The sequence below is a fragment of the Sorex fumeus genome, unplaced genomic scaffold, assembly GCF_029834395.1.
Source record: "Sorex fumeus unplaced genomic scaffold, SorFum_2.1 ptg000065l, whole genome shotgun sequence".
NCBI lineage: Eukaryota > Metazoa > Chordata > Mammalia > Eulipotyphla > Soricidae > Sorex > Sorex fumeus.
Genome location: NW_026606122.1, coordinates 5791717 through 5935895, shown reverse-complemented (window position 1 = coordinate 5935895; position 144179 = coordinate 5791717). Strand labels below are relative to the sequence as shown.

The 144179-nt window shown below is 40.3% G+C and overlaps 1 protein-coding gene, 2 non-coding genes and 1 pseudogene across 7 annotated transcripts; 3 read left to right on the top strand and 1 right to left on the bottom strand.

Annotated features, from left to right (window-relative positions):
• The first annotated feature begins 7134 nt into the window (after positions 1–7134).
• LOC130036779 (U6 spliceosomal RNA) lies at positions 7135–7237 on the top strand. The gene has a single exon (XR_008794446.1). It is a non-coding gene; the product is annotated as a U6 spliceosomal RNA (small nuclear RNA).
• Positions 7238–43400: 36163 nt separating this feature from the next.
• On the top strand, positions 43401–129584 carry LOC130036687 (zinc finger protein 81-like). Of its 5 annotated transcripts, none has more exons than XM_056128579.1 (5): positions 43415–43486; positions 49758–49952; positions 84156–84282; positions 109539–109634; positions 127750–129584. In XM_056128579.1, exons 2-5 carry the CDS (start codon positions 49905–49907, stop codon positions 129450–129452), a joined length of 1974 nt encoding a protein of 657 aa, XP_055984554.1. In that variant the 5' UTR covers positions 43415–43486; positions 49758–49904; the 3' UTR covers positions 129453–129584. The 5 variants fall into 5 exon arrangements, with proteins under 5 accessions (XP_055984556.1, XP_055984554.1, XP_055984555.1 ...); XM_056128578.1 differs by having other exon boundaries at positions 43429–43506; XM_056128577.1 differs by lacking the exon at positions 49758–49952 and adding an exon at positions 83940–83984 and having other exon boundaries at positions 43457–43506.
• On the bottom strand, positions 53864–54360 carry LOC130036683 (60S ribosomal protein L24-like; annotated as a pseudogene).
• On the top strand, positions 62784–62913 carry LOC130036789 (small Cajal body-specific RNA 24). The gene has a single exon (XR_008794455.1). It is a non-coding gene; the product is annotated as a small Cajal body-specific RNA 24 (non-coding RNA).
• Positions 129585–144179: the final 14595 nt, after the last annotated feature.

The window sequence follows — 144179 nt, the reverse complement described above, 5'->3', positions numbered from 1 at the left end:
ACTAATTTTTATTACTGACTGTCAGCTGTGTTTAAAAAAACAATACCCCATTTTTATTTGTTTATGTTTTTTGCTTTTTGGGGGTCACACCCGGCGATGCAGAGGGGTTACTCCTGACTCTGCACTCAGGAATTACTCCTGGTGGTGCTCAGGGGACTATATTGGATGCTGGGAATCGAACCCGGGTCAGCTGCATGCAAGGCAAACGCCCTACCCACTGTACTATTGCTCCAGCCGCCCGTTTTAATTTTGTTGTTGTTGTTGTTTTTGGGTCAAACCCAGCGTTGCTCAGGGGTTACTCCTGGTTCTGCACTCAGGAATTACTCCTGGCGGTTGCTTGGGGAACTATACGGGATGCTGGAAATCAGGACCATATGGGATGCTGGGAATCGGGACCATATGGGATGCTGGGAATCAAACCCAGATGGGCCGCGTGCAAGGCAAACACCCTACCTGCTGTTCTATTGCTCTAGCCACCCTATTTTTATTTCTAATTTAATAATTTTCCAGAGACTAATCCCATCATTTATTACTTTAAAGGATCACCTATTTTGGGTCTTTGTGTCAAGGGTCAAACCCAGGGTTTTAAATATTGCAAAACATGCACCCTACCACTAAGATAGTTACATGAGAGAAATAGATGCCTAAAATGAAACCTTTTTATTTCATTTATATTTCCAAAGTTTCTATATATTAATTTGTACATTAATTTGTACATAGTGATTCCATTAATAGCCACTTCTTGATTAGTTTTTTTGCATTTTTGTTTTCCTGTGTCTGTTTAATTTTGTTGCTTTTTCCCTAATTCCTTGACTAAAATTCCTAATTTCATTATTTTAGGTTTTCCTGTCCTTTTATCTAATAGCAACAACAAATAATAAAATGCTTTGTTTTCTAAATGCATCTGTATCTCAAACACTCTGGTCCTAAAGGAGAAACTTTAAATTTTAATTTTTGTTAGTTTCTAATTGGTTAGTTTCACTGTATTTATTTTTTGGTAATTAATGGTTTTCCTATAAGAAGAGAAAGTAGCCTGGTGAATGTGTAAAGATTATCCAAGATTTTTCTTTGTACACCACATAGTCAATTTTGTTAAAACTATATTCTTTTTAGATATGCATTTTCATCTAGTTTAATGACTAAGGTTTCTTTGCTCTGTTTGCTTCGTTTACTTTGGCTGTTATATTAACAAAATACAGCATCAATTGTTATAATAAGTGCTATAATGTTTTTAAATAAATTTCTCCTTGTAATTCTCTGGGTTTTTTTTGTGGGGAAGAGAATGCTAAAGTGTGTATCTTAGGTCATTTTGGAAAAATTTTTAGAGATGTACGGGGCAAAGAACAAAATAACAAGGATCTACTTGGCTAATGTGGAAGACTGGGGTTTTGAACTCCCACTCATATGCAAGATGGCTATTCAAAGCCTGGATTGTGGCCCTTAGGTATTTTTTCTTAGTATGTGCTTAGAGCCCGGCAAGCTACCAAGAGTATCCCACCCACACAGCAGAGCCTGGCAAGCTCCCCGTGGTGTAGTCTCACAATGGAGATGTAACTGGTGCCTGCTTGAGCAAATTGATAAACAATGGGAGGATAGTGCTACAGTGCTATGTGCTTAGGTGTTTATATTAATGAGTTGTTTATTAAATTAGTATATGCATATTGGGTTTACTTTTGTTTTTATTATTGAGGTAACATGGTTTACAATAGTTCTAATGTTTAGGGCTTATAATGATACTGCAATATAAGCAGTAACTCAGCACATCCATACCTAGAATCAAAGGGTCACAAACCCTATGACTGCATTTAACATGAGTCTTTTTGGGTGCATGTGGTGCCTGGGATCAAACAAAGGTGGGATGTAAGTGTGCCCACAAGCCACACTTACCCATGAAGTAGGGACTTATGGGGGACTGGAGGAGTGACAGTAATGGCAAGGGGCCAGTGCTACCCAGAGTCTACCTTTATCTTACAGTGTGTAGATTCACTGGCAGCACCTCCAATCTAACCTCTACTTCTGAGTAGCATGGGCCGAGCTGTAGGCCTAGAACTCCAGTGCAGAGCTGCAAAGCACTAGGGCTGGTCAGCAAATCCTTGTGCTATTCTACCAGGCGGACTCCCCCCCCCCACACACATATAGCCCCACAGCGTCAGAGGACAGCATCAGGGCCCAGTGAGTCCATGTGCAGGCACAATGACAGATCAGTGCACTGGAGTATCCTGACATAGTATTTGGCACTCTGTCTATGACCACTAGCATTACCCATCTTTCTGTCAACCATCTCCCCACAAATAGAATATTATCTGACAAAGAAGATACTTTAATAGGGAGCCGGAGAGATGGTAGAGTGGGTAAGGCACTTGCCTTGCAGATGGCCAACCACGATTTGATCTTTGACAACATATGGTCCCTGAGTCCTGCCAGGAATGATCCCAGAGCACAGAGCCAGAAATAAGCCCAGAGGACCTGCCGGATGTGGCCCAAAAAGCAAGAGGAGAGTTTTGATTTGTTTCTTTTTATTATTAAATTATTGGTTTATATGTTTGTAAGATACAAATGTTATCAAATATATTTTTTAAATTTTTATTGAAATTCCATGATTTACAAAGTTGTTTATAATACAGTTATTTCAGGCATTATAATGTTCCAACACCAATACCAACACCCAGTGTGACCTTCCATTTACCAAAGTTTCCAGTTTCCCTTCTACCCCCCCCCCCCCAGTCTGCCCTGTTTGTAAACACATAACAAATTAAGTACATATTGCTTGTCCCAACAAAACTTAATGGAATGGCAAATGGAATTAACAGAAAATAAATTAATAAAAGTCCATTTGTGGTACTTTCTATATGATTTTATCCATGTAAATAAATTCAAATCATTTAACCCAATATAATATGCCTATTCTCATTTACATAAATAAGTTTTCAACTCTGCCATCTAAAATATATTGCGTTAAATTTTATTTTGTATTTGGATCACCATGTCTTCCATGTCATTCATAAAATTTTTTTTCTTAATTCTTTGCTAATTTACAAGGAATAGGTAAAGGCTATAGGCAATAGGAGTTTTAGAAATAGCAATAGTTGGGGGTATGATCCTGCCAGCAGGTCAATCTGTACCTGTGAGGCAAATGTATGAGCAGCCTGATGGTGCCTTCAGACTTCTAGATACCCCAAAATTGCTGCTGTGCCTTTGGTCAGACCCGAACAACTTGTTCTGCTTCTCTCAGCTCTTTGCTATGTAGTTACAACTGCTTGTTGTGGAGAGCTGACTTTCAATAGATCACAGTGAGGGAGCTGCTCTGCTAGGTACAAAGCCCTGACTCAGAAGAAGGTCATCTACAATGGTTTAGCATGAGATTCCCCACGAATGTGCGTTGCATGACGGGCGAGGGGGCGGCTGCCTTTCTGCAGCACCTGGATTTCCGAGGCGAGTGACTCTCTGCACTGGACCCAGGACCCATTTCTGACGCGCCGCGGGGGACAAGCAGGCGAAGGCGTGGCCCGCCGATGGGCACAAATAAAGGCTACAAGTATAAAATTTAGTAAGAGTGAAGAGAATTAAGAAAATTTAAAGGGGAAAATATGAATAGACCTATAAAACTATACTGATTTACCCTAAGACAGGTAATAATTGTTTTATATTAGGAAATATTATATTATAGATACTGCTTAAATAGCTGGGCTGGAACGATAGCACAGCGGGTAGGGCGTTTGCAACTTAATATGTATTGACAAAGATTCACAAACTGCTCATGCATCCTTCCTTAATATAACAATGTGGGTTTTGCAAGGCTTTTATATAATCTGTTGATCTTAGCAACTAAAATTTGTTGGCACTCCAAATTAAGGCAATAAATACATTTCATTTCATTTCATTTCATCATCCTGTTATTCGTCAATTGCCTCGAGCAGGCCCCAGTAACGTCTCTTTCATCCTAGCCCTAAGATTATATTCAAGGCTATTTAGGAGAATGAGACCCATCATTGTTACTGGTATTTGGCATATTTGGTATGCCACGGGGAGTTTGCCAGACTCTGCCCTGTGGGCAGGCTACATTCGATAGCCTGCAAGTTTGTCCAAAGTAGGAATAAGACAATAAGATGTCATAAAAAAAAAAAGTTTTGTTAAGATGTCGCGCGGCCGCAAATGCGGCCGCGCGGTTCCGGGATCTGGATTTTATAAATACATTTATCTCCTCAATAATAAGTTCGTCATATCAACCTTTCCAATTATAAGCTACTCTATCTTATACTTCAAAAATTCTGTATTCTATAAAATCTATGATACCATGCTTGTTTCATCTCTACATCAATATTCATGTATTCTGGATAAGAAATTTTATTTCAAACTGACATTGAATAAACAGTCAACTCCTAAAATTAGCATTTGATTTTGAACTTTAAAATATTAAACCTTAGGCCTTGAAAGGTAGCGTAGCAGATGAAGCGATTACTTTGCACACAGCAGCTGACTTTTTTCTATCCCTTCATTGCATATGGTCTTTCAGCCCTGTCAGGAGTTATCCCTGAGTGCAGAGTCAGGAATAAGACCTGCGCATAGTTGGATGTGCCTCCGCACAAAACATCAAGTCTTCGAATGCACCATAATTTATATAACAAATAAACTATTAGCAATCGTAGAAGGAGGATGGTTTGGTTTTCATTGCAATTAACACCACTGTGGTGAAATTCCTACACTCAAAATTTTATGTGTATACATAATTTTTTTCTAGGAATTAAAATATTTTACCAAGTTTTAAGGACAGATATTGAATTGTAAAGATGTGGAGAAGACAAATGGACACTTGGTATCCATGAGAAACTTTCTAAGAATTTTACAATTATATCAGTTATAGATATACAGCTTGTGACTACAGGAGCATGGTGTTCCCTGGGTCTCCCACAGATTGTGCCCTTTTGTATAGCTAAAGTTTGGAAATTTTCAGACTGCTGAATATGAACTATGTAACTTCTCTGAGTCACCTGCTCTCTTCAACTTTTGCTTTCCAGACCCATATCCTTTTCTAAAAAGCACAGGAAACAACCAAGATTATCATGGGTTATTAATATATATTAATTTGTTGCTGTCTTTCTTTCTAGTGACTTTTAGGTGTATATAAGAATCTTTGCAGTAAAATGTCAAATTAAGATATTAAGTCAGAATACCCTGGAAATCGTGCCCATAAACTACCTCCACAGCCATGTAAGCTCATCTACTGGTCTTGCTCCAGAGACTCACAAATAAATCTTAAAAGAGATCAACTAGCCACAATTTTTTTCGAATATACATCCCTGGCTGAGACATTTAGGCACTCTAGGCTGGGGTGGAGGTGGGGGGCACGGGGCAGGCCAGCAGCCACCCAAACAAAGCCTTGGCGGCTGGTCTCCATCACCTCAGAGTTTGAGCCTCACAGAGAACTTAACCTGCTGATAACCTGAGCTACACAGGTCCCTGTGATTGAAGACTCTAGGCCTTCTCAGAGTGGGCATGGGCTGCCTTCTCCCACCAACTTGTACTTTCGGAAGCCCCTGCACTCACTTGCACATCCCAAAGCCACCACCCAGTTAAAATATTAACTCCAGCTGCACTTCCCAGCTAAAAATTCAGGAATTCCTGGACTGCATTGCTGCATTAGTGGCTACATGACATCTCCAAACTCTAGAACACTGACAATATAGTATTAGCACACCAGGTTTGATAAGGTGTAGTATAGAAGCCAATCAATCTCAACTAACAAAAACAATAATACAGAAAGCTTAACTTGTAACATCATTTTAGTAATACTTCAGACAAGAACTTAAAGTCCTCATGGTCAGTTAGAACAATTTTCATTAATTTCTTCTAAGGAAATACTTTTTGATCATTCTGTTATCAATTTATTGGTATCATGCAATATAAAACAAATAACCGTGGGTCTACTATGGGGCCAGGCTTGAGGGATGGTTGAGTAAAAGGCAACAGCGGTGAAGGGAAGGGTACAGTGGTGGTGGGATTTTGTGTTGAAATATTGAATGCCTGTAATAAATCATCACAAACAACTTTGTAAATCACGGTGTTTAAATAAAGTGTGAGGGGTAAAAGGGTGGGGCTAAGACAGTAAGTCAGGGATGAAATAAACAATGGAAGAATACAACACCAGAATTTATTTGAACTGCAAGTATCCAGGTCCTATGATCCTGCAGCGTAATTAAAATTAAGATGCAATCAAGCTATAACCGAAAACTATCCCCATTCATTGGTACACATAGAAGAAAGAGAGACCAAATGAAAGGACAGGTCAATCTGTATTGGCTGGTCCAAGCAATCTTATATGAGAAATTTGTCTCATGGCCACAAGACAAGTAATTTTCCACATCCACCCCCCAAATCTTTTTTTTTCTTTTTTTTCTTTTTTTACTAGTGAAACACCATGTGGTACAGTTGTAGACTTAAAATTTTTGGTGCTTGGGTTTCAGTTATAAAATGATTAGATACCCGTCCCTGCACCAGTGCCCATTCTCCACCTCCAGTGCTCCCAGTATCCCTCCCACTCCCCATCCCCCATCCCACCCCACCCCTGTGGCAGGGCATTCCCTTTTGTTTTCTCTCTCCTTTTACACCCCCCAAATCTTTAAAAGCCATAACTTTATACAAAAGCTATAAGATAGACAGGGAGCAATGGAGAGCAGGGATCAAGGGCCTCTGAGTACATTGGTGATGTAAAGGATTGATATAGCTAAATATCCAAACCACAGAATAAACAACACTGAAAGCAAGAGATCCAAACTTCAACAACCAAACTTTTAAAAATGCGTCTGTTGGGGCCAGAGTGATAGTACAGTGGAGAGGGCTTTTGCCTTGCACTTGGCCGACCCGGGTTTGATCCCCAGCATCCCATATGGTCCCTCCATGCACAGCCAGGAGTAACTCCTAAGTGCAGGGCCAGGAGTAACCCTTGATCATCGCCAGGTGTGACATCCCTTTGCTAAAAAAGCCAAAACAATGTGTTTTTCAAGGTGGCAGGCTAGGGATGGGGCGTGGGGGTGGGGGAGCAAGAATGGGAGGGAACCCAGGAACCCTGATGGAGAGAAGACACTGGTAGTGGGATTGGTGCTGGAACATAGTATATCTAAAGTCCAATCGTGGTGCTCGCTTTGGCAGCAGATATACTAAAATTGGAACGATACAGAGAAGATTAGTATGGCCTCTGCGCAAGGATGACATGCAAATTCGTGAAGTGATCCATATTTTTTAACATGATTGCCACTCAATTCCTCTTTTGCAAGCCACAGCACCCAAAAGGAGAGAGAGAACAAAAGGGAATGCCCTGCCACAGAGGCAAGGTGGGATGGGGAGAGGGAGGGTGGGAGGGATACTGGGATTAGTGGTGGTGGAGAATGGGCACTGGTGGAGGGATATAACTGAAACCCAAGCACAAAAATTTTTAAGTCTACAACTGTACCTCATGGTGTTTCACTAATAAATAATGCAAAATAAAAAAAAATAAAGTCCAACAGTGAATAACTTTGTAAATCATGGTGCTGTAATATATATATATTTTTTTGTTTGGGGGCCACACCCTGTGATGATCAAGGCTTGCTCCTGCCTTTGCACTCCAGAATAGTTCCTGGTGGTGCTTGGGAGATCATATGGGATGTTAGGGATCCAACCCGGGTTGACTGCATATAAGGAAAGTACCATACCCAGTGTATTATCTCTCTAAAATTTAAAGAGATAAATTTTTTTTAAAGCAGATACTTTCAATCCAAAATTATAGGACATAACATTGCAAGGACACAGAGGGAGAGAAAGAGTGCATGTTGGTATTACATTGAGTGAATATCCATAAAAGCAAGAAGTGAGGATTTTAAAAATTATTGTTACTGGTAATATATTTACAAAAGAATTAATATTTGTGATTTTTCCTTTTTATTATTTTTTTAAATTTTTATTAATGAAACACCATGTGGTACAGCTGTAGACTTACAAATTTTTGTGCTTGGGTTTCAGTTATACAGTGATCAAGTACCCATCCCTCCACCAGTGCCCATTTTCCACCACCACGGGTCCCAGTATCTCTCCCACCTCCCCATCGCCCCAACCCCCCTGCCCCTTTTTTTCTCTATCTCCGTTTGGGTGTTATGGTTTGCAAAAGAGGCATTGAGTGGCAATCATGTTTGGTCTATAGTCTACTTTCAGCATGTCTCTCCCATCCTGGGAGGATCCTCCCAACACCCTTTATTTGGTTCTCTCTTCTCTATCTGAGTTGCCTTTTCCCCTAGCATGTGTGGTTGGCCTCCAAGCCATGAAGCAAAAATCCTGGTACTAATCTCGGCCACTTTGGGGTGTTAGTCTCCTATTTTGTTATTTTCTGTTCCCCATATGAATGCAATCTTTCTATGTCTATCCCCCTCTTTCTGACTCATTTCGCTTAACATGATACTTTCCATGTAGTACCACTTGTATGTAAATTTCATGACTTCGTCTTTTCTAACAGCTACATAGTACTCCATTGTGTAAATGTACCAAAGTTTCTTTAACCAGTCATCTGTTCTTGGGCACTCAGGTTTTTTCCAGATTCTGGCTATTGTAAAGAGTGCTACAATGAACAAGTGCAGATGTCACTTTGACTATACTTTTTTGCCTCTCTGGGATATATTACCAAGAGTGGTATTGCTGGGTCAAATGGGAGCTCAATTTCTAATTTTTTGAGAATCGCCCATACTGTTTTCCAAAAGGGCTGAACCAGTCGGCATTCCCACCAGCAGTGAAGGAGGGTCCGTTTCTCGCCACATCCGCGCCAACAATGGTTGCTTTTGTTGTTTTGGGTGTGGGCCAGTCTCTGTGGTTTGAAGTGATATCTCATTGTGGTTTTGATCTGCATCTCCCTGATGATTAATGATGTGGAGCATTTTCTCACGTGCCTTTTTGCCATTTGGATTTCTTCTTTGAGAAAGTTTCTGTTCATTTTGTTGCTTCATTTTTGATGGGGTTGGATGTTTTCTTCTTGTGGAGTTCAACCAGTATCTTGTATATCCTTGATAAAAGAGATAAAATTTTTATCTAATAAAAATTTTGTAATTAAAAATCAAAAAGGAAAATCTATAAAAGTTTACATAGAGGTTTAATCATGAGCATCATCCAGATGGTTTTATCTTCATTTGATTTTAGATGGTGGGAACTTTGAGTCTTTGAACACTCAGTGGGCCTTTGGGGACTCATGCCAACACTTCACTAACCAGTCATACAATCGTCAGGTTCCGCAGAGCATAACCTCGTAGTGCGCAGAAGACTGTATAACGTTATTGATCAAATTCTACTCCTTGAACATGCAATGTAGGCACTTCTGGCCCCTTAGTAACCACCTCACTCCCTTAGGTAGACCCTTAATCTCATAAACATTCCCTTGGAAGCTTCTGGGAGTGAAGAGGGCAAGTCAATCCCCAGTACCCCATATGATCCTCTGAACCTTGCAGGAATGATCCATGAGTGCAGAGAGAGGAGTAAGCCCTGAGCACTGCCCTAAGTGTGGCCCCAAACCAAAAAGAATCACGTTTAAACACCTGAATGAATAAACAACTGTATCAGTTTTCTCCAACCAACATAACTTTACCCTAATGGTTTATAATAATATTAAAAAAGAATATCTGATGGGCATTGTCAGGCAGGAAGGAGGGGAGAGTATCGAAGCAAAATTCCCTAAGTATGTTACTTGCTTAGCAGGGTCAGAACCATTTCAAGAACACCTAGGGAACCAAATAGGATGTCTGGTATCAAACCTATGTTGGCTGCCTTCTAGGCAAATGTCCTATCTGCTGTACTATCGTTTCAGTCCAAAAGTGATTCTTTTTTGTTTTTTTCATTTTAATGTATTTTTTATTTTATGGGGCAGGATCCTGCAGGAGTTATCCCTGAATGCACAACCAGGAGTAAGCCCTGAGCCCCCAAAACAAAACAAAAATAGGATATATTTTATTATTATAATTATTTTTTTGGCTTTTGGTTACATGGCTTGATTGGGGGTTCTAGCAGGGGAGCACAGCTACTCGTATAGCACAGCGGTAGGGCAGCCAGCCTGGCCATGCCAGGTTCGATTCCTCCGCCCCTCTTGGAGAGCCTGGCAAGCTACCGAGAGTATTCAATATGCCAAACACAGTAACAAGAAGTCTCACAATGGAGATGTTACTGGACCCGCTTGAGCAAATCAATGAACAATGGGAGGACAGTGTTTTGTTGTTTGTGGTTACAAGGCAACAGCCCTACCCACCGAACTGTCTCTCCAGCCCAGGACATATTTTATTAAAGAACTCTCAGACTATGTTGGCATAGTATTGCCAGGGGTGTCCTTGGGGACCCATTGGCCACTACTGGGGAGGCCCCCCAAATAAACCTCTGGTCCTATTTATGGTCTGTTCTTCTTTTATGTTGTTAAAAACTCATCTCTATTTTAAATATGCTTTCTTGAAATACAATGTAAAATGTAAAATTGTAATAAAATCATTTCATAATACAAAAATTAGTCCATTATCATTCCCTTAGTATATTATTAGTTCTAGTAAAACAATCCATACTCCTTCCATATGGAGCTCAGCTTTTGTGCTCAACCTGTTTCTTCACTTTGCTTGCCTAGTCACATAGACCTTCTTTACAGAGCTATTTCAGTTGAGACATTTTAATTTCACTTTCATATATTTCACTTTGCATCCCATAATTATCTTCCAGCAGAAGCTTCATTAACACTAGCAGATAAATTTACTTTCCTTTGGAGAATTTACTTTACCTGCCTAATTGTATTTGTTTTGCAGGTCTCAGGGTTGCCAAAAGACAAAGGGAATGGATAATATATTCCTCTCTTTTGAATATCCAGCAGAACATCTTACTCCACTGCTCTTTTCTGGCAGTTCTCAAATTAACTAGAAGACCTAAGAAGATAGAGGATTGTTTAAGTCTTATATTTTAGCAGAGAATAACTCCTACTCTGTGAGCACAGTAATACACAAAATTTCAGTTATATTTTAACCCTTTGATAGTAAATATTTAACAAAATTCTGTTTTACACAATATGATGACAAACACTGTCAAACACCGTCCTCCCGTTGTTGGATTTGCTCGAGCGGGCCCAATAACAGCTCCATTTTGAGACTTGTTGTTACTGTGTTTGGCATATTGAATATGTCACGGGTAGCTTGCCAGGCTTTGCCGTGTGGGCAAGATACTCTCAGTAGCTTGCTGGGCTCTCTGAGAGGGTCAGAGGAAACGAACCCGGTTCGGCCAGGCTGGCTGCGTGCAAGGCAAACACCCTACCGCTGTGCTATCGCTCCAATATGATGAAAACTAATAAAAATTTTATTTGTAAGATATGTGTTATTCTGTGCTGGGCAGGAATGGTACAAAATGAACCTGGACAATTTGTTGTGCAGAAAAGCCAAGATGTGCTCAAGGAATCATGGTGACATGTAAAAGGACATAATATTCCTTCCTGCTGCAAGTGACTCATAGGCCAAATCAGAGAACATTTTAAATTTTTAACTAGATTAAAGTAGATTAAAAACAGAATAAAATAATAATTCATGAATCTATTAATTTATAAATAAATAAACAAAAGAAACTGGGCAGAAATTAAACTTTATTTAGGTGTGTGTTTTGGAGGGGGTAAATTTCTATAGCAGTGTTGGTGAGTCTGGGAATAACTCCCAGTGATATTTGGCCTGGCAACACAGGATCTGACCTTTACTTGTGGGGACCCAGCAATTCAGAATTGCATGAGGCCATCAGGGCTCTCCCATGTGGTGTGAGTGCTCAGGAAACCTAGAGGTGCCAAGGAACAAAATCAGTGACTTGAGCATGCAAAATATGTACTCCATTCCTTTGAGCTATCTCCCCAACTCTGTTGCTATTTCAGTGTATGGAGGGAGCATTTGTGACACTGTGGACCACATAGGCATTGACAGGTATCATATTTTATGTGGGTAGTGCCAAGGACCAAACTGTAAAGGCAGATTACCTTACCACCAAGCTACATCTCTGGGCTTCAGCTCAATATAAGTGTTTGAACTTCATCCATGATTTTATATATATGTGTTTTTTTATATTGAAGGCTGTGCAATTGACCATGTATAAATGCATCATAAGATATTTATCCATTCACTCATTGATGAAAATTTGGGTGCTTCTAGTATTGAGGATTATGAATAATGATATTATGAATATTCATGCATAGGTCCTTTTGCATACTTTTATTTCCCCTGAATGAATTTGTGGGAGTAGAAATGCTGGATAACTGAATGCTAAATTCTTTTTTCCTCTTTAAAATTAATTTCCATTAATTTTCAATATTTTAAAAATTATTTTTTAGCCACCTTGATGTACAAAGTTGTTCATAACAGAGTTTCAGGCATACAACGTTCCAACACAATCCTACCGCCAATGTTCCCTCCACCAATATTCCCAGGTTAACTCCTGCCCCTAGCCTATCTCCATAACAGGCACATTTTAAGTTTGATTATTGTAGTTTCTGATGTCTAGAGTATTATTGGATCTGTAGTATATATATAGTATATATGCTCGAAGACCCTCCTGTTGTTCATTGATTTGCTCGAGCGGGCCCAGTAACATCTCCATTGGAGATTTTGTTGTTACTGTGTTTGGCATATTGAATACATCACGGGTGGCTTGCCAGGCTCTGCCGTGTGGGCAAGATACTCTCGGTAGCTTGCCGGGTATATATACATGTAGTATATATGTTATATATATGTATATATATATATACATGTAATACATGCCTACCCTACTCATGTGAAGGTCCCTTCCCCCTGTACCTGTTACCTCTTGTCTGCTTATTTATTACTACCCCTTAAATTTCTCCTTCCATGTCCTTCTACTTTCTATATTGGTTTGCCCTCACTTTGATACTTTGCACCCCCTTTTCCTGTTATTCTATATCCCATAGATAAGTGAGATCATCAGGTATCTGTCCTTATGACTCACTTTCCTTTATATGATAACCTCCATTTCCTTCCAAGTTGCAGTGAATTGACTTCATCATTTCTTGCAGCTGCATAGTATTACATTGTGTGTATATATATAATACCAAAACTTCTTTATCCATTTATATGTCATTGTACACCTAGATTGATTCCATATCCTAGCAATTGCACTAAGTGCTGCAGTGAACAATGGTGTGGATATATATTTTCAAATAAATGTTTTTGCGTCTTGGAGGCAGATAACAAGATATGAAATTTCTGGGACTTAATGAGCCTCTATTTTTTATGAGAATAGCTTAGCCTTTATATATGTGTAGGGTTCATGGTATCTGTCACAAAATTCCAGTAGCTTCCATCTTTCAAAAGAGACCCTCAAGCTAGGAATGTGACCCAGGAATAAATCTTAACATCTTGCATGCATGAGATGAAGTTCAATCCACAGTCCTACAAACAAACAAACAAACAAACAAACAAGCAAACAAGCAACAACAGCAAAAACAACAAACCAGAAAACCAGAAACTGTGGACGGAACTTACATGATTTGAGTGCATGCTTGACATGTTGAAGCCCAGGTTTGGTCCCTGGCACTTCCCAACTCCTGGAGTATTACCAGACAGATCTTGATTTGCTTCAGCACTATTCGGAAGATATCCTCCCTCTGAAAGGACAATATACTCCTCCCTTTCACCTAGATATCTTTCTCTTTGATTATTACTAAAGTTTTCACTGTCACTGTCACTGTCTTCCCGTTGTTCATCGATTTTCTCGAGCGGGCCCAGTAACGTAACATCTCCATTGGAGACTTTGTTGTTACTGTGTTTGGCATATCGAATACATCACTGGTAGCTTGCCAGGCTCTGCCGTGTGGGCGAGATACTCTCGGTAGCTTGCCAGGCTCTCCGAGAGGGGCAGAGGAATCGAACTCGGGTCGGCCCTGTTGGCTACGTGCAAGGCAAACGCCCTACCGCTGTGCTATCGCTCCAGCCCACCAAAGTTTTCAACAAATATAAAAGTTTTGTTTGCCAGTTTGCTTGCTTTAGTTTTTTATATTCCACATTAGTGAAACCATATGAAAATTATCTTTCACTTCCTTACTTATTTTATAGTCAGCTCATGTTCTTCCCATTGTTCCCAGAGGCACAGATCAATTTTTATTTGTCCAATGGACTACACCATTTTATTTATTCTTTTAAATTTTTAATGAATCACCGGGCTGGAGCTATAGTACAGCAGGTAGGGCATTGGCCTTGCATGCGACCAACCCGGGTTTGATTCCTCAGTCCCTCTCGAAGAGCCCGGCAAGCTACCGAGAGTAACCCGCCCACGCGGCAAAGTCTAGCAAGCTCCCCAGGGCGTATTCGATACACCAAACACAGTAACAACAAGTCTCATAATGAAGACGTTACTGGTGCCCACTCAAGTAAATCGATGAACAACGGTAGGACAGTGCTACAATGAATCACCGTGAGATATAGTTACAAAGATTTCATGATTGAGTTTCTGTCATACAATGATCAAACACCCATCCCTCTACCAGTGTACATTTTCTACCACCAATTCCCCCAGTATCCCTCCCGCACCCCACCACACCCCCTCCCTCTATGGCAGACAATTTCCTTCTTACTCTCTCTACTTTGGAGCATTTATAGTTTGCAATACAAATATTGAGGGGCCATCATGTTTGGGCCTTGATCTATTTTCAGCACACATCTCCTATCCCAAGCGATCCCTCCAACCATCATTGACTTAGTGATCTTAGTGATCCCTTCTCTATCCCAGCTACCTTATCCCCCCAGCTTGTGAGGCAGGCTTCCAACCATGGAGCAATCTTCCTGGCCTAGTCTCTACTGTCCTTGGGTGTTAGTCTAATATGTTATTATATATTCTACAAATGAGTGGCCATTCTTTATCTGTCGCTCTCTTTCTGACTTATTTCACTTACCATGATACTCTCCATGTTCATTCATTTGTAAGCAAATTTCATGATTTCATCTTTCCTAACAGCTGCATAGTATTCCATAGTATTTCATAGTTTCTTCAACCAGTTGTTTGTTCTCGGGCACTCAGATTGTTTCCAGATTCTGACTATTGTGAATAGTGCTGCAATAAGCATACAGATGTCATTTCTACTATGTTTTTTTCCAGGATATATTCCCAGAAGTGATATTACTCAAAGCAATATATATGGAAGCTCAATTTCTAGTTTTTTTTAGGAATGCCCATATTTTTTTCCAGAAGGGCTGGACCAGCCAGCATTCCCACCAACAGTGAAAGAGAGTCCCATTCTCCCCACATCTGCTCCAGCAGTTGTTGCTCCTGTTTTTTTTTGTTGTTGTTTGTTTTGGCGTGTGCCAGTCTCTGTAGTGTAAGATATCTCATTGTTTTGATTTGTATCTCCCTGATGATTAGTGATGTAGAGCATTTTTTCATGTATCTTTTGGCTATTTGTATTTTTAGGAAGTTTGTTCATTTCTTCTCCCCATATTTTGATGGGGTTGGAGGTTTTTTCTTGTACAGTTCTACTAATATCTTGTATATTCTAGATACAATCCATTATCTTATGGATGTTGGATAAACAATCTTTCCCATTCCGTGGGCTCTCTGTTTGGTCACCATTTCTTTTGTGGCACAGTAGCTTCTTAGTTTAATGTAGTCCCATATGTTTATGTTTGTTTCCACTTGCTTGGTCAGTGGTGTTTCATCCTTAAAGATGCCTTTACCTTCAATGTTACGGAGTATCCTGCCTATATTTTCCTCCATGTACTTTATGGATTCAGGTATGATATAGAAGTCTTTATTCCTCTTTGATCTGACTTTTGTGTCTGGCGTTAGACAAAGGTCTGAGTTCATTCTTTTGCAAGTAGTTGTCCAGTTTTCCCAGTACCATTTGTTGAAGAGGGTTTACTTGCTCCACTTTACATTTCTTTCTCCTTTATCAAAGATTAAGTTATTATATATTTGAGAGATATTCAACTCTTTCCCATTGGTCTTTGGGTCGGTCTCTATTCCAATACCGTGCTGTTTTAATTATTACTGTTTTGTATTAGAGTTTGAAGTTGGGGAAGGTGATGCCACCCATCTTCTTTTTCCCAAGGATTGCTTTAGCTATTCATGGGTGTTTATAAGTACAGATCAAATTTTTAAAAATACAGAGTAGTAATCCATAGCACAATTTTATTTTTTGTTTTTCTGTCCACACCTGGTGGTGCTCAAGACTCACTCTTGGCTCTGTGCTCAGGGATGACTCCTGGAAGGGTGTATGCAGTGCTGGGAATTGAACCCTGGTTGGCCATATGCAAGGAAAGCTTACCCGCTGTACTATCTCTCTGACCCCTGGATATTAAATTAATTTTTAAATTTGATGCAGCTTCATTGGGCTATAATTTATATGCCATAAATTCACTTATTAAAGATAAAGTTCATAGATTTAATATTGACAAATGTGTAGACAAATGTGTAATAATCATGGTCTAATATTTGAATAGCTCAATCATCTCATAAATATTCATTAAACTATTCTAGTATATGCGTTTGACACCATATATCTTTCCTTAGACTACTTTAGTATCTTAGCTTATATTTAATTAACTTTAATGTTTATATTATTGTGCTTTTCTTTGTTTTCAATTGGATTTTCTTTTTTCTGTCTCTATTACTGTTTGCTTTATTTTTCTCCAAACATCTCAGCACTGGTTTTGACTGAGGATATAGTTCTTGTACTAGTTTTCTTCTTTGGTAACTTATCCCATTGCTAATCTCATCCAGTCTCTTGACACTAAAATTTATGTGTGTTTTTAGGAATTTTACATTTGTTCAAACTTCAAAACCTTTTCAGACATTTTTCTATTTATTTATTTATTTATTTATTTGAATAACAGTGGGATACACAGTTACAAAGTTGATCATGATTGGGTTTCAGTCATATAATGTTCCAACATCTATCCCTTCAACAGTGGACTTTTCCCACAACCAATGTACCCAGTTTCTCTCCAGCCCTCTACCCAGCCTGCCTTTATGGTAGGCACTTTCCTTCTCTCTCTCTCTCTCTCTCTCTCTCTCTCTCTCTCTCTCTCTCTCTCACCCCCTCTGCCCCCCTCCCTCCTTCCTTGTGGGCATTATGGTTTGCAATACAGATATTTTCAGATTATTTAGACTCACAGCCACCCCTATGATATCTCCATGTGTATATCTAAATGTGCCAATTTTAGATATAAAATGAGGTTGTGCAGCTCAGCATCCGGAAATCCACTGACAATTCTGTCCCCATAACCATCACCTCTCTTCCTTGGTAAGAAAAGTCACCATCCCTAGCAGGAACCAGATGCTAGAAGCGATAATTCTGCCCCGTGATCATCACTGTTCTGCTTGTGGCCTAGGAATTTGGCTCTTCCAGCCTCATAATGTGGGAGCATAGAATGTTTGTCCCTGGGTGTCTGTCTTCATTTATCATAGTGTCTTTGAGGTTTATTCATGCTGTAGCATAGATCAAAAGTCTGTTCCTTTACTTCGTGGTGAGAGGAAGGGAGGGATCGCACACCCGGTGGTGCTCAGGGCTTACTCTTGGCTCTGCACTCAGGAATCACTCCCGGCAGGCTCAGTGGACCCTACGGGGTGCCAGGAATCGAACACAGATCAGTCATGTGCAAGACAAAAGCCCTACCATTTTATTATCGCTCTGACCCCAAGTGCTTTCCATTTTTAGGGGTGAATAATAGCCTGTGTGTATGTGTGTGTGTGTGTGTTTGTGTATGTGTACCCCATGGCACTTGTCCGTTCATCTGCTGATAGTTATTTGGGTAGTTTCCACCGATGGTCTATCATGAATAATGGTCTTCAGTGTTCTCTCTCTCTCTTTCTCTCTCTCTCTCTCTCTGTCTCCCTCCCCCTCTTCCTTCCTTGCTCCGTCTCTCCCGCTCTCCCTCTCCTCCCTCGCTCCCTCCTTTTAAGCCTAAATTCAGAAATGGGATTGTTGGCCATATGGAATTTTGAAGCTTTGCTTTCTGAGGAACTACCACACTTTTCTTTTTTCTTTTTTTTTTTTAACAGAAACTGTGGGCTGGAGCAATAGCACAGCGGGTGGGGCGTTTGCCTTGCACACGGCCAACATGGCCAACCCGAGTTCGATTCCTCCGCCCCTCTCGGAGAGCCCGGCAAGCTACCGAGAGTATCTTGCCTGCATGGTAGAGCCTGGCAAGCTCCCCGTGACGTATTCGATATGCCAAACACAGTAACAATTGTCACAATGGAGATATTTTATGAGATTAAAATGAGATTTTTAATCTTATTTTATGAGATTAAATGCACTTGTAGCACTGTCCTCCTGTTATTCATCTATTTGCTCCAGCGGGCACCAGAAACGTCTCCATTGTGAGACTTGTTACGGTTTTTGGCATATCAAATATGTCATGGGTAGCTTGCCAGGCTTTGCCGTGTGGGTGCAATACTCTCGGTAGCTTGCTGGGCTCTCCGAGAGGGGCGGAGGAATCAAAGCCTAGTTCCCAGGTCAGCCGCGTGCAAGGCAAATGCCCTACTCTCTGTGTTATTGAGATTTATGGTTAAATTAGATCCCCCAACCTGCTCTTTTTCTGCTTCCCCATTTTCTTTGACAGTAACTTTATCCGGACAGCTGCTTCGGCCTCAAATTGGTAGTCTTTCTTGCCTTATCCTTATATCTCCACCTCATTTTCACCCATCATCAGTTTCCATCCCTACCTTCAGAATGCATCCACAACAGTCCACTTCTTTGCCTCTCCCATTCTACTATGGTCACTATCATCTCTTGGAGGTAACTGTGTGACTGCTTCCTTCTTGTGCCAGTACCCATATATTCTATTCTTTATCCAGTACTAGAGGATTCAATCAGGTTACTCATAATCTCAAACTCTATCACTCATAAAAGTATAAACCAAAATGTTCCCATCACTCTTGAATACTACAGGATTTGGGCCCTGATTACTTCATCAATGTAAGTCCACAGTTAGTTCATATTTCTTCTGCTTCAGCATCATAGCCTTCCTTCATGTTTATCCACTATCTTAAAATATTCCATGGACTTGGTAATTGCAAGTTAAAAAATGTGACTAACTATTGACCTGGGAACTAGAACCAGAAAAAGTACAGGTTTTCAATCCTTCCTCACCTCCTAAGAATGGGTATTCCACTTGCCTGCTTTGCTCACAGAAGCTGCCCTAGAACATATTAGAGAGAGAGACAGAGAGAGAGAAAGAAAATCTGCTATTACGAGCACTTGGTTAGTGCATTTGATTAAATCCAGTTTAATCTTGAAGCAGCACAAGATAAAACCGTATGTAAACAAAGGAATCTTTGCTTATTAAAATGGAATTTTTAGCTGCCAATATTAACTGGTCTAGCCATTTTCTTCAATTTCTCTTTGCTCTTTGTGTATATGAATCAGTTTAAGATTATAATTGAGACAGGACAGGCCAGAGCAATAGGACAGCGGGTAGTGTGCTTGCCTTGCAACACGGCCAACCTGAGTTCGATCCCTGGCATCCCATTTGGTTCCCTGAGCACCAGGACTTATCCCTGAGAGCATCACTGGATGTGGTCCCCCAAACCAAAATTGAGCTATGATCCCACACACCATTCCCTTCAAGTCTCTGCCTAAATGTCTCCTTGACAATGTAACGTAATCAAATTCCTTGTAGTTATCAACTGATAGAAATAGTGAGGACCCTCCCATATGTCACCAATCCATCTTTCAGCCTCTTACCTTGTCACAACTCTGATTATCTTTCGCACCAATATCCATTATAAAGTGGCATGGTAGAAAAACATTTTGGAAAAACCACCGAAGTGCAAACAAAAAGGGACAAATAAAAGTGTGTTATTTTCCAAATAAAGGGTGTTTGGAGGATCCTCCCAGGAGGGGAGATGCATGTTGAAAGTGGACTATGGACTGAACATGTTTGCCACTCAATGCCTCTTTTGCAGACCACAACACCCAAAAGGAGAGAGAGAACACAGGGGATTGCCCTGCCACAGAGGCAGGGGGGGATGGGGGGATGGGGGTGGGGGGGATATTATCCATGGTGGTGGAAAATGGGCACTGGTGGAGGGATGGGTATCTGATCATTGTATAATCAAACCCAAGCACAAAAAATTGTAAATCTACAACTGTACCTCATGGTGCTTCACTAATAAAAAAAATTTAAAAAAATTTTTAAAAGTGTGTTATTTTTTACTTTAGTAGAGCAGTTACCAACTCCAAAGATGCATATGAATAACATCACCATTTTCAGCTACTCCTTAGTTTAATAATGCAAAATAAAAATTTTTGAAAATTGTTCTGTAAGACATGGCAGCACTGAGAAGGATGAGAAAGGAGAGGCCGACAAAATCTCAAGGCCGACCTAGGCTGCCACAACGAAGGAAGACAAAAATGATCGTCTGTACTTTCAATGCACGTACGCTAGCATCAGATGCATCCATCGAGGACCTGATGGTACAAGCGCGAATGATCAAGTACGACATCATTGGTCTGACCGAGACAAGAAGGCACGAATCTCACCATGCCGTTTTCGACACTGGAGAAGAATTGTTCCTCGGAACATGCGATAAAAGAGGTGTTGGAGGCGTTGGTGTCCTTGTCAACACAAACTTGGCCAAGAGCATTGATTCATTCGAATGCCTAACAACCCGAATCGGACGTTTACATTTGAATAGATGTGGCTCACTGCCTGCAGTTTCTATCTTCGTTGTCTACGCACCAACATCTCATTATGATGAAAGAGAAATCGAGAAGTTCTACATGGAGCTAGAGAAGTTCTATAAAGAAGACCACACCTTCTACAAGATCATTGTGGGTGATTTTAATGCCAAGATAGGACCGAGAAGATCAGCTGAAGAACTTCACATCGGAACCCATGGCCTAGAATGGAACGAACAAGGTGAGAGACTGTCTGAGTTCATCATGTCGACCAAGACCATTCATGGTAACTCACAGTTCCAGAAGGCAGAATCTAAACGATGGACATGGGAGTCTCCCGGTGGACGATTCCACAACGAAATAGACCACATCATATTCAATCGACGGTTTTGCCTGACTGATGTCGCTGTTGTCCCAAAATTTCGAACGGGATCGGACCACCGTCTCCTTCGTGCAAAATTCTACTTCACAGAGCGGGGAGAAAGGGCTGCAAAGTTCAAAAAGAGAACTCCCAGAACGACCACCAACTGGGAACTCTTTGGTACTATTGCGGCAACATGGGAAGATGCCATTGTTGACAACATTGACGAGGAATACGATCGACTGGTTCAGCACCTCCATGAATGTGCGAGGAACGCCAAGAGAGAGATAGCCACAAAAAGTCGCCTATCTTCGAAAACTCTTGAGCTAATTCGCCAGCGTGGTTTGGCGCATGCCTCAGGCAACCGCAAGCTAACGTCCGAGCTTGCAAAGCAGTGCAGAGATGCGATCAAGGAAGACCTCAAAGAGAGAAGAGCAGAAGTACTGGTAGATGCGGCAGAAGCCGGGATAAGTATTCGTAACGCCCGCCTGTCCTTCGCCAACTATAAGACCAAGATGACTGCCCTCCGATGTCCTGATGGATCCATCACATCCTCCAGAACGGCAATGGAGAAGATTATCCATGACTTCTACTCAAATCTCTTTGATAGCCATGTCCACTTGCCGACATACCAAATTCCACAGGATGGGTATGTCGTTCCCAACGTTCTCCCTTCCGAAATCCGACACGCCATTTCGTCAGTAAAGAAGCAAACAGCACCCGGCCCAGACAAGGTCAGACCTGAACACCTGAAGAACCTGCCGTCAGTACTCATCAATACACTGGCTCGGCTCTTCACTCGCTACCTGTCTGAATGCAAGGTTCCATCTCAATGGAAAACCAGCAGGACCGTACTACTCTTCAAGAAGGGAGACATCCATGACATTGGCAACTATCGCCCGATCTGCCTATTGTCTGTCATCTACAAGTTGTTCACTCGAGTCATCCTGAATAGGATTGGCAGAACACTAGATGAAGGACAACCATGTGAGCAAGCAGGGTTCCGCAAAGGATTCAGCACCATCGACCATATCCACACGATAACCAAGCTCATTGAGGTTTCTCGGGAGTTCAAGATGCCGCTCTGCTTAACGTTCATTGATTTAAAGAAGGCCTTTGATTCTGTTGAGACGGAAGCGGTCATTGAAGCCCTAGCCAAACAGGGCATTCAAGCCCAATACATCAGGATCCTCCGTGAGCTCTATTGCGGATTCACTACCAGGATCTCACCATTCTACAAAGAAGTGATCGTTGATGTCAAGAGAGGGGTGCGGCAGGGTGATACCATTTCACCAAAACTCTTCAGTGCCACCCTTGAGAACATCATGCGACGACTGGAATGGGAAGGAATGGGAGTGAAGATAGATGGTCGGCAACTACACCACCTCCGCTTTGCTGATGACATTGTTTTAATAACACCAAACATCAGCCAAGCGGCACAAATGCTGGCCGACTTTGACCATGAGTGTGGAAAGGTAGGACTACAGCTGAATCTTACGAAGACAATGTTTATGAGAAACAGCCTTGTTCCTGACGCCCCATTCGCTCTCAACGGAACGACCATCTCCGAATGCAACAGCTATGTGTACCTAGGTCGAGAGGTCAACATGACAAATGACCTGGCACCCGAGCTGCGCAGGAGGAAGAGAGCGGCTTGGAACGCCTTCAAGAACGTCGAAGAAATAGCTAAGAGGACGAAGAACCTCCGGCTCCGGGCACATCTCTTTGATTCCACTGTTCTTCCTGCATTAACATATGCCTCAGAGACCTGGGCCCTACGCAAACAAGATGAGAACACCATTCAGGTCTCCCAAAGAAGAATAGAAAGAGCTATGCTTGGAATATCACGTTTCACTCAAATGAGAGAACGAATCCGGAGTTCTGACATCCGTCGACGATCAAGGATCAGGGACGCTGTCTCATTTGCCAAGGTGTCGAAAATCAGATGGGCTGGTCACGTAATGAGATTTAAAGACGACCGTTGGACTAGAGCTGTTACTGATTGGATTCCACGGGATGTCAAGAGACCGCGTGGCCGCCCACCTACCAGATGGTCAGACTTCTTTGTCAAGATCATGAACGATCGGTTTGAGGCCCTCCATGTTCCCGGAGCGAAGAGATGCCATTGGGCTACACTAGCACGCGACAGGGACAAATGGAGACGTTACTGGCGCCCGCTCGAGCAAATCGACGACTAACGGGAAGTTAAGTGATTAAGTGATTAAAACATCTAATAAAGCTCTTGCAAAAATATAAAATGTCTTCAAACACATGTAAAATGAAGCTTAAACATTAAAAAGATTAGGAGGGCTCTCCCTGTTCGTCCCCAACGCTGTGCCGGTCTTCTTCCTACCCCAGGACAGTTAGTCCATCCGTATTCAAACCCGGGACTTGGCTTTCTCTGCGTATGCACTCCAGGCATCCTCTAGGACCCTGGGGTGCTCACCATCACTGAGCCTCTTCCTGTTCGTCCCCAAAGCTGTACTGGTCTTCTTCCTCTCCCTGATCATTTAGTCCATCAGTATTGGAACCTGGGACTTGGCTTTCTCTGCATATTCACCCCAGGCATCCTCTAGAACCCTGGAACACTCATCATCCCTGAGCTTTTTCCTATTCGTCCCCAACACTGTGCTGGTCTTCTTCCTCCCCCAGGTTATACCCCCACCCCATACACAGCAGGTACCCATAGAGGCAGGTCTCTTCAGAAGTGGGCGTGGCCTCTTGTGAAAGTGGACGTGGCCTAATTTTGGGCCGCAGGTATTTACTTATACCCAGCAATCTCAAGTAACATCTCATTTCTCCATACCTCCACACCAACATGAAGAAACAATGCAAATCCCCACCACGTGGGGAGGATGATGAAAAGAGTTCAGAAGCCTCAGTAGGTGCTACTCACCTAAGGGACCTCTCTGAGATATATAGTATGATATATGAAGTAATGAAGATGTTCAATGAACTCAATGAAACAGTAAGACAGATAGCCAGTAAATTGAAGGAGGGCATGAACGAAACAATCGATCAGACAATAGAGAAAATCCAGGAGGAAATGAGAGCAGAAATTGGAAAGCTATGCACAGAAATGTCACGAATAAGAGATTCTGTAGATGAAATAAAAAAAATCAGTCTGTGCCCACAACAGTAGAATGGCCACAGCTGAAGACAGAATCAGTGAGCTGGAAGATCAGCTGCACCAAGCAAACAGGCAACAACAAACAATGGCAAGAGACCTCAAAATAGCTCTAGAGTGAATCAGAGTCCTAGATGATTCCAAGAGGAACAAGGGATACATACAACAGGAAGAAATCACACTCATAAATGCATATGCATCTAATGAGGGAACAGCTAAATATTTTTAAAAACCTGCTAAAAGATTTTAAGGAGGACATTGCTAGCAACACAATAGTAGCCAGAAAGCATTTGACAAGATTCAGCACCCGTTTATGGTGAAATCCTCGCCAAAATGGGTAGAGAGAAACTTTCATCAATATAGTTAAAGCCATCTACCACAAGCCTACAGCAAGAATCACCCTCAATGGGGAAATACTGAGAGCCTTCCCTCTAAGATCAGGGACGAGACAAGGATGCCCACTTTCTCCACTGCTGTTCAATATAGTACTGGAAGTACTTGCAATAGCGGTTAGGCAAGGAAAAGATATTAAGGGCATTCAGGTAGGAAAGGAAGAAATCAAGCTCTCACTATTCACAGATGATATGATACTATACTTAGAGACCCTAAAGCCTCTACCAAGAAACTCCTAGAAACAATAGACTTGTATAGTAAAATTGCAGGCTATAAAATCAATAACCAAAAGTCCATGGCTTTCCTATACGCAAATAGTGACAGAGAAGAAAGTGACATGGAAAAAACAATTCTGTTCACAATTGTGCCTCAGAAAGTCAAGTACCTAGGAATCAGCTTAACTAAGGAAGTGAAAGACCTGTACAAAGAAAACTACTAAACGCTACTTCAGGAAATAAAAGAGGACACGAGAAAATGGAAAGATATTCCCTGCTCATGGATCCGGAGAATTAATATTGTCAAAATGGTAATACTTCCCAAAGCATTGTACACATTCAATGCAATCCCTATAAGGATACCCATGGCATTCTTCAAAGAAATGGAGCAAACACTCCTGAAATTTAAATGGAACAATAAGCCTTCACAAATAGCAAAAGCAATTCTTGGGAAAAAGAAAATGGGAGGAATCAACCTCCATAACTTCTAACTCTACTACAAAGCAGTAATAATTAAAACAGCATGGTAGTGGAACAAAGGCAGAGCTGCAGGCCAATGGAACAGGGTTGAATATACTGACATCTCTCCCCAAACATATGATCGTCTAATCTTTGACAAGGGTGCAAGAAATGTGAAGTGGAGCAAAGTAAGCCTCTTTATTATTTTTTGTGATGAAATTTTATTTGGCAATTATAATAATAAAATTTTAATTGTACAATGTTAACTGGAATTATACAATATACAATTACACAATATTTTTGAAATAAAGAAATGCTATTGATTTTTATGTTGATTCATATTCAGCAAGTATGCCATCATCTTCATTTTGGTTTTCCCCCTTGGTAAATAGGCATATGCAATTAATGAAAGTTTTGTCTTTTCCACTTTTAAGGGTGGGGGTTTTCACTCAGGCCTGGTTTAGAGCTTACTTCTTGCTCTGAATGCTGGCAAAACCGATGGCTACATGCAAAAAATGGGCTTAGATCTCTGCCTAACACCATGATCATCTAATCTTTGATAAGGGAGCAACAAATCAAGTGGAGCAAGAAAAGTCTGTGTAACAAATTGTGCTGGCAAAACTGTACAGCTACATGCAAAAAAATGGCTCAGATCTCTGCCTAACACCATGTACAAAAGTAAGATCAAAATAGATTAAACATCTCAACATCAGATGGGAATCCATAACGTACATTGAAGACAAGGTTGGCAAAACCCTCCTTGACATTTAAGGTAACAGTATCTTCAAAGATGTCATGTCAATGGCCAAGGAAATGAAAAAAAAGATAGACAAATGGGAATATCTTAAACTAAGAAGCTTCTGACCTCAAAAGAAACAGTGACCAAAATACAAAGACAATGTACAGAATGGGAAAAGATATTCGCCCAATACCCATATGACAAGGGGTGTGTATATATATATATATATATATATATATATATATATATCAAGTATATACAAAGTACTGGTTGAACTCCACAAGAAGAAAACATCCAACCCCATCAAAAAATGGGGCAACGAAATGAACAGAAAATTTCTGAAAGAAGAAATCAGAAAGGCAAAAAGGCACACAAGAAAATGCTCCACATCATTAATCATCAGGGAGATGCAGATCAAAACAACAATGAAAAATCATCTCACACCACAGAGACTGGCCCACACCCAAAACAACAAAAGCAACCATTGTTGGCACAGATGTGTTGAGAAACGGATCCTCCTTCACTGCTGGTGAGAATGCCGACTGGTTCAGCCCTTTTGTAAAACAGTATGGACGATTCTCAAAAAATTAGAAATTGAGCTCCCATTTGACCCAGCAATACCACTTTTGGTAATATATCCCAGAGAGGCAAAAAAGTATAGTCGAAGTGACATCTGCACTTGTTTGTTAATTTCAGAACTCTTTACAATAGCCAGAATCTGGAAAAAACCTGAATGCCCGAGAACAGATGACTGGTTAAAGAAACTTTAAACAAGATAGATAAACCACTAGCAATTTCCTGGAAAAGCTTGAGAAGGACTGGCAGCAGTCCTCTTTAAATGTTTGGAAAAATTTGCTAGTGAATCCATCTGGGCCCGGGCTTTTGTTTTTGGGAAGACTTTTGATTGCAGTTTCTATTTCGTTGATGTTAATAGTCTATTCAGAATACTCCAGATCTTCTTGATTCAGCTTTGGGAGATTATAGGAGTCCAGGAATTTGTCCATTTCTTCTAGGTTCTCTTGTTTCGTGGCATACAGACTTTCAAAGTAGTCTCTGATGATCTTTTGGATTTCTTTGGTTTCTGTTGTGATATCCTCCTTCTCATTTCTGATTCGGTTTATTAGGGTTCTCTCTCTCTGTTTCTTTATGATTGTTGCTAGTGGTTTATCTATCTTGTTTATTTTCTCGAAGAACCAGCTCTTGGTTTCATTGATCTTTCGGATTGTTTCTTTGGTTTCCATATCATTGATTTCTGCTCTAAGTTTTATAATCTCTTTCCTTCTGCCTGATTTAGGCTCTTTCTGTTGATCCTTTTCTAAGGTCTTGAGCTGTGAGGTCAAGTTGTTTATGTGCATTGTTTCTACAGACCTAAGATATGCTTGCAGAGCTATAAATTTTCCCCTTAATATGGCTTTCGCTGCATCCCATAGGTTCTGGTAGCTCGTGTCTTCATTCTCATTTGTTTCCAAGTATCTTTTGATTTCGTCCTTGACTTCATTCCTGACCCACTCGTTGTTCAGCATCAAGTTGTTTAATTTCCAGGTGTTTGATTTGGTTCTCCGTGTCTGTGTGTGATTCACTTCTATCCTCAGTGCATCATGGTCTGAAAAGATGGCTGATACTATTTCTATCTTCCTGACTATGTTGAGGTATGTTTTGTGTCCTAGTCCATGGTCTATTTTGGAAAATGTTCCGTGTGCAGTGGAGAAAATTGTGTATTCTTTCTTTTGGGGGTGTAAAGCCCTATAAGCCCTCTCTCTTCTATTTCTTCTTTCAAAGCCAATGATTCCTTGCTGGGTTTTGTTCTTGTTGATCTCTCCAGAGGTGATAGGGCAATGCTTAAGTCTCCAAGTACTATTGTGTTGCTTGCAATATCCTCCTTAAAATCTGTTAGCAGTTGTTTTAAATATTTAGCTGTTCCCTCATTAGGTGCTTATACATTTAAGAGTGTGATTTCTTCCTGTTGTATGTATCCCTTGATGAAGAGAAAATGGCCTTCACTGTCCCTTCTAGTCTTTTTTAAGGTGAAATTAATGTTGTCGGATACTAGTATGGCCACCCCAGCTTTTTTGCGGGAGCTGTTTGCTTGCATGATTGTTTTCCATCCTTTGACTTTGAGTCTGTGTTTGCTCTGAGTGTTGAGATGAGTTTCTTGTAGGCAGCAGAATGTTGGGTTCTGTCTCTGTATCCATTTTGCCACTCTGTGTCTCTTAAATGGTGAATTTAGACCATTGACATTGAGAGAGAGTATTGTTATGGGTTTTTGTGTCATGTTTCTGTGAGGGTGTGTTGTGGTTGTAGGGTTTGTCTTGTCTTATACTAGCCCCTTTAGTCCTTATTTAGGTTTGGTTTAGAGTCTATGAAGTTCCTGAGCTGCTGTTTATCTAGAAAATAGTGTAGCGTTCCGTCTATTTTGAATGAGAGTTTAGCCAGACAGAGTATTCTTGGTGAAGAATTCATTTCAGTGAGTTTATTGACTATATCTTGCCACTGCCTTTGGGCTTGTAGGGTTTCCTCTGATAGGTCTGCTGTGAATCTCAGGGGTGCTCCTTTGTATGTGATTTCCTTTTTTGCCCTTGATGCTTGCAGTATTGTGTCTCTATCAGCAGCATTGATCATTCTAACTATAATATGTCTTGGAGTGTTTCTGTTCGGGTCTCTTTTAGCTGGCACCCTTTGGGCTTCTTGAATCTGAATGGCTGTATTGTGGAGCTCTGGAAATTTCTCGGCGATGATTTGTTTAAGTATGGTTTTTTCATTGGGATTGTTTCCCTGAGTATATCCAGGCCCACCTGTTGATCATCGATTTGCTCGAGCGGGCCCAATAACGTCTCTGGGCTGGAGCGATACTATGCACAGCGGTAGGGCATTTGCCTTGCACGCAACCAACATGGCTGACCCGAGTTCGATTCCTCCGCCCCTCTTGGAGAGCCTGACAAGCTACCGAGAGTATCTCGCCCGCACGGCAGAGCCTGACAAGCTCCCCGTGACGTATTCGATATGCCAGACACAGTAACAACAAAGTCTCCAATGGAGACATTACTGGGCCTGCTCGAGCAAACTGATGATCAATGGGAGGGCCTTTACTTTACTTTACTTATTTCCCTGAGCTTCTGGTAGTCCAATGATTCTAATGTTGTTTCTTTTGGAATCGTCTCGTAGGACTCTGATTCTCTGTAGAGCTATTTTGAGGTCCTTTGCCACTGTTTGTTGTTGCGTGTTGGCTTGGTGCAGCTGATCTTCCAGCTCACTGATTCTTTCCTCAGCTGTGGTCATTCTATTTTTGAGGGCAGAGAGTGAGTTTTTTTAACTTCATCTATGGAATCTGCGATCTGTTCCATTTCTGTGTGAAGCTTTCCAATTTCGGCTCTCATTTCTTGTTGTATTTTGTCAATTGTGTGATCGATTGTTTCTTTCATGTCTCCTTTCAATTTAGCGGATATCTGTCTGACTGTTTCATCGAGTTGATTGAACATCTTAATGACTTTGTATCTGAATTCCTTGTCAGAGAGGTCCCTAAGGTGGCTAGCACCTACTGAGGCTTCTGGACTTATTTCCTCATCTTTTCCCTGTGGCGGGGATTTGCGTTGTTTCTTCAAGTTGTTGTGTACGTGTAGGGGTAAGATTTCTTGATTGAGCGAACTACCTGTGGCCGCATAAGTGGCCGGCCACTGACAATTAAGCCACGCCCACCTTTTAAATCCATGCCCACTTCTAAAGTGGCCACACCCCCACGGATATCTGGTGTGTGTCCGGGAAGTAAAGACTGGGTGGGGAGAAGAGATCAGCTTGACTTGGGCAGTGGAAAGGGAGAGGTAGAGAGGCTCAGATCAGCTTTGCCTCCCAGCGTCCAGGGGTTGCCTCCGGGCTTGCACGGTGGAATCCAAGTCCCGGGTCCGAGAAACGGCAGGAAAACTGACCTGGGGATTGGGAAAGAGAGACCAGCTCGGCTTGGGTGGCGGAAAGGGATAGGCATAGAGGCTCAGATCAGCTTTGCCTCCCAGCGTCCGGGGGACGCCTTCGGGCTTGCACCGTGGAATCCAAGTCCCGGGTCCGAGAAACCGGATGTCTTTTATTTTTTCATTCCTTTGAATGCACTTTCAAAATAATTCTAAATTTTACTATGCATAAGCAATGAAAAACCTGAATTTGAAATGAAAAATTGTATAGTAGTACCTCAAAAGGACTTAGGTATAATTTAACAAAATACATACAAGTATAGTGACTGTGATCCAGTTTAAATTTTTGTTGGTTTATTTTGGGGTCACACCCAGCTAGGCTCAGGTTTTACTCCTTGTTATGTGCTCAGGGGTTACTCCTGTCAGAGATTGGGAGAATATATGTGGTGCCAGGGATCAAACCTGGGTCAGTCACATGCAAGGCAAAAACCCTTTCAACTGCATTTTCTTTCCAGCCCCTATTCCTGTTGATTTTTATACAATGTATACAAATGCTGTTTGTAGCAGTTGCCAATTGCCCTACTTGTATATATTTTATGCTAAAATATGATCCTACAAATTAAACCTAGGGAATACATTTAAGGGAGGAAGATTAAAAAATCAACCAATAATGTTCATGAGAAGTTCATTCACAATCTAGTAACTTGGTTAACAAGTAGGTAATTTGCATACACATATTTGCATATATATGCATTTACTAAGAGTTAATTGTTGTGTAATTGAAAGATACTTGTCTTACCAAAACTAGGACATATAATGTAGAACAAAATGTCCAGTATAGATACACTGGCTTTCATCTTCATGGAATATTTTTTATACTTTTATTTTTAATCTATATGTCTCCTTATATCTGAAGTGTGTCTTTCATAGGCAGCAAATAGTTGAGTGTCAGATTTTCAATCCATTCAGTCTATATCTCTTTTTCCCCAATAATACATTTTAACCAATCTGCCACATATTTCTAATCTCAAATTTCAGGAGTATTAGCTTCATACTTATATCTGTGTAGAAGGTTTACCACCTCCATCACCAAAGTTCTAGTGTCATCTGATTATCAAAGGACCCCTCTACCCTTTCCACCCAGTCCCCATATTTTATTATCTGGCAACAAGTATAGTTTTCATAGAGTCTAGTAGTTTGGGTATGTTTTTACAATATTCTTTAGTTTATTCATATTCCACACATAAGTGAAATGACTGGAAATTGCCTTTCCCATCTTTTCTTAATTTAACATAATCACCTCAATTTCCATGTTTTTGTCTCAAAGGCAGGATTTAATTTTTCAAATGGCAGACAGTATTATTTTACTGAGTGTATGTATCACAACTTGTTTAAAACATTTTTCCTTGGGCCAGAGTGATAATATAATGGATAGGACTATAACCTTGCACAAGGTGAACCAGAGTTAAATCCCCAGTACCTCATGAGGTCTCCTGAGTGTTCCAGAAGTGTTCCCTGAGCAGAAAGCCAGAATTAAGGCCTGAACAGCACCAGGTCCCCTGAATAAACCAAAAGTGTTCCTTCCCCTTCCTTTTTGTTATTGGGAGGTCACAAACACTAAGCTACAGGACAGCAGAGACTGCACATCTTTCTGTGATGCTGAAAATACCAAACCAGCGATACCAGTAGGACCATGCTCAACACAAATGGGCAGTGCCACAGCTTCTTGCTTTCAAGGCAGGTGCTTTTTTACTGAGCTATTTTCCAGGCCCTATACCACAGCTTCTTTTTTGGGGGGGTGGGTTTGGGGCCACATCTAGCTGTGCTCAGGCCTTACTTCTGGCTCTATAATCAGGAATCACTCCTGGCGGTGCTTGGGGAAACCTATGTAGTGCCAGGGATAGAATCTGGGTAGATTGCAAGTGTTTTACTTGGGTAAGACAAGAGTTTTACCCACTGTACTGTCTCTTTGGCCCAACAAACCTTACTTATTTAAAATTTTATTGAATCACCATGAGAGAGTTATAAGCTTTCATGTTTGGGTTACAATCACACAATGATCAAACACCCATCCCTCCACCAGTGCACATTCCCCACCACCAATATCCTCTGTATACCCCCCCTTTCCCACCCTCCCCCTGACTCCATGGCAGACAATATTCCACATACTCTCTCTCTACTTTTGGGCATTATGGTTTGCAATACAGGCACTGAGAGGTTATCATGTTTGGTTTTTTATCTACTTTCTGCACACATCTCCCATCCCGACCAGTTCCTCAAGCCATCATTTTCTTAGTGATCCTTTCTCTATTACAGCTGCCTTCTCCTCTTTGCTCATGAGGCAGGATTCTAGCTACGGAGCAATCTACCTGTCCCGTATATCTACTATCCTTAGGTATCAGCCTCATGTTATGTTGTTTTATACTCCACAAATGAGTGCAGTCCTCTTTGTCTGTCCCTCTCTTTCTGACTCATTTCACTTAGCATGATACTCTCCATGTCTATCTATTTATAAGCAAAGTTCATGACTTCATTTCTCCTGACAGCTGCATAGTATTCCATTGTGTAGATGTACCAAAGTTTCTCTAACCAGTCATCCGTTTTAGGGCGCTTAGGTTGTTTCCAGATTTTGGCTATTGTGAACAGTGCTGCAATAAACATATAGGTACAAATGTCATTTTTACTATGCTTTTTTGCAATCTCAGGATATATTCTGAGAAGTGGTATTGCGGGGTCATATGGAAGCTCAATTTCTAGATTTTGAAGGACTGTCCATATTCCAACACACTTTTATCCAGCCTTCTGGTAAAAAATCCATCTTGTTTTTAGACTTGAGTCCTGGTTTTGGCTATCATGAATAATGTTATTATGAACACAGGAATAAAAATATCTTTCTAAATTAGTGGGAAGGTTGTTGTTTTTTATTTGGGGTGACACCAGACTGTGCCTGGAGATCATTCCTGGTGGTGCTTAGGGTATCTTGGTGCCAGGGATCAAACTAGGGTAGGTCCATGCAAGGCAAGAGCCTTAAATTAGCATTTTCATAATCTCTGAATAAAGCCTAGAAGTGGAATTGCTAAGCCATGTGCTATTTCCATATTTTAGTTCACACCTGGTGGAGCTCTGGGTTTACTCCTGGGTAAGCCTTATCTGGCTTATTATCTGGAATAATCCTGGTGGGTTCGGACATATGGGGTTCCAGGGATTGAACCCAGTTAGGCACGTGTAAGGCAAACACCCTCCCGCTTTACTAATGTTTTGGCCCCATGTTATATATCTATTTATGCATACCTTTTTCCCCTCATGAGCTTATTATGTAGGTTTTGAGACACACAAGGTGATACTCAGGACTTCCATCTTGCTCTACACTCAGGAAAAACTCCAGGTAGGATTGGGGGACCATATAGGGTGCCAGGGATTGAACCCGGGTCATCTTTTTGCTCGGTAAATACGCTACCCGCTGTACTATCACTTCGGCCCCTCATTAACTTATTTATTTATATTATTTATTTATTTTTAAATTTTTATTAGTGAAAACCATGAGGTACAGCTGTAGACTTACAAATTTTTGTGCTTGGGTTTCAGTTATACAATGATCAAGTACCCATGCCTTCACCAGTGCTCATTTTCCACTGGGTGGAAGGGATACTGGGACCCATTAACTTATTTTTGATGCATTTAAATTTGTGCTACAGCCATAAATACACATTACCCCTAGAAACTTCAACACGCGTATTATAAACTGCACTCAAGCTTTGTTCACATTTTAAGACAATATTCATAAGTTAAAACGCTTCACTTCATGAGATTTGAAAAAAATGCCTACAGAAATCCATTTTCAACCCCAACATATTAAGAACTTAGAAGTGGTTACTCTAAACCTTACAGGAATAAAAAGCTGAGCACCTTAAAATCAATGACTTTTCATAGGCTATTAAGAGAATTGAAGTTACTGAGGAAACTGATACCTCAAAATCTGGAGATACAATCAAAAAACAGAATCAGGGCCCAGTTCAGGTAGCCTTTCCTTAAACAGAAGGCTGTGAAGTGATAAACTGGTAGAAACACTTCTTCAGATTTCTGGTAAGTTACAGTAACTGGACAAGGATAAATGTGGATTAACATAAGTGTAAAAATCTGTGAGGGAAACCTAATGATTTCTTGGATTTTATGTCCAGGAACTAAAGACCAATGATAAAATGATAAAATCTGATTTTAAAATATAAAAATGCTTCAAGATTCAGACGCTGTTTAGTAAAGGAATTCTTCAGAGAACCCCAAAGACAGTCGTGTTTCTTCCTTGAGACAAAAGCAAAAAACACTAGAGGAAATTGTAGCCTACAACTGCAACAAATATTAAACAGCACAGGAAATAGTTTAATATAAAAACTCACATTAAAAGCCTATGCCTGGGCACTGGTGGAGGGATGGGTATTTGATCATTGTATAACTGAAACCCAAGCACAAAATTTTGTAAGTCTACAACTGTATCTCATGATGTCTCACTAATAAAAATTTTTAAAAAGCCTATACCACAAATGCATGCAGTCATTCTATATCTGTCCCTCTCCTTATGACTCATTTCACTCAGCATGATACTCTCCATGTCCATCCATTTATAGCCAAATTTCATACTTCATTTTTCCTAACAGCTGCATAGTAAAGACTAATAGCCATGGCCAGGGAAAACAGGGGTAAGATAGACAATAATAGCTGGGAATGATCACACTGGACAAGAACTGAGTGTTAAACGTAGTAAAGGAGATTTACAGCATTCAGCCGAAGAGAAGGACAACATGGAGGGCGGGATCCACAGATCCCGAAGGGAAAAAAAAAAAGGTTCCAAAAAGAGCCGAGATCATCGGGAAGCCCCAGATGGGGTAGGTACCGCATCCCGCCTCCCCAAGATGGAACCCTGGTGACCAGAAGCCTCTACAACCACAGCTCGAGTATGCGGGAACTAGGACTTTTCCTCAAAACCGCGCGGCCGCTTACGCGGCCGCGTGACATCTCTCTATATACAAAGTGATCCATGGGAAGTAAACCACCCAACGTTTCTCTCTGAAAATCATAGTTAAGTTTGGAGCACGGCCACAGCCCCAGAAACACAAGGACTTAATGCATAACCCAGCAGCTTGGAGCAGAAAAGTTAACGGGCTATGCGTTAATCCAGGCCATCATGACTGTCCGGAGGGGAAAGGGTGTTGCCCCATTCGCCCTCTCCTCTCTGGAAAGAAAGATGGCGGCCACATGGGAGCCTTGTGGACAGCAGGTATGAGCCGGGGGTGTGGGGGTGACTAAAACCTCATGGGAAGGGGGGCGTTCCGGTCCGTCCTTCACGCCCTACCGAGGTCACCAGTTGCCCCCCACGAGCGGCTCTCCAGCACGGCCACAGCCCCAGAAGCACAAGGACTTAATGCAGAACCCAGCAGCTTGGAGCAGAAAAGTGAAAGGACTATGCGTTAATCCAGGCCATCATGTCTGCCCGGAGGGGAAAGGGTGTTGGTCCCTTCCGCCCTCCTCCCTCTGGAAAGAAAGATGGCGGCCACATGGGAGCCTTGTGGACAGCAGGTATGAGCCGGGGGTGTGGGGGCAACTAAAACCTCATGGGAAGGGGGGCGTTCCGGTCCGTTCTCCACGCCCTACCGAGGTCACCAGTTGCTCCCGCGAGCGGCTCTCCAGCACGGCCACGGCCCCAGAAGCACAAGGACTTAATGCAGAACCCAGCAGCTTGGAGCAGAAAAGTGAATGGACTATGTGTTAATCCAGGCCATCATGTCTGCCTGGAGGGGAAAGGGTGTTGGTCCCTACCGCCCTCCTCCCTCTGGAAAGAAAGATGGCGGCCACATGGGAGCCTTGTGGACAGCAGGTATGAGCCAGGGGTGTGGGGGCAACTAAAACCTCATGGGAAGGGGGGCGTTCCGGTCCGTCCTTCACGCCCTACCGAGGTCACCAGTTGCCCTCCACAAGCGGTTCTCTAGCACGGCCACGGTCCCAGAAGCACAAGGACTTAATGCAGAACCCGGCAGCTTGGAGCAGAAAAGTGAACGGACTATGCGTTAATCCAGGCCATCAAGTCTGCCGGAGGGGAAAGGGTGTTGCCCCAGTCACCTTCTCCTCTCTGGAAAGAAAGATGGCGGCCGCATGGGAGCCTTGTGGACAGCAGGTATGAGCTGGGGGAGTGGGGGCGACTAAAACCTCATGGGAAGGGCGGCGTTTCGGTCCGCCCTTCACGCCCTACCGAGGTCACCAGTTGTCCCCCCATGAGCGGCTCTCCAGCACGGCCACAGCCCCAGAAGCACAAGGACTTAATGCAGAACCCAGCAGCTTGGAGCAGAAAAGTGAAAGGACTATGCGTTAATCCAGGCCATCATGTCTGCCCGGAGGGGAAAGGGTGTTGGTCCCTTCCGCCCTCCTCCCTCTGGAAAGAAAGATGGTGGCCACATGGGAGCCTTGTGGACAGCAGGTATGAGCCGGGGGTGTGGGGGCGACTAAAACCTCATGGGAAGGGGGGCGTTCCGGTCCGTCCTTCACGCCCTACCGAGGTCACCAGTTGCCCCCTGCGAGCGGCTCTCCAGCACGGCCACGGCCCCAGAAGCACAAGGACTTAATGCAGAACCCGGCAGCTTGGAGCAGAAAAGTGAAAGGACTATGCGTTAATCCAGGCCATCAGGTCTGTCCGGAGGGGAAAGGTTGTTGCCCCAGCCGCCTTCTCCTCTCTGGAAAGAAACATGGCGGCCGCATGGGAGCCTTGTGGACAGCAGGTATGAGCCGGGGGACTGGGGGCAACTAAAACCTCATGGGAAGGGGGGCGTTTCGGTCCGCCCTTCACGCCCTACCGAGGCCACCAGTTGCCCCCCACTAGCGGCTCTCCAGCACGACCACGTCTCCAGAGCACAGAAACCAATTTCTTAACTATCTGACTTTCAGTAGAAATACTTCCAGGGTCAATAAGTAAAATAGCAGAAATCCAAAACCAACATATAATTCTTGAACCCAGCTGTAGAAAGCAAATCACTTCACAATGCTTTTTCAGCATGTCTGATTTGGGGGGGGGTAAACTCTAAATAATAGTGGTGAATCTTTTATTGAAACAATGAATCTAATCAAAGCAGAGAGAGTGTTAACTAGAATTCATCTGCCCCACAGGGACTGGGAGGGGTGGGGGGTGGGGTTTTATTGGGGTTCTTCATGGTAAAAAATAAGTATTGGTAAAGGGAAATGTGTTTGATATTTGCATGACTGAGACCTAAACCTGAAAGCTTTGTAACCTTTCCCACGATGATTCAATAAATAAATAAATAAATAAATAAAAAACAACAACAAAAAAAATAAAAGTAGTAAAGGAATATTCTTGATAACCTCTCAGCATCAATATTGCAAACCACAATGCCCAAAATGAGAGAGAGAGACAGAGAGAGAGAGAGAGAGAGAGAGAGAGAGAGAGAGAGAGAGAGAAGAAAAGCAACTGCCATATAGGCAGGCAGGGGTTGAGGGGTGGGGGTGATGGGAGGGAACTTGGGGACACTGGTGCTGGGAAATGTACACTGGTGGAGGGATGGGTGTTGGAATACTGTATGACTGAAATCCAATCATGAACAGCTTTGTAAGGGTCTATCTCACAGTGATTAAATAAAGTTTTAGAAAAGCCTATACCTCAGATAGCCAATATATCATGTCCAATTCTTGGTAAAAAAAACCTACAAAGATATGCTATATGTCGGGGTCCTGGCCAGTCGACTCGGGCACTCTGGAGTATGATCCCCCTGCTCGCCGGACTTACTCACTATAGAGAGGAAGTGCGAAGGGGAGAAGCCTCTGCCCTGGCTCTCTGCGCACCCGCGGACTCCTGCCACCACTGGGAAAGAACCACGCAGAGGGGGTAAACTGGTGGTCAATCAGCAATCCATTTATTAACTCTCACACAGGGGGTTTTATACATACATTTCATGGGGCAATCCACGTGTATTACATTTACCTTGTCAGGGTCAATATAGATGTTAATGATTTACATATCCCACTCTCAGGGTCAGGTGTATTAGCTAAGGCAGATAGTAACTATTACATCCCTCATCCTCAACCAGAGTGCCTACGTGTATGGAGTGCTGGAGCAAGCCCCTGGGTCCCTGTAAACAGAGCCAGCTCTTTCTTTCAGGGGAAAAACAACCCCTAAAACAAAAAAAGGCCTCGTACCTGCTAGATATGTTCTCCTATTTGAGTTATCTCCCCAGCCCAGCTGTTATGTATTTTACCAAACACCAAATGCCTGGTTATTAACCAATATTTGTTGGATGAACAAACGGGTGCTTGTATTCTTATAAGCTTTATGTCCCTTTAGTATTTCTTTCATTTTTTATTTTGGGGCTACCCTCAGTAGTACACAGGGCTTACTCCTGGCTCTGCACTCAGGGAACACTCCTGGCAGGCTTGGGGGACGAGATGATGTGCAGGGGATTGAACCTAGGTTAGTGCGTGCAAAGAGAGCACCCTACCCTCTATCACTCCTGGCCCACCTTCACCTATTATCCCATCAATTTTATAACAGTCATGTTATTTATAAATGCTGGCAAAGAATGACTCTGGTGGTCCTGTTTTGCTGCCTTTAATGTGTACAGGGATACTAGGAATAAAGCATTAATTACACTCAATTACTAGAGTAAATTAATGCATTAACCACATGAATGAGTAAATGAATAAACTGTAAAGAAATGAGACATTTTCTTTTTAAATTTATTTATTTGAGAGGGTTGGGGCCACACCCGGTGGTGCTTAGGGGTAACTCCTGAGCATCATGAGGAGTGATCCTTCAACGTAGAGCCAGGAGTAAGCTCTGAGCATAGCCAGGTGTGGTCCAACTCCCTCTGAATTTTAATTTATTTTTTTCTTCATTTTTCTGATTTCATTTCCTTTTAAATTTAATTATTCAAACAACATCCATAGTATTGTCCACAGGGACAAAAAGAGAATCTGGGACAATTTTTTTTAATGTAGGAGTACTGATATTTATTCATTCATTGATTAAACTGACTGAATTTGGCATAAACTCCACATTACTTTTTTATGTAGGAGTACTGCTATTTATTCAGCCACTGATTGGCTGATTGAATTGTGCATGAACTCCACCTTACTTTTTTTTCATTTTTTATAATTTTATTTATTGAATCACCGTGAGAACAGTTACAAAGCTTTCGGGTCTAAGTCTCAGTCATGCAATGAAACATCCGTACCTTCACCAGTGCCCATTCTCCACCCCCAACAACCCCAGGATACCCCCATCCCAAACCCTACCCCTACCTGTGGGGCAGATGATTTCCACATTACTCTCTCTCTACTTTGATCACATTCACTATTTTGACACCAGACCCACCATTACTATTTGAGATTTTACCCCAACACTCAGATCTGCCAAAAAGGCAACAGTAGACAATTTGTTTTCTATTACTGGTTATGACTAACATATGATGCCACGTGGCTGCAGTAGTGGCTGCGCGATTTTGAAATTCCGAAATTTTAACACTTAAATCTGGAGGGATTTCTGCCAAAACCTGCTGGGTTCCACAATTTGCTCCTGAGTCTCTGGGATCATGGCCGTTCAGCAGCCTGTTCAGGAGCCAGAAAGGCCGTTCGTGGGCGATGACTTGGGGTCTCTTTGGGGTGGGGAGGACAGGACTGGCTCCACCCCCATCCCGTGAGACCCAAAATGTTTCATCACTGCAGGCCCAAGCCTGACTGTCCAATGGCCTCTGGAGGATGGCGGCCACCGAGCCACCAAGGTGGAGCAGGCGGAAGGACAGCACCCTTTCCCCCCTGGGGTGGTCCGGCGACAGTAACCTACTGCAGGGTCCGGGCACATTTCTGCCAAAAGCCACTGGGTTTCGAGATTTGTTTCTGAGACTCTGGGATCATGGCCGTTAAGCAGCTTGAACAGGAGCCAGAAAGGTCGTTCGTGGGTGATGACTTAGGGTCTCATTGGGGTGGAAGGACAGGACCGGCTCCACCCCCATCCCGTGAGGCCCTGCATGTCTCGTCACTGCGGGCCCAAACCTGACTGTCCAGTGGCCTCTGGAGGATGGTTGCCACCAGGCCGCCAGGGGAAACAGGCCAAGGCACGAAACCTATTCCCACCTGGCTTGGCCCAACCTATTCCCACCTGGCTTGGCCCAGCACCGGTAACCTACTGCAGGGACTGGACGCATTTCTGCCAAAAGCTGCTGGGTTTCGAGATTTGTTTCTGAGTCTCTGGAATCATGGCCATTAAGCAGTTCAATCAGGAATCAGAAAGGCCATGCCTCCAATTATATACCTGAGCCGGTGGTGGCTTGTGGGTGTGTTTCCCACATGCCTAACTTTTGGTAGTTTACTTTCTTGGTAAACTTGGTCCCAAGTTGTTCAGGTCTGGCCAAAGGCACAGCAGCAATTTTGGGGTATTTGGAAGTCTGAAGGCGCCATCAGGCTGCTGATGCACTTGCCTCACAGGTACAGATTGACCTGCTGGTGGCACCATACCCCCTCTCATTACTTTTTTAATAAAAGAATTTAAATTGAATATCCATGAGATAAATCATTACAAAGCTGATCATAATTAGATTTCAGTCATACAATGATCCAGCCCCTACCCCTCCATAAGTGTACATTTCCCACCACCAATGTCCCCCTTTTCCTAACACCATCCCACCAAAATCCCACACCCCACACCCAGTCTCCCTCTATGGGAAGCATTTGCCTTCACTCTCTCTCCTTGAACTTTTGTGCATTATGGTTTGCAATGCAGGTGCTGAGAGGTCATGGTTTTTCCTTCAGGGCATTTGGTATTTTTATTGGGATGGTAAGTCTGACGTAGTTTTTCAATTGGGCGGCCACTTTGGAGTGTAGATGTGACTGCTGAGGCTTCTTGGAAGTACAGGGAAGTGGGGGGAGGTAGCCCATCCCAACTCTGAGAAAGCGTGGATATTTCAATTACAAAACCCGAACATCCGAGGGGCTGGAGCGATAGCACAGCGGGTAGGGCGTTTGCCTTGCACGCAGCCAACATGGCCGACACAGGTTCGATTTCCAGCATCCCATATGGTCCTCCGAGCACCGCCAGGAGTGATTCCTGAGTGCATGAGCCAGGAGTAACCCCTGAGCATCGCCGGGTGTGACCAAAAAAGCAAACAAACAAACAAACAAAAACCTGAACACCCGAATTTTCAGCAGATTATATCTTGGTGAGGTCCTTTCTGAGATGGTGGAGTCAGGCTGGGAGTGTGGTGGTGATTTTGGATTGTGGAAACAAGCGGCTGCTGGGGGCTATGCTTGGGCGGGCCCCTGGCCAACCCACTCCCTCAGATTCAGCCCAGTTTTTTCACCTATGCGTGGATCCGGGATTCACTGCAGTTTTTATCTCTTTCAAGATTTATGGGTCTCTGAAATAAGGCTAATAAATGAGTTTGTATAACTGAGCCGGAGGTGGTTTGTGGGCATAGCTCCCACATACCTAGCTTTTGGCCATTTAAATTCTTGGTAAACTTGGCCCCAAGCTGTTGCATCTAACCAAAGGCAAAGTGGCAACTTTGGGGTATCAGAAAACCTGAAGACACCATAAGGCTGCTGAAGCACTTGCCCCGGAGGTACAGGTTGACCTGCTGGCAGCACCATACCCCGGGGAGTACAATTCTTTAAGAAAGCAAAAACTAGCTCAAAATAGCTCAACAAGTTGGAGCTTATACTTTGCCTGCAGGAATCCCAATTTTGATCCCGGGTTCCATACCATAATTTGTTCCTTTGAACAGTATCAGGAATGATCCTAAGCATAGAGCCTAGTCCACAAACAAACCAAATAAGTCTTCCCTGCCATTCATCAGTTTGGGGTGGCAGAAATAGGTGAATTTAGATATAAAATTAACAGGACACATTCTTCTTCAAGGAAATGTTGCAGCTGTAATGCCATAAATAACTTCTATTTTAAGTGACTGCTGCTTCCTAAGTCACTGAGAAACAGTGTTACCTGCAATCATAGACTATTAGGAGTTGCTTTTCAAAATGCTATCAGCAGAAATGAACATCCCACTCCTGCTAGAGATTTGAAGTCGCTTAGCCACAAAGAACCAGTCAGGATTTCTAACCTTGGTGCAGAGATAAGGAGTATCTAAACAAAACATCTACATCTATCTTAATTTCCTTGTTTCCAAGGAAACGGTATTATGGATTCACTTTGCTGTCCATTTACTGCCTAGCTCTCCTTTGAGCTTACAAAACACTGCTCCACTAAAATTCCATATTAAATTCCATCTATTCTTCATAATTCTATGTGTCTTTTCATCCTTTGTTTAGCTAGCTACTCCACAATTCCTGTCTTCGTTGAGTGATGGATGTGCTTGTCTATAATTTAGTATAGGATGGTCTTAGGCTAACTGGAATAGGATGCTCCATACACTCAAATTGTTTAATGGACACCTTGGGGGGATGTGATTGGACTGTGAGTGTGTAGCGAATTTGCACCTGAACCTACATCAGGTCCCCTTTTCCTCGGAAGAGGCAATAAGGCTTTTAGGGAGCATTTAGTCATCTACCTCTGCCAGGAGGACTCACTGATGTTGAACTTCGTTTTGAAGGATAAGAAGGCATTCCCAAGTTAATCACCCCATAATTTCTCTCTTTGGTTGGATAATGGAGATGCCCCTCCGCCCTTCTGAGAAGGGCGGAGGGGCATCTCCATTATTCCTGTATTAAAGGTGACAGTGGCAGTAAAGTTGGTATAAGGGTAGATTGTCTTGTCCTAGAGCTACATTTGCAAATTAAACCCCCACAGATTTATATTATGAGGAAATGAAAATAAAGATTTCTAAAGATGTTCTTGTGGACATATTGCTCCAGATTAAGAAAACAAAAATTATTATCGGTACACTTATTTTAGAAAGGTGGCTGAAGTGAAGAAAAATGTAGATTATGTGGCCATCCAAACTCTATACAGCCAGTACCAGTAACAAAGCAGAGAGAACTCTAACACTGATATCTCCCCCAACTCCCACTCCTCCAATATTATATCCTAGGAGGGCTAACACATATCTGATTGCTTCCTTCTTCCTTTGTGGTATGTTCCAGGAGAGGTCTCTAAATAGTTTGACTTTTTCCTCTTCTTATTCTTTAGTATTTGCCAATAGATAGCAACCAGTATTGGCACCTCAGTATCTCTGACATCATTGTCGTCGTCATCATCATCATCATCATTACACAGATTTATAAAGTACAGATAGAAAGAACCTCTTCTAATAATTCCCCCCAGTGAAACGTGAAACGTTAACCGCCGTCTCTGACAGTTCCTCTCTTTTGGTCGGAGTTCAGAGACCGCCTCATTTTTGGTACGGAACAGACACTTCTCTAACATGGCGTGTCTCGTAGAGAATCGCCAACTGGGCGCGGCCATGTTTCGCCTTCAGAAAGCACTGCAGAGGAGCGCAGAGAGTCTCAAGGTAACAATGCTCTAATATCTCCATATTGACTCTTGGAAAGCGGCTTCCAATATGGTATTGCGCGTGCGTAAGACCACGCCCCCATAGTGCTCTGCTCCAAACCCCGGTAGGGGCGGTACTAAGGGTGATGACCGGAAGTTGCTGCCGTTCGCAGACGCCGAAGCTTAATAGTTGTCAGAAGGCTTTCAATGCTTTGTGGAGGTGATGGGGGCCGGGGTTGGGTGAGTGTTGGGGAATAATGTGTGGTCAGTGTCGGAATAAGTAGTGTAATTATATTTGACGGTTTCTGAATTATTTTACAGGCTTTTCTCTTTTATCTTATTGACGTTAAGATTTTAAAGTTCACCCTAGGACCCACAAGGTTTTGTGCATTATGCCCTATGTGTTTTATAAGAGTTGGTAATTTTCCTTTTTCCTTTGAGTTATTCAGAAATATGTCTTCAGTTTCCAATAATTTATTTTTTAATGGATTTTAAATATTAGTTTCTGTAGTCATAAAAAGAGATTCAAGGCCTAGACCGTGATGAATTTGAATACATATTCCATATTCCATCTATAACTAGAAACAATATATAATTGTCTCATTGTTAATTGGCTGGCACAACATTTGTACTTTTTGTGTGTCCTTTTTCTGTTGCTGAGAGGAAAAATTCTTCACTAAGTTGGTGATCTATCTTTTTTCTTCTTTCTTTTGTACACGAACCATTTAGATTTAAGTTCTGTACAAAGCATAAGACTTTGATTGATGTTCATTTATTTGGATGCCGAGTTACTCAAGAGCCATTTACTGAAAAGTCATATTTCTGCTAACGACTTGTTTTGTATTATTGTAAAAATTTAGTTGGCTCTATTCTATTTCTTTTCCACTCATCTAAGATTTGTTCATATTTATCATGGATGGATTTTTAAAATTTTGTCAAGATTATGTGAATTATATAATCTGTAATTTTTAAAATTCAATTGTATGATCTATGATTTTTCTTCTACAGTTTGTTAATATGGGGATTACACTGATTGTTACTTGAATATTAATCTAGCCTTACATTCCTGGAGTAAATCTCACTTGGTTTTTGCATATAATTTCTTTTATATATGCAAGAATAAATAACACTCTGGTTTTATTTTAGTTTTTTGCATCCAAGTTCATAAGATATATTTGTCTATAGTTTTCTTTTTGTGTGTGGTTTTAGTATAAGGATAATACTGGCCTTATAAAATAAGTTGGCAGTAAAGCATTCTAGTTTCTGCCAAAGGTTGTCTAGAATTGTGATAATTTTTCTTTAAATGGTAGATTTTCCAGCAAAACCATCTGTTATGGATTCACTTTCTGCAGTATTGACTATTCAGATATCATTCAGTATCTTTTCACAGTGTTTTTTTTAAGTAGAGGTCAAATTAGTAGTTTGTGTTTTGTGGGGAATTGACAATTTAAATTTTAAATTGTTCAATAATGTGTATAAAGTTGTCTTGGCCCTTACTATCCCTTCATTAAATTTTTTGTGGAGCCAGAGCGATAGTGGGTAGGGCGTTTAGCTTGCAAGCTGCTGACCAGAGTTCAATCCCCAGCATCACATATGTTCGAGAGCCCTGCCAGGAGTGATCCCTGAATTCGGAGCCAGGAGTAAGCTCTAAGCACTGGGTGTACAACAAATTACCCTTCACACGCACAAATTTGTTTGGGTGCTTGGAATTAAACCCATGGCCTCACACTTGTGAAGTATGCTCTACTCCAGCCTCTTTTTCTTGCAGTATTAAATATTTTTTAAGTTTTATTAAAGAGCCATGATTTACAAAGTTACTGATAGTTGTGTTTTAGGCATACAGTAATTCAACACCAATACCTCCACCAGTGTAACTTCCCTCCACCAGTGTTTCTAGATTCTCTCCCCTTCCCAACCCCTACTGTAACCCTGCCTGCCAACTTGACACTTTCAGGTTTCAGTGGTTACTGCTTAGATCTCATCTTTTCAGTTCGGTTGAACCTATGTTTTGGATATATGGCTATACCCCTCCCTCATATAACTGGTATAACTGAAACCCTGGTCCCTCTTAATCCATTATTTCTTGTTCTCTTCTCACACCCCCCCCCCCACTTGATTTCTTTCCTTTTCTGTCTATCTTCTCTGTAAACACTGGGGTCAAGGATGGGGTCATTCCCTATTTACAATACATCTCCTCATTCAGTAGTCTATATTCCACAGATAAATGAGATTATATTGTGTGTTTCTTCTTCTGGCTTACTTCACTCAATATGACATCTTCCATTTCCAACCATGTTGGAAATTGCATGCTTTCATCATTCTTTGAAGCTGCATAGTATTTCATTGTGTATATATACCACATCTTCATAATCCATTCATCTACCATTGGATACCTTGGTTGATTTCTTATCTTAGCTATTATACTGAGTGTAGCAATGAATAATGGTGTGCATATGCCCTTTTGGAAGAGTGTTTTTGTGTCCTGGTGATAGATGCCCCAGAGTGGATTATACAGTACCGTGCAGTTTTGATCACTGTGGGTCCAAATTAGGTAATGAAATATCTCCCAAATTTTTATTTTTCATTATAGTTCTGGCTATTCACAGTCTTTTCTGATTCTATACAAACTTTATTATTGATTTCTATAGATCCTGGAAGAATGTTGCCTGAATTTGAATGGGGAGTGCATTGAATCTATATAATAGCTTAGGTAGGATAGTCATTTTAAATAATAGTGATTCTTCTGATCCATGAGCATGGGATAGTTTACCACTACCTAAGGTCTTCCTCTATCTCTTTCTTAAGTGATTTAAATTTATATGGGTTTTAAATTGTACTGGAAGAAAGAGACCCTCCAATCAAGAGGTCAGAATTGAAAACCTATGACAAAATCCCATATACATGGGCGGTTGATTTTCAGTAAAGGAGTTGAGAACATGAAACGGAGTAAATATAACCACTTCAACAAATGGTGCTGGGAAATTGGATAAATACGTGGAAGAAACTAAAGCTGGATCCATATCTTACACCTCACACAAAAGTCAATTCACAGTAGATCAAAGACTTTGAGATCCGACCAGAAAATGTAATGCACATTGAGGTAAATATAGACAGAACACTTCCAAGATTTGGACCTCAGAGGTGCCTTCAATGATCTAATACCACTGGCAAAGGCAACAGTAATAACAAAGAAAACAAATGGGACTACATGGTATAGATCTCTAATGTCTTTTGTTAAGCTGACTCCTAGATACTTGGTGTTTTTGTATACTATTTTAAATGGGATTGACTCCTTGATTGTTTTCTCCTCAGCATCATTCTTTGTTTAAAAAAAAAGCAACTGATTTTTTTATGTATTGACTTTGTACCTGTCCACTTTGATGTATTGATTTATTATTTCTAGAAGGATTTTTGTGGACTCTTTAGGGTCTTCTAGGTATATTGTCATGTCATCTGCATATAGTGATAATTTGAGTTCAATGTTTTCCTTTGGATCCATTTAATTTGTTTTTCTTGCCTGATTTTTGTTCCCAGGACTTCTAATACTATGTTGAACAGAGTGGAGAGAGTGGACATCATTGTCTTGTATCTGATCTCAGAGGGAATTCTTTCAGTGTTTCACCATTAAGTATGATACTGGCAATAGTCTTGTTATAGATGGCCATTATTATCTTGAGGAAGATACCTTCTACCCTATTTGATGAGGGCTTTTAGTCATGAATGGATGTTGGATCTTGTCAAATGCTTTCTATACATCAATTGATATGATCATATGATTTTTATATTTCTTTTTATTAATGTAGTATATTATGTGAATTGATTTGTGTATGTTGAATCATACTTGCATCGCTGGGATGAATCCCAATTGATCAGGGTGTGTGATTTTTGTGATATGTAGTTGGATTCTGTTAGCTAAGATTTTGTTAAGGATTTTTGCATCGATATTCATCAGGGAGATTGGTCTGAAATTTTCTTTTCTGGAAGTATCTTTGCTTTTGGTATTAGTGTATGTTAGTTTCATAGGAAGAATTCATGTGTCTTCGATATTTTGGAAGAGCTTAAGGAAGAGCTTATAGGCGGTAAATCTTCTTTGAAGGTTTGATAGAACTGACCAATGAACCCATCTGGACTGGGACTTTTGTTCTTGGAGAGATTTTTAATTACTGTTTCAATTTCCTTACTTGTAATTAGCTTGTTTAGGCTTTTTTACTTACTTTTCTTTCAGCTTTGGGAGATTATATGACTCTAAGAATCTACTTCTTCTAGGTTCTCCAGTTTAAGAGCATAAAGTTGTTCATAGTAACCTATCATTGTATTTTGAATTTCTGAAGGGTCTGTTGCAACTTGTCTTTCGCCTCTGATCTGATTTATTTGAATGTTTTCTCTGTTTTCCCCTCATAAGTCTAGCTAAAGGTTTATCTGTCACTGTCACTTTCCTCCCATTGTTCATCGATTTGCTCGAGCGGGCCCAATAACATTGTGAGACTTGTTATTGTGTTTGGCATGTCGAATACGTCAGGGGTAGCTTGCCAGGCTTTGCTGTGCGGGCGAGATACTCTTGGTAGCTTGCCGGGCTCCCTGGGGGCGGGGGGGGGGGGGGGGGAAGATTCTAACTCAGGTCAGCCATGTTGGCTGTGTGCAAGGCAAACGCTGTACCTGCTGTGCTATTGCTCCAGCCCATAAAAGATAAAGATAAAGGTTTATCTATCTTGTTTATTTTTTTAAAGAACCAGCTCCTGGTTTCATTGATTCTTTGAATTGCTTTCTTGGTTTTGCTATATTGTTAATGTCTCCTCTAGTTTTTATTTCCCTCCTGCTACTTTTTGGATCTGTTTGTTGTTCCTTCTCCAGATTTTTGTGGAATGTATTCAGGTTTTTGATTGGAGCGTTTCTTCTTAATGTAGGTCTGCATTGCTATGAATTCCCTCTTAGTAAACTTTTGCCATATTAGCTTGTGTCTTTATTATCATTAGTTTCAAGAGATCTTTTTATTTCTTCCTTGATTTCCTCTTTGATCAATTATTGCTTAGCATTTAGCAGTGTTTTGTTCAGCTTCCAGGTGTTGGAACTTTTTCCCATCTTCTTTCTGTGATTAATTTCTACTTTTATGACATTGTGGTCTGAGAAGGTAGTTTGTACAATTTCTGTGTTTGTAAATTTATGTACGTTTGAGTTGTGCCCTGATCTACTGCAGCCTCTTATTATCCTTTTAATGGCCGTTGAAGATGTAGTTACAAGTTCTGTTTAATTTTACAATTAATAATGTCTCATTTGTCAGTCTTCCTGGAGGATTACCAAATTCATTGTTATTTCTAAATCAGTGGTTTTCCTGATTTTTCTATTATTTTTCTGTTTTTAAATTCATTGATTTCTGCTCCAATTATATTTTCACTTCCTTTTGTCTGATTTGAATTACTTTTGTTTTTTTATATCTTTGAGGTTTTTATATTACTTAAGATCTTGATTTTTATCTTATATGAACATTTAGTACTCTGAATTTCCCTTTCAACAAGTGTTTTACTTTCTTTGGGAAATTTGGGGGAACACATATAGTGGTGCTTCGGGGGAGGGTTGCTCCTGGTCCTGGTTTGACCATGTAGTGCCAGGTATTGAACTGGAATTTCCTTATAAACTTCCAGAGTCTTCCTATTTGTATTTGATGTGTTTATGTCATATTTTTCTGGCCTCTTCTATGTACATTGTTTACTTATGTCTTTCTGATCTTTGTATTAGCTTTATTTACATTTTGCTTTGAAGCCCCTATTTGACATCAGTGTTGTAATACATGACTGGGTCAGGGATGTGACTAAGCGGTGGAGTGTATACCTTGCCTGGGTTAGGTTCTCAGTTACACCCCAGCACTAATAGAAAGGTTACTATAGAATTACGCATAATATTTGACAATAACCACTTTAAGATGCTGTCCTATCTGTGAAAAACTGTCTCCTCCCGCTTTCTGTAGATATGTTTTTGACATTTAACCTTGTCTGGCTTGCTTGGAGATTATCTATGACATTAATCATTTCAAAGTACTAGCTCTTTGTCTTCATTAAGCACCTTAAATTTATTTAAGTTTATTTTTATTACTATTTATTTTCCTGTTTTTGCAATTTTTTTCTACTTGTAAGGTTTTGCTTATGAATACTTGCTTATTTTGATTATGTCACAAATGGATGTTGAATCTTGTCAAAAGTTTCCTGCATCTATTTATATAATCATATCTTTTTTTATCTTTCCTTTTGTTGATATGTTGTATTACACTAATTGTTTTACTTATGTTTGTCTTGCGCACAGCTGACCAGGCAAATGCCCTACCTGCTGTAGTATCGCTCCGGCCCCTCATATTCTGTTTTGATGAATAACTAGAATATGTATTGACTGAAGTCTGCCTACCTTACAGTGTCTAATGCCACGGACTGTATTTTGGGATACTAAGGAAATGCTTGTGGGGTAAATGTTGAGTGTTTGACCATGTGGACACTGTCTTCCAGGTTTCTTGGCATTTCTGTGGGGTTCCTGGGCCAGATCCTGTAGGAAGGATACAGGATCTTCCTTCTGGCTTCAGCAGCTCTGGTTGAGCCTTGGGCTCCTGGGAAGAGTGAAGTTGTCAGCAAGAGAACCTGAGGGCCATCAGGAACATGCAAGCTAACCAGAGGGATTTGGGGGGTCGAGACAATTACTGTGAGGTAAGGAGGAAGAAGAGGTACCCAGGGGCAGACTTCATCCAGAATAGTACCTCATTATATTAATTTGTGTGATTTTCTCCAGGCAGACTTGCCCCTTCCTCTCTCCATTTTTAATCTTTGGTTTTCAAGTATTAAGACTAATATCCCTTTATGAATCATATATATATATGGCTATTTTCACTGCTTTATAATTTGTAGCTTTTTAAAACACTTTGCAGATGGTCAAAGATGTCAAGTAGCTCTTTAATACTTCTTTAAAAAATGCTATTTTTTTTTCTTCCACATTCCATTCCAGCAGCTATGGGTGCTCCTGGATGCAAACATTATTTGTTTTAACAAACTCTGCTGTACTTGGGGCATTTTCTGTTGACTTTTTACTATGAAAGGTACAGACAGATTTTTCAACAGTCCTTTCCATATAGTCAGATTTCCTATAAATACTATTTTGAATCACATCTATCATCATTGTTCATTACTGTGACTGACTATGTTTGAGTCATGTGGTACACATGCCATGATTACTGTTTCTGTACAACTTTTTCTTTTCCCTGGAGTGAGCAATTAACAGGTTATTACTTTTTTATTTTATGCCATCAATAATTTAACCCCAGGTTCTTCTCAAGTATTTAAATATTTTCTCTGTATATTCAGACATGTTAGATAATAATTGTAATTGTAGTTAGGTAATAACTGTATTTACAAAAACTTATATAGTGTTTGCTGTATGCCCAGTAATATTGCATTTGTTCTATAGATACTAAATTATCTTTACAACAGCCTTGAGAAGTATCTCCATCATTAGAGGGGAAATAAACATTCTGGGTCAAGTTCACCCTGCTAGGTATAGGTGGGAGTGCTGTCAACCTTGGGAATCAATTCTTTCTGTCTTTCTCTCTCGTGCGTTCTCTCTCTGTCTTCTCACTTCTCTCCTCTTTCTTCTTTTTCTCTCTGATTTTGGGCCACACCTGGATGTGCTCAAGGTTTACTCCTGGCAGCTGGCAGGACCCAGGAGACCCTTTTTTGACTGAGGATATAATTCCAGGCTGGAAATGAGGATATAATTCCAGGCTGGAAATGACATTTTTTCTTTTTTTTAATTAAATCACCATGAGATACAGTTTCAAATCTTTCATGTTTGAGTTTCAGTCATACAATGATCAGACACCCATCCCTCCACCAGTGTGCATTTTTCACCACCAGTGTCCCCAGTTATCCCCCCCTCTTCCCAAGCCTTCCACTGCTTCTATGGCAGACAATTTTCCCCATACTTTCTCTCTATTTTTGAGCATTATGGTTTGTAATATTGATACTGAGAGGCTATCACGTTTGGTGCTTTATCTACTTTCAGCACACATCACCCATCCCAAACGATTCCTCAACCATCATTGACTTAGTGGTCCCTTCTCTATCCCAGATGCCTTCTCCCCCAGCTTGTGAGGCAGGCTTCCAACCATGGATCAATCTTCCTGGCCCTTGTCTGTACTGTCCTTGGGTGTCAGTCTAATATTATTTTATATTCCACAAATGAGTACAGTCATTCTATGTTTGTCCCTCTCTTTCTGACTCATTTCACTTAGCATGATACTCTCCATGACCATCCACTTATAAGCAAATTTCATAACTTCATCTTGGAAATAACTTTTGTGCACAAGTTAGAAAAAACCTGCTGATAATGTAGTTTTTCTGTTCTCATATTTTTCTTGCTTTGCAAAATACTGTTTTTAAATTTTCTATCCTTTTGTATCTATGATTTGATCACTAGTAGAGGATGACATCAGAACAAGGAATTTTATTTTTAAAATTTTTATTTGGATACCATGATGTACATAGTTGTTTACACAGATTTTCAGTCATACAATTTTCCCACCTCCAGTCCCATTACCCCTTGTCCCCCACCTCCACCACTGACCCCAGGTTCCTTCTCACCCCTCAATCTGACTCCTTGAAAGTTACATTTTTAGTTTAATTGTTATAATTTCGACTCTATACTCATGATGATGTTGGAGCTAGTGGTTTTGTTATAGCTACAGATCACTTCACCTCTATTCAGTAAAGGAGCCTAAGGCCCCTGATGCAGTTTTTGTTTTTGTTTTTGTTTTTTGTGGGGGGCCCACCTGGTGATGTTCAGGACTTACTCCCTTCTCTACACTTAGGAATCATATAAGTGCTTGGGCAGGGCATATGGGGTGCTGGGGATCAAATCTGCATTGGTCATGTGCAAAGCAAGCACCCCACCTGCTGTAATATTGTTCTAGCTCCTAGACCCATGATTTCTTTTTTTATGATGTAGGAGTACTGCTATTTATTCAGCCACTGATTAAGCTGATTGAAGTGGACTTGAACTCCACTGACCCTTGATTCTTGCCCCTCTGTTGCTTCCAGACTTCTTTCTTGCTTCTCCCCTTTATTTCTCTCTTTCCTTGAAATTATTGCACACCGGTTATCTGTAATTCTCTAGATATGTTAGTCTTTATACCACAGATTAGTGAGAACATTCAGTGTTTGACCTTGTCCTTGTGATTTACTTCACTTAACATAAGATCCTAGTTCTATCCATGTTGAAACAAATTGCATGATTTCAATTGGGTGCTAACTCCAGGCCCTTATCATGTCTTCTCAGCTCACCTTACCTTCATCTTTAATTTTTTTCATTTTGTTTAAGAATTTTCCCTTCCTTCTCTTTTATTATTGTTGTGTTTGTGATGACAGAGGAATGCACAGACTTGATTACAGCATTTGCATACTTGGGTGTGGTGCTTGACAGGGCGTGCATACTTTGTTGCTGTGCTCACATGCTTTTATTTTGTGGTGCTTGAGCACACTTTGTATGGCTTACTAGGATGGTACTTGGTTTTAAGTGTTCATACGATTTTGGTTGTAGTGCTTGCTGAGGATCACATGCTTGATTGTAGTGCTCACACAGTTGTGGTTCCCACAAGAAATCACATGGTTTGTTTTTAGTTACTTTGCTTGCACATACTTGGTTGCATACTTTTTTAAAGTGCACTTTGGTTGTTGTGGCACCAGAGATGACAAATAGCAGAATTGCTGAGATCACACTGGAGTATGTGGAGAAGTGCTAGAGACTGAACTCACAGCCTCACTGGCCTCACAGGCACTTGCAGCTGAGCTATCCCTGGAGACCATATTTTATTTTTAAATTAAAATCTCTGGGGCTGGAACAATAGTACACTGGGTAGTACACTTTGCCTTTCACATGGCTGACCCAGGCTCGATTCCCTTGCATTCCATATGGACCTCAAGCCACACCAGAAGTGAGTGCAGAGCCTTAAGTAAGCCCTGAACACCCCTGGTGTGACCAAAAACCAAAAATTATTTTTAAGTTCAGTTTGTGAAAAATCATTTTGTTTTTACGATTAAAAGGGTGTAGATTTGAGATTCCAAAAAGGGCATATTCTGTATATTTTCTCATCATATGTTGTAACTGTTAACAAAAGTTTCTACTTTTACATATGGAACTTGAAGAAAAGAGGGTTCTTTCTGTTATTTTGCATAATATATAATTTTTGACAGGAAAAGGAAAATTATTTTGTGAAACAAAATGTATTTTATTTTTTCTACTTTATTCAAACACTGTGGTTTATAAACTTGTTCATGATAATTTGTTACAGGCATTCAGTATTCCAACACCAGTCTTACCACCACTGTCACCTTTCCTCCACCATTGTCTTTATTTTCCCAATCAACCATCAAGCCTACTTCCATATCAGGCCCACAATAATTTATTTTTTTTTACTTTTGAAATCCACTTTTTATTATATGTAGTGCTGGTTTGAACCAAGGTCAGTGGCATTCAAAGCAAGTTCCTTGGCCCTTTTATTACTTCTTTGTTCCCCCACTCGTACCTTTTAACAAAAAACTTAGATTTCTTAATTTTAATAGTCAGATCTTTACTTCAAATTCAGATGTGTCAACTTAGTATTTCTTAACAACTGAGGGACAGAACCATCACAGGCTTCAACAATCTTTTGCTTAGGGGCTGACTTTTTGGGATCCTTAGCAGCAGCCATTACTGTTTTTTTTTTTTTTTATAGATGATTGCTTTGCTTTCTTTGCTTCCTTGGCAGCCCTAATAGCTTGTTCCCACTGAGCCTTTCTAATGTCAGGTTTCTGATTCCTCTTGGCCAATATATATATACTTCAAAAGGTGTACCAGTGATGGTCTTTTGGACCACAGAAATGAGTGCTTTTCTTTTGAATTTCTTCGGATTGTCCTTTTTGTGCTTTCTTCTATAGAGGGACAGACCATTTTTTGCTGAGGATTTCTCTTGGAAAGAAATGCGTTTTGCTTTAAAAACTGGAAAACCTTTCTGTCATTTCTAGCATAGAGCCTCCCATGTCCAGAGTAGACCGTGTACCCTCTGAAACTGCACAGCTCAACCCACATTGCTGCCACTGCCAGGGAGAGTGTAAAGTTCCACATTCCACTACCTGGAATGGTGTGGCAGCATGAAGAGTTCAGGAGCTGTGCAGCTGAGGTCCACAGTGATTTATTTTATATTGTTTGTTACCATTAAATGGCTAATGAAATGATCAAAAACTATTTCTATAGAAGAAAATATAATGGCTTCTCCATTATATCCATCCAATTTGGTGAGCTGCTACTGGGATGTCAGTGTCGTAGAGTTTGGAGATATCACTCCAGAAAATCCAGAATATTTAATTGGGCAGTTTGGCCAGAGGTATGATGGTGACTTTGGAGTGTGGTAGCGGCTCCTTGGGTTTTGTTTGGACAGGAGATGGCCCACCCCTCTCTGAGATTGCCCTGGGAGTCTCAGCTGGGCATGGGTACCTAAGAACTTTTTGGGGCTACTTGCTATATTTTGAGATTTATTTATGAATCTCTGAAATAAGGCCAGAAGCTGAATTCACATAAAACTCATTTTCAATATATAAAAAAAATTTTTTTCTTTTCAGAATATTCTCTTTACATAACATGCTATTTTATGGATACAGCATCTTATTATTCTAAAATATTAGTAGCAGTTGATTTTATTTTTAGTTTTTGCATAGTAATATAGATACAGTGCTCAAAAATTTAAGATAATGACATTTTAAAATGCGGTGTGTTTGGGTTTTTAACTTTTGGCTTTTGAGCCACACCTAGCTATGCTCAGGGATCTGTGCACAGGAATCACTCCTGGTTGGGGCTCTGGGACCATAATGTGTGCTGTGGATCAGACCCAGGTCAGCCACACGGGAGGTAAGTGCCCTATCTGGTGTACTATCACTCAGGCCCCCCAAAATATGAAATCTTTAAAACCCAAATTTTTTACCTATCTTTCTCCCAAATTCTCACCTTTCTCTAATAATGAGATTGGTTTTTCTGTGTATGATTAGGTTTCTTTATGCAAATAAAAGAATTTGAGCACATATTTTTATTTTCTTACAAAAACACTTTATACATTTTTGCTAATCTTTTTGTGGTGCCAGAGACCAAAACCTCTATATTCATATCTTTACTATATGCACTAGGATGGAAATAGTCTTAGATTAAAACTGTCTTTTATTTTTGTCTTGTTTTTATTTGGGGGGGGGGAATTACATCACACCTGGCTGTCTTATTCCTGACTTTGTGCTTAGGAATCCTGAAGTTGCTCCAGGATTCTATGTAGGGCTGGGGATCAAACCAGGCTCAGCAAGGCAAGTGCCATATCCCTCTACTGTCTCCAACCACTAAAGCTCTCTTGTAAACAATACTTTTATTGTGAATTATAAGCTACCTATGGAAAAGGAGAGATATGCACAATATAGTACAGTGCCATCACTCTGTAGGTTTTGAGTCTATGCTCAACACTCCAGAATTCTTTTACTCCCAGACTAACTACTAACTGTTATGATAATAATTTTTATTAATAGAATCACAAGTCCTAGAATAAAAGAAAAAATAATAGCCTTTTGTTAAATAGATGCTGAGAGGTAGGGAGGGTAAGAGGAATGATCCAGGGGGTCTTTTCATTTTTAAAGGGAGTCTCTCTGGTGGAAATCATGGGCACAGGGTCATTTCTGGTAATATTTTACTCTGTATTGGGTGTCTGATGGTTCAATACACTGAGCAATGGTGCACTGGTACTACTAAGACTATGCATAGTGGTGCTTGGCAGGGCTGTGCAGTGCAGGGTATTGAACTCAGAGACCCTTTATTTGGTGCTCCCTTCTCTATCTGAGATCCCTTTTCCCCTAGCATATGTGGCTGGCCTCCAAGCCATGGAGCAAGATATGCATTTTTGGTGGTGGGACAGAACTAGAACTTTGGTGGTAGGATTGGTGGCAGTTATATAATGTAGCAGAAAAAACGAAAATTTTTAATTAAGTTTAAAAATTGTTTAACTTAGAAAATGCTAATGATAGCTCACAAAAGAAGATAATTCAAAGGGCTATTAAATAAGTGATGATGGTGCTCAGTCTCATTAGTCATCAGGGATATACAGATTTAAACCATGATTCCATTGCTCTGCACTCCCACCAGAATGGCTAAAATTAAGAAGACTGACAATGACAAGTCTTGATGTGGATAGAAGCTGTGTCAGCAACTCATACATATGAGATCATATCATATCAACAGCTCATATACTGCAGTGGGAGTATTAGTTGGTATATTCTCTTTGGAAAACATTTTAGCCTTCTTTATCAAAGCATATGCATACCACGAAGAAAAGTTCTCCTCCAAAAACGCCCAAGAGAAATCCTTGACTTTTGGACCATTAGGACACATATATAAATGCTTGCAGTAACATTTATTTGTAACAGCCACAAACGAGAAACAACTGAAATGGCCATTATGAGTAAAATGAATAGATAATTGGAGCATAGTACTGAGTGAAGGAAACTGGAAATGAAAGCATATTTTTCATTTTTATTCCTTGGCACTCCCCATTCCCCATTTTCCCCAAGAAAAGAAAAAGAATTATTTGAATTTATATCAAGTTTTAAGATAGACAAAACAAAACTGTGTTATGCAGGGAAGTGTGGTCATGTGGTAAAGTCAGAAAGCAAACCAAAGAAGTGCTTTCATTTGGAGGCAGGATATAGGTTTTCTTGATTTAGGGTAGGGTTGGAAAGGTTACAAGGAAGGCTTCTGGACAAGGAGCTGGCAATACTTTTTCCACCCTCGAGTGGAAATTGGGTAGGTATTTTTCTTGAATTATTAGATAAGCCCACTATTTTGATTTTTGTGGGTTTTGGCAGTACTATTTCATAGTAAAACATTTTAAGGAAAATATTAAGTACCTATGATCTCTCCTGTCTTACCCTCTCAAAGGCAGCTACAACTACATACACACCTATACCTATATACTACCATATGTCTGTTTTTAAAATGACTAACACTTTTTTCCCTCACTTTATATTTTGGTGATCATTCAGTGTGAGTAGATTTAATAATGAGTTTTCTCATTCTTTTTATTTATTTATTTTTCAACAGTTTTGTTCAGCTCAGTGTTTGATTTTTTTTTAATTTTTATTAGTGAGACACCATGAGGTACAGTTGTAGACTTACAAATTTTTGTGCTTGGGTTTCAATTATACAATGATCAAGTACCCATCCTTCCACCAGTGCCCATTTCCCACCACCACGGATCCCAGTATCTCTCCCACCCCCCATTCCCCCCATCCCACCCTGCCTTTGTGGCAGGACATTCTCTTTTGTTCTCTCTCTCCTTTTGGGTGTTGTGGTTTGCAAAAGAGGCATTGAGTGGAAATCATGTTTGGTCTATAATCTACTTTCAGCATGCCTCTCCCATCCTGGGAGGATCCTCCCAACACCCTTTATTTGGTGCTCCCTTCTCTATCTGAGATCCCTTTTCCCCTAGCATATGTGGCTGGCCTCCAAGCCATGGAGCAAAATTCCTGGTACTAATCTCGGCCACTTTGGGGTGTTAGTCTCCTATTTTGTTACTTTATGTTCCCCAGATGAATGCAATCTTTCTATGTCTATCCCTCTCTTTCTGACTCATTTCGCTTAACATGATACTTTCCATGTAGTGCCACTTGTATGTAAATTTCATGACTTTGTCTTTTCTAACAGCTACACAGTACTCCATTGTATAGATGTACCAAAGTTTCTTTAACCAGTCATCTGTTCTTGGGCACTCAGGTTTTTTCCAGATTCTGGCTATTGTAAAGAGTGCTGCAATGAACAAACAAGTGCAGATATCACTTCGACTATGCTTTTTTGTCTCTCTGGGATATATTCCCAGGAGTGGTATTGCTGGGTCAAATGGGAGCTCAATTTCTAATTTTTTGACAATCGTCCTTACTGTTTTCCAAAAGGGCTGAACCAGTCGGCATTCCCACCAGCAGTGAAGGAGGGTCCCTTTCTCGCCACATCCATGCCAGCACCAGTTGCTTTTGTTCTTGTGGATGTGGGCCAGTCTCTGTGGTGTGAGATGATTTTTCATTGTTGTTTTGATCTGCATCTCCCTGATGATTAATGATGTGTAACATTTTCTCATGTGCCTTTTAGCCATTTGGATTTCTTCTTTGACTCTCATTATTTTTAAAGGCTGACTCATATTCCATTATATGGATATATTAGATTATAACCAGTTCCCTATTAATATGCATTTAAAATACTTCTAGTCTTCTGCTGTTACAGTGTTGTAGTGAATATCCGTATAAATATCTTTGTTAGCACCAAGGGGAATTGTAAGTGGTATTCTCAGGGTAAAAATACATGCATTTTTATTTGTGATGGATATAGCAAATAACCTTACTAGGAGTTGCATCACTTCTGTTAGGATGCCTGTGTTCACCATATCCAAGGTACTGGATTATCTTGTCATATTTTTCTTTCTGGCACACCTGTTGGATTAAAATATGGTCTCTTGGTAGATTTAATTCTTACTATTCTTGTTATGACTGAGGTTGAATATCTGTAATTGTGTTTAAGGAAACATTTATATTATTTTTTGTGAGTCATTCTTAAAATTTCCCCTGTTCACTTTTTTCCCCTTGTTCACTTTTTTTAAATTAGGTTGTTACTCTCTAAGGACATCTGCTCTTTATTTTTTTTCTTTTTTTTTCCCTTTATTTTATTTTATTTTTTTAAAGTTGTAGATTTACAATTTTTTGTGCTTTGGTTTCAATCATACAATGATCAGATACCCATCCCTCCACCAGTGCCCATCTTCCACCACCATGGATAATATCCCGCCCACCCCCATCCCCCCATCCCCCCTGTCTCTGTGGCAGGGCAATCCCCTGTGTTCTCTCTCTCCTTTTGGGTGTTGTGGTCTGCAAAAGAGGCATTGAGTGGCAAACATGTTCAGTCCATAGTCTACTTTCGACATGCATCTCCCCTCCTGGGAGGATCCTCCAAACATCCTTTATTTGGTGCTCCCTTCTCTATCTGAACTGCCCTTTCCTCTAGGATACCCGGCTGGCCTCTAAGTTATGGAGTAATCCTCCTGGTGCTGATCTCAGCTATTCTTGGGTATTAATCTCATACTTTGTTACTTTATATCCCCCAGATGAATGCAATCTTTCTATGTCTATCGCTCTCTTTCTGACTCATTTCGCTTAGCATGATACTTTCCATATTGTACCACTTGTATGTAAATTTCATGACTTCATCTTTTCTAAGAGCTACATAGTACTCCATTGTGTAGATGTACCAAAGTTTCTTTAACCAGTCATCTGTTCTTGGGCATTCAGGTTTCTTCCAGTTTCTGGCTATTGTAAAGAGTGCTGCAATGAACAAACAAGTGCAGATGTCAATTCGACTATACATTTTTGCCTCTCTAGGATATATTCCCAGGAGTGGTATTGCTGGGTCAAATGGGAGCTCAATTTCTAATTTTTTGAGAATCGTCCATACTGTTTTCCAGAAGGGCTGAACCAGTGGACATTCCCACCAACAGTGAAGGAGTGTCCCTTTCTCGCCACATCCACGCCAGCATCGGTTGCTTTTGTTCTTTTGAATGTGGGCCAGTCTCTGAGGTGTGAGATGGTATCTCATTGTGGTTTTGATCTGCATCTCCCTGATGATTAATGATGTAGAGCATTTTCTCATGTGCTTTTTTGCCATTCGGATTTCTTCTTTGAGAAAGTTTCTGTTCATTTCATTGCCCCATTTTTGGATGGGGTTGGATGTTTTCTTCTTGTGGAGTTTAACCAGTATTTTGTATATCCTGGATATCAACCCCTTGTCAGATGTGTATTCAGTGAATATCCTTTCCCATTCTGTAGACTGTCTTTGTATTTTGGTCACTGTTTCTTTGGAGGTGCAGAAGCTTCTTAGTTTAAGATAGTCCCATTTATCTATCTCTGTTTTCACTTGCTCGGCCAGTGGCGCATCTGCTCTTTATGTCCCAGATATCTTAGATGTGTTCCAAATATTGATTTTTTAAATGAAATATTTGCTGTTTTATTCATTCACTTTACATAATTGAGTTGATCCATTTTTAACATCAGAATTTTGTGTTACCATTAGAAAGGCCTCCCTTTTGCTTGGCCATATGTTCAGAAAAAAGAGAAAGACTCCTGTATTTTCTTTTCAGAACTTTCATGATTTGAGTTCAGTTTTTACTTTAACTTCTGTGACTATCTGGACTTTTTCTCATTGTAGAACCTTAGCTCCAAGGTCCATCTTCACTGTCTTCTAGATGACTATAAATTTTTCTCAGCACCATTTATGGATATTCAATATTTATCCCACTAAGATGCAACATAACATTAGCATGGACAGATATTATACTATATAACCCTGGAGTGGGGTATTTCATTGATCTAATAGGTGTGATATGAATGATTATAATTCCTCTGTATTTATAGTAAAATGGTAGGGCTATGTCTTTGATTACCCTTCCCCATTCACATTTCCAGAAATTCACTATTTTTTTTTTGTTTTTTGTTTTTTGTTTTTTTTGCTTTTTTGGATCATACCCGGCATTGCACAGGGGTTACTCATGGCTCTGCACTCAGGAATTACTCCTGGCGGTGCTTGGGGGACCATATGGGATGCTGGGAATCGAACTCAGGTCGGCCACGTGCAAGGCAAATGGCAAATGTCCTACTCACTGTGCTATTGCTCCAGCCCCACTGTTTTCTTGATTGCTCTTCAAATATGTTTTATTTATACTTTGGTTTGGGGGGGACACACCTGGTGATGCTCAGAGCTTGCTCCTGGCTCTATGCTCAGGGTTCATTCTTGGTGGTACTTTAGAGACCATATAGGGTGCCAGGGATCAATCTTGGGTCAGCCATACGCAAGGTAAGAATCTTAACCTGCTGTACTACCTCTCTGTCCCTGCCTGCCAGATACAAAATGAATGCCTTTGTCATTAAACTTATATTAAATTTATATTATAAGCTAGAAGCATTTATAGTGATAATTACAATTACAGTGATAATTCATGTCATCTCTTAAACAATAAAGGTAGGGCCAGAGATAGTGCTCGAACTCCCAGAGTTGATTCTCAGCACTAAATGCCTCATCCTGCCTTTCAGCACCAGTAGTATTGCCCCTAAGACACCTGAACACCACTTAACACCACCCCAAATAAAAAATCTAAAAACTAAACACTTGGGTATGTTGGTACAAGTAGCAATCTCAAAGAGCTGGAGCACATGTATTGCATGTAGGAACTCCAGGTTTTATCCCAGCACCAAGTGGTCCCCTGAGTATCACTAGGTGTGTCCCCCAATAATTTATAATGTCTGTATATTGTTTTCAAGTAATATCTGTGTTTCCCATTAGTGTGTTAATGCCATCTTCAAAATTATTATTGTTGTTATTATTATTATTATCATCATCATCAGAGTTTTGGGGTCATGCCCAGCAGTGCTTAGACTACTCCTCTCTTAGTTCTTAACGGTTACTCCCGGTGGTGCTCAGGCACCAAGCGGTTCCTGGAAGTGATCCCAGGTTTCTCATGTGCAAAGCACACACACTAGCACTTTAAGCTATTTTTCCAGTCCTCAAATGTACTTTTAACATCAGTTTTTGTTTCTGTGAAATGAAAAAATATTATATAGTATATATAAATTATTATCATTACAAATGAACTATACTATAGGAAATAGAGTGGAAGGAAAGCCAAATGAATACTGTGGCTTCCTTATTATCAAAGAGAAGGATATTGATAGACCCTGTTAGGGAAACATGCATATAAATTATGGACTCATGTTGGAGTATGTGGACTGAAATAGAAAAGAATGGATGAGAGTTAGACAGTTAGGTGTGCCTGCTTTCCATGTAATAAGATCTGTGTTCAAATCCTGCATCACATGTCCTCACCCCCAGAACTGCTGGACTGTAGCCAAGAAGCGTTCCTGAGTACCGCTGGGTGTAGTCCTGGAGGACTACAGAACTATGGGACTACTACTGTAGTCCCCGAGCACCACTGTAGTGAATCAGGTCATCCCCAACATCACAGGTTCCAAGAAACACTGCAGCAGCAGCCCCCTCTTATTGGCCCAGTTTGCCAAGTATCACTGTGAGTGGCCTTGGAGTACAATGTACCATGAACGTTTTGGGGCTTGGGAGCATATATATGTATGTGTGTATGTCTTATTTATGTATATATATGTCTTCCATATATATGGTAACTTTCTTTTTTTTTTCTTTTTTTGGGTCACACCTGGCGATGCACAGGGGTTATTCCTGGCTCTGCAATAAGGAATTACCCCTTGTGGTGCTCAGGGGACCATATGGGATGCTGGGAATCGAACCCGGGTCAGCTGCATGCAAGGCAAATGCCCTACCCACTGTGCTGTCACACCAGCCCCTATATGGTAACTTTCAAGTGAGTACTAAGAGAGAAGATGTCAAAAATTTGGTGTTCAAAGGACATTAAAAAGAAACTAAAAGGGGCATTGATTTTAAAGCAGTTTCTTCTTAGAGTGAAGATAACTCTTTGTAAACATCCTAAAGAAGTATAATAGCTCTCTGTGTTCCTTTTGTAAGTAAAAAGGATGCATCGTTACACTATTGACATTTGAAAAAATAAGAATAAAAAGTAAAAGAATCTAAAAAGAAATATATAAATGGCAGAAATGAGTCTTATTGTTACAGTCATTATATATGATGTTTAAAATTATTCTTTTAAATTGTCTTAAGTTGAATGGTGGGAAAGCCAAAAACTGACTCAGTCTAGCATTATATATAGCACAGCGGTAGGGCTTTTGCCTTGCACGCAGCCAACATGGCCGACCCGAGTTCGATTCCTCCGCCCCTTTCAGAGAGCCCGGCAAGCTACCGAGAGTATCTCGCCCGCACGGCAGAGCCTGGCAAGCTCCCTGTGACGTATTCAATATGCCAGACACAGTAACAACAAAGTCTCCAATGGAGACGTTACTGGGCCCGCTCGAGCAAATTGATGATCAACGGGAGGGTCTTACTTACTTAATATATTTAAATTACACTGAAATGACCCAGAAATTATGGAAAAACAGATATAAAATGATAGACTTGGCATGTAAGAACCAAAAAAATAAAACTGGGGCTGTATTCTTTTTTTTAATGTAGGAGTACTGCTATTTATTCAGCCACTGATTAGCTGATTGAATTGTGCATGAACTCCACCTTACTTTTTTTTCCCCATTTTTTATAATTTTATTTATTGAATCACCGTGAGAGCAGTTACAAAGCTTTCGGGTCTAAGTCTTGGTCATACAATGAAACACCCGTACCTTCACCAGTGCCCATTCTCCACCCCCAACAACCCCAGGATACCCCCATCTCACATCCTACCCCTACCTGTGGGGCAGATGATTTCCACATTACTCTCTCTCTACTTTGATCACATTCACTATTTTGACACCAGACCCACCATTATTATTTGAGATTTTACCCCAACACTCAGATCTGCCAAAAAGGCAACAGTAGACAATTTGTTTTCTATTCCTGGTTATGAATAACATATGATGCCGCGTGGCTGCAGTAGTGGCTGCGTGATTTTGAAATTCCAAAATTTTAACACTTAAATCTGGAGGGATTTCTGCCAAAACCTGCTGGGTTCCGCGATTTGCTCCTGAGTCTCTGGGATCATCGCCGTTAAGCAGCTTGATCAGGAGCCAGAGAGGCCGTTCATGGGCAATGACTTGGGGTCTCTTTGGGGTGGGGAGGACAGGACCAGCTCCACCCCTATCCCATGAGGCCCTGCGTGTCTCATCACTGCGGGCCCAAACCTGACTGTCCAGTGGCCTCTGGAGGATGGCAGTCACCGGACTGCCAGGGGGAACAGGCCAAGGCACAAAACCTATTCCCACCTGGCTTGGCCCAGCACCGGTAAACTACTGCAGGGACCGGATGCATTTCTGCCAAAAGCTGCTGGGTTTCGAGATTTGTTTCTAAGTCTCTGGGATCATGGCCATTAAGCAGTTTAATCGGGAATCAGAAAGGCCATGCCTCCAATTATATAGCTGAGCCAGAGGTGGTTTGTGGGTGTGTTTCCCACATACCTAACTTTTGGCAGTTTACTTTCTTGGTAAACTTGGTCCCAAGTTGTTCGGGTCTGGCCAAAGGCACAGCAGCAATTTTGGGGTATCTGGAAGTCTGAAGGCGCCATCAGGCTGCTGATGCACTCGCCTCACAGGTACAGGTTGACCTGCTGGTGGCACCATACCCCCTTGGGGCTGTATTCTTAACATCAGACCAGAGGGAACAGAAGGTGAAGAACATCACAGGAGATAAAGGGAAATGACTGACATCCTTAAATACCAAGAATTATAAAATTACTATCACATTCAACTCTGAAAGAGCCTTGAATATGGCACTTTTCTAAAAATCTCAGGGATAGGACAAAGGAGACGTTACTGGGGCCTGCTCGAGGCAATCGACGAATAACAGGATGGTTGTGATCGTAATCGTGATCACATTCATAGCTAAAGGTATATTCTTAAACTCTGTCAAAAACTGAATTACCTGAGATTTTATTCTGCCTGTTAACTAATAAAGCTAACTAACAAAGCTGGCAGGGACCTGGATGCCGGCAAAATAAATGAACCTCATAAGCTAGAGAAAATAATCAGTCTTAGAATTTACGCCAATTTTTTGATTCAGGGCATTGTGACATGAAGAGGACCAGCTGATGAGTACATCCTGAGTGGCTTGATTTCTAATGAGAAGTAAACCAATTTTCTTTTGCTTTGAAAGGAAGCACAGTGTGTTCTCAGACTATTTGCTTTGTGAATACCCTTGCAAACAATAAAGCAGAACGATGTGTAGTTGGTACTGCACTCACAAGACAGAAACCCGTGACACATTCAGAGAATGGTTTCCCAACAATAACCATTCCTCTTTTCCCCACCATCCTACCTTCTGCAGTTTTTCGCCATGAGCAATAGGGCTTTCTGTTTCATCTGACAGAGGTGAAGAACAAATCTGTTTAATGTGTCTCCTGTAAGTTTAATTAAGGATATTATCAACAGGATTTCAAGCAGCACAGTGTGACCAATCTGCAGTAATTTGCTCAACCTTGACCGTGGGGCTTTAGGACCAGTTTGGCCCATGCAATGATTCACAAAGGTTTATTTTATAAAGCAAGGTTTCCATAATGACCTTTTCCACTTAACCTGAGGCTCTAATCCAAGTACAGCTAAGAAGTAATTGCACAGATTGTGTTGTGGTCCAACAGACAATTTAATTATCTGGAACAACCCTGAACAATAAACCAAGGCTGACGGTAATACCTTCCAGGGCCAAGGTTATATGGTTAATGCTTCATCTAAAAAATCAGGGACAAATTTCCTGCCATCTTTTGTAACTGGATTATTCCTATTCACCAATTTTCTGCCCTCGGAGTACACATAAATAACAAGCCACTTATTTTTCTAGGTATCTTCTCCTAGCCGCCAAGGGTAGCTTCCTTTTTTTTTCAGGGATCCCCAGACTCATTAAGGACTTCATTAACTCATGCTCTCTACCTTAAACACTTGCAGGTCACTTAGGATTATTCTCTCCCCCGCCCCCAGACACACATCTCTATGGTTTGGGGAGGGAGACAAGTTTGTACCTGACTTCTACACAAGGAATACAATACCATAGGTGCCCCCTAAAAGAAGTGTTATTTACAATATGTGGGGTCTCTGAAGTGGCAGCCAGAGAGACACAGGTTACTCTGCCTCCTGAATAGCCTCTCAGCTGGCTGGTAGGCTTGAACTGAAAATTGCAGAACTGAAAAAGAAAGGAAAGCTGTGGTATTCAGCATTGCAATTGAAAGAGCACCCCAGATCTGACCATCAGAGAGTCTCACCAGGTGGCTTTGCCTTTCAATTTGGGACAGAGAAGAAGATGAAATAGGGCAAGGTGGTTGACAAACAGATCATTTCTGCAAGTGGTGGTAGTTCCTCACCTGGACAGAGAATTTTTATCTCTGTGCCTTGCTGATTTGAAGACAAACTTCTAATCTCAATTAATTATTCAGCAATGGAGGATGGGGAATTAGTGGGACTGTGTTTGGTCTTATTACAGGTGAACTTGGGAATCTGACTGTGAGTCATGAGAAATAGTGTCCAGCAAGTCTTATCTAAGGTAAAGGGGAAACATACCCTTAGCCAAGAATTTAAGAGGGTAGAAGGATTTCCTAACCAATACTTTTCAGGTTTCAGGAATTCAACAATGTCAGAATCCCCCATATGGTCAGGACAATCATAATGCTGCTTTTGAACAGCTCTGTCTGAAAACAAGGATGTGGGGGATGCCTAGGGCTATATACTTTTCAGTTCAGATTTGATCTTTGGTTGTAAAGTTTACACAGGTAAACTCCGTTGGCGATGGAGTTATTCTCAAATCTACAGGATCATGCTGTATTGCTGAATAATTGGTCAATGCTGCCTACGTATGGGCCTTTAAGACAGTAGGCAGAGAGCAAGGGGAGGGCAGACGATCACCAACAGGAAAATAATTAGTAATTCTTGTAATATACGTCTTAGCTAGAAGCCTATGTTGTGGCTAAGAGGAGAGTCCTTTAAGCCAGTATCAGCCTTGTAAACCCAGAAGTCTTTTCCCTGAGGATACTGACTCTTTGTCTTGGCCTGTGATGGGAACACCACCACATTTGTTGTACAGATGTTTCCCTGACTAGACAGGAGGAAGCTTGTTTGGCTGTAATAACTTATATTACTTGTAAAGTTTCTTGCTGTACTTCTTAGGCATTAGTTGTATCACTTATTTTTTAAACTACTTTAAAAATAGAATGATTCCCTTGGCGCTAGTAAAATGGCACTCAGAAAGAGAAAGTGCTTCTAAAAAGAACTGATTTTCCCTGGGTTGTTGTAAGCTAATCTATATTTGCCTCATTCTGGGGTGATTAAAGCTCTGGAGGGACACCTGGGTAAGAGATGGGAGGGTTGTTTTCAGTATTTGAAATTCCTGGACAAGGATCACAAAGACATTGGCTTAGAGAGTTTGGTGTGGAGAAAGCAGGTGTAGATTGGCAGCCACATAAAAATACTATAGTAGGAGTCAGACACTGGTTATAAGGATTATTAATAATTATCGTGGTTAATGGTAGTGTAGCTCCTCAGGAAGTAAGTATCTTTGGGTGGAACTAAAACATCTGGATGGTTGGCTGAAAAAAGTGAAGGAGGTTTGGGAATGGTGGTCCAGTGGTAGAGCACTTACATTGTATTTTTTAGATTCTTGAGTTGAACTCCTAACACCACAACAAACAAGTGTCCTTAATTTCTTAGAAAGGTAGTGGAGAAGAAAATAGTGATCATCAGGGATAAATGTGCTCCAGTGTTTTGTTTTCTACTCCCAGTCCAGAGGAAGTGGAGTTAAGAAGTTTGGAGATGTCAAGAGATGCATCGATTATGTTGTGAGAAAAGGTCCAGTTAGCTATGGTTAAAAGTTGGGTTGTTAATGTAGAATAGGTTAGATGCCAATATGGACCATTAAAAGCAAATAAGATGTGCTGAGGAGAACATGTCAAAATAAAGCTTCTTGACATTTCATTTAGTTAAATACATATTTACGTATCTCTGTGTGTGAAGAAAATTTATCAAAAGGGAGAAAAAAGAAAGCAGGCTTCTTCCGAGAGAGGACAGAGCCCCCTGAAGTCAAATAAAGGAATTACACAGCCCAAGGCATTCCTTTTTTTATTTTTTATTTTTTATTTTAATTTTTATTAGTGAGACACCATGAGGTACAGTTGTAGACTTACAAATTTTTGTGCTTGGGTTTCAATTATACAATGATCAAATACCCATCCCTTCACCAGTGCCCATTTCCCACCACCACGGATCCCAGTATCCCCCTCACCCCCCATCTCCCCCATCCCACCCTGCCTCTGTGGCAGGGCATTCCCTTTTGTTCTCTCTCTCCTATTGGGTGTTGTGGTTTGCAAAAGAGGCAATGAGTGGCAATAATGTTTGGTCTATAGTCTACTTTCAGCATGCTTCTCTCATCCTGGGAGGATCTTCCCAACACCCTTTATTTGGTGCTCCCTTTTCTATCTGAGCTCCCTTTTCCCCTAGCGTGTGGCTGGCCTCCAAGCCATGGAGCAAAATTCCAAGGCAATTCTTTTGCAGACCACAACACCCAAAAGGAGAGAGAGAACACAGGGGATTGCCCTGCCACAGGGACAGGGGGGATGGGGAGATGGGGGTGGGAGGGATATTATCCATGGTGGTGGAAAATGGGCACTGGTGGAGGGATGGGTATCTGATCATTTTATAATTGAAACCAAAGCACAAAAAATTGTAAATCTACAACTTTAAAAAAATAAAATAAAATAAAGGGGGAAAAAAATAAAATAAACTTTCTAGTACAAACTTTGAAAAAAAAAATTCCAAGGCATTCCTTATTGTGATGTGGGTGAAGAAGGCCATATTTATATTGTTCATTGCTTTAAATATTTAGTGAATATAATGTTAGTTTTGAAATAATTTAAATTTTATATTTTAGGAAGAATTATGTATGTTTCTGTTCAGTTTCCATTTTTCATGTAGAAAAATCACCTAAATTGAAGTTCTTAGATCTTCTTCGACTTCAGTTTGTTATTCTTTACCTATGTCCACTGCCAGTAGAAACAAAAGTTGACTAGCCTCTAGGGACTGTGATGAGGTAGTGATTTGTGGTAATTTGGAATGTAAAACAAGGTGTCAGTTGTCCATAATGTGCTGAGATTCTCCCTAATATGCTGCTTGGTGGATGGAGGAAACTGTCTTTGTGGGCTTCAGGCATTCTAAATTCTTAAGGCAAATACTTTACCAATGAATAGGATTAATTTTCATTGCATCCTATTGCTTACATGAGGACATATTGTGTTCTTTCTTTTTTTTAGATTTTTAAACTGCTTTTTCCTCAGTGCTAGAGAAGGCCACGCCATGTATTTTTGGGGGGAACTATGTGATACTAGGGATCAAACTCAGGGTTTCTGCATGCAAAGCATGTGCTTCAGCCTTTTGAGCATTCTTCCTGACCCTGTTTTCTAGATATTGGGGATAGAAACACAGAGAGCATTATATTGTTTATTGTGGGGTTATACTAATGTTAGGAAAAAGGAAATCCTGGTTTACACCAAACTAGTATTATTTGAGGACCTGGTCTCCTTAAGTGCTGTTTTGCTTAAATTTTCAGTTTGCAAGAACCTGTTGAAGACATTCAGTGATGACTTCTTTATAGTGGCTACATATCTTCATCATATTTATCTTCCTTCTTTACTAGAAGTACAGGCATATTAGAGGTTGAGTTCTTTGACATTATTGTTGGTTTTTCCAATTCTTTTATAACAGGGTTTTAGTCCCTCTAACTGAACTCTCAAGTGGTTCCCTGGGACCACTGCTAGCAGCTCTTGGTCAATCAGGCCAGCAGTTTAATCGAAGGATCTGAGATGCAGTTCTTTGAGGGGCCTGTGGTGCTGGGGACCACCTGGGCCACCCCATTGTTTCTTAGATTCACCAGGGTCATATATGGTAGTTCTAAGGGGCCTGTAGGACTGTACTCAGCAGTACTTCGGGACATGTGAGATTGAAAGGAAACATATGCCCTGGCCCCTATAACCGTCTGCAGCCCCCAAACAATACTAATTTTTACATTCACAGTCTATATTGTTGGATCTATGTTTTGGACTAAACCACTATTAATGTCCTCTAGGGTTTAAAGTAATACATTGATTTCATTGGGAAACTGCCACTCTCTTTCATGTCCTTTTCTTTTTGAAGGCACATTATCACCAGATCAAATGCTTTTTCCCTAGGACATGCCACAAGTCCTCCATTCAGAATGTGATAGTCTTGATTTTGCACAGAAAATTCATAAACCATTCTCTTGCCCAAAGGGGAAAGTAGGAAACCGTGTTCTTTAGCAGAGCTCCTAAATTTTTATTAGAAAAGAAGACTTGCCTAAAACTTCAGCAGTCTGCAGATGGAAGTTGACATCTTTCTGAGGATATTGCTGAATCAATAGCACCAGTACCTTACAGAAATAACAAGCAAAACTAACCTGGGGGAAAGTTATTGAAACTTGTGGTTCACCATCTACCACCTCCAAGATTCCTTTTTGGGGGTGAGGCAGCACACCTGGCAGTGATCAGAGCTTACTCTTGGCTTTTAACTCAGAATTACTCCTAGTAGTTTTGGGGTACCATGTGGGATTGCAGAGATTGAACCAGGTCAGCATCATGAAAGACAAGCACCCTACCTTCTGTACAACCTCTCTGTCCCCTCCACTTGTTAATTTTGAGAGATGTACCTGATATTTCTTAGCTGTGGGGATTTTAATTTATTTTCTTTTGGGGCAACACCTGGTATTACTCATGACTTACTCCTAACTCTGCACTCAGGGATCACTCTTGGCATGCTTGGGGGACCATATGGCTATCAAACCCAGGTCAGTCAGGTGTAAGACAAGCTGCACTATCTTATTGCCCCCTACCTGTGGGTTTCAACCTGAACCTTCCTGATTCCCTTCTGCAATGTCTGCATCCTCCTGGGGTCTCTTTCTACAGTCCATCTTCCAATGATTTAGTTTCTTGTAATAATAGCATATAGTTTGTCCATCTACCTTGACTCCCTTCAAAAGTTGTCTATATTCCCTCCAAAAATAGTTTGAAGTGACTAATGCACTGGTTTTTAGTTTCCTCTCTGTCTTTTATTAAATTGTCTCCAATACTGGACTGGAGTGATAGTATAGGGGATAAGGCACTTGCTTTGCACCCAGCTGACCTGGGTTCTATCCCTAACACTCCATGTGGACCCCAAACCCTCCCGGAGTGATCACTAAGTGTTGAGCACTGCCAGGTGTTGCTCCCCCGTCCCCTCCCACACACATACAAATTGAATTTTCTCCAAAACTAAGAGGTTGCTGCAAAAATTTTAATATTAGTCTGCCCTGCCAGTAGCAATGTCCTCCCGTTGTTCATCGATTTGCTCAAGCGGGCACCAGTAATGTCTCCATTGTGACACTTATTATTACTGTTTTTGGCATATCGAATACGTCACGGGGAGCTTACCAGGTTTTGCCATGGGGGTGGAATACTCTCGGTAGCTTGCTGGGCTCTCCGAGAGGGGCATCTGCCACGTGCCAAGGTAAAGGCCCTACCTGCTATGTTCTTGCTCCAGTCCTAGGCTGAGATAATGTGGATAGCAACAGAGAGTGATTTTGACTGTACATGAGTCTGCAGTGAAAATTTGGAGAGAGCCTCCTCAAACAGGTGATGAAAATCAACAGAAAACTCACTCTTACGGGTATGTAGCTGTAATTTCTCTCAGCTCATTTTCAGCCCATCCCAAAGGATGCCTAAAGCCTTTAGTTCTTTCAGGGGGACAGGTCATTTTTTTCATTTTTTAATACTTTTTAATTGAATCACTGTGAAATAGACCCTTATAAAGCTGTTCATGATTAGGTTTCATTCAGTGTTCCAACACCCATCCTTCCACCAGTGTACATTTCCCAACACGAGGGTCCCAGTTTCCTTCCTGTCACCCCTCACACAGCCTGCCTCTGTGCCAGGCGCTCTCTCTCGCTCTCTCTCTCTCTCTCTCTCTCTCTCTCTCTCTCTCTCTCTTCTCCCTTTTGGCATTCTGGTTTGCAATACAGATAACGAAAGGTTATCATGTATATCTCTTTACCTACTTTTAACACTCAGTTCTTTTCCAGCATGATCATTTCTAACTATTACTATCATACTGGTCCCTTCCCTATCTTACCTACCCTCTGCCCCACACACATCTGTGGTAGATTCCAACCATTGACCAGTACTTCTAGCCCCGGAGATAGGTCTTTTGACTATGGTATTCCCTCATGCAGTGGACCATCTTTTGGTCCTGACTGTTCTTGCTCCCTCAAACAAGCAAAATTGTTGGTTGGTTGCATATGTACCCTGGGACTGTAAGCTGAAGATACACTGCCAAGCAATTATGACAACATGTTTGAGTTTTTCCATAACAAAGGAAAAGCAGCAGACACTCTGATGGAGGGTATGGTGCTGGAACGTTTTATGCATGAAACCTTATCATTAACTGTATTGTAAATCACGGTGCCTAAAATAATTTTTTAAGAAAAGAAATATTGGAGAAATTAATAGGTTAATGAGGCTCTTCCTCTTCCATGTCCCCAACCCCCACCAGTGGGGAGGTGTGGGTGCCTTCTAAATAATATCAGTTTCAGGGTGATATCGTTAAAAAGGACTGGCTGTCCTCTCATTGAGTTTAGAAAAGTATAAAACTTAGATAGCACTTAAGTTTCCTTTTACATGTAGGTATTGTTTTGGGTTTTTTTAGGGGGGCAACACAGTGTGTTCAGAGCTTATTCCTGGCTCTGTGCTCAGAGATCACTCCAAGCAGTTCATGGGGAATTATATGCCAGGTATTGAACCTGGGTAGGTCACATGCAAGGCAAATGCCTTACCTGCTGTACTCTCTCTCTCCAGCCCAAATCGTGTGGGTGTTTTAAACCTAAGACCATTTTATTTGTCCTTTCAATGTCTATATTGCAATGACTCTCCGTCCTAGTGCCTTCACTTGGGGGCATAGTCTTTTTTTAAAATCTTTATTAGTTCTATAAAGAAGATCACACCTTCTACAAGATCATTGTCAGTGATTTTAATGCCAAGATAGGACCAAGAAGATCAGTCGATGAACTCCACATCGGAACCCATGGCCTGGAATGGAACGAACAGGGTGACAGACTGTCTGAGTTCATCATGTCAACCAAAACCTTCCATGGTAACTCACAATTCCAAAAGGCTGAATCTAAACGTTGGACATGGGAGTCTCCCGATGGACGGCTCCACAATGAAATAGACCACATCATATTCAATCGGCGGTTTTGCCTAACCGATGTTGCTGTTGTCCCAAAATTCCAAATGGGATCAGACCACCGTTTTCTTCGTGCAAAATTCTACCTCACAGAACGAGGAGAAAAGAATGCAAGGTTTAAGAAGAGGACTCCCAGAAAAACCACCAACTGGGAGCTCTTTGGCTCTGTTGCGGCAACATGGGAAGATGCCGTCATTGACAACATTGATGAGGAATACGATCGAATGATTCAGCACCTCCATGATTGTGCAAGGAATGCCAAGAGAGAGATAACCACAAAAAACCGTCTTTCTTCGAACACTCTTGAACTTATTCGCCAACGTGGCTTGGCATGTGCCTCAGGCAACCACAAGCGAACGTCCGAACTGGCAAAACAGTGCAGAGAAGCCATCAAGGATGACCTCAAAAACAGGAGAGCAGCAGTACTGGTAGATGCAGCAGAAGCTGGGAAAAACATTCGTAATGCCCACCTGTCCTTCACCAACTACAAAACCTAGATGACTGCCCTCCAACATCATGATGGATCTATCACATCTTCCAGAAGGGCAATGGAGAAGATTATTCATGACTTCTACTCAGATCTCTTTAATAGCCACATCCACTTGCCTACATACCACATACCACATGATGGATATGTTGTTCCCAATGTTCTCCCTTCCGAAATCCAACATGCCATCTCGTCGGTAAAGAAACAAAGAGCACCTGGCCCAGACAAGATCAGACCTGAACACCTGAAGAACTTACCATCAGTACTCATCAATACATTGGCTCGACTGTTCACACGCTACCTGTCTGAATGCAAGGTTCCATCCCAATGGAAAACCAGCAGGACTGTACTACTATACAAGAAAGGAGACATCCACGACATTGGCAACTATCGCCCAATCTGCCTGTTGTCTGTCATCTACAAACTATTCACTCGAGTCATCCTGAATAGGATTAGCAGAACACTAGATGAAGGACAACCATGTGAACAAGCTGGATTCCGAAAAGGATTCAGTACCATCGACCATATCCACACAATAACCAAGCTCATTGAGGTATCTCGGGAGTTCAAGATGCCGCTCTGTCTAACGTTCATTGATTTAAAGAAGGCCTTTGATTCTGTTGAGACGGAAGCGGTCATGGAAGCCCTAGCCAATCAGGGCATACAAACTCAATACATCAGGATCCTTCGTGAGCTCTATTGTGGATTCACTACCAAGATCTCACCATTCTACAAAGAAGTAATCATCCATATCAAGAGAGGGGTTCGGCAGGGTGATACCATTTCACCAAAACTCTTCAGTGCCACCCTCGAGAACATCATGCGACGACTGGAATGGGAAAAAATGGGAGTGAAGATAGATGGTCGGCAACTACACCACCTCCGCTTTGCTGAGGACATCATTCTAATAACACCAAACATCAGCCAAGTGGCACAAATGCTGAACGACTTTGACCGTGAATGTGGAAAGGTCGGACTACAGCTGAATCTTACGAAGACAATGTTTATGAGAAACAGCCTTGTTCCTGACGCTCCATTCGCTCTCAACGGAACCACCATCTCCGAATGCAACAGTTATATATACCTAGGTCGAGAAATCAACATGATAAATGACCTGGCACCTGAGTTGCGCAGGAGGAAGAGAGCGGCTTGGAATGCCTTCAAGAGCATTGAAGAAATAACTAAAAGGACAAAGAACCTCCAGCTACAAGCACATCTCTTTGATTCCACTGTTCTTCCTGCATTAACATATGCCTCAGAGACCTGGACCCTATGAAAACAGGATGAGAACACTATTCGGGTCTCTCAAAGAGGAATCGAAAGAACTATGCTTGGAATATCACGATTCACTCAAATGAGAGATAGAATCCGGAGTTCTGATCTTCGTCAACGCTCAAGAATCAGGGACGCTGTCTCATTTGCCAAGACATCAAAAATCAGATGGGCTGGACACATAATGAGGTTTACAGACAACCGCTGGACTAGAGCCATTACTGATTGGATTCCACGAGACATCAAAAGATCACGTGGACGCCCACCTATAAGATGGTCAGACTTCTTCGTCAAGACCCTAAATGATCAGTTTGAGGCTCTACATGTTCCTAAAACGAACAGATACCATTGGGCTACGCTAGCACGCAACCGGGATGAATGGAGACGTTACTGGCACCCGCTCGAATAAATCGATGAATAACGGGGATTAAGTGATTAAGTGATTAGTGAGACACCATGAGGTACAGTTGTAGACTTACAAATTTTTGTGCTTGGGTTTCAATTATACAATGATCAAATACCCATCCCTCCACCAGTGCCCATTTCCCACCACCACGGATCCCAGTATCCCTCCCACCCCCCATCTCCCCCATCCCACCCTGCCTCTGTGGCAGGGCATTCCCTTTTGTTCTCTCTCTCCTGTTGGGTGTTGTGGTTTGCAAAAGAGGCATTGAGTGGCAATCATGTTTGGTCTGTAGTCTACTTTCAGCATGCACATAGTCTTTTATTTAAGCTTCAAGTTATTTCTTTATTAAATTTTTATTTTTAAATTTTTATTTCTTTAAAATTGTATAGTTTTATTAAAGTACTATGATTTATAAAACTATTCATAATTGAGTTTTAGATATAAAATGTTCCAGCACTGATTCCACAACCCATGTCAACTTTCTTCTGCCATTGTTCCCAGGTTCATATCCATAGCCCTCCCCCACAGGCTGCCCTCTTGACTGGCACCTTTTTATAGTTTGTGTCTCATGATTTCAATGTTGTTGACTCTGTGGTTTGAATATTTAGCTCTGTCATTTCTTAATACCACCAATGGTGGTATTTTAAAATTACATCTGCTTTCTTAGCTATCATCCATATGATATGGATGAGAAGGGAGGGACACTTGGAATGTAGACTAAGCACGACAAGGAATTAGTGCTAGGTCATGGGGCACACAAACTTGAGCTAGCACTGGAAATCTATTTAAGGTAAAAGGTAAGGTAAAGGCCCTCCCGTTGATCGTCGATTTGCTCGAGCGGGCCCAGTAACGTCTCCATTAGAGACTTTGTTGTTACTGTGTTTGGCATATCGAATACCCTCGGTAGCTTGCCGGGCTCTCCGAGAGGGGCGGAGGAATCGAACTCGGGTCGGCCATGTTGGCCGCTTGTAAGGCAAATGCCCTACTGCTGTGCTCTATTACTGGCCAAAATTATTCTTTATCCCTTTTATGCATAGAAATTCACTAGTTAACAGAATCACTCAGCTTAAAAATCAGTTTCTTCCTTTCCAGGAACCAATGAGGAAACGGAATAGAAAAGGTCAAAAATAGAGAAAGGAGATAAGGTTTGGTGAAAAACTGTGTAATTTTAATTATCCCATATTCTTCAATCTTCCAGTTTTTTTACTTCTTCACTTCTTCCTATAATATTCATTCTTTAAACATGAGTAAATAATTTGTTGATGATTGAGTCCTTCTAAACACCATCTCAGATAAGTTAATTCACCAAATCATCCTCAGGCTGAATTCTCATTCCAAGAAGATTTCATTTCAAACATATAGAGGCCTGGAGAGATAGTAAAAGGGCTAAAGCTCTTGTATTGCATGTGACATGCCCCAGTTTGATCCCCAGCACTGAAAATGGTCCCCTGATCACTGCAAGATGAGATCCCTGAGCACTGAGCCAGGAGTAAGCCCTGAGCACTGCTGGGTATGGCACTTAAATAAAACAAAAACAAAACAAGAAAAGCCCCAAGTGGTGTTTATTTTTTTTCTTTTTGGGTTCACGACCGACGATGCACAGGGGTTACTCCTGGCTCTGCACTCAGGGATTACTCCTGGCAGTGCTCAGGGGACCATATAGGATTCTGGGAATCAAACCTGGGTTGGCTCTGTGCCAGGCAAATGCCCTATCTGCTGTGCTGTCACTTCAGCCCCAGCCCCAAGTGTTTTTTAGAATAAAAACTACAAAACAATAGTGTTGGCTTCTCACATTTTCCTACCATCAGAACTAATAGTGATTTTTTTTTGCTTATTTTTTGGGTCACACCCGGTGATACACAGGGGTTACTCTTGGCTCTGCACTCAGGAATTATTCCTGGCGGTGCTTGGGGGACCCTATAGGATGCTGGGGATCGAACCCGGGTCATCCTCGTTCAGGGCAAACGCCATACCTGCTGTAATGTCGTTCCAGCCCCCGCTAATAGTGATCTTAAAGGAGTTTTTTCTTTTTTTTTTTTTGCTTTTTGGGTCACACCCGGCGATGCACAGGGGTTACTTCTGGTGGTGTTCGGGGGACCATATGGGTGGGATGCTGGGAATCGAACCCGGGTTGGCCGCATTCAAGACAAACGCCCTACCCACTGTGCTATCGTTCCAGCCCTTAAAGGAGTTTTGATTCCTTTATTAGGAATAGAATCTGGCTTGAAATGTGTGTATCCCCAAATTATAAAGGCATTAATTCAAAAAGACGTATATATATATATATATATATAGTCCTATATATACATACCATGTTCAATGAAGCATTATAGTATTAATATTAACTACAATCTGGAAACAGCCCAAATGCTCAACAACAAATGACTGGGTAAAAAGCTGTGGTATTAGTATGCAATGGAATACTATTTAGCTATGAGGAAAATTGAAATATTGCAGTTTGCTGCAACTTGGATAGGCTTGGAGATTGTCATGCTATTTGAAGTGAGTCAGAAAAATTATAGCAAATATAGATATCTCTCATATGCTAAGTATAAAGAAAAAAACAAAGGATTAGAGAATCCCTAATTGAACCAAAGCCTGAGATAGGATCAAAATCAGAAAGAAAAATATAAATACGGGATGATCTGATGTGTGAATATAAAAAACAAAGGATTAGATGATCCCCAATTGAACCAAAGCCTGGAATAGGATAATATTTAGAAAGAAAAAGACAAATATGAGATAATCCAATATGTGTGTATAAAGAAGAAAACAAAGGATTAAACAGTCCCCAAAGGAAACATCATTTAATACAATATAACATGCATATTCAAATTTGCATAAATAATTTTCAACTCTTCTGGCATCTAAAATATATTTCATTTAATTTTATTTTGTACGTGGATCTTGTGGTGATTATATCTTTTTAAAAATTTAGAAAGAAAAAATCATTAGCTCTCTGGAAAGAAAGATGGCGGCCGCACGGGAGCCTTGTGGAAAGCGGGTTTGAGCCGGGCTCGGGGGAGCGGCGGGGACCTCATGGGAAGGGGGGCTTTGTGGGCCGTCCCCCACGCCCCACCGAGGTCGCCAGCTGCCCCCCACGAGCGGCTCTCCGGCACGGCCACGGCCCCGGAGGCACAAGGACTTAGCACAGAGAACCAGCCGCTTGGAGCAGAAAAGCAAATGGACTTGTGTTGATCCGCGCCACCAAGCCTGCCCGGAGGGGGAAGGGCGTTGACCGGCCCGCCCGCTCCTCTCTGGAAAGAAAGATGGCGGCCGCACGGGAGCCTTGTGGAAAGCGGGTTTGAGCCGGGCTCGGGGGAGCGGCGGGGACCTCATGGGAAGGGGGGCTTTGTGGGCCGTCCCCCACGCCCCACCGAGGTCGCCAGCTGCCCCCCACGAGCGGCTCTCCGGCACGACCACGACTCCAGGGCACAGAAACCAATCTCTTAACTATCTAACTTTTAATAGAAATTCTTCCAGGGTCAATAAGTAAAATAGCAGAAATTCAAAACCGCGCGGCCGCTATTGCGGCCGCGCGACATCATTTTATTCTTAAACCAAGTTGTAGAAAGCAAATCATTTCACAACGCTGTTTCAGCATGTCTGATTGGGGGAGGGGTGGGTCGTAAACTCTAAACAATAATTGTGCATCTTCTATCGAAATTATCTAGTCAAAGTAGATAGAGTATTAACTAGAACTCATCTGCCTCACAAAGAATTGGGAGGGGTGGGAGGTGGGGGTCTATTGGGGTTCGGGGTTAAAAATGAGTATTGGTAAAGGGAAATGTGTTTGGTATCTACATGACTGAGACCTAAACCCGAAAGCTCTGTAACTTTTCCCACAGTGATTCAATAAATAAATAAATTATAAAAAAAAAATCATTACATACTGTAGATGCTGCAGATAATTCCTGATCAGATGCTAAAGGATTGTAAATTATCCTAGCCAGTATTGAAGGCAATAAATTATTATGCTTATGTAGTAACTAATAATCATTTGAAGTAAATGCAATTTTTATTTAAAACCCCATAAAACTTAAATAAAATTGTCTAAACATCAGAATATATATGCACAAGCAGCATATAATAATGAGTACTTATAAATTAAAGGATTATATAATTTTTAAAAAGAATATAATCTGGAATTGGTAAAGTGCAATTCATCCGACTAGTATTTGAAGCACAGAGTTAGAAGGGAAACAGTTTATAATTAACCTTCAGCTGGTCTGCTCAGTTTAGGAATAATCAAGCTACCCCATCCTCATCAGCATGTTATTGGGGCTAAATTGAAAAACAAAAATCTGGAAATCCAGAAGTTCTTTTTACAAATGTGAAAAAGACAAACAATTTTATTACTGAGTATAAAGACATACTGTAATTTGAGTCCTGGGCAGTCACTATGCTGTTGAGATTGTAAACATACAAGGTAATCTCAGTCCTATGTGTGGTCAGATAGATTCCACCGCATAACCAATCTTCATGTAACATCATTTAATACAATATAGCATGCATATTCATATTTGCATAAATAATTTTCAACTTCTGGCATCTAAAATATATTCCATTAAATTTTATTTAATAGACTTGACTGTACAGTTTGCTCTACATTCTCTATGGTTCATCCTAAATTGACCAAGTACTTGGGGTGGCCAGCTGCTATAGCTGATTATTTTTAGCCAAAGACTAAATTAGACTTCTCAGATGTCTATAAAAAGCAGGTAGTTGCAGCTTAGAGACAGATGCTTAGGCTAAGCTACCAAGACAAAGGGGAGGTCTGGAGGTCTCTTTGATGTTTGAATTTCAATATGACTCCAGGCCCTTAAGAAAAACCTTCCTGGCTTGTAATGCTGAAAAAAGGCTAATTGCTTTTTAAAAAGATTTGAATCCACAACAAAGGGGCAGGAAGGGTTTATAAATATCCACTTTTTTTTCTCTTTCCACATTTTTTTAAAAAAAATTAAGCATTGCGATTACATAGTTGAATTTTAGACATATTGCAGCACTGATCTCACCACCAGTGTCAATTTCCCTCCACCAATGTTCCCAGGTTCCCGCCCTTATCCCCACCACCCCCATTCCCAACTCCACTGCCTCCCTTCTTGATAGGTACCTTTCTAAGTTTGGTTGTTAAAGTTTGGGCCTCTTGATTTCAGTGTTGTTGACTCTATGGTTTAGGTATTTGGCTCTATCACTCCATAACAACATCTTTTTTTTCGACTCCCTTGACCTGACCCCTACACTGCTTCGTATCTGTCTCTTCTCCTTTCCCCTTCACTCTTTTTTTCCTTCCCCCTATACTCTGGGGCCAAGATTGATCAGGGTATCTCTGCTTTAAAACATTACATTCCCTCATCCATTTATTCTAAATACCACATATAGTGATAGCCTGTTTTTATCTGCCTTCTTCTAGCTTACTTCATTTAACATGATGTCTTCCAGTTCCATCCATGTTGCTGCAAATTGTATGATGTCATCATTCCTTACAGCTATGTATATTATTCCATTATGTATATATGCCACATCTTAATGATCCACTTATCTGTAGTTGGACATATAGGTTGATTCCAAACCTTAGCTATTTTATTGAGTGCTGCAATGAATAATGGTGTGCATATGTTCATTTGAACTAATGTTGTTTTCTCCTGGGTATAGATACCTACTTTGGTAGAATTGTTGGGTCACATTGGAGCTCAAGTCTGAGTTTATTGAGTACCCTCCTTGCTGTTTTCATAGGGTTGGACCAGACAACATTCCCACCAGCAGTGGATAAGGGTTCCTTTTTCACCACATCTCTACCAACAGAAATTGGTCCCACTATTTTTGACATGTGCCATTCTCCCTGGTATAGCACTGTAGCACTGTCCTGTCCTCCTGTTGTTCATTGTAGCACTGTCCTGTCCTCCTGTTGTTCATTGCTCGAGTAGGCACCAGTAACATCTCCATTGTGAGACTTGTTGTTACTGGTTTTGGCATATCAAATACATCATGGGGAGCTTGCCAGGCTCTACTGTATGGGCGGGATACTCTCAGTAGCTTGCCGGGCTCTCCGAGAGGGATGGAGGAATTGAACCTGGGTTGTCCGCATGCAAGGCAAATGCCCTACCCTCTGTGATATTGCTCCAGCCCTGCCTGGTATAGAAGATATCTTATTGTTGTCTTGATTTGGATTTCCCTAATAAGTGATGAGCATGTATTTCATGTGCCTGTTGGCCACCTGTTGGTCTTCCTCAGAGAAGTGTCTTTTCACTTCCTCTCCCCATTTTTTGATGGAGTTTTACCTAATAGATCCTAGATATCAAACCTTTATTTGATGCATTGAGTGCGAATATTATCTCTAACTCAGCTGACACTTAGTTTTAGCCCATTTTTCTTTTGCCGTACAGAAATTTTTAGGTTTGATATAGTCCGGTTTGTATAATTTTGATTCTAGCCTTTGCCAATGGCATTGTATTGTTGAAGACTTGTTTGAGGTCTTGTTTGAGAATGTTTGGAGCATTCTATATATATTTTCTTCAGTATACTTTATAGATTCAGGTCTGATCTCATGGTCTTTGATCCACTTTGAGTTAACTTTTGTGTAAGGTGTAAGCATTCTTCTGAGCATTCATAGAGGAAGCATGTACAGCACCACCCCTTGACACATTTAGATATGGGGATGCCTGAATTCTATAGCCACAGCTGCACTGCTTTCTGGTCATGGCTCAAGGCTAACTCAAGACTTTGCTGGAGCTGTAACAATTTTGTCTTTTAAAGCTGTCCACTTAAATCTGAGTCATTTCCTGCCAATTGTCATGATAGTGTAGGGAAGGAAAACATTGTCGTGAAACATACATTCCTTATTGGAGATGGAAATTAAACTCACAAGTCCAAATTCACAGGAGAAAAGCTTATAGATTAGTTTTGCAAGGCATAGGAGGCTTTATAAGAATATGACTACCCAAAGAAACAGACACAACTGCTTCATGCTAGGTCTGATGAGGAATATGTGTGATGGAGAAATTTGCTAAGTTAAGTTTGAGTGTAGTAAACTGGAAAATTTAGTAGCACCTTGGTCTGGAATGATACTATAGAAATTAAGGTGCCTTGCACATGGCCAACCTGATTTCAATCCCCAGTACCACATATAGTCCCTGAATACCAGGAGTGATACCTGAGTGCAGATCCAGTAGGAAGTCCCTAAAGTGCAGCTGAGTGTTGCCCAGAAACCAAAAAAGAAAAGAAGAAAGAAAAGAAAGAAATTTAGTGAGGCCTATTTGCTCAGCTTTTCTTAGTATTTCCTTATCCTTCTCTAGGGTACAGGAAAAGAACCTCTTCTTGAGGCTGGTGAGGGCGGTTAGCACTTGTTTTGGGGAGAGAAATGGGGGGAAGGTCAGAGTGGTCTTTCTATACATGATGTTTTCTCAGACTCCAGCAAAAAAAATTAAGCATACCAAGGTGAAGTATTTTAGGGAAGCATGTCCTGAATCCTATCAGTAACACATATTAAGGTTTTGCCTAGTTTTAAGGTAACTAGTAAGGAAGTCTTTTCAGAGTAGTGGGGTTGACCTCAAAAGATTTATCTTGAATTTTTTGGTAAGTTTCTTGTTTCCCAGTGGATTATCTTCATCAGATAAAACACAAGTATATATGTTTTGGGGTTACAACTGACTGTGCTCAGGACTTACTCCTGGTTCTGTGCTCAGTGATCACTCCTGATGGGGCTGGTGGACCATATGTGGTGCTGGGGGTCAAACTGGGGTCATCTGCATGCAACACAAGGGCACTACCCTCTGTACTGTTGCCCTGCCCCTTCCATCAGTATTATAGATCCATTATAGGGCAATAAGAACAGGGATGCTAGCCAGTGCCAATCTGGTTTCCCCTGGGAGTTTGTCTGAAGGATTCTCACCTGGGATCTACTGTGTTATCTCTGCAACCTTTAGTTGTTGTTTCTGAATAAATATAGGGGTGACATGATAGAATATTGACAGATCTATGAAGACATTCCATTCTTTCTGTTTTGTATTTGTTTCGTTTTGGGTTCACATTTGGTGGCACTCATGGAGCTACTCCTGGCCCTATACATGGTAGTTGCTCTGGTGGTGCTCAGGGGACCCTGAAGTGCCAGAGATTGAACCCGGGCTTCTTGAATGCTAAACCTGTGCTTACCCTATTCAGCTACCTCTCCAGCCCAATGTTACACCAGTTCTTAATCAGATTTATATTCCCTCCTCTGTCAGACAAGCAGCCAAAGTTCTAAACATCTGTCTAGTTTCTGCCCAGAAATATTACAAGTTTCCTTCCTTCCCCCCTGAATGTATAGGCTTATCTCTGTAACTATCATGAAAGAGTGGGAACATCTCCTACCCACTGAGAAATTTATTATTAATCATTACAAAGGGGTGGACTGCGGGCTGACCACCACACTGCTGAGGAAGTTTCCTATCTGGAGGAACATTGGGTGCAAATGGGATACTTTCTGACAACTGTTTTCTCACCTGTCTTATTAGCTGTCTTCCTGGTATCTGATGTGCCAAAACCTCATTCATTTCCTATAGAAGTTACCAGTCAAATAGGATCAAGGTAAAAGCCTGTAAAAATATTATTTTTTCAGATGACTGACCAGATGCTATACACAATGAATAGCAGAAACTTACAAGTAAGTACCTGGATTTTTTGCAACATACCAGTAGTAGGTATTAATAAGAATAACATGTGGTATCCTTCACTGTATAATATGGTGAAAAAAACTAAAAACAATTGGCCACTCTCTTTTCCTTCATCCCCCAGTGCTGAACATGTCACCTTAAACAAGATTGTATTGTTACAGGTGTCAGTGTCGTTTGAGGATGTGGCCGTGCGTTTCAGCAGGGATGAGTGGCAGCAGCTGGACTCTACTCAGAGGTGCCTGTACCGAGACGTGATGCTGGAGAACTACAGCCACCTGTTCTCCATTGGTAAGTACAGGCATCCTGTGAATTGATGAGGAGACTATTATGAATAAAAATGTGTGACCCAAATAAAATGTGTTCAGGTTCTAACTACTCGTACCTCAGAATGTGACCTCATTTAGAAATAGGGTAGCTAAAAAGTCAACAAGTTATAATGAGATCATTAAAGTAAACCTTAATCAAATATGAGTGGTATCCTTATTAAATTTTTAAAAGGGAAATGTGAGGACCAGGGGGTGGCTCAGATGACTGGGGTGCCTGCTTTTTAAAATTTGCTTTTATAATAAAATTTATTTTACTGAGGCACCATGCTTAAAAAGCTTTTTTACTCCCCTACTTTACTTAGGCACCATGCTTTAAAAGCGTTTTTCCTCTGCAAGTTTTATTTTAGGCTCTGTAATTTACAGTACTGTTAATAGTAGGGTTTTCAGTACGAAATATTCTAGCACCACACTTCTACCAGATTTTCTGCTTCCTTCCACTATTTTCCCATTATCGTCTACACCCCTGCCCATTCTCCTCCCCCCATACTTCCTGCCATGGTAAGCTTCCTTCAGAAGACCAGTTCTTGGTTTCTGTTGCCTTTGGGTATTTATTGTTTCTTTACTATATTTCTTTGTGTCCTACATATGAGGAAGATCATTTTGTATCTGTCTCTCCCCTTAACTAGCTTCACTCAGCATGATTGATATACTACCTAGACCCATCCATATAGCAACAAATTTTATGACTTCTTTTCTTATAAGCGAGTCATATTCTGTTGTGTGTGTGTGTGTTTGTGTGTATCTACATATATCATAGTTTCTTTACCCAGTCATCTGTTCTTGGACACTTGTGTTGTTTTCAGACTTTGGCTATTATGAATAATGTGGTCGTGAACTATAGGAGCACACACATCTCTACTGAATAGTTTTTGGACCCTTGGTGTGTAAACTCACACAAAAGGGGGCACGCCACACACAGCGGCGGTGGCTCTATCTCTCCCGCCGCCCGCGTTCGGTAGTCTCACCCTTCTCCCACCCTGGAGAGGTCGATGGCAATGGTCAGGTGGAGGAAGGAACGAGGGCCAGGCTGGTAGGTATTAGTCGTAGTTTATTCTGATTCTCTCCTCATCTGTCTCTGCTCCTGTCTCTCTCTGTCTCTCCTGTCTCTGCCCCCCCCCCCCCCAATCCACCGTCTCCTTATATCTCTCTCCAAAAGGAATTGGGGAAACAATTACACATAGGTGTGGTCACAATCAATAGGGGTAGAAATCTTAGCCTCAGGGAAGGCCGCTCCTAGGACAGATCCTTCCTCAGCAGGAGGCCCCACCCTAGAGCATAATCCCATGGGCGTGCCTCTCCTCTTCTTGTCCGACAAGCATATAAGACTATAATATAAATCATTTTGTATGGATACAGTAAGAAGTATCTTAAACTTATAGAATTGCTCTCCTAGGGCCATCTCGATCTCAGACTACGGTGCTCAGGCCAGATAGTCTTTCCCACCCCTAGCAGGATCCTAGTCTTGTCATTACCTTTGGATCATGACAGCATTTGTCTGTGATCAAACTCTTAACTTATAGTTAAGAATCGTGGCACTTTGGCCTGGCCCATTTCGCTGCCAGGGTAGCTCACTGCTTGCCCTGGGTCCATTCAGTCCCTCGTCGGGACCCTGCTTTTGGGGTGTTAGGAACTAAGGGCAACTGAGGCTTAAGTCGAGAAAGCAGATGCCCGGGAGTGAATAATATTCAAGGCCAATCAAATCCTAAGTTACAAAGCATAATGTTAACGGTCTTCCTGTATCTATACAAAAAGGATATTACTTTAAGGTAAAATGTTCATAAGGCATAAGGAGAGGAGAAAGGCAATATTTCACTCATACATATAAAATCATAGATTTCTGGGAAACTGATCTTACAAATTAACAAAGTCTGATTAAGGGGAAAGCTGATTAACTGGGTGGGAAGGAGAGCATAGGGAAGACTGTTTACAGATAAACACAATGGAAGTGGAAGTGCTTCAGGAGCACTGTGATGGGTGTAACCAGATTGATGGGTGTAACCAGATAAACCTAAGCTTCTTGTAGAAGGACAAAGCAATGTTACCCAACACCTTGGGGTAGATGCCATGAAGTGAAATTGCTGGATTATATGGAAGTTCAGTTCCTAGTCTTTTGAGAAGTGTCCATATTGTTTTCCAAAAAGATTGGAGCAGTTGACATTCTACCAGCAGGGAAGAGGGTTCCTTTTACCCCACATCTCTTTTAGTTCTTTGTTATGTGTTCCAGTCTCACTGGCATGAGATATCTCATTGTTGTTTTGATTTACAATTTCCAATGAAAAATGATGTAAAACATTTTTTCATATACCTGTTGACCCTTTGTATGCCTTCCTTGAGGAAGTTTCTGTCATCTCTTTCCCCCCAATTTTCGTTATTGTTTTTCTTTTAATGTTCTATCAGTATTTTATATATAGTTGGGAACTAGCTCTTTGTCAAATGAGTGCTGGACAGATATTTTCTCCCAGTCTGTGGGATGTCTTTTTATCCAGATAATCATTTCTTTTGTGGTACAAAAGCCCCTTAGTTTGATCTAGTCCTGTTTATCTTTGCTTGCATTTCATTGGCCTATAGCATTGAATCATTAAAGATGATTGAGTGTCATGAATGGTTAATCTTTGTTTTCCTTAATAACATTTATGAATTTAGGTTTGATATTAAGGTCTTTATCCCAATTTGAATTGACTTTGTGCATCATGTGAGATAAAGGTTTGAGTTCATTTTTTCACATGTGACCGACCATTTTCCCAACACTGTTTGTTGAGGAGGGTTTCCTCTTCAACAAACATGTTCTGCTTCATGTTCTTTGATCCTTTTTTGAAGATTAGCTGTCCATACACCTGAGAATCTGTTTCTGGGATCTCAATTCTATTACATTAGTCTGAGAGTCTGCACTTGTGCCTGTACCACACTGTTTTGATTACTACAGCATTATAGAATAATTTAAAGCTGGGGAAAGAGAAATTTCCAACATCTTTCCCCAAGGTTGCTTCTGCTATGCTGGGAGTTTATTACTACATAAAAATTTCAGCAGCATTTGATCTGTGTCTTTAAAAAATATATGACTATTTTATAGGGCCCACACTGAATCTGCTTTGGGTTGGATTGTCATTTTGACAGTAGTCTTTTACCTCTTCTGTTAAGCTGATTCCCAGGAATTTGGTTTCCTGAAGCACAATAATGAACTGGATTGCTGTTTTAATTTCTCTCTCTTCCTATTTCTTTATTTGCATATAGAACCGCCACGGATTTCTGTGCATTAATTTTGTAGCCTGACATCTTGCTATATTAGTTTATTGTATCTAGAAGTTTTTTGATAGAATCTCTAGGGTTTTCTAGATATAATATCATGTCATTGCAAGTAGTGGTAGTTTCAATTCTTCTTTTCCCATCTGGATGCCTTTAATGTCTCTCTCTCACCTAATTGCTATGGCAAGGACATCCAATACTGTATTGTATAAGAGTGGTGAGAGTGCACAAACTTGTCTTATGAATGATCTTAGAGGTAGGGAAGGCTTTGAGTTTTTCACCACTGACTATGGTATTAGCTGTGGGTTTATAGTAGATGGCTTTAACTATGTTGAGGAAAGTTCCTCCAACCATCATTTTATTGAGTTTTTTTTTTCATGTATGGGTGTTGTTGGATCTTGTCAAATGCTTTCTCTACATATATTAATAGGATCATATGATTTTTGTTTTTCCTTGTTTTGATATAGTATTTGTGTATATTACATCATCCTTGTGTGCCCGTAGTATATCCTATTTGGTTATGGTGTATGATCTTTTTGTTATATTGATGGAGTGTCTGCTTTGAATGTGGGATTCTAGGTTTAATCCCTGGCACCACAACTTCTGGCATCTAGAAGTATGAGAGTGTTCTCCTGTTTTGAATTCCTAGTTCATGTTACTTTAAAAAATTTTTTTTTGTCTTTTTGGGTCATACCCAGTGATGCTCAGGAGTTACTCCTGGCTCTGTGCTCAGAATTATTCCTGCCAGTGCTCAGGGGACCATATGGGATGCCAGGGATTGAACCCGGGTCAGCCATCTGCAAGGCAAAATGCCCTACCCACTGTACTTTTGCTCTGGCCTCATATTACTTTGTTATAGCAGGAATACAGGTATTTTGTACTGGGAAGTCTCTTTTAAAATCATAGATGGTCTACATGGAAAGTATCATGTTAAGTGAAATGACTCAGAAAGAAAGGGATAGACATAGAAAGATTGCATTCATCTGGGGAACATAAAGTAACAAAATAGGAGACTAACACTCAAGAATGGCCGAGATTAGTATCAGGAATTTTACTCCATGGCTTGGAGGCCAGCCACATATGCTAGAGGAAAAGGGAGATCAGATAGAGAAGGGAGCACCAAATAAAGGGTGTTGGGAGGATCCTCCCAGAATGGGAGAAGCATGCTGGAAGTAGACTATAGACTAAACATGATTGCCACCCATTGCCTCTTTTGCAAACCACAACACCCAATAGGAGAGAGAGAACAAAAGGGAATGCCCTGCCATAGAGTCAGGGTGGAATGGGGGGATGGGGGGTGGGAGGGATACTGGGATCCGTGGTGGTGGGAAATGGGCACTGGTGGAGGAATGGGTATTTGATCATTGTATAATTGAAATCCAAGCACAAAAATTTGTAAGTCTACAACTGTACCTCATGGTGTCTCACTAATAAAAATTAAAAAAAAATAAATAAAGCTAATAATATAAAAAAATCATAGATGGTTTTAAAATTTGGCAATAGGAAGAGGTTACAAAGATTTTAGATGCCTGTTACAAAAAACCAAACTTGTCTTGAAGATTCTTCAGCATGCATCGTGGGTTTAAAGGTGCTTTTGGTGAGGTCTCAGATGGAAGTAAGGAATGTGTTACTGGAAATTGGAGGAAAAGCTAAGCCACTTGTTAAGGGTCAAAAAACTTGACTGAACTATATTCTGTTGGAAAGTAGAATTTACAAGCTGTGAATTTAGATATTTAGCTGAGGAAATTTCTAGGCTAAGTGTTAGAAGCATGGTCTAGATAATCCTTTCTGATTATAGTGGTATGTGAGAGGAAAAACAGGTTGAAGAAGGAACTGTTAGTAAAATGGAACTAAATCTTGAAGATTTGGAAAATTTTCAGCTGCAGAGCAAAAATGAGTTTTATTCTGCAAAGAATACCCAGGGTATGATCAAACAACCATTGCTGGTGAGATTAGGTATATTAGTTATGGAGCCAATTATGCATCTTATTAGAAACCATGGTAGCTTTTGCTGGAGAGAACAGAGAGGAGAAAATGATGGATGGTACAACTCTTTGTTGTTGTTTTCCCAAAATTCAGAAAAGATTGAAGGATAAGGAAAAGAAGGCAGAGAAGCTACCAGATTATGCGAGGGATCTTCTGAAGAAGGATTCTAGAGAATGGCAGAAACTTTTTCCCCTTTTATATATTTTTGACAAAAGAGGGTAAAGGTCCATGGCTGTGACCATGTTCTTCTTCAAGAAAAGAGATAAAATATTCCAAGGATGGTTCAGAGACTAGCAGGGCAGTTTCTACCAACCACCACAGGCCCAGAGATAACAAGCAGGACATAGGGAGAAACAAGCTCAGTTCCAGAGGGTAAACCATTTAACTAAGGTTCTAGGACTCAGGAAGGAGGGCTGGCAACCATGGTTTATGATATGATCTGATCTTACCTCAAATTTGTTTGAAGGGTGTAGTTCTGAGAATTGAATACAGGACCTCATATACAAAGCAAGTGCTCACTGTACCACTGAGCAAATCTTACCACTGTCCCAACTGATTGCAAATCTTAACACTTTCCTACCCTTTGAACTCTGTCTTCAAAGTTGTACCACTTCAAAGTTGTACCACTGTACCACTGAGCAAATCTACCACTGTCCCAACTGATTGCAAATCTTAACACTTTCCTACCCTTTGAACTCTGTCTTCAAAGTTCTTTTCAACTTGGTATTTACTATCATTGATTGCTGACTTTTTACCAGTATTTAGTCTTAGATGAAATTGATCGCCCAGATTCAGTGATATTCTTCAGTAATAGGACTCTAGAAAGTCTCAAGCTCTGTGTTCCTGGGGTTACTGATGGCCTCCCACTAGCCTGGGTCTCAATCTTAAGAACTTGGGCTCTTTGGGACTCACTTATTGAAGTGAGTTTTCTGTAAGCCACATTTCCTGTGGTCTACCATGGGGTGATGATTTAGCACTGGGCTCTTCTCCTTTCATGCAGCATTACTTATAAAGTCTTTACTAAGTTTTTGTTCCTCCACTAATATGCTTAAATTCAGTGAACAAGTAAACTGTGGTCCTGTAGTATGCCAAAAGTTTGTTGCTCAAAAGCACAATTACACAGAAAATGGTAGGATGTGTCCTATGTTTACCTGTAAGGTATTGATAAAGGCTCCATAGCCCTGACATTTTAAGAACTATTAGATCTGAATCATCTAATCCAAGCAGCAGAGAAGCCTGTATGGTAGTTGGGATGTGTTATAGAATCTTTTCTTTTCTAGGCTTTGCTCAGTATTGGCAGCTTTTTTGGATCACTTGCTGGACAGGCCGGATTAGCACACTCAAATGAAAGAAAAAGAAGCCTGGTAGTTGTTATCCCTGCTTGTAGGAAGAGTCAAAGGCAGAAGCATTCTTCTTCATAGAAGAGATAGCTCAGAATACCTCTTACCACTGGATCACTAGAAATTTCACTGTGATTCCTACATTTTATCAGATACTTTCCAAATTCTCTTGATACATTTGTTATACCAGTAATTCTAGCAAAACTGGTATTTGTTGTTCAGTAGGTCCAATCAGCATAATATCATCTATGTCATGGACCAATGACCAATGACCAATCTTATGGAAAAGAAAATTGACCAGGATCCTTATAAGCTAATTTTAGACAAGCTTTGGAAAGTGAATATATCTCTAAAATAGGACAGAGAAAGTATATATACCTTCTTTCTAGCTGGGAGTGGTCTTTAATAACAGATATTGCACACGTGCACATATACCCTCACACACAGCAGACATACCCACCATGTACCAAGTCAATAGTACATGCCTCACACCAGGGAATGTTAATTTACTCAAGTGGTAAAACCACGCCAAATGCACAGATGCTACTGAGTCACCCCTGGTTAAGGTTCTGATAGATTGCCATTCTCAAAGATCCCTCTGACCTCTGCACGGACCGCCTAGACAAGCCGAATGGCAGTGTGCTAGAGCTCACCTGCATCCACTATCTAGGACTACTTTGGGTTGACTTTTTCTAGATACAGTTCTTGTGGCTTCCACTCAGCTTGTCTGATCATAATAGCCCCCAGTCCATAGGTCAGAAAACAAATATGAGGACTCTACCAGTTCCTTAGCATGTCTCTTCTTAGCATGTACATTCCCAAACCAGAAAAATATCACAGGATGGATTCAATGATCCAGTGGGCCTAAGGTGAGAAGGATCAAAATTAAAATCCCATTGATCTGCACTTTTTTTAACCTTAGTCAACATGATTTAGAATTTTACAGTGCTGTCAATAATAGGATTTCATGCATACAACTTTCAAACACTACATCCTCCACCAGTGACTGTTTCCCTCTGCCATTGTCTCAAGATCCCCCCTCATACCCCTGGGTCTAAACATCTATTCCTCTTTACATCTCACTGTCATGGTAAGCTCAATTCTGTAGACCACTTCTTAGATTCTGTTGTTCTTGGCCTTTTGTTATCCCCATGCTATACTTCTTTATATCCCACATATGAGTGATCTCTCCTCTTTTGGGGTGTTTACAATACTGTTAACAGTGGCTTCTCTTGGACTTAATTCTAACGCCATCTCCATCCCCAGTGTATCCATTTCTCTCCCCAAGGACACCACTGCCCTTCTTTCTCACCCACCCACCACCCAAGATCTCTTCATTTTTTTAAAGTCTTGGGGTCAGAGAGATATTACAGAGGGTTTCACTGGTGTTGCACTTGGCTAATCAGGTTCAATCCCTAAAACCCCATATCATTTCTCAAGTACTTCCAGGAGTGATCCCTGAGCACAGAGTCAGGAGCCCTGAGCACTGCCAGGTATGATCCCCAAACTGAAAAATAGTTCCTACTCTATCTGGTTGGCAACATTGACATTTTGGTTCACCTAGAATTAGAGAAGAGGGTCTCAAATTTAGAGCCAGTGTCTCTTAATCTCTAAAAGGTCTAATTATTCCCCCTTCCCTTTCACCAACACATGGTCACCCATGTAAATGGTCATATGCCCCTTTTCAAAGACTGGGAGAATGATAAACTGTAGAGTTCTGACAGTGCAGTTGGGTTATTCCTCAAGGATCCATCAAATGACTCTGGATCTGTAAACTCATGTAAGTCTGGGAATTGGCTGAGGAATCAGGATTCTGAGTCAGGAGCCAGGGCACTGAATTGGTGCCCTCAATTTAACAACACATCTGTGAGGCTGGGAATTCAATTTTTTTGTGATTTAATCATTTTCAGGACGAGACTTGGGTTTGATTTTCAGCAGTCTTAACGTCTCAGGTCCAGGAACTAAAGTTTCTTTCAGGACCGACATAGAAATATTCATGTTTTTTACAAATTGCTTGATTGCAAAATGAAAACCCCAGAGCTTATTTTTTCTTTCCTTATTTATCCAATAAAATTAAGAGCAGCCAGATATCATACTGTACTTGTAAGTTGAGAGAAATTTCTCCGGTATCAAATATATGGTCATCTAGAACCTTATCTCCAATAAACATTTAATCAGGTGTATCCAGTGGTAATATTTGGTAACTGTTACTTCTTTTGATGGATCTTTTTTGAGGAGTGGAGGTAGTATTTTGGGCCACGTCTGGAGTACTTGGGGGCTACTTCCTACTCTGTGTTAGGAGGTTGCTCCCAATGGTACTGGAGATTAAACTGGGGTCAGTCACATAAAAGGCAAGTACCTTAATCTTAATCTTGTACAGTCTCTTGGGTTCCTATTGTCACAACTTTTCCATAGACTACCAGTGCCCTTTAACTACTGGAAGCAGTCATTTGTCCATTTAAATCTCATCGTAATGGGGGAGCAATTCCAGAAACCTCATAATCAGTTTAGAAAATTCATCCTTAAAAGTCTGTTCCTCTAGAGCCACTACTGGTACCAACTTCTGTAAATATTTATTATGTTTCTCCAGAGAATTGGAATCAATTAGTATATATGCATTCATAAATAGTTGTATATCCATATATATATCACACATATACACACACATACATACACATATACTCACCTATGTGTGTGTGTGTGTATATCACTTGATCACTTGATACCCCGTTACTCATCAATTTACTTGAGCGGGTGCCAGTAACGTCTCCATTCATCCCTGTTGTGTACTGGCATCTGCTTGTTCTAGGAATATGCAGAGCCTCAAACCGATCATTCAGGGTCTTGATGAAGAAGTCTGACCATCTTGTAGGTGGGCGTCCACGCGATCTTTTGCCGTCCTGTGGAATCCAGTCAGTAATGGCTCTAGTCCAGCAGTCGTCTCTGAACCTCATTATGTGTAGAGCCCATCTGATTTTTGATGCCTTGGCAAGTGAGACAGCATCCCTGATTCTTGAGTGTTGATGGAGATCGGAACTTCGGATTCTATCTCTCATTTGAGTGAAGCGTGATACTCCAAGCATAGCTCTTTCGATTCCTCTTTGGAAGACCCGAATAGCATTCTCAACCTGTTTTCGTAGGGCCCAGGTCTCTGAGGCATACGTTAATGCAGAAGAACAGTGGAATCAAAGATATGTGCTCGGAGTTGGAGGTTCTTTGTCCTCTTAGTTATTTCTTCAATGCTCTTGAAGGCATTCCAAGCCTCTCTCTTCCTTCTGCGTAACTCAGGTGCCAGGTCATTCATCATGTTGATTTCTCCACCTAGGTATATATAACTGTTGCATTCGGAGATGGTGGTTCCGTTGAGAGTGAATGGAACATCAGGAACAAGACTGTTTCTCATGAACAATGTCTTTGTGAGATTCAGTTGTAATCCAACCTTTCCACACTCACAGTCGAAGTCGGTTAGCATTTGTGCCGCTTGGCTGATGTTTGGTGTTATTAGGACGATGTCATCAGCAAAGCGGAGGTGGTCTAGTTGCTGACCATCTATCTTCACTTCCATTCCTTCCCATTCCAGTCGTCGCATGATGTTCTCGAGGGTGGCACTGAAGAGTTTTGGTGAAATGGTACCCTGCCGAACCCCTCTCTTGACCTGGATGATTACTTCTTTGTAGAATAGTGAGATCCTGGTAGTGAATCCGTAATAGAGCTCATGGAGGATCCTGATGTATTGAGTTTGTATGCCCTGATTGGCTAGGGCTTCTATGACCGCTTCCGTCTCAACAGAATCAAAGGCCTTCTTTAAATCAATGAACGTTAGACAGAGCAGCATCTCCTGAGAAATCTCAATGAGCTTGGTTATCGTGTGCATATGGTCGATGGTGCTGAATCCTTTTCGGAACCCGGCTTGTTCACATGGCTGTCCTTCATCTAGTGTTCTACCAATCCTATTCAGGATGACTCGAGTGAACAGTTTCTAGATGACAGACAATAGGCAGATTGGGCGATAGTTGCCAATGTCATGGATGTCTCCCTTCTTGTATAGTACAGTCCTGCTGGTTTTCCATTGGGATGGAACCTTGCATTCAGACAGGAAGCATGTGAAGAGCCGAGACAGTGTATTGATGAATACTGATGGTAAGTTCTTCAGGTGTTCAGGTCTGACCTTATCTGGGCCAGGTGCTCTTTGTTTCTTTACCGACGACATGGCGTGTTGGATTTCGGAAGGGAGAACATTGGGAACGACATATCCATCCTGCAGAATTTGGTATGTGGGCAAGTGGACGTGGCTATTAGAAGTCATGAATAATCTTCTCCATTGCCCTTCTGAAAGATGTGATAGATACATCAGGACGTTGGAGGGCAGTCATCTTGGTCTTGTAGTTGGTAAAGGACAGGTGGGCATTACAAATGCTTTTCCTGGCTTCTGCCGCATCTACCAGCACTGCTGCTCTCCTGTCTTTGAGGTCATCCTTGATCGCTTCTCTGCACTGTTTTTCCAGCTCAGATGTTCGCTTGCGGTTGCCTGAGGCATGTGCCAAGCCACGTTGGCGAATAAGTTCAAGAGTGTTCTAAGAAAGGCGGTTTTTTTTTGTGGTTATCTCTCTCTTGGCATTTTTTTTGCACAATCATTGAGGTGCTGAATCATTCGATCATATTCCTCATCAATGTTGTCATCTTCCCATGTTGCCGCAACAGAGCCAAAGAGCTCCCAGTTGGTGGTCGTTCTGGGAGTTCTCTTCTTAAACTTTGCATTCTTTTCTCCCCATTCTGTGAGGTAGAATTTTGCACGAAGGAGACGGTGTTCCGATCCCATTTGGAATTTTGGGACAACAGCAACATCGGTTAGGCAAAACCGCCGATTGAATATGTTGTGGTCTATTTCATTGTGGAACCGTCCACCAGGAGACTCCGATGTCCAACGTTTAGATTCAGCCTTTTGGAACTGTGAGTTACCATGGATGGTCTTGGTTGACATGATGAACTCAGACAATCTGTCACCCTGTTCGTTCCATTCTAGGCCAAGGGTCCCAATGTGGAGTTCATCGGCTGGTCTTCTTGGTCCTATCTTGGCATTAAAATCACCGACAATGATCTTGTAGAAGGTGTGGTCTTCTTTATAGAACTTCTCCAGCTCCATGTAGAACTTCTCAATTTCTCCTTCACCATAATTCGATGTTGGTGCATAGACAACAAAGATAGAAACTGCCGGCAGTGAGCCACATCTATTCAAGTGTAATCATTCTATTCGGGTTGTTAGGCATTCCAATGAATCAATGCTCATGGCTAAGTTCGTGTTGACAAGGATACCGACACCACCAATGCCTCTTTTGTCACATGTTCCAAGGAACAGTTCTCCAGTGTCGAAAACGGCGTGATGTGATTGATGTCTTCTCGTTTCGGTCAGACCAATGATGTTGTACTTGATCTTTCGTGCTTGTATCATCACGTCCTCAATGGATGCATCGGATGCCAGCATACATCATTGAAAGTACAGACAATCATTTTTGTCTTTCTTCGTTTTGGCAGCCTAGTTCGGCCTTGAGATTTTATCAGCCTCTCCTTCCACATTCTTCTTGACTCTGCCGTATTCAGGGTCAGGGGAATGAGATCCATTTTTTACTGGGTTTGGCATATCGAATATACCATAGATAGCTTGCCAGGCTCTGCTGTGTGGGTGGGATAATCAAGGTAGCCTGAAAAAAAAATAAATAAACATAAATAAAAAGTTCCTCTGCCAGTTCCTTTATGTGTGAGGCTCGTCCAAGCGTGTGGAGAGTGGTCTCAGCATGATTTTGGCTGGGTCCCGGAGGTCTTTAGCTGTCGGGCCCTGGTGAGGGCAGTCAGGCACGGGGTAGGAGACTCTGCCTTGTTCTCTCCCGGGAGCTTGGTGTGATAATCTCTGGATCCTGGCCATTGTTGGGGTTACACGGAAGTTGGTGGGTGTAACTGTCTAGCTACTGGCAGGTCCAGTCCCAAATCATGCAGGCTTGGAGATCTCAGCCCCAGGTCCTGCACACCTGAGTTCCTCTGCCAGTTCCTTTATGCGTAAGGCTCATCCAAGCATGTGGAGAGTGGTCTCAGCATGACTTTGGGTGGGTCCCGGAGGTCTTCAGCTGTCGGGCCCTGGTGAGGACAGTCAGGCACAGGGTAGGAGACTCTGCCTTGTTCTCTCCCGGGAGCTTGGTATGTGTATATATATTTATTTATTTATGTACACATAGGGAGCCATTTATTTTCTGGAACTGGCTTTACTGACTGAAGGAACTGGCAAGTCTAAAATTGATAGGGCAGTCTGGAAATTCATGAAAGGGTTAATGTTGCAAATGTGAATCCAGAACTTTCAGATTAGGCCAGTGAAGTGCAGACTGGGACAAGGTTTCTATGTTGGAGTCTATTTTTAAATTAAATTAAATTAATTAATTTATTTGTTTATTTTTGGCTTTTGGGTCACATTCAACGATGCTCAGGGATTACTCCTGGCTCTGCACTAAGGAATCACTCTTGGCAGTGCTTGGAGTACTGTATGGGATGCCAGGGGTCAAACCCGGGTCACCTGTGTGCAAGGCAGTCTGTACCTTTAGTAAGTTCCATACCTGGTTGTGCCTCTTTACCTGGTGGATAATCCAACTCCCCCCCCTTGCTGGAAGATCTCGCCCATTATTAGTCCTAGTAAAATATGATTATTGCAATTTTCATTTGACTTTATAGGGTATGATAATATGCCCGATAAGTGAGGTTTTCAACACTTTTTCACCTATAGACCAGCACAGTCTACAGGCAGGCAGTTGAAAGCCACTGCTTTACTGGTATATCTGTCAAAAATTTAGGTATGCGGGTCTTTGTGACTGAAATCACAATACTTTCTGAAAGTTGGGATGGAATACCTGCCCCCACCTCCCTGTACTTCCAGAAGCCCCAGCAGTCATACCCATGAACCACCTCCAGCCCTGCCAAGTATGCTCATCTACGGCCCTGCTCCAGAGACTCATAAATAAATCTCAAAAAAGATAAACCAGCCACCAAAAGTATTTGGACACCTGCTTATCGCTGAGATACCCAGGGTACCCCAGAATAGTAGATAAGTCCAGTGCCCGCCCTAACAGACCACCAGCAGCCACTTGCTTCCACACTCCAAAATCGCGACCATGCCTCTGATCAGATTCCATCACTTGAGGACTAAGTTCACCAACAAATTAACCTGCCAAAAATGTGTGCTATTGGCTCAAGAAGTAAGTGAAACCTCTGGACAAGAACTGAGTGCTGAAAATAGGTAAAGGGACAAACATGATAAACTTTCAGTATCTGTATTGTAAACCATAATGTCCAAAAGCAAAGAGAGAGTGAGTGAGAGTGAGGGTGAGTGAGTGAGAGAGAGAGAGAGAGAGAGAAGAGAGAAGAGAGAAGAAAAGTGCCTGTCATAGAGTCAGACTGGGGCAGAGTGGTGTAAGAAGGAAACTGGGGACAGTGGTGGTGGGAAATTTACGCTGCTGAAGTGTATGATGCTGAAGGGATGAGTGTTGGAACATTGTATGACTGAAACTGGGTCATGAACAACTTTTTAGCTGTGTTTCTCAAAATAAATAAATAAACTGAGGTACATCAATGGTTTTCAGTCTTTTATTTCTGTGAACTGGCAGTGAAAAGCCACTGTTTTCAATCTTCTCACCTCCACTATGATATAAGCAGTTCATTTTCTTCTTTATACAATCAGTCTCTGCAACCAGTGTAGTAGTACCCTTCCTTGCTCGTGCACTATAGACCTAAGGAGCACAAAGTGTACAGGTAGCATATTTAACTTCCAATTTGGTGGAATCACTATAGTATCATTTGATGGAAGCAGTTCTTCCTTTGCAACTAAGATTTATATGCCATCAGAGCATAAGGCCTTGAGAACTAAATGCAAAAATAATTGCTACTGAACCACTACAGTGGTAATGAATAGGCCTTGGTTGAGGTCCAAAGTAGGGAAGGCATCTTGGTGAGTTTAGAAGACAGCATTGAGCCAGCGAAGATTATTATCAAGAGTTATAACAGAATAACTTTGGATTTGCATGTGACCTATGAACACTTTTCCTTTGTGATTTCTCCATTTTGTGATTTCTCCATCTATCTTCTTATTCCTCCAAATAATTCCTTGTTATTTGTCAGCAGATAATTTATCTGTATTCACAGGTTTGCATGAAGAGAAGTTTTGTTACTCAGTGACTCATACTCATATCTCACCCATAGCTGATTTGGGCATTTCCATAAATGAGATTTTTAAAAATATTTATATTGAGATTCTATGGTTTACAATACTCTTAATCATGGCATCTCATATGCACCATTGCAACACCAAACCCATCATTAGTGTACCTGTCTCCCTCTTCCAAGGACCCCAATACCTCTCCGTCCAAATACCCCTCAACTAAATAATGTGAATCAGTTATCCCATAAAGGTGAATGAATTTCAATGATGAGGGTAGTAGATGTGTCATCAGCACTTCATAAATGGTAGTCTTTATTATTAACCATTCTCGTTAGTTAAGGAGGATTTTCCCTTCACAGTGTAAGTAATATGGAGATCATCATGGTAATCTGTAATAGAGCCACTGTTTTACCTTGCAATCAAAGGTGAAGAGGCAATGTGTAAAAGGAGACCCCTCAGTAGTGTCTACAGTTTTATATCTCCAGGAGCCGGGGGAAATGTTTTACCAAAGATTTCCCCAAGTTCCTGTATGCATCCTCTCTCACCATCTCATATCTTCCTCTCACGTCTATTTTACCAATCTTCCCTGAATGTCCACAACTCTCAATTCAGTAGGACCTGGCTCTACTCATCACTGTTTAAAGATGGTCTCCTAATGAAATTTTAGACTTGAGTTGATGCTCAAATCATTAAGCCTTTTGGTAGTATTGGGATGGGATTAATATATTCTGTATATGGGAAGGACTGAATTCTGGAAGGTCGGAGGGCAGGCCATTTATTTTCTTTATTAAAAGTGAATTAAATTAAAAACAGTGGTATACAAAGTTATTGATAGTTGAGTCATAGGTATCCACTATTCCAATACCAGTCCCACCATCATAGTTTCCACTTCCTTCCACCAATGTGCCCATGCTCTCTCCCGCCCCTCCTTCACCCACCCCACCACCTGTACCACCTATCCCCCAAACAGGCATATTTTAAAGCTCTGTGATTGTAGTTTAGATCACGTATTTTCAATGTTGTTGAATCTGTGCCTTGGAAATATTCCACCCTCCCACATCACCAGTACAATTGAGGCCCCTGACCCTTTTCCCCATTACTTCGCTTTCCCATCTACCTTCCCGCTTTGATTTTTCTTCTTTTCTGTCATTCTCCCTATACTCTGAGGTCAAGGGTGATCTAGGCATCCCTCCTCATCCAGTTATTCTATATACCACAGATAAGTGAGCTCATTCTATGTTTGTCTTTCTTGTAGCTTACTTTACTCAATCGGAGAGCCCGGCAAGCTACCAAGAGTATTCGATATGCCAAACACAGTAACAACAAAGTCTCCAATGGAGACGCTACTGGGCCCGCTCGAGCAAATCGACGATCAACGGGAGGGCCTTTACCTTTACCTTACTTTACTCAATATGATGTCTTCCAGTTCTAAATAGGTTGCAGAAAATTGCATGATTTCCTAATTCCTTTCAGCTGCATAGTATTCCATTGTGTATCTGTATACCCATCTTTATAATCCACTCATCTGTTATTGGACACCTCAGTTGATTCAATATCTTAGCTATTGTAGTAAGTGCTTTAATGAATAGTGGTATGCATATGTACTTTTAAATGAAGGTTTTTGTATCCTGGGGAGAGATGCCCAAAAGTGGAATTGCTGTGTTACATGACAGCTCAATTCTGAGTTTACTGGGAGCTCTCCATACTGTTTTCCATGGGGGTTGAACCAGACAACATGCACACTAGTAGTGGACAAGAATTTCTTTTTCACCACATTCCCACCAACACAGACTTCCTATTTTTGATATATATCATTCTCAATGGTGTGAAATGATATCTCATTGTCATCTTGATTTGGATGTCCCTAATGGTAAGTGATGCTGAGCACTTTCTCACTTGCCTACTGGCCATCTGCCCATCTTCCACTAAGAAATGTCTATTTACATCCTCTCTCCATTTTTTGCTAGAGATTTTGGATTTTTTTGTTGTTGATCTTTGTGAGTACTTTATATATATCCTGTATATCAACACTTTATCTGATATTCCAAATGTGAATATTTTCCAATTCAGTTAGCTCTCTTTTAGTTTTAGTCCATGTTTCTTTTGCCATGTAGACACTCTTTAATATGATGTCACATTGTTTATTTCTTATTCTGTTGCCTTTGTGGTATCAAGACTCCTCAAGACTCAAGAGAACAAAAGGGAATGCCCTGCCACAGAGGCAAGGTGGGATGGGGGGAGTGGGGGGTTGGGAGGGATACTGGGATTAGTGGTGGTGGAGAATGGGCACTGGTGGAGGGATGGGTACTCGATCATTGTATAACTGAAACCCAAGTACAAAAATTTGTAAGTCTACAACTGTACCTCATGGTGTTTCACTAATAAAAATTAAAAAAAAAAACCAAAAAACAAACAAACAAAAGACTTCTCAAGACTCCTTTGAGGTCCAAATTATGGAGCATTCTGCCTAGTATTTTACTCTGTGTAGTTTTCAGTCAGATCTCAAGGTCTTTGAACCACTTTTAATTGACTTTTATGTGAGAGGTGGGAAATACGGGTCCCACTTTAATTTTTCACACGTGGTTATCCATTATTCCCAACACCATTTGTTGAAGAAGCTATCTTTCTTCCATTTCATGTTCTCAGCTGCTTTATTGAAAATTAACTGTACGTAAATATGCGGTTTTGACTTTGGGTATTTGATTTTGACCCATTGATCAGAAAACCTTTTTTTTTATCCCAATACCATACAGTTTTGATCATTGCAGCTTTACAGTACAGTTCCAAGTTAAGTAATGAGATACCTTCCAATTTCTTTTCTTTCAGTATGACTTTGACTATTTAGGGCCTCTTCTGATTTCATACAAACTTTGTTACAGACTTCTCTAGGTCTTTGGAGAATGTCGTCTGAATTTAGACATGGATTGCATTGAATATATATAATAGCTTAAGTAGGATAGTCGTTTTAGGGTTTTTTTTGGGGGGCGGAGACACACCTAGTAATGCTGAGAACTTCTGGTTCTGTGCTCAGGGGTTGGGGGAACCACTTGGGGTGCTGGAGATTGAACCTAGGTTGGTCACATGCAAGAAAGTCACCCGACCCACTATACTATTGTGATTTAAGTTTTTTAATTTTATTTTTATATAATTTTTAATTAGACAAGTATTATTTATAAAGTTGTTGATAGTTGAGTTTTAGGCATATAACATTTCAATACCAGTCCCACCACCAATGCCAACTTCCCTCCACCATATTCCATCCATACCCCTAACCCCTGTCCCAAGCCCAGTTGTCAACTTGACATTACAAAGATCAAGTGGTTGCAGCTTAGATACTTTTTTTCAGTTTTATTGAGTCTGTGTTTAGGATATATGGTTATACCACTCACCCATATTACCTGTATAACTGAAGCCCTGATGCCTAATCACCCATTAGTTCCCATTTTTTTCTTCATCCCTTGATTTCTTTCTTGCTTGCTTACTTCCGTGTCCTTCTCCACTCTAAACACCAGGGTCAAGGGTGATCTAGGCATCCTCCTGTACTGCATTTCCTTATCCAGCATTCTATATACCAGATAAGTAAGATCATCCTGTGTTTGTCCTTTTTCTTGTGGCTTACTTCACTCAACATGATCTTCCAGTTCCAGCCAGCTTGCAGCAAATTGCATAATTTCATTGTCTAAGAATAGTCATTTTAACGATATTGGTTTTTCCAGTTCATGAGTATGGAGTATTTTTCCATTTCTTAAGGTCTCCTATTTCTTTCTTGAATGATTTCAAAGTTTTAATGTATAGATTTCCCATGTCTTTTGTTAAGTTGATTCCTAGATACTTGAAGTTTTGGGGTACTAATTTATATGGTATAGACTCCTTGATCACCTCCCCCTCTGAGTCATTCTTTGAATATAAGAATGCAACGAGGAACTGGAGATAGATTATAAATGATAGGGTGATTGCCTTGTACACGGCAGACACAGTTTCTATCCCTGGCATCCCCTATGGTTTCCCAATCACCACCAGGAATAATTGTTGAGTGCAGAGCCAGGAGTAAGCCTTGAACATCACCAGGTATGTCACAAAAAGCAAACAAACAAGAATGTGACCAGTTTTTGTGTACTGACTTTGTGGCTGGAAACTTTGATGTATTGTTCAATTGTTTCTAGGAGCTTTTTGTGCTTGTTAGGATTTTATATGTATATCATAATGTCATTTGGAAATAGTGATCATTTGAGTTCTTTTCCAATTTTGTTCCCTTTGATTTGCTTTTTTTTGCCTCATTGCTGTAGCCAGGACTTCTAATACTATATTGAATAAAGTTGGAGATAGTGAATATCCTTGCCTTGTACCTGATCCGAGGGGATGCTTTCCGTTTTGTACCATTAAGAAATATACTGAAAAAAAGTGATACTGGCTGTGGTGTCATTATAGATGGCTGTTACTATCTTGAGGAAGGTTCCTTCTACCCCTATATTATTGAGATTTTTTTGTCATGAATGGATGTTGGATTTTATCAAAGGCTTTCTCTGCATCAATTGTTATTTCTCTTTCCTTTTATTAATGTGGTGTATTACATTAATTGATTTGCATATATTGAACCATCCTTGCATCCCTGGGATGAATCTTAGTTGATCAGGTTTTATGATTTTTGTTGATATGTTGTTGGATTTGGTTAGCTAAGATTTTGTTAAGAGTTTTTGAATCATGGAGTTCATGCCCAATTCAATCAGCTTAATCTATTGCTGAATAAAGACCAATATTCCTATATTAAAAATAGATTTTTGCATCATGAACTTAGTCCTGTACTAAGTTCTTCCCCACATAGTTAGTCCTTTTCCCTCCTCTTCTATTGTCCAAAAAACTTTTTTAAAAAATAATTTCTAGATCAATGCTCATTTGGAAGAGTTTTCTGAAATTTTATTTTCAGACAACTATTTTTCAATATAATATTAGAAGTCTCTGACTGCTTTGGATATTTGTGTAATGTTAGTAGGTGTTAGGAAGCATTCCTGTGTCTTCAGTATAGTGGAAGAGTTTAAAGAGTATTAGTAGTAAATCTTTTCTGAAGGCTTAATAGAGTGCACCAGTGAACCCATCTGGAACAGAGCTTTGTTCTTGAGAAGAATCTTACTGTTTCAGTTTTTTTTAACTTGTGTTTGGCTTTCTGCTTCGTCCTCATTCAGCTTTGGAATATTATAATTCTAAGAATCTATCCATTTCTTCTAGGTTCTCCAGTTTAAGAGCATAAAGTTTTTCATAGTAGCCTCTCATTATATTTTGAACTTCTGAAGAATGTTTTACTTTCTCCCCCTTTGTCTCTGATCTGATTTACTTGTAGATTTTCACTTTTTCCCCTTATTAGTCTAGCTAATCTTGTTTATTCTTTAAAGAAAGAACAGCCCCTGCTTTCATTGATTCTTTGAATTGCTTTTTTGGTTTCTATATTGTTGATTTATGCTCTTGGTTTTACTATTTCTCTCCTTCTACAACTTTTCTGAGTTTGTTTGCTGTTCATTTTCTTCAGATTTTTGAGATGTGTGTTTAGGTTTGGATTTGGGCTTTTTCTTGCATTGCTATGGATTTCCCAGTTAGTACAGCTTTTGCTGAATCCTGTGGATTTTAATAGCTTGTATCTTCTTTCTCATTGGTATCAAGGAATTTTTTAAATTTATTTCTTGATTTCCTCTTTGAGCCAGTTATTTATTTAGCAGTACTTTGTTCAGTTTTTAAATGTTAATTTTTCCTCATCTTCTATAGTTAAATTCAATTTTCATGACATTGTAATCTAAAAGGTACTTTGTATGATTTCTATATTCATTAATTTATGTATGACTTAGTATATGATATAGCCGAAAGAATTTTTAATGTGCACTAGAGAAAAATGTGTATTCTTTTTTGGAAATGAAGAGTCCTGTATATTTCCAGCAAGTCCAGTTCTTTTACCTCTTCATTTAGGTCTCTTGATCTTTACTTGGGCTGGAGCGATAGCACAGCTGGTGGGGCATTTGCCTTGCACTCAGCCAACATGGCTGATCCGAGTTCGATTCCTCTGCCCCTCTTGGAGAGCCCAGCAAGCTACCGAGAGTATTTTGCCCGCACGGCAAAGCCTGGCAAGCTACCTATGACGTATACAATATGCCAAACACAATAACAATTGTCACAATGGAGACGTTACTGGGCCCATTCAAGCAAATCGGTGACCAAGGGGAGGACAGTGACAGTGACAGTATCTTTACTGATATTCAATCTGGTTGATCTGTCTAGTGGAGTGTTAAAGTCTCCCACTACTATTGTGTTTCCTTCAATGTGTTTCTTTAGGTTTGTGAGCAGAAGCTTTATGAACTTTGCTGACCCTTTCATTTGGTGCATAAATGTTGATCACTGTAATTTCCTTTTTTCATTTTATAATAAATTTTATTAAAGAGCCATGATTTACAAACTTACTGATAGTTGAGTTTTAGATATTCAATAATTTAACTCCAATCCTGAGCATGATATATTGTTTCCCTTTACCAGTAATTAGTGTCCATGACTGTCTCTGATTACTTTCTTTATAATGAGTGGTATTTGGGCTGATGTAAGTATGGCTGTCCCAGGTTTTTTTTTCTGTACCATTGTATTGCATGATTGTTTTCCATCCTTTCACTCTGAGTATGTATTTAACCTGTGCCTTTAGGTGTGTTTCCTATAGGCAACAAATGACAGATTTTCTTTCCTGACCCACCTCACCATTCCATGCATATTTATAGGGGAGTTTAGTCCATTGACATTGAGAGAGGTTATTGATACAAAGGGCTGTGTTGCCATTTTTGTGTATGAGTATGTAGCATCAAGCTATTTTCACAAGAGTATATTTTGCTTTTTATAGGCAGTCTTTCAGTAATTCTTTCAGGATTGATTTAGTTGTCACAAATGCTTCTAGCTCTTGTTTGTCTGAAGAGGTTCTTACCCGTCCCTCATGTCTAATTAATATCTCTAATAGGGTAGTGGAATCTAGGTTAGAATATTTTTCATTTAGTATTTTTTTTATTTTTTTCATTTTAATTGAGAAGGTTTATAGGAACAAACTAGATATTTAAAATCAAAGGCCAATTCCTGTCTTATGTTGTTGTTTGATCCATTCATTTGTGTGGCGTATAATCTGTCTTAAAACCTTAGCAAGAAACTAGACAAAACTGAAAATACCTATTAACAATATCATTTTTATATACTTCTGTTCTAAGCAGCATTTTTATTTTAAACACTTAATTGGTTTATCAAATGCCTAATTTTCTCACAAGCAGCATATTTTAAATTTTGGAGATTTAATAAACTGATTAAGATAGTCAATTTAAAAGACAAGATTAGTCTCATTCAGGGGTGGTCCATGCTGATTCAACAGACCAGGCACAGTGTCTTCATTAGTCATTTAGTATTTTGATTATTTTATTCCACTCTTTCCTTACTTGGAAGATAACATGTGTAAGGTCTGTGACAATTATTTCCCTTGCATTTGACAGTTTTCATCTCTCTTGCTGCTTTAAGCAGTCTGTATTTTTTTCACCATTTTGATTACTATGTACCTAAATTTATTTATTTATTTATTTATTAAAATAATTTATTTATTTATTGAATCACTGTCGGAAAAGTTACAGAGCTTTCAGGTTTAGGTCTCAGTCTTGTAAATATCAAACACATTTCCCTTTACCAATACTTATTTTTAACCGCGAACCCCAATAGAACCCCACCTCCCACCCCTCCCAATTCCTGTGAGGCAGATGAGTTCTAGTTAACACTCTATCTACTTTGACTAGATTCATTGTTTCGATAAAAGATGCACCATTATTATTTAGAGTTTACGACCCCCACCCCCGAAATCAGACATGCTGAAAGAGCGTTGTGAAATGGTTTGCTCTCTACAGCTGGGTTTTTAAAAATTAAATGATGTTGCGCGGCCGCAATAGCGGCCGCGCAGTTTTGGATTTCTGCTATTTTACTTATTAACCCTGGTAGTATTTCTATTAAAAGTAAGATAGTTAAGGGATTAGTTTCTGTGCTCTGGAGTCATGGCCGTGCCGGAGAGCCGCTAGTGGGGGGCAACTGGTGACCTCGGTAGGGCGTGAAGGACGGACCCGGAACGCCACCCTTCCCATGAGGTCCCTGCCACCCCCACCCCCAGCTCAAACCTGCTGTCCACAAGGCTCCCGTGTGGCCGCCATCTTTCTTTCCAGAGAGGCCAGGGCGAATGGGGCAACACCCTTTCCCCTCCGGGCAGGCATGCTGGCGCGGTTTAACACATAGTCCATTTGCTTTTCTGCTCCAAGCGACTGGTTTTCTGTGCTAAGTCCTTGTGCTTCCGGGGCCGTGGCCATGCCGGAGAGCCGCTCGTGGGGGGCAACTGGTGACCTCGGTAGGGCGTGAAGGACGGACCCGGAACGCCCCCCTTCCCATGAGGTCCCTGCCACCCCCACCCCCGGCTCAAACCTGCTGTCCACAAGGCTCCCGTGCGGCCGCCATCTTTCTTTCCAGAGAGGCCAGGGCGAAGTACCTAAATTTATTTTTTGCACCTATTTTGTTAGATACTCTTTAAATCTCTTGAATCAGTGCAGAAGACTCACAACAGAGAATGGGGAAGTCCAGTTATTATTTCTTCCACCAGTCATTCTTCCCCTTTTTTCCCTTTTCCTCTCCTGGTATTCCTGTAATTCAGAAATTATTCCTCTTGCTCTTAAAAATATTATATTCTCTTCCTTTCCTTTCCTTTTCTTTTGGCAGTTTATTATTGTTGATGGTTAGTATTGTGTCTCAATATCACTGGTAAGGTGTCTCCATGAGCTGAGCTCTGTTACTGTGCCTTGCTATTGTATTTTTAACTCCTTTAATACCTTGGATCAATTCATCCTTGAGCTAGTTGAATTTCTCTTCCAGTGGTTTCTTTATTTCCATTGTCATTGCATGGAGTTTAGACTTAAGGTCTTCCTCGATGAAGTTTGAGTCTTTATTTGAGCTCTATGATCTTCTGGAACTTCTGCCCCTGTCTGCCAGAGCAGGTGAATTCCTTTGTTCCTCCACTGTTCTTAAAGGTTTGTGGTTGCTGCAATTTGAACTTCAGATACCCAGCTATCTGAGATCTGATCTGGTTTGTCATTTTTGAGTAAAGGAGTTCCTATTTATAATCTGTTAATGTAAGGATTTCTGTGCCTTTAAGAAGCTATTTTACTTTATGTTCCCCAGATGAATGCAATCTTTCTATGTCTATCCCTCTCTTTCTGACTCATTTCGCTTAACATGATACTTTTCATGTAGGTGGGAAATGGGCACGGGTGGAGGGATGGGTACTCGATCATTGTATAATTGAAACTCAGGCACAAAAATTTGTAAGTCTACAACTTTACCTCATGGTGTCTCACTAATAAAAAATTTAAAAAAATAAGTAAAAAGAAGCTATTTCAGTGGTCGTACCAGTAAATATATAATTACTCCGATTTACATAGCAGGGTTATTATGGGGGTATTCCTGGACAGATACCAAAACATGTAAGCTCTCAGAGTTCGTGAGGTTGAGTAGGAATAGTTGTTGTGCTGATATTTTAGCAGTTTGGGTAGGAATAGTAGTTGTGCTAATATTTTAGCAGTTTGGGGTTCCAGAGCCAGCATTTGGGACAAAGGGTGATGGGGTGAGTAGAGTTTCAGAGCCTTCAACACGCCTAAATGATGACAGGCCAGCATCAGCATTAATCAGCATTAATGTTCCTGCATTAGGAGCAGGTCCTGAGTTTGAGAGCCAGCAGTGGGGGGGCTTACTTGTTCCACAGGACTCAGGAAGAGGTCACGGTATAAGTGGTGATGGGAAGAGAGGAGAAAATTTTTATGACTTTAATTATGCGCAAAGATAGGTAGAGTCTAAGCCCTCAGTACCTCATAATGTGACCTGTTTTGGGGAATGTGTTCTTTAAAGGGAAGTAATGTCCATATGAGATCATTGGGGCGGGTTCTAATCAACTGTGATTATTGTTCTTTTCCAAAAAGGGAAATCTGAACAGAGAAATAGGCATACATCAAGGAAGGGCTGTTAGTAGATACAGAAGATCTACTAGAGTGATGCATTGATAAACCAAGTAAATAACAGAGAATTCTGGAAATACCAGAGAGCATACCCCTGTTAATATCTTGATTTATTCACAAATGTGGGACAGTAAATTTCTGTTGCTTAACGCCACCTGACTTTTGGTACTTGGTTACAGCAGCCTTATGAAATGAACATAAAACCTCAGTTATGATATTTCTACCCCTTCTCAGCTGCTAAGTGCTCTCGGAAATCTGATATATGTGACAGTGTCATCCTGATTTGTCCAACGTTCTTCAGAACCTCTTCACCTCTATAATCATTTAGTTTCCCCAGTAACATATGGTGTCTTTCAGAAAGAACAAGTGAAAAGCAATTAATTGGACCCAGTTCTCTATCATGTTTTGTTAACAGGTTATAAAATTCTCAAACCAGAGATCATCTACAAATTGGAGCAAGAAGAGGAGCCATGGATGCTGGAGGGCAACATTCCTCATCAGAACTATCCAAGTGAGTGACTGTGATTCACACAGGAGATATGGAAATGCATTTTTTTCTAAGAGAAGTCAGTGCTTTTAAAATTATATTATACTGCTCTTTTGAAGGTTCTAAACTTTAGCAGTGACTTGAGGATAGATTGCAATGACCTCTCATGTACCAAGTTACTCTCTCCCTTTATTTTCCTTACAGTGATCAACTGTGTTCTTTGCTTATTTCCTCCCAGGAGAATTGCTTCTGTTTCTATACTCCAAATGCTCTCTCTCCTTCCATCATATTCTTATGCTTCATTACTGAAACCACACTTCCCAGGATCTTAGATTCTTATCAAACACGTTCACATTTCAGTACATTTGCCTTCTTTCATGATCTGGTGATTTTCTTGCTTCTGTTCTTTCTCTTACCAGTGCCACTTTCTGTTCTAATTCCTTCTCATTCTCATTCTCATTCTCATTCTCATTCTCATTCTCATTCTCATTCTATTTCTCTCATCTCTCAGCTCATTCTCTTTTCATTCATTTTCATTCTCTTCTCAAATTATGGTCACCAGTCTCTGTTCCTATTCTCTTTGTAGATATAGCCTTCAGATATCTCACTCTTCTCCATCTTCCCTATTTCTAACTATCTCTCCAAATCTTCAAACTTTATGAGCACAGTTACTTGTCCTGTTTCTTTTAAAATCAATTTTATTAAGGTACAATTTACATAAGTGTACAGGTTGGTGAGTTTTTTTCTGTATTGAATCACGTGAATTATAAAGTTGCAAAATTCTTCATGATTGAGTTTCAAGTATACAGTGCTCAAACATCAGTCCCTCCACCGGTGTCCACTTCTCTCCACCAATGTCCCCTGTCCCTCCTGGCCCCCTTCCTACCTCTCTGGAAGTCACTTTTTTCTTTTTCCTCACCCCCTTTAAACATTGTGGTTTTTAATAATGTTACTGATAGGGTGCTGTACATATCACTGTATCTCGTTTCAGCACCCAGTGTTTGTTCAAAGTGACCACTTCCCTTTATTATTGTCATAGTGGTCCCTTACCTAATTTATTCCCCTTTCCCCCCTCCCCTCACTGGCACATTTGGAACTAAGGACCAGTTATCCTGCTCTTCATTTCTATTGCCTTTGGGCATTAGTTATTCTCCTACTAGTTTTTGGTGAAAAGTTAGATATATGTTTCCATTATTTATTTGTTTGTTTGTTTTGGAGGGACTTCCCGAGCAGTGCTCAAGGGACCCAAGGTTCATTCCTGGTGATACTTAACCAACTGGGCCAGATGGTTCAATGATCAGGCCAGTACTGTATGGGGGACACAAGGGCCACTCTTGGCTGTGCTTGGGGCTTTCCAAGGCTGTTCCTGGCCATGATCAGAGACTCTGTGATGTAGAATATCTGGTTTTGGTTCTTATGTGTGTAAGGCATGACTCCTGCTGACCCCTAAGCTATCTTCATCACCCATATTTTTCATTTTTATCAGGATGCTTATATTCTTTTTTATCATTGAGTTGTAAGAGTACTTTATATTTTTGGAGATAATTAGTTTGCCAGATATATATATATATATATATATATATTGCTAGTATTTTTTAAATCAACAACTTGTAATTTTATTTTCTTACTGGTGCTAAAGAGCAAGGCTTTAATTTTAATTTATCATCTTTTGAATGTTTTTAGTAATTTTTGGATCTGCCTAAGAAATTTTTGCCTACTGTAGGCACACAAAGATTTGATCATATTTTATCCTATAAGTTCCATCAGTTTAGCTATTTTCAGTTGAAGTGTGTGGTCCACTTTTTGTGTTTGATATAAGATTGATATTAATTGTCTTTGACATACTATCTAGTTGTTCTAAAATTGTTTGTCAAAGATACTTTCTTTTCTCTATTGAATTTTGTAAGCATAACTTGTGTGTCTATTTCTAGACTCTTGATTCTGTTCACTTGATCTGTATATTTTTAATGTATGCTTTATTATTATTATTATTATTATTAAAGTTGACTAGATTAACATGTCTGAAGACAACTGCCAAAGGAAATATAGTTTGTAACTTAAAGTACCTCAGTGAAAAGAACATGCCATGCCACTTCCACATGGAGAAGCACCAGGGTTAGCTTGGAGGTAGAAGTAAGGGAAAGGCAAGGGCAAGAGCCTTTATTGTGATTTATCATGGGAAGGAATGGGTGAGTCAGAGTAAGCAGGCTGGGGAGGTTTTTGGATTGATGAGCCTGAGTTGTTTCAGAGGTATCTGTTGGTAAGGATGATCCCTGGTTTCCTTGAACTTGGCCCTGAGGTGATGAGCGTAAGGCAGTAGTGGTTCAACCTGTGACAGCTCTACAAAGGAGTTATTGGTGAGCCTGGGCTCTGGAATGGGTTCGCTTATGTAAGGAAAGGGGGGGGGGGGTGTTTGTTTTGTTTTGTTTTATCATTGGGGTAGGATGGTACTAGAGAACCAACCATAGTCCTCACATGCAAGGCAGGTTCTTGCCCGCTGATGTTCACTGCAACTTGGATAGAACTGAAATTATTTTACTTTAAGTTAAATAAGTCAGTAGGTGGAGACCAAATACTAGATGATCTCACTCCTTTGTGGTATATCACTCTCACTGTCCCTGTCATCCCGTTGTTCATTGATTTCCTCGAGCAGGCACAAATAATGTCTTCATTCATCCTAGCCCTGAGATTTTAGCAAGTTCCACATTGGAGGCTCTTTCAGGGTTAGGGGAATGAGACCTATCTTTGTTACTGGGTTTTGGCATATCAAATACGCCACTGGGAGCTTGCCAGACTCTGCCGTGGGGACAGGATACTCTCAGTAGCCTGCCAGGTTCTCCAAGAGCAAGAACTAGACAATAAGACGTCCATGCGCTTCCGGGAGCTTGGTTTTATAGTCTCTGGGTCTTGGCCATTGATGGATTACATGGCGCTGGGGGTAGTTGGTGGTTGTAACGCCTAGCTACTGGAAGATGGGGGACTGGGTGGAGGAGGCCCAGTCCCAATCCGAGCAGGCTTGGAGATCTCAGCCCCGAGTCCCGCACACCTGGCTGTCTTCACTGGGTCCCCTTGGAGGGGGGCATGTTGAGTTTCCCTCCCTGCTGTGAGCAGAGCCCCGACAGCTGAAGACCTCTGGAACCAGCCACAGCCATACTTAAGACCACTCTCCACACGCTCAGATGTGCCTCACACATGAAGGAACCGGTAGAGGAACCCAGGTGTGCGGGACCTATGTGGTATATAGAGAAAGAAAACACTGCAATATACAGTATGGAATGATAAACCCTTTGACCTTTGACTGTAAAACTAAGAATACCAAACAGCGGGGTGAGGAAGCTGGAGAAAGGAAAAGTTGAACTAGCTGTGACACAAGGACAGTGGTGGAGGGTATTGAGTACTTTGGTATTGATGAAAGTGCAGTAACTTTGTATATCAAAACCATAAACATGTTACATAACCATAACCATGTTTCAATAAAAATGAATTAAAATTGGAGGAAATACAGGAAATAGAGAAATACAAAAAGATAGTTAATGCACTGTTCTTTTGGCTAACCCATTCTTTTAAAATTAGTATTTTTTCTTTTGCTCTTTGGGACACACCCAGCGATATTCAGGGGTTACTCCTAGCTCTGTACTCAGGAATTACTCCTGGCAGTGTTTGGAGGACCTTATGGGATGCTGGAGATAGAACCCATGTCAGTCATGTGTAAGGCAAACGCCTTACCTGCTGCCCTACACTCCAGCCCCACCATCCTTTTTTTAAAAAAAAAATTATTGTAGCTTTTCTTACAAGTCTTGAAATCAGGTAAATAAGTTCTTTAGATTTGCTTTTCTATTTATATTGACTCTTCTAGGTCATTGTATTTCCACAAAATTTTATAATCAGTTTTTAACATTTTTAAAAAGACTTGCTGGGATTTTGTTTGGAGTTGAGATGGCTCTAGAGAATAGATTTTTTTTTATTAATTTTTATTAGTGAAACACCATGAGGTACAGTTGTAGACTTACAAATTTTTTGTGCTTGAGTTTCGATTATACAATGATCAAATACCCATCCCTCCACCAGTGCCCATTTTCCACCACCATGGATCCCAGTATCCCTCCCACCCCCATCCCACCCCCATCCCACCCCACCCCTGTGGCAGGGCATTCCCGTTTGTTCTCTCTCTCGTTTTGGGTGTTATGGTCTGCAAAAGAGGCATTGAGTGGCAATCATGTTCGATCCATAGTCTACTTTCAACATGCATCTCCCATCCTGGGAGGATCCTCCAGACACACTTTCTTTGGTGCTCCCTTTAGAGAATAGATTTTTAAGGTGAATTGACATCTTAACAACATGAGTCTTCTATTTGTAAAACTATTTTTACATTTATTTACACCTTTATTTTTCCAGCAAAACTTTCAAGGGCTAGAGAAATGGTACATTGTGTAGGGCATTTGTCTTGCACACGGCTGACCAAGGTGCATCCCCAGCATCCCGTATTGTCCCTGGAGCCTGGAGCCCTCCTAGGAGTGATTCCTGAGCTTAGAGCCAGGAGTACACCCTGAGCACTTACAGGTGTGACCCCTTCACAGAGTAAACAAAAATGGTGTGTCTGTGTGTTGGGGGGCGGGGGTTCTTATATATGTCATTAAATTTATCTTTACTTATTTGGATTTTAATAATTTCCTAAATTTTAGTTTTTTAGTCTTCATTGTTAACAATAGAGTTTGGTACATTGATTCTATGTCCTGAAGCATTGTAAAATGCATCCATTAGTTTCTCTATAGGTTCTTTAGGGTGTTTTATATAACCATTATCACTTTATGGATACTTGCTTCTTAGTGTCTAATCTCATGCCTATGTTTTTCCTTTCCTTTTTGAAATAATGAAAGCTTTATGTTGAAGTGGTGAATAATGGCAGGCTTGCCCTGTTTCCAATATTAGGGTCAAAACTTTTATCTATTAAGTATGATCATCCCAACCTCAGATATTCCTTCATTTCTTTCTATTTATTTAAATTTTTTAATTGAATTACTGTGATGTGCACAGTTTCAAAGTTGTTTTTGATATGAGTTTCTATCATCATATAATGTTCTAACACCCATCCCTTCATCAGTGTATATTTCCCGCCACAAATGTTTCTCTCCAGTTTCCCTCCTGCCCCACCCCTATCCCACGACCTGCCTCTATGGCAGACACTTTTGTTTTCTCTCTCTCTCTCTCTCTGTCTCTCTCTCTCTGTCTCTGTCTCTCTCTCTCTCTTTAAAATTACTTCCTAACCCTAGTTTGTTGAATATTTTGTTTTGTTTTTGTCAAGTACCTTTCTTCATATATTAAGTGAGCATTATTTTCATATATTAAACAAAGTTTGTCCTATTGAGAAAAGTAATAATTAGCTATAGGTTATTACCCTTTCATATTTTGGAATTCTTTGTAATGATATTTTAAAGTCATTGCTTAGAGCTTGGTGCTGATAAAAAAATCTTTTTATTTTTCTTGTATGTTATTCCTTTTGTCATTTCTGCATTGCATTTGTCAGATTTTGATGTTAGGGTTATACTAGCCCACAGAAAATTTATGTAAAGTAGTCCCATACCTATTTTCCAAAGTAGTTTAATGATGTTGCTTCTTTTGATATTTCATGGAATTCTCCAGTGAAACCATCTGGACCTGGAATTTTCTTGATGGAAAATTTGTAATAACAGATTCAGATTCTACATTAGGCATAAGGCTATTAAGATTTTTTTGCTTCATCTTTTGTCATATTTTCTAAGGATTTTGTTTATTTCCTCTGTGTTGTCTAATTTGTTGTCACTGCAGTGTATTCTCATCCTCACATATGGTCTCATGCATATGTTCCATCTAGAGAAATGTTATTTGTGTCCCTAAAAATATGTATATTCAGCCCTCAAGGGGTATTGTGCTCTCTAATATGCACATCAGGGTTCCTTGCGTATTGTGGTAACCTATTACTAAAATTTCAGCTGTCTTTTCAATTTTATTTTTATGTAAAAACTGACAAATAGATTTGAAAATTTATATAAATATTCAAAGGATCTAGAACAGCACACTCATGAAAAAAGAAGAAAAATATGGAAGATTTACACTATTATTTAGATATGCTGTAATCCAAGGAGTATATTATTTTCATTAGGCTTTTTGGGCCACATCAAAATTGTCCAGGAGTTACTCCTGGCTCTGCACTCAGGAACACCTCCTGGTGATAGTCAGGGGATCATATGGGATGCCAGGGATCAAACCTGGGTAAGCCACCTGCAAGACAATTGTACTACCCACTATACTATCACTCTGACCCCAAAGAGTACATTATTTTAAAAATATTTTTATTTTGTTTTGTTTTGTTTGGGACATACCCAGCAATGCTCAGGGCTTACTCCTTTCACTGAACTCGGAAATCACTCCTGGCATTACTTGGGGGACCATATCGGATGCTGGGGATTGAACTCAGGTTTCCACATGCAAGGCGAGTGCTCTACTTGCTGTGCTGTCTCTCTATCTCTGTTAAAAACAACTTAAAATTGAGGCTCTATGATTTTTAAATTGTTAATGGTTTCCTGTGCATATAAGTCCAATACCATACCCATCATCAAGCACCCCAAGCACCCCAATGACCTTTCCTTTCAACCCACTCCCACCAGTTCAATTGTGTGAATAAGTTCTTCCATTGTGTTGTCTTTGGTCCTTTGTCCCGACTTTGCTGTGTATCGTTAAAGTTCCACATATGAGAGAGGTTATTCTGTATCTATCCCTTTCTTTCTGTCTTTACTCAGCATGATATCCCTATTCATGTTGCTGCAAATTACATGGTTTTGTTCTTTCCTAAAGGTGCACAGTATTCCATTGTGTATGTGTTCCACAACTTCTTGCTGCATTCATCATAGTTAGGCATTTGTGTTGTTTCCATACCTTGGCTATAATACTAAGTGCGGTGATGAACATAGGTGTACCTATATCATTTCAATTTTATGTTTTTGTGTTTTGGTGCTGGATGTCAAGAAGTGGTATCCCTGGATCCTATGGGATTTCTGTTCTATTCTTATTTTTTGGAGAGATCTCTATATTACTTTCCATAGAGGCTATACCAGGTGATAGTCCTACCAACAGTTGGATGAGGGTTCCGTTCTCACCATAGCCCCACCAATATTGGCTGTTTCCAGACTTTTTGACGTGTGCCATTCTCACTGGCATGGGATGATATCTCAATATTGTTTGGGTTTTCCTAATCATGAGTGACAATGAACATTTTCTCATATGCCTATTGCTCACTCATATGAGACTGTACTTTATTGAAATGGAGCCATAACATAAGAGAAGAGTCCAAGAATAGACCTGCACATATATGGACAGTGTTGAGTTTTGACAGAGGTATACCAATGCAGTGCATTGGGGGCAAAGAAAAGGTTTTCAACAAATTATTCTGGGACAAATTGATATCATTTGGTTTGCTGTTTGTCTTACACATTACTTTGCTTTTACCAAAGACCTACATTAATACCTTTTTTCACTAACTGAAAGAAATACAAAGAGGATTTCTGCTTTTACAACAAAAGGCAAATACATTCAGCATTTGGTTTGCAGCAGCTTTTATAGGGACAGTTTACTCACAAGCAGTGAGAGTGGTACTTCCAGGCTCATTCCCAAGAAATGACTTAATGCAGGCTGTGTATTTATTATATCATTCCTGCTTTTACTGAATGTCAGTGTTGTTTTAGGTTGTATGTTATTTGTCATAATTTGATAGCTAATTTTGGAATCTGAAAGCACCCCAAATTTAGTTTAAATTCATAGTGATTGATTCTTTCTTCTGTACTATTTTCTTACCAAAAATTTTTTAATGGGAATGCTCTCCTTTTGGATAGTAGGAGAAACTCGTATTGAAGGGAAAAAATTCATATCAGGGCCAGAGCTGGTAAGGACTTGCCTCGGGTTCCATCTCAGCATTCCACATGGTCCTTCAGGCATTGACAGGAGTAATTGAGTGTAGAGCCAGGAGTACGCCCCGGGCACTGCTGCTGTGGCTCCCAAATGAAAACAAACAAAAACTCAACCAACCAATCTGTTTTGTTATTGGTTTTTTGGGCCACACCCAGTTTACTCAGAGCTTATTCCTGGCTTTGTGCCCAGGGATCATTCCTGGTGGGAATCAGGGGCCTATATGTCCTGCCAGGGTTAAAATCCAGGTCAGTGGCATGCAAAGCCAGCACTCTACCTGCTGTACTATTTCTCTGGCCCTGACCCATATCTATCCAAAAAAATCACCTTTATTATAGAGTTTTGGACCTCTGGTATGACTGACTTTTTTCAATAAGACTCTGGAAAGTATACCTTAAAAACTTTAGTGAAAACTCTAGAGTTGCCAAAAGAACTTTTTTCTGGTTCATCATATATTGAGGGATTTTTGAAGCATATTCTGCATATAACATTGTACTCTTATATTGTTCTGTGGTTATTTTCGATGCCAGGCAATGAGCTAGGTTCAACTCGTACTGAAGATGCTGTCTTCCCTAAGGTTTCTGGGCAACTCAGTTCCCTGTTCACATTTCTTTTGATCCTCTAAAATTGGCCAGCTCTTGTTCACTCAGCCAGAACATTTTTTGTTTTGTACTGTCTTTCTTTTTATTATAGCACTGTGTGTAGAGTGATTTTAGAAGCTTACTTTACCATACTATCAGTGGGATTCTTACAATTGATTCTTGTACACTGACTTTGTATTATTGGGACCTTCATATATTCATTTACTAATTCTAGTGAGCATTTGTAAATTCCTTGATTTGGGGGCATGCATTATCATCACATTTTATCTTTTCCTTTTAAATTTGAAGGTTTATTCAAATTCAAACTTAAATGCAGGTGGTTGGTTTGAGGAGGGTTGGGAGCATGGAGTCCACGTGCAACAGTATTCAGGAGCTACTTTTGGCTCTCTGTGCTTGGGGTTACTCCCAACAGTGTGGAGGACCATTCAGTGCTGGTGTTCTGGACCTCCTGCCTTACAGAGCAAGCTCTCAGCCACTGAGCTATCTTTCTAGGCCTGAATGTTCTTTATTTTATCTTATCTTGTTTCTAATCCAATGGCAAAACATTTAGCCTTTCAGCATTTAGTGTACTAGCTGTGCTTATCCTTAACTGCCCTTTATTAACTTGTGGCAATTTCTTTCTGTTCCTAGTTTTACAAGAGTATATAATTTAAATAGATATTGTATTTTTCTGTGCTTATACTTTGTTAATTAAGATGAACATCTTGTTCTGCTATAATGGCTAGTCACTGATTTCTGGATATGACCCTGTCCTGACATTTCTAGGATAAACTTTTCTTCATCACACTATTTTATCTTTCTTACATATTTCTTAATTCTAATTTCTAATATTTAGTAAGGACTTAAGTCTGCTTTTGGAAGATTTTAGTCTTTCCTGATTTGGAACTTTTATTGATGACATATTTTATTTATTGAATTGTTTTCTTTCTTCTTTTTTTCTTTTGGTTATGGGGCCACAACTGACTGTGCTCAAGACTGGCTCCTGCCTCTGCACTCAGGGATCACTCCTGGCAGTTTCAGGAGAGCTTTTGGGGTTCTAGAGATTGAACCCAAGTCAGCTCAATTCAGGTGCCCTCCTTGATGTACTATCTCTCTACCCAAGATCTTTGATTTTAATATTATATCAATAATCTCATAAAATGAGTTGGGAAATTTCATGCCTGTTCTGTTTTCTCTTAAAGTTTTTATAAATTATTTTTACTTGCTAAAATATTTCAGTATTCATACCTCTGTTTTGGGATTTTTATATAAGACTTCCTTAAATTATATATGTATATGTATGAATATACATATACATGTATATATATTTAAGTACATGACAAAATTCACTAGTGACCTAATCTTGACCTGATGATTTGATTTTGCAAGTGAGTATAACTTTAATTTCCTATACACTTTCTTTACTACATATAGGGATAGTCATATATTTCATTTATTCTCATTTTGATCACTTGTTCAAGAAATCAAGACTGGAAAGACAGTACAGGGGTTAAAGTGCTTGTCTTGCATGCATCCAGCTCTGGTTCAATTCTGGCACCATTTAGGTTCCCCAAGCACTTCCAAGTGTGATTGCTGAGCGCTGCCAGGTGTACCCACAGTCAAAAAAATGTTTTTGTATTTTTCTAAGTTGTAAGTCTTTTGTAATATAGTGATTTCATACTATTCATAGATTATTGTTTAATATTTGTTATATGTTCAACAATGTGACTTCTTTCTCTGAAATTAATAGAATCATAATACATAAAAACTAAATTTGTATACATCTAGCAGCATATCTTCAAAATGTATAAAGTAAACATTGATAATATAAGGATATATAAGCAAAATATATAACTGGATTGGCCCCTTTTACATACTTATCTCTGTAACTGATACAGTGTCAGATCACTGGAAGATGTAGAAGATTTAAACTTGATAAACCAATATGACAGAGTTGACATACATTAGGTCACTGCATCCAACAACTCTAGAATATACATTCTCTTTATTTTTTTATTTTTTATTAGTGAAACACCATGAGGTACAGTTGTAGATTTACAAATTTTTGTGCTTGGGTTTCAGTTATACAATGATCGAGTTCCCATCCCTCCACCAGTGCCCATTCTTCACCACCACTGATCCCACTATCCCTCCCATATGCTTAAGGCACACAGACCCAAATAGACCCTTTGGAGGGACAGCAAAACTAATTGTAATAAATGTGAAAAGATTGAAATTCTACACTCTGTTCGCCCCTATTGAAGTAAATTAAGACTCTGAACAGATATACAACTCAAGGATATTCAAATGTTTGAAAAATAAGCAATAAACATCCAGATATTCCACACGGCAAGAATGAAATCACAATGGAAATAAAAATATTTTGAGTATTATAATAATAGAAATATGACGCATCAGAATTTGTAGAATGAAGTCAAACCACTAAGTTGGAAATTTATTGCTTTTTGCAAATATATCTAACAAAAAGTTAGAAAAATTAAAATTGGTCATCTAGTTTTATATAGTAATGAAAATAAACAAATTCTAAGAATGGTTTTTAAAAATGAATTAAATTGATAACTATCTAGTAATATTAATGGATAAAATACAGATTATTAATCATATGAATTATAAAGGAGCACCACTGCAAATTTTACAGATATTAAAAATTTTGAAGAGCTATTATAACTTTGTGTCATTGTATTTGATAACTGAGATGAAGAGGACAAAGTCCTAGAAAAACACAAATTGCCAATAATGTCATAAAAAGAATTAGAAGAATAGTAGTAGCAATTTGCTTTTTATGCTTTTGGAGGATTATAATTTTATAACTTAAAATTTTTTTAAATTTTTTTTTTATTTTTAGTGAAACACCATGAGGTACAGTTGTAGACTTACAATTTTTTGTGCTTGGGTTTCGATTATACAATGATCAAATACCCATCCCTCCACCAGTGCCCATTTTCCACAACCATGGATAATATCCCTCCCACCCCCATCCCTCCCATCTCACCCTGCCTCTGTGGCAGGGCAATCCCTTGTGTTCTCTCTCTCCTTTTGAGTGTTGTGGTCTGCAAAAGAGGCTTTGAGTGGCAAACATGTTCAGTCCATAGTCTACTTTCAACACGCATCTCCCCTCCTGGGAGGATCCTCCAAACACCCTTTATTTGGTGCTCCCTTCTCTATCTGAGCTGCCCTTTCCTCTAGAATGCCTGGCTGGCCTCTGAGCTATGGAGTAATCCTCCTGGTGTTGATCTCAGCTACTCTTGGGTATTAATCTCATATTTTGTTTCTTTATATTCCTCAGATGAATACAATCTTTCTATGTCTATCCCTCTCTTTCTGACTCATTTCGCTTAGCATGATACTTTCCATGTTGTACCACTTGTATATAAATTTCATGACTTCATCTTTTCTAAGAGCTACATAGTACTCCATTGTGTAGATGTACCAAAGTTTCTTTAACCAGTCATCTGTTCTTGGGCATTCAGGTTTCTTCCAGGTTCTGGCTATTGTAAAGAGTGCTGCAATGAACAAACAAGTGGAGATATCACTTCGACTATACATTTTTGCCTCTCTGGGATATATTCCCAGGAGTGGTATTGCTGGGTCAAATGGGAGCTCAATTTCTAATTTTTTGAGAATCGTCCATACTGTTTTCCAGAAAGGCTGAACCAGTCGACATTCCCACCAACAGTGAAACAGTGTCCCTTTCTCGCCACATCTGCGCCAGCATCAGTTTTGTTCTTTTGGATGTGGGCCAGTCTCTGAGGTGTGAGATGGTATCTCATTTTGGTTTTGATCTGCATCTCCCTGATTTTGAGGTGCATCTCCCTTTCCTTTGAGGTGCAGAGGCTTCGTAGTTTAAGATAGTCCCATTTATCTATCTCTGTTTTCACTTGCTCGGCCAGTGGCGTGGCATCTTTGAAGATACCATTAGCTTCAATGTCATGGAGGGTTTTTCCAACTTTGTCTTCAATGTACCTTATGGTTTCTGGTCTGATGTTGAGGTCTTTAATCCATTTTGATCTTACTTTTGTACATGGTGTTAGGCAGAGTTCTGAGCCCACTTTTTTGCATGTAGCCGTCCAGTGATGCCAGCACAATTTGTTAAAGAGACTTTCCTTACTCCACTTCACATTACTTGCACCTTTATCAAAGATTAGATGATCATATGATTGAGGGGAGATGTCAGTGTATTCAACCCTGTTCCATTGGTCTGCAGTTCTGCCTTTGTTCCAGTACCATGCTGTTTTAATTATTACTGCTTTGTAGTACAGTTTGAAGTTAGGGAGGTTGATTCCTCCCATTTTCTTTTTCCCAAGAATTGCTTTAGCTATACGTGGGGGCTTATTGTTCCATATAAATTTCAGGAGTGTTTGCTCCATTTCTTTGAAGAAGGTCATGGGTATCCTTATAGGGATTGCATTGAATTTATACAATGCTTTCGGTAGTATTGCCATTTTGACAATATTAAGTCTCCCGACCCATGAGCAGGGGATATCTTTCCATTTCCTCATGTCTTCTTTTATTTCCTGAAGTAGCGTTTTGTAGTTTTCTTTGTACAGGTCCTTTACTTCCTTAGTTAAGCTGATTCCTAGGTACTTGATTTTCTGGGGCACAATTGTGACCGGGATTGTTTTTTTCATGTAGCTTTCTTCTCTCTCACTGTTTGCGTATAGGAAAGCCATGGACTTTTGGGTATTGATTTTATAGCCTGCAACTTTACTATACAAGTCTATTGTTTCTAGGATTTTTTTGGTGGAGGTTATTGGGTTCTCTAAGTATAGTATCATATCATCTGCGAACAGTGAGAGCTTGATTTCTTCCTTTCCTACCTGAATGCCCTTAATATCTTTTTCTTGCCTAATCGCTATTGCAAGTACTTCCAGTACTATATTGAACAGCAGTGGAGAAAGTGGGCGTCCTTGTCTCGTCCCTGATCTTAGAGGGAAGGCTCTCAGTTTTTCCCCATTGAGGATGATGCTTGCTGTAGGCTTGTGGTAGATGACTTTAACTATGTTGAGGAAAGTCCCCTCTATACCCATTTTGACTAGGGTTTTCATCATAAAGGGGTGCTGGATCTTGTCAAATGCTTTCTCTGCATCTATTGATATGATCATATGCTTTTTATCTTTTCTTTTGTTGATATGATGGATTATGTTGATTGATTTCCGAATGTTAAACCATCCTTGCATCCCTGGGATGAATCCTACTTGGTCATGGTGTATGATCTTTTTGATGAGTAGTTGGATTCTATTTGCTAGTAGTTTGTTGAGGATCTTTGCATCTGTGTTCATCAGGGATATCGGCCTGTAATTCTCTTTCTTTGTGGTATCTCTGTCTGCTTTTGGTATCAGTGTGATATTTGCTTCGTAGAAACTGTTTGGAAGTGTTTTTGATATTCCAATTTCGTGGAAAAGTTTAAAAAGGATTTGGAGTAAGTCCTCTTTAAAGATTTGGAAGAATTCACTAGTGAATCCATCTGGGCCAGGACTTTTGTGCTTGGGGAGACTTTTTACTACCATTTCAATTTCCTTGATGGTGATAGGTCTGTTCAGGTATTCCAGGTCTTCTTGGTTCAGCCTTGGGAGTCTGTAGGAGTCTAGGAATTTATCCATTTCCTCGAGATTTTGATGTTCCGTGGCATAAAGCCTCTCAAAGTACTCCCTGAGGATCCTTTGAATATCTGTAGTTTCTGTTGTAATGACCCCCTTTTCATTTCTGATTCGGTTTATTAGGGTTTTCTCTCTCCCTTTCTTTGTGAGTTTTGCTAAAGGCTTATCAATCTTGTTAATTTTCTCGAAGAACCAGCTCTTGGTTTCATTGATCTTTTGGATTGTTTTTTGGGTTTCCATCTCATTAATCTCAGCTCTGAGTTTTATTATTTCCTTTCTCCTGTTCGGGTTATGCTCCTTTTATTGGTCCTTCTCCAAGCTCTTAAGCTGTGAGGTTAGGTTACTCATGTGTGCTCGCTCCTCCTTCCTGAGGAATGCTTGTAGAGCTATAAACTTTCCTCTTAACACAGCTTTTGCTGTGTCCCATAAGTTTAGGTAACTCGTGTTCTCATTTTTATTCGTTTCTAGGAATCTTTTGATTTCCTCTTTGATTTCTTTTCTAAGCCACTCGTTGTTCAATAGGGCACTGTTTAATTTCCAGGTGTTTGATTTAGTTTTCTGTTTTTGTGTGTGATTTACTTCTAATTTCAGCGCATTATGGTCTGAGAAGATTGTTGATACAATCTCTATCTTCTTAATTTTATGGAGGCATGTTTTGTGGCTCAGCATGTGGTCTATCTTGGAGAATTATAACTTAAAATTTTTGTTTAAAAATTTACTTTTTATAATTTTATAACTCTGTTAGTGCTCGAGGACTCAGGGTTTACTCTCAGCAGTACTTGGCTAATTGGTCCTGATAATTCAATGTGTGGACCCTAGGATGCAATGTTGCCTGGGCCCAGCAATTATCAAGGCCCATCAGAGCCACCTCAATTGTGGTCAGGGAATATGCTTTGCTATGATATGAACTTGAGTCTTTGCACATGCCAAGCATTCACCTGTAACCCGTAATTCATCTCCCAAGACTTTTTGGTAGCTATTTTTGAACCAATAAAAATAGTTACTCAATAATTAAAAGGCAGTATTCAATATTTTCAGTCTCATAGCTTCATTAGTGAATTCATGCAGTCAGTTTTTAAAGCACTGTAGCACGTCCTCCCATTGTTCATCGATTTGCTTGAGCAGGCCCAGTAACATCTCCATTGTGAGACTTCTTGTTACTGTGTTTGGCATATCGAATACATCACGGGGAGCTTGCCAGGCTTTGCCGTGCAGGCGAGATACTCTCGGTAGCTTGCCGGGCTCTCCGAGAGGGGCAGAGGAATCGAACTTGGGTCTGCCAGGTTGGCCGTGTGCAAGGCAAACGCCCTACTTCTGTGCTATTGCTCCATCCCCAGTTTTTAAAGAATAACTAATAATTAGTAACAATACTTAAGTTGTTCTGGAGGAAATTGAGAGAATACATTCTATCTTATTAGAGAGTAAATTGAACTATATTCTAATAAATAATTACTCTTCAAAAGATGTCTCATGAGTTGAACAGGCAAAGCATGAACTGGGAGGAGATATTTACAGTAAATTGACTTGACAAATGACCTATCTTAAGAATACAATACTTAGAAATTAAAAAAGCAAATGGCAGAAAACCCAACAAAAAAGGAAATGGGCAAATACAGGAAAAATACTTTCCAAATAAAAGGAGTATCTTTAGCAAGATATATAAGTTTTTGATGGTTTAATATTGTTTCTAATGAGATTTGTAGAGTCTGTTATTCTTTCTAGTTTATCTTAAATGCTATTGTTAGATTTCATTACCTGGGACACTACTTTCACCTTTGTCATTAACTTTTTATTTGTTTTGGGGCAACATCCACTAGTGTGGGGGAGTACTTTTGGCTAGATGCTTGGAGGTCACTCCCAGGAATGCATGGGGGACCATATGGCTTCAGGAATTGAACCTTGGGCTCCTACATGCAAAGGATGTGATCCAGTCTTTTGAACTTTTGTCTTTTGCTTTGTGAAGTAACTTCATTGCTACCCCATATTATTTAACACTTGACTAATAACTCATTTTTAGTATAATGTATGATGTGACTCTGTATTTCCAGTTAAGAGTTATTATATCTGTGCAGTTTTCTTAATTCATGAATTTCTCAGAATTTCTCCCTGTCTTTAATACCTTTCATATATGAAGTTTGTCTCTGCATTTGAGGTCTTTATCATTTTGTGACCTGACTATTCAGGGAATATTCAGGAATCACTCGTGGCATTGCTTGGGAGACTCTATGTGGTGCCTGGGATTGAACCCAGGTTTGCTGTGTGTAAGGCAAACACCTTATGACCTGTATTACCTGTCCAGCTCACAAATATAATTGCTAATATCACAGATCATTCGAAAATCCAATTGTTCATGTTTATTCAGAAATCCATTTGCTTTCAGTACATTACTTCACCATTTTTAGGTTTGATCTTTTTGTGTGTGGCATTTACATGTTTGAATCAATGTTGCTGCCAAGTCTCAAAGTCTCATTTTAAGATGGTTGTTCCTAGCCTTTTAAAGATAGAAGGATTTACTGAGAAAACATAACCATTGTCTCAGTGTTTTCATTTGAAAATGACATCTATAATTTGGTCTCATATTCTGTCCTAGAACCTTCTTACAAAGTCATATCAGTTTTCAGGGACGATTGAGAATTGTTATATGTCTGGATATACATGTCCCTGGGGCTACTAATCTGTTAATGCAAAATTGTGAGACATTTTAGTGGAAAGATTTTGATCTACTACAGATGGCTTTTCCTCCACCCCATTTTTTGCTTATTTATATATAGAATATGTATTATATATAAATTATCTGTTATCTATGATTTTATATTCATGAAAAGAATTATATTTGGATGGAGAGTTGGAATATTCGACAATTATTAATTTTTATATAGGTCAAGATAAATATGACTACAAGATTTTCACATAGACATGAATAGAATAATTTTTCTAGTTTATTAAGATGTGTTTAATGTATAGCACTAATTAAATTTAAGGTGTGCCATATAGTGACTTGACTTATGTACATTGTGAAATCATTACCATCATAAGTTAACATCTCTTATCTCAAATAAAAACCAAATAAAAGGAAAAATGCATTCTTCCTTTTGATCAGAACTTTTGCAAACTGAGCAAAAAGCAATACATGAAATTGAAAACTAATAAGAATTTTAACTGTGTCACCCCCTCTAAGCCTGGATTTGCCATATTTTCCCCTTTCCTATAAAGGTAGCAATAATTGCAACAAAATGGGAGAACTGATCCATGAAAATGAGCTTGTGGGGGGTATGTGAAAGGGAGAGACACCAGGGATTTGGGAAGAGGGAAGTGGTGATGGGTGTAGCATTGGAATTCTGTACACAGGGAAAAAATACTGTGAATCTCGATACCCTCAAGTAATAATAAAAACAAGAAAAAAAATTTAAGGCCTTGCCTTTAATTTTCAGTCCACCTACTTGAAATCCAAATCTCATACTGTAATAGATCTGTACTGTTTATGCACTATTTATGCAAAATTCCAGTCTCTAGCACTTAGTACCTGTGTTTTAGGATGAATTATATAACCATGCTAAACTCCACTTTCCTTATCTATAACAGGTGGGTAGTGAAAGATGTTTCACTGATCTTTTGAAAAGATTAAGTGAATTTATATGTATATATTACAGTATGCCTATAACATTTTAAGAGTCTTATAAGAGCTTTACTGTGCACCAGAGAGTTAGCTCAATTGGCTAAGCACATGGTTTTTGTACAGACGGCCCGGGTACAGTCCTCAGTGCCACATGGTCCCCTGGGAACACTGTTAGGGAACCACTAACACAGACCTGGGAGTAGCCCCCTGGCACTCTGAGTATAACCACCCCCCCCCAAAAAAAAACCTGACACATTAGAAATGCTGTGTGTTTCTTAGATTTGTCATTTTTTAAAAAATCAGATACACTGATTTCCATGCATTCAATCTGGATTCCTTTTCATCTTCTATTTATTCAGTATGATTTTATTTTTTTTTCTCTTTAGATGGAAAGTTTGGAGTTAAGACCTCACAAAAAAGAATTACTGGGAAAACTGCATTTCATAGTGAAATAGAGGGTAAAGATACAAGAGATGATTCACTGTATTCCATTTTAGAAGAACTGTGGCAAGATGCTGAGGAGATAAATAGATATCAAGAAAAGCACAACAGACCTCTGGGTCATACTGCTTTCATCAATAAGAAAGCATTGAACACTGAGTGGAATTATGAATATAAAGACAGAGAAAAATTCATTTACCCAAACCCAAATCTTATTCCTTCACAGAGAAGATCTCACATGCATGACTCATTTGCAAAGAGTTTTAATTTCAACTTGCATATTCATAGTGAAAGCAATGAAACAGAGAACTTTGATAAAATTATTGTACAGGATCAAGTTAACAACAATAGCTCTTCTTATACTGCCCATGAAAATGTACATACGGGAATGAAATTTTGTGAAAATAATCAGTGTGGAAAAGTCCTTAGCCTCAAACAAACACATCCTTACAATCTGAAATTCCCCACTGGAGAGAAAGCAAACACAGGTACTGAATTTGGGAAGATTTTCGCCCAGAAATCACACCTCTTTGCACCTCAGAATATTCGTACTATGGAAAAACCTTATCAATCTAGTAAATGTGTAAATGTTTTTACACAGAAGCCACTACTCAGTATTTATCTGAGGGTTTGTAGAGATGAAAAACTATATATTTGTACTCAATGTGGGAAAGCATTCATCCAGAATTCAGAATTAATTATGCATGAGAAAACTCATACTAGAGAAAAGTCCTTTAAATGCAGTGAATGTGGAAAATCATTTTTCCAGGTATCATCTCTATTTAGGCATCAAACATCTCACACTGGAGAAAAACTCTGTGAATGCAGTGAATGTGGGAAAGGCTTCTCTCTGCACTCAGCTCTCAGTATACATCAGAAAATTCATACTGGAGAGAGACACCATAAATGCAGTGAATGTGGGAAAGCCTTTACCCAAAAATCAACACTCAGGATGCATCAGAAAATTCATACAGGAGAGAGATCCTACATATGTACTGAATGTGGGCAGGCCTTTATCCAGAAGGCACACTTAATTGCACATCAGAGAATTCATACTGGAGAGAAACCTTATGCATGCAATGACTGTGGGAAGTCTTTCCCTTCTAAGTCACAACTCCAGATGCATAAGCGAATCCACACAGGAGAGAAACCCTATATGTGCACTGAATGTGGGAAGGCCTTCACCAACAGATCAAATCTCAATACTCACCAGAAATCTCATACTGGCGAGAAGTCTTATATATGTGCTGAATGTGGAAAGGCCTTCACCGACAGGTCAAATTTCAATAAACATCAGACAATTCATACTGGAGAGAAACCGTATGTTTGTAAGGATTGTGGGAGGGCTTTCATCCAGAAGTCAGAGTTAATTACACATCAGAAAATCCATACTACAGAAAAGCCTTATAAATGTCCTGACTGTGAGAAATCCTTCTCCAAGAAACCACATCTCAAAGTACATCAGCGAATCCACACTGGAGAGAAACCTTATATATGTTCAGAATGTGGAAAAGCCTTCACTGACAGGTCAAATTTCAATAAACACCAGACAGTTCATACTGGAAATAAACCCTATAAATGCAGTGATTGTGGAAAGGGCTTCACTCAGAAATCAGTTCTAAGTATGCATCGCCATATTCATACTTGAAAGGAACCCCATTTCTTGAAAGATGAACCTTACAAAGAAGTCAAGTATAAGTATGTTGTAAAATTCATTCAATATATATATATATTCTGTATAAATGTACTGTATATGAAAAAGTGTTTGCCAGGTTCTATCAGTTGACATGAGAAAAATTATTAGAAGAAACTCTTTAAAGAGTGTGCTGCATTAAAGGAAATTTCCACATTTGCTCAGCCTCATTAAGATGTAATAGAATTCATATTGGGAAAGAAGTTTTCAGGTTGATGTATTAGGAAAAGCCTTCTTTTGAAAGTTTTAGTAAGGCAAATTGTTACCCATTCTTTTTAGAATGGGGCTGCACATAATAAACCAACAAACCATATTTGCTATTCTATGTTAAGCAATTTAAAGTGATAATGAAAAGTTGAACAACAAAATAACATATTTAATTGTGTGGGTCTTTTCTCAGTTGTGTAGTGTTCTTGGCAGAACACATTGCATAATAGTGAGAATAATTTGTTTTTAATATAATTGTGTCTATCAAATTTTACTATTGAATAGTTTTTTTCACATGGATCTGTGATTTTAAAGTCATTGCAGTTTTATGTATGCAAACATCTGCAGATATAATTTTATATGAACTCATAAATATAATCCTCATTTTTTATTTCCATGGCATCGTATTTTTATCTTTCATTGAGATAAAATGCAAAAATCGTCACATTTCCCCCCTTACTTTATGAACATCCCTTTTGTAATGTTGCTGTATTGCTTCTTTTATTAAGAGGTAGAGTTAAAGAGATTACAGAAGAGATTCAAGGAAGTTGAAGAGTCTTCCTACAAGCATACATCTCTAGTTGCTATTTGAAATTCTGAAATTTTATTCTTTAAATGGAAAAGTTCAGATACCCAACCAGGAATAGGAAACCAAATGAAGCAGAGATCAATCAGCTCAACTGAATGAGTCCCATTAGGCCAACTGCCAGAATGACAATTTCCTTGACATCTGGCACTAGCCAAATGGGCCAGACCAGAAGAGTTACACTTGTTATCCCACAGGATCATGAAATAAAGAAAATGATTATTATTTTGTGCTACCATGCTTTGGGGAAGTTGTTTTTTTTTTTTTGCACAGCAAATACTGATGCCTAAAATGGGTAAGCTTGTGTGTGAGAGTGGCCCATGGGACCTGAACAGAATGTGGAGACTGGAAAAATAAGGGAAACTCTAACCAAAAAAATGGAAAAGATTGCAACCTATGTTACTGAGCAGAAAAGGCAATAACAAAATATTCACTGTGCTCTTTGGAAAGGCAGAGAATTTATCAAATGAATGCGTGCATCTTGCTGAGGAAAATTCTGGAAGTGTCATTTTGCTGCTTTCAGCTTCAAATGATAAGATATATAGAAATAGAAACTAAAGTAATTGCTTCTCCACTTGCAAGCAGAATTCAGAGGAAAGAGGAAAGAAAGAAAAGAAAGAAAGAAAGAAAGAAAGAAAGAAAGAAAGAAAGAAAGGAAAGAAAGAGGATTTTGAGGGGTGGAATATAACTTTCAGATATTTTCTCGGTGAAAAAGTGGATCCAGGGTAAAGATGAAATTACAAGCTTGCTCTGTTAAGATGAATTAATTTTTTAAATCGATGCTTGGGAGATCCTCTAAGCTAAACTAAATCGCTTCTAAAGATGTTATGACATTGTTCTAGTAGCCAGACTCAGCTCAAAGCAGACAGGGACCTGCCTTAAAATATTGTCAGTGTGGCATTTGGGGATATAAAATGTAGATACAACCAAAAATTATTTTTCAAAACTCTTATGCCACTTGAAATAATTTTACCAGAGCAAATATATGCACAGTGGACTGAAATTGTTAAAAATGAAAGTGGCCTCTGGGCTCTCCTAATATCTATAAATAGGAAGCAAGCTGAGAAAGCTACTGAACTGCAAACAAATTCCATTTTTAAGGGAAAAGAGGGTACTTCAGAGAGAAGACTGAAGAACAAGAATATTATAGTGGACTCGGGAACTGTTTCTAGGTAAAACTATGACCTAATTGAGAAATAGTTTCTATACCTGGCAGCACGGTCGAATTTCAGAATTATGCAACAGTGACTGGTATATCTCTCTTGTTTCTCTCTCTCTCTTGGACCAGTTTATTATAGATATCCAGTTCCTATCTCGCCTCTGTGTGTGTCTGGAGGGGTTTGAGGGAAGCCCTATAACTTTTAATTTAGCTCAGAGGTATCAGAACTGAGAAGCTTCTCAAGAAGCCTCAGAAACATCTGAACTTGATCCAGGTCTCTGGTTTGAACTTGAGGCCATGATCTGTGGTGAGACACTTGGAGATCATGGAATGGGGGGGGACATAGTTTGCATGTATGGAAATGTAAATAATTTTAAGCAGAAGATAGATTGTGTTATATGGAAAATGCTACAAATACATCTATCTGTCTGTCTATCTATATATCTATCTATCTATCTATCTGTTCCCTTTCAATAATTTTTATTAACCCAACTTCAGTTTCAGAGATTTTTGTTCCCACCCTGACTACCAATGAAGCCACTGAAGACATTCTTTTAAGTAATCTTTTCTAGCATTTCCACTCTTACCAATTTCATCTTTTTGCTAAAAGTCCCCATATGTTCATGCCTGTTGTTTCCATTTTCCACTAAACCCTTTAACATATGAGCTGTCACTTCAGATTCCCTGTTTGAAAGCTCATCAGTTTGGTCAGCTTAGTGAGTGTCTGTTGAGTGCTCTGTCCCTTGACAGTACTTCGTTTTCTCTTGCTGTTTACACCAAATGGCTTTTAGATAAGTGTAGAATGTCACCAGTAGAAACTGAGTTAAATAATATTTGTTCCTGGAAAAAGATATGAATGCATTTCTGATAGGTATTAGTTGGGAAATTTTTGAGGGGATATCTCATCAGGTTTTAGCTGGGTTTGGGGTTTTTTTGTTGTTGTGGTTACATTCAGTATACCCTAGACTTTGCATTTCTCTAAGCGTTTCTTTGTGCTTTAGAGTAGGAACTGTTTTCCCAGAGAATCTGTCTCTAAGTTCCTTTCCCCTTGCCTGTACCATACCTGCCTGCCTCTCATGGAATGTCTCTGTCCTTGCCTTTCACTGATATTTCTACTAGTGTTGTGGTGATCTGATGAGGGTACCAGTTTTCTTTGTGCTTGCCTTGGTTGTAAGTAGGCCCTTTACCCCTAGGTCTTTCTGTGGGATAAATCTGCCACCCCAACAAGGCAGAAAAGCCTTGATAGTCTGGATTCAAGATATTTCCTACATAAGCAGAATAATTTTTTTCTGTACTCTACATACAGACTCTGACCTGGGAGCAACAGGGTTTGCTTCACTTTCTTCGTTCTGCCAGTGGGTAGGGTCCTCCTAGAGCTGTGTGCCATTTCTGTGTTATCAGCTGTCTTTTGAAGGCTTGTACCATGGAGAGTGGCTTTCTACTGTCTCCTGCCATTTTAATGTTTTCTGTGAGGACCCAGTGATGGTCGGTGGAGAAGAGCCTATAAGTGGGAGCCAACTACTGTGAGATCTCCAGCTCTCAAGGGGTTCAGTTTCTCATATCCTGCCTTGAGTAATTCATTAATTTTTTTCTTTTGGTTTCACGGCTAAACCTGATGGTGCTCAGGACTAACTCTTGACTCTGCTCCAAGGGTCACTTCTGGTGGGGCCTATGAGGTTCTCATATGGAAACCTTATGAGGTTCTGGGAATCAACCCAGGTCAGCAATATGTAAGACCAGAACCTTACCTGCTCTACTATCTCTGTGGCCCAGATACTCATTAAAATTTTTGGTGTAATTCTTAGTGCTTGCCCCTCTTCTTTCTTGATCTTCAGATGGCCTAGTGATAAGGTACTATCTCCTTGAGTCATTTTTTTGTCACATGTCAAGCTAGGTGGTTGCTTTGTTTTGTTCCCCAAAGGTTACAGTTTTGTAAATTACCCACTTTTTTTTTGGTTTTTGGGCCACACCTGGTCTTTTTTCAGGGGTAACTCTTGACTCTGTACTCAGGAATTACTTCTAGTGGTCTTCAGGGATCATATGGGATGTTGGAGATTGAACTCGAGTCAGCCGCATGCAAGGTGGTATGGGACAAAAAGCCTTGAGTACTGCCCACTGTACTGTCTCTCCAGACCCATATCAATATTGTTCTTGTAAAAATCTGAGTTATCAGGATGGGAGAGATTTTTTTCAGTGGTCAGGGGTATTGCTTTATTTGCATAGAAACCCAGTTTCAACCCCTTGCATTACAAGCACCCCCCCACCCAAAACTGATTGGAATAGTCCTGGGAACTCCTGCACATTGCTGGGTTTGTGCCTGGTGGCCTTTTGTCTAAAGGCAATTTGATTGCCACCATCAACCTCTATCCAGTGGGGTAAGTCACAGAGAATGAGACAAACACACAAGGACTGTCCAAGCTTTAGATTTGCCTGGGCAACCATAAGTGAGCACCCAGACTGACCATTTTATTCTATACAGCATTGCTACCCCACTCTGGTTCACAACATGTGAGTTATAGTTTAACTTGTCTGAGACATTGGGTACATGAAGAATAGAGGCTGGAATATTTCACATAGCCAATCAGCAGGCTTCTCTTAGTGATGACAATTTACTATTCTTTTCTTGCCAATGTTGCCCTCCACATATACAGACACTAAACTTTTTATTCTGGTACATTTTGCTTGCCCTGTAACCTATTTTCTTTCCTGAGTGCATTTGTACTGACTGTTTATATTCTAAGAACTATGATGTTTTGCTCAGGGGACTATTCTGACATTAGGGTTGGGGATTGGGTTTTGTTTAGGAGGGCATTCTTCCACAGACCTTGAACTTGAGCACCTCTGAGACTGAGGAGCCCTGAATTGCCAGATCCAAGAATATAACCATTTAGCTTATTAATTTATTTTCTTTCCTTTTTTTTTTTGAGCCATACCCGGCAGTACTCAAGGCTTTTTGTCCCATACAGTCTAATTAACAGAGCATCACTGATCCCCCTGAATGCTGCTTGGAACTCTTCTAGAAAAGGATATTATCTTTTTAAATATCTTCATACAAGAGGTAGAAGAGTGGATGGTCTCCTTTGGCTACACACACACACACACACACACACACACACACACACACACACACACAGCTTATTTCAACTTTGCCATTTCACTCATCAAGAGGTAAAATCCATTTCTCTGAACCTAGAAACTGGGCTTGGTTATTTTTTGACCAATGGAACATTTTTACATGACATAAGCAGAGGCTTGAGAAGTACTTGCACAAGGAAGTTTGCCATTCTTGGTACTCTTTGTAATTCTGAGTTTCTGTATAATAAAATCTGGATTGTTCTGGTGGATGAAAGATCACAAAAGCAATTATGAAGCACTTGAGCCATTTGACTGAGGAGCCCTAGAACAACCATATTTTCAGTTGCTATGGTTTTGAATAAAGTCATTCTAGCCATCTGACTGTGGTCAAGCTAATTGTGACCACAGTATTAATAATGCATTCCCTAAATTAGAAAAGCTTTGCCACCCATCCCTTACCACTCGCAGAATCACAGATTCAAATGGATTTTGCTTTTTAGCTGCTCCATTTGGGTGACTATGTTCCCCAGAAAAAAAATAACGGATATATTACTAATTACTTAATTCTCCCCCTCCATTGGCATTCTTTCTTTTTTTTTTTTTTTGCTTTTTGGGTCACACCCGGCTCATGCACTCAGGAATTACTCCTGGCGGTGCTTGGGGGACCATATGGGATGCTCGGAATCGAACTTAGGTCCGCTGCATGCAAGGCAAATGCCCTACCCGCTGTGCTATTGCTCCAGCCCCTCCATTGGCATTCTTAACAAATACATGTATTCCTTGGTTTCCCCAGACTTTGGGCTCAAGACTTCCTCAGATAACAGAGATTCTCAATTCCTTATGTAAAATGGTTTCTTTTCCGCATATAACCTCTACACATCCTCCTGTATACTTCATATTATCTCTAATTACTTATGATACTTAGCAGAATGTACATGCTGAGTAGAGTTGTTATGCTATATTATTTAGGTAATAATGACAAGAAAAAAGTCTGTATACGTTCAATAGAGGTGCTGTCACTATAGACCTAACTGTATTTTTCATCTGCATTTGGTTAAATCTGTGGATGTGGGACCCACAGATACACAGATGCAGATGTATTATAAATTACTCTGAGCACTTTTACTCTTTACTATGCCCCCATCCCTTTTTTATTGAGTCACCATGAGATAGACCGTTATAAAGCTGTTCATGATTAGATTTCAGTTATACAACGTTCCAGCAATCATACCTCTACCAATATACACTTCCAACCCCCAATGTCCCCAGTTTCCCTCCCACCATTACCACAAACCCACTCCCCCTGCCTACCTTTATGGCAGACACCTTCTTTCTCTCTCCTGTGCATTATGGTTTGCAATATGGGTGCTAAGAGATCATCGTGTTTGTTCAGGGTGTTGAGTATTTTTATCGAGATGGTACATCTGGAGTGGCTTTTTTAAAATTGGTGGCAGCTTTGGGGTGTGGACATGACTTCTGGGACTTCTGGAGATACAGAGAGGTGAGGGAAGGTAGCCCATCCCAACCCTGAGAAAGCCTGGAGATTTCAGTCACAAAAAAACATACCTGAATTTTCAGCAGAGTATATCTTGGTGAAATCTGTCCCAAGATGGTGGAGTATGGCTAAAGGGATGGCAGTGATATGGACTGTGGGAGTAAGAGGCTGCCAGGGGATCTGTATAGGCAGGCACCAGGTAAACCCGCCCCCTTCACTCTACTCCAGTCTGTTCACTCTTGCATGAGTACAAGATTAATTGCAGCTTTTGATCTATTTTGAGATTTATTTATGGGTCCATGAAGCTAAGCCAGTAGAAGGGTTTACGTGGTGGTGCTAGAGTTGGGTTGTGGGGCTGACTGCTGGTTCTTCCAGGAATATAGGGAAGTCGATTGGGTGAAGGTAGCCCATCCTGACTCTGAGAAAGCCTGGAGATTTCATTCACAAAACCCCATACCCAAATTTTCAACAGATTAATATCTTGGTGAGGTCTCTCCCAAGACATTGTTCTGGCCAGGTGCATGGCAGTGATTTGGATTATGGGAGCAAGCAGCTGCAGGGGTCTCTGCTTGGGTGGACACCAGGCAAACCCGCCCCCCTCTGATTTACCCTGGTCTGTTCAGCCTTGTGCGGGTCCAAGATTATCTGAAGCTTTTTTTCTCTTTCAAGATTTATTTATGGGTCTGTGGAGTAAGGCCGATGAATGAGATTGTATGGCTGAGCTGGAGATAGTTTGTGGGCGTGGCTCCCACATACCTAACTTTTGACAGTTTAATTTCTCGGAAAACTTGGTCCTGAATTGTTGGAGTCTGGCCAGAAGCAAAGTGGCAATTTCGGGGTGTCAGAAAGGCCAGGGGTACCATCAGATTGCTGATGCCCTCGACCCCTGCCCCATGGTGCTATGCCCTCTGGGTCTCAGTGGCAGTGGCAGCTGTGGATCAGTCGCAGTAAGAGGGACAAGGACTGAAGGCAGAGCTGCTGCCATCTGCATCTCAGGTGCTCTAGGTGGGTGGTAGCCACCAGTTTGGCAGAAACTGCCCAGGGGGTACACGCCCCCATTGTTCATCTCCAGACACGCCCCCATTGTTTGTCTCCAGACAATTGGCACTTAGGGATGTTTTCCTCCATTATACTCTGTAGGCGGCACTGGTGGTGTGGGCTGGGGGGGTGGGGGATGCCCTGCGGATGGTGAGTTGCCTGAGCTGGTCTCCCATGGTGGGTACCCAGGTGCCCCTCCACTTCGTGCCTGCACTCTGTGGTAGTGCCCAACTGGAGCCCAAGAACCCCACTTATTCACACTAAACTCCTTCCCAGAGTGCCTAGAGCTGCAGTAGGGCCTCAGCTTCGGAGCTCTGAGGCAAGCGGGTGCCAGTTTGCTTCCACTTAAAGCCACTTTTGCTTCCACTTTTTTTGAGAGAAAGTATTTAGAGGGCATCACAGTCATTCATACAGAAATATTATGACCCCATCGGCGCATCTGTTCAGAGCCCTGAGAGCTGCTGCCTCTCTACCAGCTCCTGCCACCCTGTGCTCATCCTCTTATATACTCATACATGTGTTCATTTGTTACAACACTTGTATACAGGTGGAAGATATATAAAGATTATCTTTGGCTTTCAGATATGGACTCATGTCATACAACCAGCTCTGCATTTCCCCCATAGAATAGATGTGATAGCTCATGGAATGGATGTGCAATGATTTATTGAATGATATGCATATTTAAATTTACTCACCTCCTTTACATTTTTCCTACTACAAGAAACATTGTGAAAAGACAATGATGGGTTGGAGTGATAGCACAGCGGGTAGGGCGATTGCCTTGCACGCAACTGACCCAGGTTCGATTCCCAGCATCCCATATGGTCCTCTGAGTACCTCCAGGAGTAATTCCTGAGTTCATGAGTGAGGAGTAACCCCTGTGCATCACTGGGTGTGACCCAAAAAGAAAAAATAAAGACAATGACAGTATGATTAGTGATTAGAGAGGCTTAGGAAACAATTGGCTGGGGTTTCAGCCCTGTTTTTTTCTACAAGTTACTAGCCATGTGACTTGGGCAAGTTAGTTAATCTTGAACCTCTTTTTACAACTGGTTTCTTGCTTTGTAAAAATGTTTTCACTAGTGCCTGTCTCAGAGATTTCACATAGCTAGTTTTCTAGAGCTGCTGCAACAAAAGTACCACAAATGAAGTGGCTTAAAACAACAAAAATATATTTCCCTTGGAAGCTCAAAATTTGAAATCAAGGTATTATAGAGTCATGCATTCTCTGAAGGCTTTAGGGCACAAACAGTCCATGTCTCTCCTAGATTCTGGTAGTCTCGGGCGTTCACTAGCTTTAGATACAGGATCCGGTTAACAGGATAGTCATTTCTCTGTATATTTACACTGTTATTCTGCAGACCTGTCTGTCTTCAATTTTTTTCCCTTCAGTAATACTGGATTTTGTCTACCCCAATGGCCTCATTTTAAGTGAACTCTTTTTAGTGGGGGCACACCCTGCGATCTCAGGAACTACTCCTAGTTCTGTGTTTGGTGACCATGTGGTGGCAAAGATCAAACCTGAGTCTCCTGTTCTCCTGTTTACAACTCATGTACACATCCAGCCCTAATATGATTGATTCTCCAAAGACCCTATTTCTTTTTTTAAATTTTATTGAATCACTGTGAGATAGTTACAAGCTTTAATGTTTGGGTTATAATCACACAATGATCTAACACCCATTCCTCCATCAGTGCACATTCCCCACCACCAATATCCCCGGCAACCTTCCCCTTTCCCACCCTCCCCCTGCCTCCAGGCCAGACATTATTCCCCATACTATCTCTCTACTTTTGCAAAGACCCTCTTTCTAGGGAGCTCAAATTCTGAAGTCTTGAGAGCTTAGGGTTTAAACATAACTCATTACATGGACATGACTCAACTTAATCCATGGATGTGGATGTGTACATTTATGTGTGTATATAAAGAACTTAAAACTATGCGTGGAGAAAAGTTCTTGAATGTTTGATATATACTGATTCCTGAAAATACCTAGGACCCCTCTGTATTCGGGTGGTATTTGAGAGTTTGTGGTATCAGTCGTATTCAACTACCTAAAGAAAAGGAATGTGTGTGCTACCAACACTTAAGGGCTAGTTCAGGTAGAATTTATCTGTAGATAGTAGTGGGAAGGAGGAAAGAGGGAGATAAAAACTTACCAGGTGAGTGAAAGGCTCACAGAAGACGGAGTGTACAAGGACTACTTCAGTGGTGATATTGTCAAGACCAGAGGTAAATTTATGAGCTCGGAAAAAGCTACTGTGTGTTGTTGTGATTCATTATTGAATTTGATGGGAATTGTTTAAGAAGTGGATATAACTGAGAATGAACAAACCGCAGGATTTTCTGAAATTGGGTAATATTACTCCTCCAGAGAACTTCTCCTATAGGAAAAATATTAGGTCTTTTGAGTCTTTTATTCTGTTGTTATATGGGTTATATTGAGACATGTATTTCCAGTAATTCTGTTTGGCTGCAGATGTGTACAGAAGTACCCAGGTGTTCATTCTCCCTCACTCTCTTACATGCTTTATTCAGCCCCTGTTCTTATCTCCAGCTCTTCTGACCACAGTGGCCTCAGGCCTACCAACAGATGCTTGGATGCAGGTCTACAAAAGTAATAGCTTTTCATCAAGTTTTCCATTAGCTCCGCCATCACAGTCTCACTTCAGCAGCTGACTGTGCCTTGCTTCTCAGATTTTCTTGCAGGCTCTGGAGAATCCACCCATGTGACAGCCTTGAAAAGGCTGATATAGTGGCTTCTCCAACCTCTCTTTCCTTTCCATACCTTCCCTTCTCCAACAGTTGCCATGATTGTGCATGACCTAATTACTATTTTTAAAGTCCTTGTTTTCTCAATACACTTAGCTGATTGTTTAGAACCACACTCTCTTTTATGAAGACTTGGTAAATGTTTCTTGTCTAAATGTGAGTGATGCCACTGAGAAATCCTAGACTATCCTGCTTTTTTGTACTTTTCTGCCATATAATTAATTTTTTGTGCTTAAAGATAAGGAGATTTATTTTACTTCCTTCAGCATAATTGTTTAGTAAACCATTTGTGTTGTTATGTGTATCTGTATTTATTCCTTTTATTGTTAAGTTTATTGCATTTTATAAGCGTACCAAATTTATCTATTCCTCTGTTGTTGGAAACCTATCTTATTTCCATTTTACAGCCATTACAAATAAAACTAAAGTGAACATTTGTATACAAGTCTTTGTGTGGCCATAAATTTTATCTTTCCTGGGTAAATGCTTCGGAATCAATGTTTGGGTCATATGGTAAGTATGGATATATAAGAAGCTTCCAAACTTATTCTCCAAAGTGGTATAACATTTCACATTCCCATCAGAAGTTCAAAGGCATTTCATTTACCTCATATCTTTGCCATCACTGAATATGATTAATCTTTATAATTTTAGCTATCTTAGTGGGATGAATTGATAATTAAGTGTGGTTTTAATTTATACTTTATTAATAACTAATGTTGTTGATCATATTTCCCATGCTCGTTTGCCATCTATATATTATCTCAATTCATGTGTCTTTTTAAATATTTCACCCATTTAAAAACCAAGTTCTGGGGGCTAGAGAGATAGTACACTTGCCTTATATATGGCTGACGGTTACCTGAGCCTGCCTGGAGTGATATCTGAGAGCAGAACCAGGAGTAAAAACTGAGTACTGCCAGGTGTCGCTCAAAAACAACCAAAGCAATTTTTTTCAACTAATTTGTCTTGTTAGTGAGTTGCAAGAATTCTTTCTGTATCATATATGCATCTCCTTTTTAAAAAATCTCAATTCCCAACTGTTTGCTGCTAGCATATAGATTGTACTAGTGGTATACAATAATAAATCATGATAATAGGCAAGTAAAGTTTATACATGATCTTTTATTCCACATTTTGACAAGCTTACTCTGATAGCATTTTTGTAGAATCTGTCTGTTTTCTAGATAGACAATCTTGTCTCTATGAAAATAATACTTTTAATATTCTTTTCCATCATCTTTGCCTTTAATTTATTTTTTAAACTGATTAGACACTTTGTCGAAGGTTCTAATGTTGAATTGGAAGAATAAGAGTAGACACCTTTGCCTTTTACTTGATTTTAAGAAGTAATCATTTAAAGGTGGCAGATGTGGTGGGGGCAGGGTGGGAATGGAATATGGAAGCACTAGTGGAGGGAAGTTGAAACTGGTGATGGGATTGGTGTTGGATTATTATATGCCTAAAGCTCAAACATCAATAACTTTGTAAATCACAGTTCTTTAAATCATTTTTAAAAGAAATCCTTTAGTTTTATAATATTGAATTGATATTAGCTGTAGGTTTTTTATATGTGCTCTTTACCAGGTTGGAAGAGTTACTGCTATTTCTTTTTTTTTTTTTTTTTTTTTGCCTTTTGGGTCACACCCGGCAATGCACAGGGGTTACTTCTGGCTCTGCACTCAGGAATTACTCCTGGAGGTGCTCAGGGGACCATATGGGATGCTGGGAATCGGACCCGAGTTGGCTGCGTGCAAGGCAAACACCCTCCCTGCTGTGCTATTGCTCCAGCCTCAAGTTACTGCTATTTCTAATTTCATAGTGTGTGTCAAGAATAGATGTTGGATTTTGTCAAATGATTTTTCTATATCCATTTAGGTGACTATAGTCCATTAAGATGGCCATGTAAGTAAGTAAGTAAAGGCCCTCCCGTTGATCGTCGATTTGCTCGAGCGGGCCCAGTAACGTCTCCATTGGAGACTTTGTTGTTACTGTGTTTGGCATATCAAATACTCTCGGTAGCTTGCCGGGCTCTCCGAGAGGGGCGGAGGAATCGAACTCGGGTTGGCCATTTTGGCCGCTTGTAAGGCGAACGCCCTACCACTGTGCTATCACTCCAGCCCATATTTTTATCTTTTTTTCTTTGTTCACCTGTTGAATTGAGGGTTTGCTTTTGGAGGGAGTGTGCCTTTCAAGGAGATACTCAGCAATCTGGGTTAGATAATTTATTGCTTATGACCTACAATGCTATATCAGTGCTCAAGCTCTTCAGCACTACACCTGGTGGTGCTTATAGTATCATGTGGTGCCAGGAATTAACGTTGTGGCCTCACATGTGCAGGGCAATTTTTCCTGTCATTTAAGCTATCTCTCTGCCTCCTATAATAGTCTTGTGTATTATAACAAAGTGTATTATTCCTGAATTAAAAAATGAGTAATGCTATATTATTTATTTTTATATATAACTGTATTTGATTTGCTAAAACATTAAAAAATTTTTGCACTTATTTTATGGGTGTGAGCTTTAACTTTTTTATTATAACACCATGGTTTACCAAGTTATTCATAATACAGTTGTTTCAGGCATTTGACGTTCCAACACCACTCCCACCACCAGTGTGACCTTCCCTCTCACCAGTGTCCCCAAGTTTCCCACCCAGCAGCCAAGCCTACCCCATTAGTTGGCACAAACAAATTTGCTTCATATTGCTTATTACAACAAAAAGGCAAATGTTATTATCAAAAATATATCAATTAATGTCAGTTTGTGACTATTTTTATATCTTACAATGGTGTTAATAAAGTTACTGTCTGAGAATTTACTGAGCTGGCTGGTGCTAGTTGAGCCATTTTTATTTTCGCTCATTGAGCTTGGTGGTCTTCTACAAAACTTTTCCAACAAATTTGCTGGGCTCTCAGTAGTATGAAATTTGGAAGTGCCATGCACTCTAGGAGCTGTGGAGCTGGAACAATTTGGTATTGTGGTGGCTTGATGAAGTTCAGTTGTGGAGCTGAGCTGTTTCTATGGCAGAGGATAAGGGTGGGAGCTGCTGAGCCTTCAGGCAGGAACGCCTATTCTGACTATTACTATTCTGAGAAAGCCCCAGAGTTCTGGGTCTTCAGAACCAGTCTGAACTGGCCTTTAACTCTTTTCACCCTGCATTTAGGGGCTAATAGAATGAGTTTGGTCCATTCCCCAGAAGAAAAAGCGGTATTATGGTATTATGTTTTTATCTTAGTGTGTGGTAGAATTTTCCAGTATAGCTTAATTCAATGTGAATTTGAAACAAGTCAAACTGATAGAATATCCGTGAGCAGGGTCTGGGGGTGTGGCAGTGCTCTTTGAGGAGATATTGATCAAAATGTACAAATTTGCAGTTAGAAAATGAATGCATTCTCACAATCTTATATACAACTTTATGATATTAGTTGACACTACTGTTTCACTGTCACTGTCCTCCCATTGTTCATCGACTAGCTCAAGTGGACCCAGTAACATTGTGAAACTTGTTACTGTGTTTGGCATATCTGATATGTCACAGGGAGCTTGCCAGGCTTTGCCATGAGGGTGAGATACTCTCGGTAGCTTGCCGGGCTCTTCAAGAGGGACGGAGGAATTGAGCTCGGATTGGCCATGTCGGCCGCCTGCAAGGCAAACGCCCTACCTGCTGTGCTATAGCATTTGCCTTGCATGCAGCCAACCAGGGTTCGATTCCTCTGCCCCTCTCGGAGAGCCTGGCAAGCTACTGAGAGTATCTCGCCCACAGGGCAAAGCCTGGCAAGCTCCCTGTGACGTATTTGATATGCCAAAAACAGTAACAAGTCTGACACTATTGTTTATATTGGCATTTGTTGTTTCCTAAGAGACTATATTTTAAATATTCTCACTACAGAAGAAATGATAATTACATGGTGTTGTTATGAACAGAGTTGTTAGTTAATACTACAATGGTAATTATATTGATATATAGTATCAAATCAAATGAACATACCTTAAACTAACAATTTATATATCAATTGTATATACTTACAAAACGTTTTAACTACCATCTCAATTTAATAGCTATAAGTCATCATTTCTTCATTGAAATAACTTTCAAAGAATCTGTCAGTCATGAATTATATAATTTAGAGCAAAATGTTCATCATTTTCCTTTCTTTTCATCCTTTATCTGGCACTTTTTTCCCTTTTTTGGGTCATACCCAGCGATGCTCGGGAGTTACTCCTGGCTCTGCACTCAGGAATTACTCCTGGGGGTGCTTGAGGGACAAAATGGGATGCCATAACATGAGGCTGACACATAAGGATAGTAGATACATGGGTCAGGAAGACTGCTCCATAGCTG

Excerpts from the sequence above, each read along its gene's own strand:
- LOC130036687 (XM_056128577.1), top strand. The coding sequence starts at position 43,474 with ATGCTTTGTGGAGGTGATGGGGGCCGGGGTTGG. Across the intron at positions 43,507-83,939 it reads GTGATGGGGGCCGGGGTTGG|ATGACTGACCAGATGCTATA; the intron begins GTGAGTGTTGGG and ends TTATTTTTTCAG. Across the intron at positions 109,635-127,749 it reads TCCTCATCAGAACTATCCAA|ATGGAAAGTTTGGAGTTAAG; the intron begins GTGAGTGACTGT and ends TTTTCTCTTTAG.